Source organism: Euprymna scolopes, chromosome 17 (assembly GCF_053919585.1).
Source record: "Euprymna scolopes isolate OS-2025 chromosome 17, ASM5391958v1, whole genome shotgun sequence".
Taxonomy (NCBI): domain Eukaryota; kingdom Metazoa; phylum Mollusca; class Cephalopoda; order Sepiida; family Sepiolidae; genus Euprymna; species Euprymna scolopes.
Window position 1 is genome coordinate 42,350,225 of NC_136498.1, and position 144,179 is coordinate 42,494,403.

At 32.9% G+C, this 144,179-nt stretch overlaps 1 protein-coding gene across 2 annotated transcripts; it reads right to left on the bottom strand.

Annotated features, from left to right (window-relative positions):
- Positions 1-18,422: 18,422 nt before the first annotated feature.
- On the bottom strand, positions 18,423-102,525 carry LOC145296737 (cyclin-dependent kinase 8-like). 2 transcript variants are annotated; one of them, XM_080142757.1, is made up of 15 exons: positions 101,774-102,525; positions 95,323-95,391; positions 87,692-87,703; positions 68,035-68,110; positions 65,308-65,418; positions 59,346-59,486; positions 51,568-51,625; positions 50,113-50,244; positions 47,345-47,488; positions 44,076-44,145; positions 40,630-40,702; positions 38,948-39,045; positions 30,089-30,191; positions 26,348-26,464; positions 18,423-20,000 (listed from the first exon to the last, which is right to left on the bottom strand). In XM_080142757.1, the coding sequence occupies exons 1-15, from the start codon at positions 101,899-101,901 to the stop codon at positions 19,890-19,892; spliced, it is 1,443 nt and encodes a 480-aa protein (XP_079998883.1). In that variant the 5' UTR covers positions 101,902-102,525; the 3' UTR covers positions 18,423-19,889. The 2 variants fall into 2 exon arrangements, with proteins under 2 accessions (XP_079998883.1, XP_079998884.1); XM_080142758.1 differs by lacking the exon at positions 87,692-87,703.
- Positions 102,526-144,179: the final 41,654 nt, after the last annotated feature.

Sequence of the window (144,179 nt, forward strand, 5' to 3'; positions counted from 1 at the left end):
GAAATTGGAAAACAGAATGCAAGAAATAATTCAAAACATTTCACGTGGAATTATAGAACTACAGAATTATAGAACTACAGAATTATAGAACCTCGTCAATCGATCAAAAGTTGTATTTCCACAGCATTTAATTTCAAGTAACATTTTTTTAGCATTTTTAAAGAAATAAAAAATGTAGATCAATGTAACAAAAAAAACCATCAAGTCAGAAAAAAAGTCTATTAAAAACTTTCTTATAATAAAATTAGTATATAAAAAAGAAAAAAAAAAAACTTATTAGGAAATGCTGTTTGTATATTTTTGAGATGAGGATTGATAATTTTTGGATTATTTGGACTATTGGTCTCATCTTATTTGTTGATTTTTTCCACAACATTTTGGCCAATGTAATTTCCAACAGTCTTCAGGTGCATTCACATCAGATGAATTTCTAATCGCTATGTTCATTAAGAAAGCAAAAAACATTTTTCGCTAATAACATCAAGCGTGAATGTACCTGAAAGATGGTCGGAAGTTACATCGGCCAAAATGTTGCAGAAAAAAAAACAAAAAAAACAACCAAGATGAGAATGTTAGTCCAAACAATCCAAATAATACCAAAAATAATTCTTGGGACATATCATACAAGAGAGATTTTGTTTTGTATTCAGAAAAATTTCTTTATTAAAAATGAAATGTTATCATAAACTGATCTTAAATCATGTTATAATATGCGGCTATGATGCTAACCTGTACGTACATATTGTTTTATCTCCCCTTCTAATATATTTAAATATATTAAAAGATATAACCTAGCTTCACATAATGGTTTTCCAACACACACTAATGCAGCTTAAAACAAACAAAACCTATGTTAAACATTTGTAGGTGCTTTTTTATATTTGGCATGAGTCAAAAAATCAATATATAGTCCTGAAAAAAAAAAAAAAAAAAAAAAAATGTCAGAAGCAAATCTGTTAATTTTATTTAGTTACAGACTTAATCTTGTAATATAAATTTTGAAAAAACTGAAGACATTTTTCTTGAATATACCCAATAAAAAATAAATATATATTTTTAAGTTATATTATAATCTTGATTTTTTTTTTAAGAGAGTCAAATTTAATTAAAAAAAAAACAAACTATTTCCAATTTATTAGAACAATGAGTAATACCTTTTTGGGGGTTATTTGTCCACTAAATGTGGAAGTTTATGGGGAATACAAATTCACATGTGGTCCCCAATCAGCATGTGAATTCCAGTTAGGAAAGATGACCTACAGTAATATTTCCAAATGTCCACCCATCCTGTACTTGCCAAGCTCAATGTTGTTTAACTTTGGTGATCTAATGAGAACCAACGTGTCAACATAATTATACTGTATATTCCAATTTATTACCAATATTTAATACTAAACTAGCATGTCGCCCAGCGTTGCCAGGTTGTAAGATACACTTAATATGATAATTCATGCAGATTACGCATTTATTATTATAAAGACAATTCTCTATCGATTATTATATTGAACCTAATATATAGTAGTGAGATGAAAGCTAATATATATATATATATATATATATATAAACCTAATATATAGTAGTGAGAGCAAAACTAAAAAACAAAAAACTATGACTTAGGTGTCATGGGCTAGAATTTAAAGCAAAACATGCAACTCACAACTCTCATTCCTTAGCCTCTGAGCCACGCCCATATGCATATATACAGGGTGTCCACAAAGTCTGGCTTCATAATCTAAACGGTGCCCACAAAGTCTGGCTACATAATGTAGCCAGACTTTGTGGACACCCTGTGTATGTATGTATGTATATATATATATATATATATATATATATATATCCACTTGTCATCTTTTAAAAAAGATGAAGAATCGCTCAATATGTGAAGATAAGATTCAAGCAAGCATGACCAGACGGTCCACAGAGTTTTATAATTATATAGATTATATAAATTATTAAAATTTGTTGGTAGTTCAGTTGAAAAAGCTAATAAGCGATTTAATTCCTCCTACAAATGTTAAGTTTTAAGTTATACATTGTGAACATTTATTAGTTAAAAAAGAAAAAAGAAAAACACTAAATATTTGGCTTAAAAAAGGCCAACAAAGTCCCTATTTGTCTCTTCTTGAAGGCAGTTAGACATTAGATTTTAATGTGAGGAAATTCAGTCCCCACCCCCCAAAAAAAACAAATTTGAACTTTGTATTAGGACAAAAATTTAAATTGCTTCAGTCTAAAAAGCAATCTCTTTCACTGACCGAGGACAGCAAAGATGACGTGTAGTATCAGAACAGATACTATAGTTTACTCCAGGCCAACATGTCATCAAGTTAACCAAATCATGACATTACTGCAAATAGATTTTGGAAAGGGAAATTATTTAAGCTGGAGTCCATAAGAAAATATGTGATTGATATTGAAAATAAATAAAGCCAGAGAGCAAAGGAGGGGGAGGGCTCACATGCAAAAAAGCTGTCGAGAAGCCCCCCCCCCAAAAAATAGTGTACATTCTTCCTTTATGAGACCAAACATAACCCGAAATCTAAAAAGAAACCTACCACCAAAAGAATATGAACAACTGTTAAAAGATAATTTACAAACACTATTTAAAAAGGGAAACTATTGATGCTAATTTCTAAATTTGATCTGTTATCACCTGTTAGGACTGGCATCAGCCACCGGCTTGTGGCATTTTCAAATTGGCATTCATCTTCATAAATACACGCTAATCGCATTTGACACACCGGTTCTTGTTAAGCAACATTTGGGAATACCAGGTGCTGTATGTAGGAAGCCACTAACACCTCCTTGCAAGAGCTGCAAAAACCTAATGCGATTATCTCCCCTAATTGGGATATACATTCGACTACGAATTTCTTGTAAAATTGATATTCACATGATAATTCCTCCTTTGGAGGAGGTTGGTTCAACTAAACTAGGATGAATGCTGTTTCGGTTTGATTTTCGGTACATACTAACCACATAAAACCATTCTAGGATGAGTTGAAAAAAAGCAACTGAAAATATATTTCTATTCATCAATCAAGAATCGACTTGGTCTATGTTCCACATATGCTTCTATACTTGATTATTATTGCGTCTGGTTCTGCTGTAGTCAAGTTACCAAAGTCAACGTTGGTGAGCAGAGCAAATGTTGGAGATGCAAGGTGCATGGATGATGGAAGGATCTCCAGATATTCTATTCGCCATGTTAACCACCTGCTTCAGATCAGCATGAAGACCTGTCCTATGCTACGCGGATATCTGCAAGTGTAACATAAGAGCAGGTGGCATCCATTCAGCAAGTTGGATATCCATGGCTCAAGACCAGATAATACAAGAAAGTGCTGTGAAAGCATGCTCTAAGAAGGAATGAGAGGAAAGACCAGGAGTGGAAAGAGAGAAGAAAAGAATAGACAATAGGCGGCTGAAAATCAGCTGCCAAATATATCTGCAGCAACTGCGATAGAGCCTGTCGATTCAGGATAGACCTGCACAATCATAGATGCTGCAATTCAACAATAAACTTATGTGAGGTGCAGAACTATTTTCTCCTGTCAACTAACAAACAAAAAGTAATCATGGCAAAAACAGAAATAATCGTGAATTTGTTTAAACTGAATAAGCTTTAAACCACCTCTTTTCACTGCTTGCTTTTACCATTCTTCAGTGGTGAGATTCAATGTTAGAAAAAAAAAAAAAAAAAAAAAAATGAGAAAGCGAATTCTGAAAACTTGAATACAATTGAAAATGGCTTGGGTCTTGAAAATAAAATAGGCTTGTTATTTTAGATAAGCATTTCCAAACCATCGTGCAATGAAATGGTTATTAGTGTGCCACAAATAGATTATTAGTAGAAATTACAAGTTCTTATGTGGAAAACAGCTTTCATATATATATATATATATATATTTTTTTTTGTACAAAGGAGTCCCCACTTACCAAGGCCTGAAGGCCACTCGAGGATAAGGGTTAGTGATGGGACGATTCCAATACAATTACAGATTCTGATTCTTTATAAATCACTATTTAGCTGGAGAGTTTTTACTTTTCCTGATTACCATAAAAACATCTGTTAAATGTGTATATATTTTCTCAAACATAAAAATACACTTATGAGGGTGGTGATCTATAGATTTTAGTTTAAAAATCAATAATATTATTTCATCATTATAATCAGCAACGGAAGATTTCCTTTTAAACAATATCAAATAACAAAATTACAATTGAAAGAATCGCTTTTGGCATTGGAAAATAGTCAAATTTTTTCCAATTCTGATTCCCTAAAAAGTTCTGATTTTTCTGCTAACAAATTTAAATTAATTGTCCCAATACTAATACGGATTAATGACTGTAAGGTGATGGTGTAGTAATCGCTAATCGTGTAAGTTGCATAGACTTTGATTATTTAAGGGGACAGTTGCACAAAAACTTGTTTACATTAGACTTGAAGGCTACCATCCTGTAGTCAGCCAGGAATCAAGCCAATGGAACAATGTTCCACAGGCGGGCAGTTCTAGGAAAGAAGCTTTGTTCATGGAATCTGTTTAAATTTAGGCACAGATAAAGAGTGGGGAGGGAACTGTTAATGGTTATTGTAGCTAGTCAAGTGTTTTTTTGTGAAAGTTTGGCAAAGGGGAGACCATAGATTGGAGCTCAGACGAGCACTTGCCATGAAAATGATAAAGCAGAGACAGGTTCGCAACGTCTCTTCTGTGGGAAAGAGGATGCAGGAAAAAAAAAAATGAAAAGTGCATCATGTAGGTTTTGAAGCCGGTTTTGAACTATCAAGTTAGAATATGGCATGCTGAGCAGCTCCTGCCTAGATGTGGCAGCAGTACTTCAAACACAATTACCCAGAAAATTGTTTATATTAATGAATACTCACATGATATCAATGCTTAATTATTGAAGAAATAAAATTTATAAGTGATTTGTTTAAATTGATATTTTGAATTTTGCATAATAAACATTGGTAAGTACTGCTAAATATCTATTTAAATATTCCTTTTTGTGATAGGTGTGCTGTGAAAATTTAGGAGTTCAATACAGTGTGTCGTCATTTAAAACAAGCTTCGGAACGACTGTTTTAGAGCATGCGGATGAGATTCATGTTACGTTTTGGAAACTGGTTCTAAAATTTGGATTAAAATATTACAAGATCTGTAAATTATAGCAAAATTAACAGATCTGCCTCTTAATATTTGCTGAAACCTAATTATATCTTAGTCGAAATACGAAATATAGATAAAACTTAATACAACATGAGACACTTCATACTTTGAGGTTTTATAATTTATGATAGAGATTCGGTAAGGAAAATCTACTGATAGAAAAGAAAAACTCTAAAACCTTCAATTCCAAAAAGCTTAATTCTTTAGATATAAGATAATTAAAAAAAAAAAAAAAAAAAAAAAAAAAATGAAGGCTTCAGAGCAAAATGTAAATTGTTTTGTTAGAAAGAATAGATATATATTTCAGTGGAATATTTGAGAAAAATATGGGGGCTTATTTAAAATTAAATCTATTGAAAAAAAAAAAAAAAAAAAAAAAAAAAATTGTAGAAAAATGTGATGTATGTAGTCATCATGGAATGAAGATGTCATATTCCAAAAACCATATAAATTGATTAAGTAGGTTGTTTACAGAGAAAGCCAAATTTTTACGATTTTTGGTAAAGTTAATACTAAATAGTAGGTAGTTAATTTTGATCTCAATTTTCTGAAGCGAGTTGTCTCCCCCTTATTTATATCAAACAGCGATCAAAACCCTATGTCTTAATTCGTTAAAATCTGATTTCCTTAAAAAAAATTCTTGATCAATTTATATGGTTTTTGGAATATGACATCTTTGGGTACGTACATCATAAAGTTTAAAAAAAAAAAAAAAATTGTCTTTGTTTTTAAAATAGGTTTAATTCTAAATAAGCACCAAAATATGTATAGCAAAAATGTAATCTATTCAACTGAATTCAGGAGTAAATTTGGTACCTTAGTCATAGCAGCAGCTGAAAAGAACGAGTTTTGCATGATACTATCTAATGGCAGATATTTTTCAAATTCACTTGATCTCAAATTTTTGTTCCTATAATTCTGAAAAACATGCCATAATAGTATTTATCACCATACTAAAAAAAAAAAACAAACAAACAAAAAAAAAACAAACAAAAAACAAACAAACAAACAAAAAACAAACAAACAAACAAACAAAAAAACATGGTCTAATTAATATATTTCATTGTTGTTAAACATTAACATGCCTAATTAGAATCTATTAAAAGAAATAAGAAAAATATACTTTTTGTTTTAATGGAAAAGTTTACTCGCTATTCGGATACATTTGCTTGAATACAAAGTTGCGTGATTTGATTGAATTAACTTTGACAAATTGAAACACTATGTATATTTATACATAAGTATATGATTGAAAGTAATAGAAAAAATATAATAGTAAAAAAAGAAAGAAAAAAAATAGGGGTGGGAGAAGGGGGATTTTTACTTTCAAATCAAATCAATATGAAACCATTTCGTTTACATTTAGGAAGGTGTGGCATTTGATAGAGATTATATATATTGTCAGGCTAAATCCGTTCCTTCCAGTTGCCAGACTAAGTAGGATGCCAGATTTACATATGGACTTTGACGGTTTTAAATGTACAAGCAATATAAAAAACAGCACAAAAACAGGTAATACATCTTTACAATTTTGCAGCATCCAGATTTTATATAATTCAGTTCAAATATTTTTCTTTTTCTTTTATACATTTTAGACATTTAACTTCAGCATAAGACAACTTAAGACACAAAGAACAATTTAGGATTTGTGATAATTTTGTAAAAAGTTATTAAAAATCTTTTTAAGATTTTTGGCGCTTCTACACTATCAGAACGAAATTCTGTAGTTGATAAATGGAGTTTTTAGATAAAAAACAATGGTTTCTACAGATTTCTTTTTGTCAATTTTTATAAATTACAATGTTAGCTTCCAAATTATGCAGTCAAAATTACCTTAATATTACTGAATTATTAAAAAAACAACTTTAATCATGTAAGCAGGTGAAATATTGCGGCCATCTTGTTTTTATAAAATAAATCGAAATGGAAAATTATCTCTTTCAAACTCTGTTTTACATAAGACAATACAATATATTTCTTCAAATTATATATTTTCTTTAATAATTTTCTACCTTATCTATTTTCGTAATTTTTGGATGTAATTATCTTAAAAATACCAGGAATATGTAGATGCCATTGTTTTTATGTGAAATTCAGCATTACGATTTCCGAAATTTCGTTTTGATAGTGTAGAAGCGCCAGATTTTAAAATCCAGAGTAATTAACTGTCTATAAAAGCAGTTGTATCCATAACTTAGATATATGCCTAGCAACTTCCAAAGTCAGATATATGCCTAGCAACTTCCAAAGTCAGATATATGCCTAGCAACTTCCAAAGTCAGATATATGCCTAGCAACTTCCAAAGTCAGATATATGCCTAGCAACTTCCAAAGTCAGATATATGCCTAGCAACTTCCAAAGTCAGATATATGCCTAGCAACTTCCAAAGTCAGATATATGCCTAGCAACTTCCAAAGTCAGATATATGCCTAGCAACTTCCTAAGTCAGATATATGCCTAGCAACTTCCAAAGTTAAATACATTTAAAAAATTATACAAATTTGTCAAGAAACTGATTTAAAACATTTTTGCACAATGTATAATTTTGTAAATATAAACAAATGATTTAATTTTTTATAAGTTTAATGCAGAAGAGAGAAAAGTTCGAAATATTTTTTTTTGCAGCAGTAAATATTAATCTGATTTGCATAGAATTGTAAAACAATAAAAATAAACTGAAGATGAGGTATTTTCATGTTGCAGCATTTCCTTATGCATCGCATTGAACGGGATTGCAACAATATTGCAGCATAGTTAAAGAAAACAAACAAAACTTTCAGCGAATGCAAAAATTTTTATTTTCTACCGATCTGTATATTTTTTAAATGTGGAAACTGTAAGATTTATCATTTCTTCATATGTTTCACTTGGTCAAAACAAATAAATAAAAAAAAGTCAATTTATTTAAAAAAAAAAAAAAAAAAAAAATGCTTATTCTACAACTAACCGTGAATCTGAAGAGGTTAGAGAAATTATGGTAAGTAGTGAGGTAAGACCTGTTTTTTTAGGGCAGAGTACTTATGCAGTATAAGGAGTGTGCTATTCACAGTAGGCAAGTACATTTAAGAAAACATTTGCTATCATTGGTTTATCATAAAAAAAGAACTAAATATTTATCTTTAAACAACAACAAAAAAAATTTGTTTGCTATCAAATGTTTGATCTTAATATATATATATTTAAGAAACTTACCTTACAATGAGCGTTTTTCTTTGATTTGTATTTTTATTTTTCTAAAATTTCATAAAAATTGTCCAAAAGCTATATTTCCTATATAAAAAGAAAATTATTTTGATTTTATCAATGAACTTTTCATTGAATTATCGTCATAACACTTTTTCATTGAAAAATGAAGCACTTTACATAAACTGCCTGTAAAATTCCAATGATCATATAGTCCCTATTTTGCATGAGTACCTTTTTAAAACAGTTTTAAAGAATGGGTTGGCCATACTGGATTTTTCCTTTATCCAAACGGATAGATATGGACAAAATCTTATATTGAAATAAAAAACCTTTCCAAAGCAGTTTCCGAATTTTAAAACTATGTAAGTCAATAGAAAATTTAATCTTGTGTTTGGTAAGTTATTTGTTGCATATATATATATATATATATATATTCCTTTAATTTCTGCTATATAAACCATACTGCACGAATGCTGAAATTTATAATTGTATTTTTCATTAATAAAGCTTTTTTAAAATATATATATATATATATATATAATATAAAAATGTTTTGTCATAAGAGAGAAATTTAGAAAAGCGATGATAATAATCTCAGGAGACAGAACTCAACCAGTTTTCTCACAACATAACAGCCAATGTATAAAAAAAGTCACAACCACTTAAGTAGTCAAAATATGACAACATTATCTATTTACATATCTTTCTTATTCAACACTTTCTTTGCATAAAGACGACCCCACCCTGTTCACCAAATAGACAGGTGCAAGTCAGATTATGATGCCATTGTAGAAATGTGATGACACGCAGCAATAGAAATTTGGCTTTAACTTTCTTTTCAAAAAAGATGTGTGCAAATATTAACACTCAAGTTTACAGTTCCTGAATAAATTGTGCAATGGCTGATAAGAGAGATGAGCCAATATCGAAGAATCAGCAGTAAGACAGCACAATTAGGCAACAAGGTCCGAACACGTTTCTATTGGCACAATTTTATAGATTATTTACAAAGAAAAATTATGTTAGGAACTTTAGATTAAAAAAAAAAAAAAAAAAAAAAAAATTTTTCAAAATGAAATTGGAAAGGTTTTCAAGAATATAAATGAAATAGGATTAATTGAATTGTCTGTTTAGTTATTTGTTTCTTTGGCATCTATGTACTACTGAGACTGAGGTCATCTTGCTTGTCAATGTGGACATTTGTCGTTGATAGGGGAGATAAAATGGGTGAGAAGAAAGATAAAGAGGGAGGAATAAAAAATAAAATAAAGACAAAAAAAAATATAAGTTTTGATAAATCAAATATGGTGCTATAAAATACCATTTCCTCGTGTGGTGAATCCAATGAGTTTTTTTTTTTTTTTTTTTTTTTCAGAAGAGAGCCTATATATTCTTTAATAAGTAAGAGTTTTTTTTATTCTTATGATTTTGCAAAATTTAAAAGATTTCCATTTTCTTTTAACATTTTCTTCTTTCACCTTTTTATTCCAATAAAAAAAAAAAAAAAACTACAACCGTTTTTTTTTTATGAGAAACATGTATATAATGAGTTGTTTGGTGAATTTCTGCTATTCAACGAAACATATGTAAGGCATATTACGTTTACATATGAATAAAATACTATGAGTGTGAAAAAAATACATTTGGTTTTGGAATGATAACAATAGAGAGAGAAAGAGTGAAAACTGTAAGGGGGAGGAGGTAGAAGACAGGAGAAAGAGGTATTTATGAAACATTTTTGCAGTCACCATGGAGCTGGTCTTTTTTTTTTTTTTTTTTCACTTTCATTTACTTACTTTCCTCCCATCAAAAACATTCATGGACAGATGAAACATGACAAGCAAGATAAGAGTTTTAGTAGTAAATATACAATAATATACATAAATACTCACCCAACATGTCATGGGTGATCTAGCCAAGTCATAATATTTTGCAAATCATTCTTGATAGTTCTTTTTCCAAATAAACCCACTGAAATGACTCGAATGTTTTTTTTTTTTTTTTTAATCCCAGATGGACAATTACAGAAACAACATTTTGCCGATTGTTGTTTTTTTTTTTTTTTTTTTTTTTTTTTTTTTTTTTTTCTTTTGGTATTTATATAGAAAATGACTAGTTTTTCCATGGATGTTGTATTGACATTCTGGCAGCTTACATAAACCTCCAGAATATGGCAAAATTGCTCAGCCAATGCAGCAGATGAGAGTAAATAAATTCGAGAAAAAAAAAAAAAAAAAAAAAAATATTAGTTTTAAGCATGCAAAAAATTTAAATCAGTAAAGTAAATAAATTTTAGCAACTTTGCAGTTTATGTTACAGTCACGGGAAAAAAGTTTTAATTTTACCAATAGAAATTAATTGGAAATACATGCAGTTTCACAACATTGCAAACATTTGAAATTTACAGCAAGAATGTGTCATCGCTTCGAAACACACTATCACAGATTGGAAAAATTTCCTACAAAACATTCGCAAACAGTATTTCTTTAGGAATTCCCGGCAAATAAAAAAAAATAAATAAATAAAAAATTCTACCCTTAACCTTAGCAGAAAAAGAACATTGTAAGAAAGAAAAAAAGATTTTTCTGTACTCGATCCCCCCAAACAAAAAAACAAATATTCACGAAGCTTACTGTAGGTTATTTTTATTTTTTTTATTTATTGTACTTCCATTTTTCTTCATTGAAATTACTATACGGTGAATGCTTTCCATCATGATGGGTTTTTTTGTAGCGTTTTAAATTTTCAGTGTTCTGCATATTCCAGTGGTTTACGTAAGCTGTCGGAATATGCCAATGCAACATCCTGAAAAAACGCTTGTTTTCTGCATAACTGCCATTTTTTCGGTCAAATTACAATCTATGTTGAAATATTTAGGGAAACAATGCAGAGTCAAAATATTTATATGTATAATCAGTTCTTGAGGTAAGGCTGTGTATAATTAGCATACAACAAAATAAAAAAATCACCTAAGTGTTCGAAAAATCACAATGCATTGGATCCCATCAACAGAAAATCAACTTACAAACAAGTTTACGAAACATCTTAAAACAATCCATCCAGCTTTTATCACGATAACATTTGACATGATTACGTGATACAAAAATATTGAAATATTTGGAGCTAAAGTTATAATTTGGACTATAAAATTGTTAAATTAAACTTAGGATATTACTCCAGATTATGTAACAGTTTGTCCAATTATTTTGTATATTTAAAGGATAGATGGGTGCAAATGAAAATCAGTTCCAAATTAACAGGAAAACTTATTGATATACTTACATATCAGGAAAAATAGGTATCTACACGAAAAAGTAACAAAAAAAAAAAAAAATTGAGTAGAATTTATTTAAAAATAAAACCCAGTTTTATCGTATTTTGTCAATCTGCATTGATAAGAGGGGAAGTCACGTAAAGCAAAGGGAGATAATCTCTTATTTAACCAATTAATAATGAATGACTGGTTGGCAAAATATGAAATTTGATTTATTCTGAATTAAACTTCTACGCAATAATTTTCATAATTTTTGGCGACGACACTTTTGCATAGTACGTAACTATAATGAAGAGTTTTTTTCTTGTAATTTTCACTTGTGTTCAATACGCACCAATAAATGTTTAGTTTTGGTTTAATTGGATTAAACTAAAATTTGACAAAAGAAAAAAGTCACACTTCAAAAAATTGTTTAAATATGAAAGAAAGAAAAAAAAACAAAAAAACACGAACATTGTGCGCATCACATCAACCATTTATTTATTTATTTATTTTTTTTTTTACAATTTACATCCCAGGATAAAAATAATTTGACAGAAATGTAAGAAAAAGAGAAAGTCCAAACATTTACTTTATATTGTCAAGATGGAAGATGTATTCAAGAGAAATTTTTGGTTACCATACTGGTGGAGTTTCAAAACTGTCCATAAAATACTGTTTATGATTTAAAAAATTACTATTCAACGAAGATATAGAGAAGAGAAGAAAAAAAGCAGTTAAATGTGATTTATATCAAATCTACTTTTATGGCAGGACTTCCTCAACGTGAAATAATTTTCTAATAAAACTCAATAAATCTGGAATGGTTTGAGCTCTTTGGTAGCAATTTACTCAGCAAAATATATAAAATTAAAATAAAGTTTAATGGAATACAGACAATTTTTCTTTTTACAAACAAATAAAATGTTTATAATTTTTGGAGTCAGTTTCCCATTTGTTGATTCAGCGTTTTTGCAGATGCATATTTCAGTTGTAATAATTATGCACATTAATTTCAAATTAATCGCCGTAATTGTTACTATCTACGCTTTCTTGCGAGAGAGAAAGGTGAAGGGAAAAAGAGAGGAAAACATTCAGCTAATTGGATGATATTTGCAATGTAATTCATATATCGCTGAAGAGAGTGGAAGGAGGACTGGGAACCAATACATTGACTTTTCATTAAATAAAAGAAAAAAAAGAAAATAAAAGAAAAAAGCTTTCCACAATTTCCACTGTGACTATGAAAACATAGAAACATGATTGGATAGTTAGCAGAAGATAGCATTCTGAAGAGACCATCACATGGAAATAGAGTTTTAATATCAAAAAGATTTATTTTCTGGATGATAATACTCATGATATTAAAATTTTTTTTTTTTACAAGTAGATGAAAAAAAAAAAAAAAAAAAAATTAATATCACTTGAAAAATGTAATTTTTAAAGTGTGAAATTATGAAAAGATATAACCAAGGAGGAAGACAGGAAAAAAAAAAGAAGAATTAAACGAAACATAAACAAAAATTGTAAAGAAAAATTGCGAAAAAGGAAAAGAGGTTTGAAAATACATATTTGGATTTTTCAGACTACATTTCTCATCCAAAGTTATTTTTAACAAATTTTTTTGTCAAACTCTCGCGTTCTCCTATTGAACTTGAAAATCTGCACAGAATATTAAATGAAACTCTTTAATCCACAAGAAAAGCATGCTCTCATTCATTAGCCATGACTGAGCAGAAGTCCTAAGTAATTTGTACTTGTATTTTCAGTGTCGCAAACACCCGAGGACTGAAACTTCAACCTCCAGAAGAATGTAACTTAAAATTTAATTTTATAAAGTACTTTATCCACTAGGCCAAAGGCCATAGCATACGGCTTGAAATACAATACTCAATGTGGGTGACACATAAAATACTTAGGACTTCTACTCTGTCAAGGCTGACAGAACAAGATCATGCTACCTCTATGGATTAAAAAAAAAAAAAAAAAAGGTTCCTTTCAAATTTCATACAGATTTCCGAGTTTGACAAGATAGGTCTGAAGAAGGTCGGAGGTTACATTGACCAAAACATTGAAAAGATGAGAATAATAAGCTGTAGAATCCAAATCATATGAATAATCGATCCTCATCTCAAAAATATTTTTAAAAATGCCTTATGCTAATCCTGAGATCTTGATAAAAAAATTTTACGAGGTCAGGAATGTTGTCTGCATTGATGCTTATGACTAGTGTTGCCAGTAATAGTAGTAATAGTATTTAAAGAGGGGGGGGGGAGAAATAAATTTAAAAGAATACTATTACTAATAAAACTGAAAAAAAAAAAAAAAAAAATTAACACGATTGAATTATGCTACAACAAAAAGCAGCTGTCATCATATTAATGTACCCGCATTGAAAGGCTTTCGTTTAAATATCGTTTCTCTTAAAATATGGAAAAGAACTCCAAGTTTGAAATTTCATAAAATATTTTGGTGCTTATCTAGAATTAAATATATTACAAAAAAAAAACTAAATTGCAGAAAAATTCATTATGATGTACATAGATAGCCGCCACAGAACAAAGATGTCATATTTCAAAAATCAGGTAAATTGATCAAGTATCCTAGTTTTTTTTTAATATAGAAAATCATTTTTTAATGATTTTTAGCAATTTTAATAAGAAATTGTAGCCAATACAAGGCTGATTTTGATCTCAATAGTTAAAATTGAATTGTCTCCACCTTATCAGAACAATACCTCGCTTTGTTATAAAATTGATTTCCTTAGTATAAAGAAAAAAATAAAATAAAATGACTATCATTTTGTTATGATTGGAATATAACTTAATTCCATACTGGGTATGTACATCAAAGTTCTTAAATATTTTTGTCTGTTTTAAAAATAGGTTTAATTCTAAATAATCACCAAAATGTTTAGATAGCAATTAAATTTTTTTTTCTTTTTAATTGTAACGAAATTGAGTTGCTTCAATTAACAAAGACATTGTTGTTTTTTTTTTTTGTTGTTTTTTTTTAAATAAAAAAACATTGTTATAAAGCAACTACTTAGTCTACAACATTAATCTTCAGCCATTACATCCTGTTATGTACAGCCCCATGGGACGGCAGATCGGGTTCAAAACCTGGACTAAAATACCCATCCCCACACCACAGCTATAGAAACCAACACATGCATAAGAATAGAAATATATGAAGAGCATGAGGAGAGGGATGATAGTAGCATATAATGAGGCTGAACAAAAATGGATGAATAATGAGACAATTGCAGTCAAAGTGGATGCTAGCATGCACACACACACACACTCGTCACACAATAGAATTTGGTTAATAAATGAATGCCCCGACTGACAATATTCAATTTTTATAGGAAAAAACTCACACACAAATATTTTATATACACGCAAACATTTCCAGATCTACGTACTGTTAGTGAACGCTAATAAACATAAGATGCGAGTACAAGAGTAAAGGTTCGTACTAGATAAAATATACATCTATGATAGAAAAAAAAGCTAAGATAGAAAAATGATACCCAAATTCGACTAAATCACATTAACCACATAAATCGAGAAATGAAAATGTTAGTGCCAATTTTCTGACATTGCTTTCAAAGCAGAGTTTTGTTTTTCTTTAAAAGGTTTCGATGATAAAATAATTGACAGTAATTTTAAATTGAACTTTATATCTCGAAATTGATTTGATGTTTTAGATAAAACAGTTTATTTTTCAATAACATTCTTACTTTCATTATCTGATGTTTTTGTTTTTTTTTACTCAATAATTAAAATATGAAATAAGGCCAGAAAGTAAAAACTAAATTACTTAAATACTTATTCTTAAATATAGACTTTCAAAGTGAAAAAATATCGTCGAATTACGAAGTTAATGTATTATGAAGTTCTTGTGCTAATTCATTTATCATGCTAGAATTAAAAAGAAAATATTTAGAATAACCCCCTTTTAAGATGTGAAATATAGCAAAATCTTTAGTTGGAAATGAAAATGTTGGAAATAGTTTTCCAGTTTGAAGTATTCCTTTTTTATAAATACACTACCTGATTGATAACTGGCAATCAATTTAAGAAAGATGCTTTAAATTAGGAGACCTGTATGTCCATCCATAGAAAAGGAAAGAAACAGAATGTCTGGTTAAATTATACGAAACAAAAAATATAAACCCTTTTCTGTTGTATATTTTGGATTTAAAAAGAATATTTATTACTCTCAAAAACCCCCTACTCTTTTTTTTTTTTAAGAAAAAAGAGTAACAATGTAATTCTTCAGCTGAGTAAATTATCAAATATGACAAAGAAAAGGAGTTTAGAAAACCAGCTTGTGTAAAAGATAGCTATATTAAATTACTGATGATAACAAATTTCTTTCAGAAAAAAAATTAACAGGTTCTTCTTTTTGAAAGGATGACAAAGTGATTAATTTTATGTTCACATTACCATAAGAAAAAATATTTCTTGAAAAATTTGATCAAAAGTCATAAACTGTTAAAATTTCTGCACATTTTGTGCTGGTGGTGGATTTTATTTTCTTTTATTTAAAATCTTAGTGCTTATTTAGAATGAAACCTATTTTAAAATAACTAAATTGCAGAAAAAAACTTTTGATATACATATACATCATGGAATGAAGATGTTGTATTCCAAAAAATTATGTAAATTGACCAGGTAGTATTTTTTGAATTAAGAAAATCAAAATTTATGATTTTGAGCAAGTAAAAAGTTATTTATTTTGAATACAAACAAAATCTTGGTAGTTGAGTTGTCGCCCTTGAATTTCAACACATTTTCAAACATGGCGGCTCCCAGCTTACATCTTGCTTGTCATAAAATTTGATTTTCTTAGTAAAAACAAATGATCAGTTTACGTAATTCTTGGAATATGACATCCTTGTTCCATGACGGGTATGTATATCAAAGATTTGTTTGTTTTTTGCTTTTTTTTTTTTTTTTTTTAATTAAGTTGAATTCTAAATTAGAGCCCAAAGTTCTAACAGTTTATGACTACTACTGGAGGGTTCAATGAATTGGCATATTCATTTAAATGAAAGAAAAAAAAATGCTTTTTTTTTTTCCATGGTGATGTAATCGTAAACAAACACAACAAAGTTTTGATATCTTAATGACTGGTTAAAAATTATTTACAGTGAAATGCACTTCAACATTATTCATAAACAACTTTTGCACAAAAATAATGAAATGCCATTTACTGGAGTGGGGAAAAAAAAAGAAAAAAAAAAAAAGAAAGTAGCTTATTAGAGAATTCGAACTAATTAAAAAAAAAATACAGAAAAATATTTAATGATATACATACCAATCACAGAATAGAAATGTCATAATCCAAAAATCACATACATAACTTTATTTTTTTAATAAAAAAAAATCATTTTAAGTGATTAATGGGTATTCATTGGCATTATAACAAATCTAGTAGCTATGAATTAATGTTGAGTCATCTCCCTTTGACATTTTTTTTCATAATGGCAGGCGAAACAGGTTAGTTCTTAGATGCTCATAAAAGTTGATTTTCTTAATTAAAAATAAGACAATGTATATGATTTTTGAAATGACATGTATTTTTGTTTCTTTAATGGAGTTGAATTCTAAAAAAACCCAAAAACTTTAAGCATGAACAGTTTACCATATCTAACATTGAAATTCAACTAACTTTTTCCAGAAAATAGCATGGGGCTGATAAGTGTGCCTTCACTGGAAGATTTCAGATAAAAAAAAAAAAAAAAAAAAAAAAAAAAGAGTTATCAACCCTTGCATAATTTTCAGTGCTAATTGAGAATTAAACCTATTTTCACAATAAAATACAGAAAAATCTTAAACTGATGCACCCACCCATCATGGAATGAAGATGTCTTTTCAAAATTCACTTAGATTGATCTAGCAGTTTTATTTTTAAGCAAGAAAATCAAATTTTATGAGTAAGCATAACAAACTGCCTTCTGTTACTATCTTGAAAAAAAAAAAAAAAAAAAAAAAAAACAGATATGTCCACAATAATTCAAACTTACAAGATCAGCCTTGTAATGCTAATGATTTCACATTAATCGCTAAAAATTTATACATTTTTATTTTGTTAATAAAAAAAAAAAGAAAAATTTAAAAAATACTTTATCAATTTTGGAATATAACATCTTCGTTCCATGACAGGTACGTACAAAGATTTTTCTGCAATTTGTTTTAAAATAGGTTTGATTTTAAATAAGAACCCAATTTTCTGCAGGAAAAGCATTTCATGCTAAATACGGTAAACAACTAATACTTTAGCATCGTTTTTACTACAGAAAATGACAAATCATGATTTTATACAAAATAAGTTTGAGAATAATACTGAAACCATTTTGTTGTAAATAATTTTTGACTAATTATCAAGATATTATCAGAAATTTTTATTAATGAGGTCAGTTATGTTGAGACCAGGTTAGTGAGAGAGAAAATGTAAAAAGCAAAGAACATAAAAAGCTATTCAAATGCTGACAGCACAAGTAATCCATAATGGCCAACTTATTTTATCATCATCAAAATAGAGTCTGAGAGAGACAGACATTATTGCTCAGCAATGGTCAGAATGTTCTAGAGACCAGCTTCCTTCTCTACTTCCTTTTTCAGCTGACATTTGTCTTTTTTTTTGGTTGATGCTGCTGACAAAATGGGAAAGAAATTCTTCTTCCATTAAAAAAATTAAAAGGCAGGATTAAACTGAAACAACATCACCAGTAGCACTGCAAATTTTTCAATTAAACTGGAAAATAATTTAACTTCTTGATAAAAAACTAAAATATTTCAAATTTTTTTTTTTTTTTTTTTTGTCCAGAATTCCCCTATATTAAAAACAAAGCGTAAAATCTGTATCATATAGTCATGATTAAACGAAATCACATTCCAAAAATCAAATAAATTGATCACATACTTTTATATAAAAATAATTTTTAAGCGATTAATAGGAATTAATTCATATGAATTACAACATAAATCTTGCAAATTTGAGTTAATGTTGAGTTACCTGTTTTTTGAGATTGTTTTCAAAATAAAACAGTCGCTCCTTGCTTACTCAAAATCTGACTTTAAAAATAAAACTACAGAATCAATCTATATGATTTTTGGAATATATTTTTGTTTCGACAGATATATACATCATACAGATTTTTAAAAATTTTTGCTTTTTATTATAGGGAAAATTCTGGATAAGAACCAAAATTTCCAATGTTAAGAGCAATGAAGAATGTGTTTCCATTTAAACTGGAGATTGCAGTGAACTACCAAAGTGAATGCTAGCTCTCAATCCTTTCTTTATATAAATTCTTAACCCATACATCAATTCCCCTTGAGAAAGGCTGTTATTTAAAAATTTTTTGCCGTTTTTTTTGTTTGTTTTTAAATAGGAGTGCATGAACACCGACCCTCACATGTGCGGGTGGATGCACGGTTTTGCACACATATTCCAGCAGGTCATCAAGGCCAAAATCAAGTCTTTTAGGGTCAATGTACGATGAAAATTGTAATATACCATATTAAAAAGAAAAAATTGAAAAAAATGAATAGAATATAGTAAGTTGTCAGAGGTGTTTTATGTTGACTGAATAGCAAAGAAAATATGCTCAATAACATAACTATGCATACGATAAGTAGGTAAGAAATTTGGAAGAACTTTGGGTATCGAAGGTAAAAAAATATTTAAAAAACTGGGTAGATTTATTCAAATTCTTAATTTATAAGATAAACAAAAGAAAAAATAACTAACTACAATGTTCACAAACACTTACACTTGTCATAAATATCCTTAATCTAATAATTGTATTTTTGTAAAAAACTTATTCTAAGGTCCCAATTTTGATTGGCCAATTCGTAAGCATCTTCACTTAAATGTATACTGTATAGGATAGAAATAATAAGAAATAAAAAATGGTTTTCATTCAACCGACTTTTCTGCTTTTGGTTTGTAATTTTGTTTAACCCCCCACCCATCCCACCCATGCAATATTTGTTTCTCTGGGGCATTGATGCTGAGCGATCACCATTTCCTCCAAGAAGTCACTGTCGAGCACGAAAGCAAAACGGCAACCAAAAACCATATCAGTCAAATAGAATCTCAATGTCTGATTCTTATCCTCTGAACTTTTGTCAAGCAGCAGCAGTACTAGTAGTAGTAGTAATATTACTAGGCTGGGCAGACATGCACAGCATGATTGTTAGGTGACCAACACACTTGGTGTTAATCACTAACAACACTCAATATATTTAACGCCTGTCCGGCTCTAGAACCTTGACTGACCATATACTGTTGAGCTAGATGTCTGGGAAGTGTTACTAGTGGACATTGGAATTCCAGACTGCTGTTGGTTCCCGCCTTGGATATTATGAACATGCTGAAAGTAAAAGAAAATTGTATTAATGAACTTCAAAACACAATTTGGTGTGTGTTTATATTCGTGATCTTTTAAACCAACGCATTTCAGGTGAAAACATTACGCACTCATGTGTCATTGAAATTAGTATTTACTTTTTTTTTTTACATGGAGGTCACCACTTATCAAGGCCAGGAAGTCACTCGGGGACAAGGGTTATTGCATGTACAGTAATCAATGAGATAGTACTGTAGTAATCGTTAGTATTGGAGATTTGATAAAGTGTCTTACTTAAGGGGAGCAGTTCATCAGGAATTTGTTTATGTTGGACTTGAAGACATGCAAGTTGTAGTCAGGTGGGGAAACAGGCAAACGGAAGAGTTCCACAGTCGTGCACTTCTAAGAAAGAAGCTTTGCTCATGGAATCTACACTTTGATTTAGGCACAGATAAAGAGTGGGGAAAATTAATGACAGTGGTTTAAGCTAGACGGGTGTTTATCATGAAAGATTGGTGAGAGGAGACCAGAGATTGGAGTTCAGATGAGCACTTGCCATGGAAATAACGATAAAACAAAGACAGGCTTGCAACGCCTCTTCTGTGGGAGAGAGGTTGCAGGGAAGAGAAAAGGGCATCCCCCACTAAGCCACAAAGTCTATTTTGTACTCTGTCAAGGCAGGATAGACTGTTTTTAGCATCTCCTGCCCAGATATGGCAGCAGTATTCCATCCTTGATGTACAGGTTCCATTTCAAATCAGGAGTAAAGGTCAAACCCAGAAATTTGTCAAAACAGAGCCTCCTCAAGACGAGAGCGATCCATTTCAATTGATGTCAGATGGGGACCAGAGCGTTGATGATGTAAAGATAGGAGCTTGGTTTTAATTCCAAAAAATTACAAAAAGAGCTAGTAAAAAAATAATGCCACATTAAAATAGAATTTATTAAATTATTGACTTATTGTATGTGGAATGTCAGTATAACAAGAGAATTGACAAATTAGGGACCTGCCATTTTTAAAATCACATTTCAGAACGTAGGTGTGGCTAATTTATGCTAATTCCACCATGAAACATAAGTACATATTAATGTTTTCCGTTGAAATGCTTTAAAATATCACCAATAAACAAGTACCCACAATTTTAAACAATATTGAATAGTAAATTTACGAATTATAATTGTAGGATAAATAATATAGAATAGAAGATAAGCATGTAAACAGACTAATTAAAATAAACATCTTTAAAGCCAAACAAATCTTTTGGTTGTGAAAATTAACCTTAAGCGTTTGAATTGAAAATGAATGTCTTGTATTATTTCGATTATTTGGACTCCTGTTCTCATTTTGAGTTTTATTCATCTTTCTTGGCTCGGGTGGCAAAGATCAAAGGGCGCTAAGTAGGACGTCCCCCAGTATGAAAGGGTGAATGTCGTATTATGGTTAAAGAAGATACTAGCTAAGAGAAACTTTAGTTCTGGAGTGACAAGGATGACCAACGACCCCCATTTTCCCCCCTTTTGAGTTGGCCTTGTGCCTAAGTTTTTTGTTCAGTTTGAACTTGCATTGTAATTTTAGCCCGAATAAAAGATTTAATATCTCAAAGTGTAGCATCTGTTCCGGCAGATGCTGCACTTATGTGGGGGCAACCCCACATATCAGATCATTGCTCTTGTAGAAATCAGTTTTGGTCAATATAGGGCTAACCCTTCATACCAATTGTCACTATCCAGCTTCTCCACCCCTCTTCGGAGGAGCTGGTCCCTCTTTCCCCTCCACATTAAAAAAAACGGCCTTGTGCCTAATTTGCTCAGTGGAGAAGCAAATAAATAAAAACTCTGGGCCTTCTTCAGGTGTATCTTGCCGAACATAGGAATCTGCATGAAATTTCAAACCAAACTGTTTTTTAATCCTCATTTCGTGAGCCACAACCCGGTAGAAATCTTAAGCAATTCGCAGTTGTATTCTTAGTATTGCCCACACTGAGGATTGAACCTTCAACACCTAGAAGAAGTGGCGCAACTGAATTTTACCTAATACTTTATCCGTTATGCAAGGAATTACATCAGATTTTTACTCAATTATGAGTGATGAAACGAGAGCATGCTATCCCTTGGATTAAATAAAGGATTCTCTGCAAAATTCCATATAGCTTCTCCGGGATTCCAGAGTTTGGCAAGATAAACCTGAAGAAGGCTGGAGATTACATGCATCGAAATTTTGTAAAAATAACACTCAAGATGAGAACAGTAGTCCAAAGAATACAAATTACCAATCCTCATCTCAAAAATTCAGAAACACAATGTCTTTTTATACAGAAAAATGTTAAAGCTCTGGAGAGAGGTTGGAAAGTAGTATTAAGTTGATTTCTTTTTATTCAGATCCCAGTAAATTTATTTTGAGTGAGGACCTTGTTAATACTAAGTTCCTTTTCTTTTTTACTATTTGTTCAAAAGAATTTTTGATTCAATGTTTCCTTTGATTAATCATTGGCTATTGCTAATTTTTCATGGATTATAACGTTATATGTAGAGTCCGTTGCAATAACAAAAATAAAAGAAATGGAAAGAAATTTGACTCAGCAATTTTTCAGTTTCAACAAAAAGCATTTATTCTTGGTATTTCCAACAACATATTGCATCTTGTTTTAAATAGTCCATTTCGTATCTCATTTGCCATATCTTTAAAATGCTCTTGTCACCCACTTGTTGCTTGCTGATATTTTACAGCCATCTTTCAAACACGTGCTTCTCTCTGCACACAATTTTCCGGTCCTTGCCATGTGTCTTTAGTGTTTTTTCTTATCTTCTCTTCTTTCACATCAGTTTGCGTAGCCAGCTTGATCATTTGCATATGTTAACTATCATACAGCTTCTGCTAACCCAGCGCTAGCGGTTGCATTACACTTAGCCTTGATTTATTTATATTCTTTTTGGTGTAACTTTTTTTTTTTTTTTAGATTTAATTTTTGGTAGAATTCATCTGTAGTTAAGGTGTGGCATTATATCTCAGTGTCACGGTTGCTAACACACTCCAGCGTGGGCGGGTGGTGATTTGCCCATGGGCATAGAGATACACAGAAGTGCAATCCCAAAATTCCCTTTCTTGATCAATCTCTTCATCCAGACAGCATCGGGTGAGCACGCGTGTTTCTGTCTCTCCGTGAATGAGAGGGGGGCGACCCCTCCCCTCAGCACTAGTTAAGCATAGTTAGTTTAATAATCGTAGGATATGTAAAGTGTAAATTGTTTTTGTAATATGTATTTTTGTAAAATAAATAGTTAATTATGTTTCATAAATATTATGATTGTGTCGTGTTGTTTTATTGAGCCTGCCATGAAGGCCTCCATCAAACAACAAAGTGGTCCGGAGGACGAAGAAAGAAAATTCCAACCAGAATACCACCAGGATGAAGAGGTCATCTTGAGAGAATAAAGGAGCCACACGCACATCCAACATCTCAGGTATGATTTTCTTCTTGATACACAGACCCTAATGACTGGGCATCTTCACGAGACCGTTTCTAAGACATTTAGTGTAACACGTGAAGCCAGTCACACGCCAGTGACCAGCTGATCGGGTTATAAAGGGGGGCGGGGGTCAAACTGGATTTGATCTCAGTTCATTTATGAAGAAATGCAAATCCCTATTTACTTGCCTCCCACGAGGGCAGAGTTAGACACAACGTAAGTTTTTTTATGTGAAGAAAATGCTTCAACAAAACAAGACACTCTGGTTTGGGACTGAAATAAATTTTCATTACTAATGATTACTATATTGACCAATTTCTACTGTACACTCTTTAACCCTTATCCTTGAGTGGCCTCTGGACCTTGATAATGTGGTGACGCCTATGTAAAAAAATAAAAAATAAAAAAAAAATAAATAAATAAATAAAATCAATTTTTTTTAATTTATTTTTTTTTTTAACTTTATTGACTGAGGATAGAAAAGATGAAGTGTACTATGGCAACAGATACTCCACTTTGCACCTGTCCAAAAAGCCAAGGACTGGTCATTTAGTCAGTGTTAAAGTATCTGGATAGCTGGATTTTGTTTTCATATCTTTGGATTTTTTTTTTTTTTGGAGTATATCAGCAGAACTCTCTAAGATAATGGAACTATTTACTTAACAGGGGTCGCATGGTCTATTCCACCAGCAATGACTGGATAGAGATTCTAAGTAATTTGCAATTGTATTTTTCAGTATGAGAATTGAACTTTCAACCTTCAGATCACTCCTATAATTGGTTTTTCTGGGTATGTGTCTAGGCTTCTTTGTCATCAGTTGATTAATTCATTTCCTCATCTCTTGTCTGCAAAAACCTGTAGCACAGTGGTTAGAGTACTTGGAAAAATCAAGTGTAAAAGTGATATTCTCCTGAAGGTTGATGGTTCAATTCTCAGTGTGAGCTACCGAAATAAATAATTGCAAATTACTTAGGACCCCTATCCAGTCGTGGCTGACGGAACAAGACCATGCTACCCCTATGAAGTAAATAAAGGGTTCCTTTGAAATTCCGTCCAAATTCCAGAGTTTGACAAAATACACCTGAAAAAGACTGGAAGTTACATGGACTGAAATGTTGTGAAAATGACACTCGAGATGAGAACAGGAATTTGATGAATTCAAATATGAATCATGTATTGAAAAAGTGGCATACTTATTTGGAGTGTCTACCTCTGATATATCTTGAAATATTAAGGTGTTCTTCATGATCGGTTTCTGATCCTATATCAATGTACAATCCCTTGCATCATTTTTTGTTTTTGTCAGGTATTTACTTTTGTCATTATGCTAAGCCACCTGCAGCCTGATTGCAAAATTAGGACATGATAAAAGAATAATCGGATTAATTTGGTTTGAAGAACCCAGAAAACAAGCAAAATGAAAATGATAACTTCAGTCTACACAATTTGGGACACTCGGTGTACACAACTCAAAAACAGAATCTTTGGTTTTGACAAATGAGAACGAGGACAATGATTATTAAAATGTTTTGTAAAATAAATAAAATAAATATCTAATACAACCTTGACATTTTTTTTTTTTTCTTAAAAATAATCTTTCCTTATATTAAAAATTGACCTTACGCTGTTTGTTTAGTGTGAGAAGGTCAACTGGAAGAAACCGGTATAGACTTGAAGTTGTAACTTTCATTATGACTGATTTTGGAGGTCCTTGAAACTAATTGATCCAAGTGATGCAGTCACCCTGACTAGGATACATAGATGATATACTTGCTTTTATAGAAACTTCAAGCACCTGTAATTCCTTTATGTACTTTAGCAGGTTAGGTTCCTATTGGAAGTGGTCTTACCTATGATTTCGAAAGAAAGTAATATCGCTAATAATCTTGTAGACAGATGTGTGTAACCAATGGCACTAAAAGCTAAAATCAAGATGAATTTTGCTATCTGATGAGCTTTGTTTTGTTGATGCTTACTTAAAATTTAACCTATTTTAAAAAAAAAAAAAAATTGCAGAAAAAAATTTAATGATGTATGTACTTTTCATGGAACAAAGATGTCGTACTCCAAAAATCAAATGAATTTAATTAGCGCAATTTTTGGAATATGATGTTTGCTTTGTGATGGGTATGTACATCAAAGAATTTATAAATTTATAGATTTTCCTGCATTTTTTATTTGAAAACAGGTTTGATTCTAAATAAGCAGTTTTGTTGTATGGTATATCAAGACTTTTCAGGTTATTTAATGCCGAATCCAGTGATTTTGATGAAAGTTTGAATGCTTTATGTTGCTTATATCTTCAAACATTTATGGCATTTGGTTGTTTCGTAGTGGAAACTTTATTTTTAGTTTTGCAAAAAAGGAAAAATATGACATCAATACTTGAGGCATTTTAGGTGAGGAAGCTAGTATCTTCAGACAATCTGATCTAGTAGCACCAAAAAGTGGAGCAAGGGGAGCACAAAAAAAACCTACTGGTTAATAACGACTGGAAAAAAATTAAAATATTAAGTGGGGTGGGGTGGGGGACAGGAAATTACTATTTGACAGAAAATTCATCTAACCCTAACCTCATCAGGAATTGCTAGAAGTTTTAGTCATTGCAACAAAATTAAAATTTTCAGCTTTTAGAGAGAACTGTCATTGTCATAACCAGAAAAATCAGCTTTTTTTTTATTCAAGACAAAGAAAAACTGAGAATTCACACTCATAAAAGGCTCCAGCGATTCAGGCAGAAATCTTTTCTGAATTAAAACAAAGTGGAAAATTCACACCCCTAATCATAACATGGCTAACATTCCGTTGCTGTAAAGTTTGTTCATAAACCCAACTTGTGTGAAAATAAACAAAGCTTAACCATATTGAAAAAGAGAAATATATGAATTCAATCATTACATACCTGATATTCTGAAGTCCCAATTGTGCTTCCCCCTGTTGTAGTAACAGGGGGCATAACTCTTACCCGTTTTGCTTGGGGTTGGTTATGACTAGACGACTGATCAGCACCAGCAGCTTGCTAAGAAAAGAAAAACAAATAAAATGAAAGGAATTTAGAAAAAAAATACTTGTATTGATCTCATTTTCTGTTGAAAACGTTGATAGAAAGCTAACTTGTACAATTTTTGGATTTTGATTTCAAAGCTTTGCTGATTATAATGAGAATAAATGTTGCTTTGGAATTTTTTGAGATGCGGATTAAATAACCATTCACATTTTGCATATTATTCTCCGAATTTTTCAGCCAATGTAACCTCACACCTTCAGATGCGTCTTGTCAAAGTCTAGAATCTGTACAAAATTTCTAGCACAATCCTTTATTTAATCCAGATTGATGACTACTCTCGTTCCATCAGCTATAAGTGGGTAGAAGTTGTAATTCTTGTTCATATGGATCCATGCTACAACACAAAGTACTAAATGATAATCAGTTCAAAGTAGGAGTCTGACGGCAGTTGAAGATACTGTTACATACTAGGGACCTCATGTCAATAGCAGTTAAGTATAAAGCTAGTATAAAGTCTGACATAAGAACATTGAATACATGTTATGATGACTCAAATTTGCAAAACATTTCCAGGAATGAATCAAAAATAGGCGATTTAAAGTTGAAAGAGGGGGCAGCACAAGAGGAAAACTAATGACATCACACTTGTTGAGCTGAGAAATAAGTTTTCAAACGAACCGTCTGTGAGAGCAAGTATGAGACAAACCGCTGAGAATAATGCAGAAAACTTTGAATATCATTAAGAGCGAAATGACTTACCTAACATTTGTTTGCACGTCATTCAAAGATTTAAGAAACTAAATTAATTAGCTAAAAGTACATTAGTCTCTGTGCCAGTCAATTCTCTCCAAAAATAAACCTTTAAAAAAAAATAATCTGTGAATGTCCCCTTGTGTTCTTTCTGCATGAAAAGTTTTTATTTATATAGATAATCGACGGCCACCCATGGAAAGCAACAACCACTACATGAATCCTGCAGCAGTGAAAACCAAAACAAAGCGATGATAAGTGGTGATAAAAGACACACACACATATATATATATATATATATATATATGGGTCTTATCATCACTTATTGTTATATATATGTTTAATAAAATCCTAATACTAAGAATATTATTAAGACTTTCACCTGGTCATGATTGATTAAATAAAATCAGTCTAGCCTTGTAGACAAAAATAAAGGTTCTGTTTAAAATTATGTACAGATTCTCAAGTTCAAAATAATGCATCTGGAGCAGGCTGGAGGTTATATTCAAAATAACAATTCAAATAATTTAATACAGGATACTTCGATACATAATATAATATTTTTAAAAAATTGTCATCTCTTGGTATTACAACAAAATATATATTAGAAAAAAAAAAATATGGGGGTTGGGATGCAAATTGTGTAATTACTAGTCATACTTCCCCATTAAAGGTAGACCTAAAACTCTTAGTAAATATAAATCTTTGGACTGGTGATTGTTTAAAGCAAAAATATAAAACTTAAATCTTCCTCTTCAGCTTCAACCTAAATGGGAAAGATGGTTTTACTGTTAAAGAAATTTAAAAGAAAACTAAAAATGATTTGTAATTTATAATGGATTGGTGATTATGTAAAACTTTACTAAGGAAAAATCGGGCATAAAAATCAAAGGCTGTGGTGGGTTCTACTGTTACATGAACTTCAAATTTTACATGCATTTTAATTAGAAAAAGCATACAATTTTTTAATCTATATATCTATAAAAATGAACGTGTCTGTATCTGTGTCTACATTTCCCTATGCAATAACTGTCAATTTTAAGTCTACAGACTCGAAATTTGATATACAGGTACTGAGATTTGGGAAAATCTTTGATCGGTTTTTGGCCAGAAATTTGACTTTTGAGAACTCTACCAAACTTCAACAATTTTGGGTTTAAACACTTGATATTTTAGATATATGTTCCTTGGACATGGATCTAACTTAACTTGATTTGAGCCCAAAACAATAAATGTTAAGGGGTCAAAGTTAAAAAAATTTGACCTCTGCAGTCTCTACCAAATTACTCATACAATTTCTGGTCTAAATATTGGAAATTTTACATAAAGGGTATTCAGAGATAGGGCAAGCTTTTTCATAGGTTTTGGTGGAAAATTTTTAGTTACCAATATATAAATGTATGTATGTATGTATGCTTGCATGTATGCTTAAAACTTCCGACAGAGGCGACGGATTTTATCAAGATCAGTATCGTTTTAAAGTTCGACCTTTCATATGACAAATATCGAAAAATTGGCTAAAAACATTAATATCTTCACCTTCAACTAGACACTTTTCTACAGGGGGGTCGTTTTTTCGACGATATTTTTGAAAGTTATCCTCTCCTTTCGATTGTCTAGCCTTAATTTAAACATAAGTCAATTCAGGTTTGGCGGTGGTCGTAACCGCAAAGACGTAAGGTTTATTTTTCCCGTTCTTTTCGTTCTTCGCAGTACGGGTTCAATCCTGCCTTCCTACTACCACTTTTGTTTTTGCTCAACATACACATCCAAACACTAGGGCAACGCCGGGCTGAAAAGCTAATAAAATTATATTTTTGTGAAATCAGTACATATATAATATGAAAATAAACCTTTGTAATGTAATGATCTGCGTTGGAATTATAAAATAGCTTCAAGATAAAATATTTTAAAAGTGTTTAAAAGGTTTTGAAAATAACGCAACTTTAGTTTACATTACACACGTTTCACATTCTTTAAAAACTTGCCCAGCTACTACACTTCTTTAAAAACTTGCCCAGCTACTACACTTCTTTAAAAACTTGCCCAGCTACTACACTTCTTTAAAAACTTGCCCAGCTACTACACTTCTTTAAAAACTTGCCCAGCTACTACACTTCTTTAAAAACTTGCCCAGCTACTACACTTCTTTAAAAACTTGCCCAGCTACTACACTTAAGATAATTTTCGTTTTTATATTTTCTGTGGCATCTATTGTGCTAGTTGGTGAACTGTTATTTTAGTTGACTTTGCGTTAATCTATTTAACTTTCAAATTTTCTGCTTTCTTATCTTTTGCAATTTGAAGCCTCCGATTATATCGGACAACCTAGTACAGAGCCTCTGAGTGGTTGAATGGTGACTATTAACAAAGGCCAGAATCTTTTAGGAGTGAAAACATTTCAGAGGATGGAAAGAGACGGAGATAGTACGAGTTGGCATTCCAGGGGTGAGGCTGGTGTTAGACGTCAAATGTAAATGCATGCTTATTAAAAAATCTTTAAAAACTTATGTTCACCCCAAACAAAGCACATTGCAACTTGAACATAAGGTCACCATTTAAGACCAGGTTTACAGAGGCCTATGTAATAAGATGAGCACATTGTCTGTTCACATTACATTTAAAATTCTGCATGTTAGTACAAACAGATGGCAGGAAACAGACTGCTAGACTTTGGAATTCTCTAAGAGAATAAGTTATTAGAGTAGAAGACTTTCCGACATTTACAGACCTCTACAGTCAAGGAGTGGGATTCTGTTGCTGGTCAGGTTTTCTGAGGTATGTACATCGAGAGGGTACATGCGATGAGAAACAAATGTTTGAACATTTTTATAAATGAACCCTTATAGGGTTTAAAAAAAGAAAAAGAGGAAAGAAATTACTTACTTTATCGCCAACCTTACTAGCACCTGTATCAGCTTTATCATCATTGTCATCTCCAGTAAGAAATTCCCGTTTGGGGTAAGGAATTGGCATTCCTTCAAATACACTACAAATAAAACCATTCATAAATCAGAATATCCATTCATGAAAACATAAGTTATAATTAAATACAAAAATCCTTCTAAAAGCTATTTGCAACATTTTTCATCACATTTATGTTCAATGTTTTATCGGCAGTTGTATGTATGTATGTCCAGCTAAAATTTAAAAAACTACAACACAAGCATCCAAAAAGTTGATTTTTCTTGATCGGTGTTGCTCTGGATGAATAATATCTAACCTTTAGAAAATATTCATTGACCTAGTGACGTTTTACAGCTAGATATGCTGACTTAGTCCTCAAGAAATCTATAAAAACAAGTTATTTGTGTATGTGTGCATCTACTAGTCTAAGATATAAATCTGCGTCTCCATTTTTCAAATTGTATCTCCTCCTAGAGCCACTGCACACTTGATAGCGTGCAGTAGCTTAAAAGATTGCATTTTGGGTGCAGAATTTTATTAGAGATATTTAATTGGTTAAAACAATTCCTAAGGGATTCAAAAAGAGGTTCAAACTTGAAAAAAATCACAACTTGATGAGCGTAGCGCTATGGCGTCGTTCTGCACATGTGCACGATATTTATTTATTTAGTAAATTTACAATTGTATGAAAGCAGTCGTCTCTTTGGTACAGTGGATAGCGTCATCAATTACTAACACCTGTGTTGCGGTTTCGAGCTCCACCATTTCTTTCTTTTTTTTTACATTCTGATATTCACTCCTAAACTAATTAAACGATCATTATGAATTATATGTAATGTATGTTTGTATATTTCTATAGATGTCATATTCCAAAAACACATACAATCATCACTTATTTTGTTAATGTATTTATGTGTACAAGAAATTCTATCCAAGTAATAATGAATTTGACAGTATAATACTTATATGAAAAACTTATGTAAAATCGAGTAGTTTCATCTTTATATTAGAAATAAGGTACTTGCACAGTATCTTACACAAGAAATAAGGTACTCGTGCAGTATAGTACGCACATGAAAAAACAAATTTCTTGCTTGTGATGTACATAAGTTGTTAAAAACGTAAATCATGTTAAATATTCGAGTAGCATGACATGAAAAAAAATGTGCTTCTTCACTATAGCATCCAGATGAAAAAAACATTCTTGCCTATGACATACAGAAAATTTAGCACAACAGAAAATTTCATAAAAGTATAGAGTTCTTTCATTTTTAAATTAGAAAAAAAGAGGTAACTGTACAGTATCCTACCAAACAAACAAGCTACCTGTACAGTATCCTACCAAACAAACAAGCTACCTGTACAGTATCCTACCAAACAAACAAGCTACCTGGACAGTATCCTACCAAACAAACAAGCTACCTGGACAGTATCCTACCAAACAAACAAGCTACCTGGACAGTATCCTACAAAACAAACAAGCTACCTGGACAGTATCCTACAAAACAAACAAGCTACCTGGACAGTATCCTACAAAACAAACAAGCTACCTGGACAGTATCCTACAAAACAAACAAGCTACCTGGACAGTATCCTACAAAACAAACAAGCTACCTGGACAGTATCCTACAAAACAAACAAGCTACCTGGACAGTATCCTACAAAACAAACAAGCTACCTGGACAGTATCCTACCAAACAAACAAGCTACCTGGACAGTATCCTACCAAACAAACAAGCTACCTGGACAGTATCCTACCAAACAAACAAGCTACCTGGACAGTATCCTACCAAACAAACAAGCTACCTGGACAGTATCCAACCAAACAAACAAGCTACCTGGACAGTATCCTACCAAACAAACAAGCTACCTGGACAGTATCCTACCAAACAAACAAGCTACCTGGACAGTATCCTACCAAACAAACAAGCTACCTGGACAGTATCCTACCAAACAAACAAGCTACCTGGACAGTATCCTACAAAACAAACAAGCTACCTGGACAGTATCCTACCAAACAAACAAGCTACCTGGACAGTATCCTACAAAACAAACAAGCTACCTGGACAGTATCCTACCAAACAAACAAGCTACCTGGACAGTATCCTACCAAACAAACAAGCTACCTTGACAGTATCCTACCAAACAAACAAGCTACCTTGACAGTATCCTACCAAACAAACAAGCTACCTGGACAGTATCCTACCAAACAAACAAGCTACCTGGACAGTATCCTACCAAACAAACAAGCTACCTGGACAGTATCCTACCAAACAAACAAGCTACCTGGACAGTATCCTACCAAACAAACAAGCTACCTTGACAGTATCCTACCAAACAAACAAGCTACCTGGACAGTATCCTACCAAACAAACAAGCTACCTGGACAGTATCCTACCAAACAAACAAGCTACCTGGACAGTATCCTACCAAACAAACAAGCTACCTGGACAGTATCCTACCAAACAAACAAGCTACCTGGACAGTATCCTACCAAACAAACAAGCTACCTGGACAGTATCCTACCAAACAAACAAGCTACCTGGACAGTATCCTACCAAACAAACAAGCTACCTGGACAGTATCCTACCAAACAAACAAGCTACCTGGACAGTATCCTACCAAACAAACAAGCTACCTGGACAGTATCCTACCAAACAAACAAGCTACCTGGACAGTATCCTACCAAACAAACAAGCTACCTGGACAGTATCCTACCAAACAAACAAGCTACCTGGACAGTATCCTACCAAACAAACAAGCTACCTGGACAGTATCCTACCAAACAAACAAGCTACCTGGACAGTATCCTACCAAACAAACAAGCTACCTGGACAGTATCCTACCAAACAAACAAGCTACCTGGACAGTATCCTACCAAACAAACAAGCTACCTGGACAGTATCCTACCAAACAAACAAGCTACCTGGACAGTATCCTACCAAACAAACAAGCTACCTGGACAGTATCCTACCAAACAAACAAGCTACCTGGACAGTATCCTACCAAACAAACAAGCTACCTGGACAGTATCCTACCAAACAAACAAGCTACCTGGACAGTATCCTACCAAACAAACAAGCTACCTGGACAGTATCCTACCAAACAAACAAGCTACCTGGACAGTATCCTACCAAACAAACAAGCTACCTGGACAGTATCCTACCAAACAAACAAGCTACCTGGACAGTATCCTACCAAACAAACAAGCTACCTGGACAGTATCCTACCAAACAAACAAGCTACCTGGACAGTATCCTACCAAACAAACAAGCTACCTGGACAGTATCCTACCAAACAAACAAGCTACCTGGACAGTATCCTACCAAACAAACAAGCTACCTTGACAGTATCCTACCAAACAAACAAGCTACCTTGACAGTATCCTACCAAACAAACAAGCTACCTGGACAGTATCCTACCAAACAAACAAGCTACCTGGACAGTATCCTACCAAACAAACAAGCTACCTGGACAGTATCCTACCAAACAAACAAGCTACCTGGACAGTATCCTACCAAACAAACAAGCTACCTGGACAGTATCCTACCAAACAAACAAGCTACCTGGACAGTATCCTACCAAACAAACAAGCTACCTGGACAGTATCCTACCAAACAAACAAGCTACCTGGACAGTATCCTACCAAACAAACAAGCTACCTGGACAGTATCCTACCAAACAAACAAGCTACCTTGACAGTATCCTACCAAACAAACAAGCTACCTTGACAGTATCCTACCAAACAAACAAGCTACCTTGACAGTATCCTACCAAACAAACAAGCTACCTGGACAGTATCCTACAAAACAAACAAGCTACCTGGACAGTATCCTACAAAACAAACAAGCTACCTGGACAGTATCCTACCAAACAAACAAGCTACCTGGACAGTATCCTACCAAACAAACAAGCTACCTGGACAGTATCCTACCAAACAAACAAGCTACCTGGACAGTATCCTACCAAACAAACAAGCTACCTGGACAGTATCCTACCAAACAAACAAGCTACCTGGACAGTATCCTACCAAACAAACAAGCTACCTGGACAGTATCCTACCAAACAAACAAGCTACCTGGACAGTATCCTACCAAACAAACAAGCTACCTTGACAGTATCCTACCAAACAAACAAGCTACCTGGACAGTATCCTACCAAACAAACAAGCTACCTGGACAGTATCCTACAAAACAAACAAGCTACCTGGACAGTATCCTACCAAACAAACAAGCTACCTGGACAGTATCCTACCAAACAAACAAGCTACCTGGACAGTATCCTACCAAACAAACAAGCTACCTGGACAGTATCCTACCAAACAAACAAGCTACCTGGACAGTATCCTACCTAACAAACAAGCTACCTGGACAGTATCCTACCAAACAAACAAGCTACCTGGACAGTATCCTACAAAACAAACAAGCTACCTGGACAGTATCCTACAAAACAAACAAGCTACCTGGACAGTATCCTACAAAACAAACAAGCTACCTGGACAGTATCCTACAAAACAAACAAGCTACCTGGACAGTATCCTACAAAACAAACAAGCTACCTGGACAGTATCCTACCAAACAAACAAGCTACCTGGACAGTATCCTACCAAACAAACAAGCTACCTGGACAGTATCCTACCAAACAAACAAGCTACCTGGACAGTATCCTACCAAACAAACAAGCTACCTGGACAGTATCCTACCAAACAAACAAGCTACCTGGACAGTATCCTACCAAACAAACAAGCTACCTGGACAGTATCCTACCAAACAAACAAGCTACCTGGACAGTATCCTACCAAACAAACAAGCTACCTGGACAGTATCCTACCAAACAAACAAGCTACCTGGACAGTATCCTACCAAACAAACAAGCTACCTGGACAGTATCCTACCAAACAAACAAGCTACCTGGACAGTATCATACCAAACAAACAAGCTACCTGGACAGTATCCTACAAAACAAACAAGCTACCTGGACAGTATCCTACCAAACAAACAAGCTACCTGGACAGTATCCTACCAAACAAACAAGCTACCTGGACAGTATCCTACCAAACAAACAAGCTACCTGGACAGTATCCTACCAAACAAACAAGCTACCTGGACAGTATCCTACCAAACAAACAAGCTACCTGGACAGTATCCTACCAAACAAACAAGCTACCTGGACAGTATCCTACCAAACAAACAAGCTACCTGGACAGTATCCTACCAAACAAACAAGCTACCTGGACAGTATCCTACCAAACAAACAAGCTACCTGGACAGTATCCTACCAAACAAACAAGCTACCTGGACAGTATCCTACCAAACAAACAAGCTACCTGGACAGTATCCTACCAAACAAACAAGCTACCTGGACAGTATCCTACCAAACAAACAAGCTACCTGGACAGTATCCTACCAAACAAACAAGCTACCTGGACAGTATCCTACCAAACAAACAAGCTACCTGGACAGTATCCTACCAAACAAACAAGCTACCTGGACAGTATCCTACCAAACAAACAAGCTACCTGGACAGTATCCTACCAAACAAACAAGCTACCTGGACAGTATCCTACCAAACAAACAAGCTACCTGGACAGTATCCTACCAAACAAACAAGCTACCTGGACAGTATCCTACCAAACAAACAAGCTACCTGGACAGTATCCTACCAAACAAACAAGCTACCTGGACAGTATCCTACCAAACAAACAAGCTACCTGGACAGTATCCTACCAAACAAACAAGCTACCTGGACAGTATCCTACCAAACAAACAAGCTACCTGGACAGTATCCTACCAAACAAACAAGCTACCTGGACAGTATCCTACCAAACAAACAAGCTACCTGGACAGTATCCTACCAAACAAACAAGCTACCTGGACAGTATCCTACAAAACAAACAAGCTACCTGGACAGTATCCTACCAAACAAACAAGCTACCTGGACAGTATCCTACCAAACAAACAAGCTACCTGGACAGTATCCTACCAAACAAACAAGCTACCTGGACAGTATCCTACCAAACAAACAAGCTACCTGGACAGTATCCTACCAAACAAACAAGCTACCTGGACAGTATCCTACCAAACAAACAAGCTTCCTGGACAGTATCCTACCAAACAAACAAGCTACCTGGACAGTATCCTACCAAACAAACAAGCTACCTGGACAGTATCCTACCAAACAAACAAGCTACCTGGACAGTATCCTACCAAACAAACAAGCTACCTGGACAGTATCCTACCAAACAAACAAGCTACCTGGACAGTATCCTACCAAACAAACAAGCTACCTGGACAGTATCCTACCAAACAAACAAGCTACCTGGACAGTATCCTACCAAACAAACAAGCTACCTGGACAGTATCCTACCAAACAAACAAGCTACCTGGACAGTATCCTACCAAACAAACAAGCTACCTGGACAGTATCCTACCAAACAAACAAGCTACCTGGACAGTATCCTACCAAACAAACAAGCTACCTGGACAGTATCCTACCAAACAAACAAGCTACCTGGACAGTATCCTACCAAACAAACAAGCTACCTGGACAATATCCTACCAAACAAACAAGCTACCTGGACAGTATCCTACCAAACAAACAAGCTACCTGGACAGTATCCTACCAAACAAACAAGCTACCTGGACAGTATCCTACCAAACAAACAAGCTACCTGGACAGTATCCTACCAAACAAACAAGCTACCTGGACAGTATCCTACCAAACAACACGCTACCTGGACAGTATCCTACCAAACAAACAAGCTACCTGTACAGTATCCTACCAAACAAACAAGCTACCTGGACAGTATCCTACCAAAGAAATAAGGTACTTGTACAGTATAGTCCCCATATGAAAAACAAAAATCTTACTTGTGACGTACATAAAAGTAATCAAAAAACAGAAATCATGTAATATATTCGAGTAGCCTGACATTTATATAATAAGGTGCTTCTTTACTATAGCACTGATGTAAAAACAAACTCAGCTGTGACATACAAAAAAGTTATAACAGAAAATTATGTAAAATTATCGAGTAGTTTCATCTATATCTTAGAAATGATGTACTTGTTCTTTATCCTACCCAAGAAATAAGGTACTTGTGCAGTATAGTACTCATGCGAAAAAATAAAAAAATTAAATCCTACCTATAACGTGCATAAAAGTTATCAAAACCGAAAATCATATTCAGGTAGTATGACTTAAATGAGAAATAAGGGGCTTTTTCACTATAGTATCCAGATGAAAAAACATTCTTACTCTAGACGCACAGAAAATTCAGCACAACAGAAATTTTCTTAAAAGTATTGAGTTCTTTCATTTTAAAATTAGAAAAAAGGTATTTGTACGTTATAATACCCAGGAAATAAGGTACTTGTACAGTATAGTACTCATATGAAAAACAAAGAACATTTTACCTGTGATGCACATAAGTTATCAAAACCGAAAATTATGTAATATATTCGAGTAATATGACAGTTATATAAGAAATAAGGTTATTCTTCACTATAGCACTGATGTAAAAACAAACTTACCTGTAACATAAAGAAAATTTAACAGAAAATTATGTAAATTATTTTAAATATCTTTTGTACATTACCCGCCCTAGGTCAGGAACTTTTCCCATATACATGCTGTAAATTTCCTATCCTAGGGAAGGTACAATTATTTCATACACATAATACCCATCCTAGGGTAGGTAAAATATTCTTTTGCTCAAGATGGCAAATGATACATAGACATCAAAAATTCCTCTATCCTAAGAATAACAGGTATGTTGAAATAAAAGTACCTCATTGTATGGGGTTATACTGAAAACCTGTCTGAGAAAAGAAATGTTGTATAATGGGCCTAACGTAGACAGACTAGCAATTAAAATAAAAGTTCAAGCATGCTCTCTAGAATACACAAGCCACCTACAAATGCTTTTATCAATTAAAAAGAAATAACTATAGTTAACAACTTCACCTAATTAAGAAGCCCCATTATGGACTAAAAGTTGCAGTGCAGGATAGGTAAAGCCTCAGCAGCATTTAAAAGCTAGAGATTGCACTAACCAGCAGATGGTATCGTCAGTAATTTGCAAATGACATCTAGGTTTGTTTGAACATACTCTAAGATTGGGCCTAGAGAAAATTGCCAACCAAGTACTGCAATGGATCCCTAATGGCAAAAGAAAGAAGACCAAAAAATAACCGGAAACAGACAATCGAGAGAGAGATTTGATTGCAACAGGAAAAAACTTAGGGGACACTATGGATCAGGCTTCAGAATAGTTGCAAAGATTACAGAGTGTTTGCGTGTATATGAACTAGCATGCATGTAGATAAATGTTCGTTGTGTGCGCAACTGTGTACAAGACTTCATTGAAGTATAAGTCAGATGTCCATTGTGTGTATAAGAGTTTGTTAAGTTATACACAAGTATTCAATCCTACGTTGGAGAAGGAAAACACCTTGTAAGGGCGCGTCTAAGGTTTGCATCCTATCACATTCGAGGTTCGGATCGAAGGATATATATATCGAGAAAGAGAAACGGAAGTAGAAAACGCTACCTGTTGGGCAAACGGAAATTACAAGGGCAGGAAATCAATGTTATTTAAAGGTGTATGCGATTTGAGTAAACGCATGTACCCATAACTTTGCCTCATGCGTCACAAGATGTGGGAGTTCCTAAGTTAAAGAGTTGCATGAAACTATTAATAGCACTTCTTTAATAGAGTAATTAACATCATATCATGATACATTAAACACAGTGACCAAGAGAAATAGAACAATTTCAGTAAAAAAAAAAAAAAAAAAAAAAAAAAAAACCATTGAAGCCATTGAAATGGTTACTTACTCTTGTGAAGGTAATGGGTCTTCTAAGAAGTATGAATCTTTCATAGCTTGTTCAGATGTTATCCGCTTGGTAGGGTCCATTGTCAGCAGCTTTTGTAACTAATAAATTAGAAAAGACAGTTACAAGTTATTCTGAAGATCAGAAAAAAAAAACCCTTTAAAATTAAATGTTCTTTGAATTCCTTAATACAAATATATTTACATATGTTAGTGCAGTTATATATATATATATATATATATATATATATATATATGTGTGTGTGTGTGTGCGTGTGCCGCCTGGCATTGCCTGGTCGTAAAATATGCTTAAATATGATATTTTGATTAATGCGTATTTATTATATTATATTGGACCAAATATATAATAATGACTAAAATAACAAAAAAAAAAAAAAAAAAAAAAAAAATGACTCATGCCCCACCACTGAGAAACAAAATCAAAAAGTTTACCTTATGATTTACTTTTTCCTTTGATGTTAATGGCGGAGTTAGAATACATGTTTGCTCCAAGGCTAAAAATTAAAACATGAAGCAATAGCTATTGCATATTCGTAATGTCGTCGTTCGATCTTCACCTGGCAGATACCAGTTTCTAAATTTTCATACTAACTTAATTGGTATTTGTCCAATTCAAGAGTTGTACCAGTACAAAAAAAAAAAAAAAATGTAAAAAGGGTTGTTTCATTGATTATTTTCTTTAAAATCGTTAGTTTCTGCATAAACACAATTATTAATCAACAATAAATAAATGTTAACTTGTGAAAAAAAAATTGATTTTTGTTGTCAAAAAAAAAAAATAAATAAATAAAAATAAATAAATAAAAATTCAAAAAAATAAACATACAGTGTTTTCCTTTAATTAGTTTAATGAAAATCCACATCATTTCGAGTTAACGCTGGTTCATTTTGATTTGGCTTTTTCTAGCTGTTTACATATTTCTGTGCTGGCAAAAAACTGTTTTAATGGATTCAAAAGCTGTATTAATATTGTAAAAAGACCCTTAAAAGCTCAATGATGGCTGACAAAGAAAGTAACCTAAAACCGAGAAACTAGTGTTTTTATCAATACACCATTAAAAAAAAAAAATTTACAGATAATATTAGTCCCCCACTTCTTCCAAGTGTTGGGAACAAAAAAATAGGAGGAAATAAGTTTATCGGGTGAACAAAAGTATAGAAAATAGTGTTGGTGGAAAAACAAAGGCAAAGGATGTTGTTCACCAATACACGCATGATATAACAGATGATGAGAACAAAAAGACTGGTTGAGGACAGTGGTCAGTTAGACACGGTCAAGGACAGTTGTGAATTAAAAACAATTGGAGGCAGATCGTGGTTCGGAGGAGATGGAGAAATGAAGCAACTGATTTACAAACACGGCTTCAACAATAGATATAGATGTGAACGAGGACTTCAGCATTCAGAGGGTTGATGGTGTCACACACGCACACAGAGTGCAACTAATATTTATAGAAAGTATCAGTCCGTTTCTATTTAGAGTTTTATTTTATACTTGTAAACTTGTAGATACTCCATCAACAGCTGCCAATATGAGAGACGACACGGCCAGAAGAGAAGAAATTCACAGTAAACAATGTTAGGGACAGTGGCAAGTGGGTGACCACATGGTTTTGTCACATGTATATATCGAATCAAATTTAAAAATCTTCAGAGAATATTTACCAATTGAAAAGCCTTACTGTCCGGTTTGATTTTATGTTTTTCCATGTACTTGATTAAGTTACAGCTGACATAACTGGAAAAAAAAAGTGAAAAATAATCTTTTCATTATTAATGCAACTTTAGTGCATGATGTGTTGAAAAAAAAAAGTTTTATTAATGCAAATTATGCGTTATTAAAATATAAAAACAGTTGATAAAATCTTAAAACTAGAGACAAAAAACAAAAACCAAACAACAAAAAGAAAAAAAAAAAAGCAGTTCATCTGAAACATTTAATTACTTTCAGATCATCTTCCACTATACAAATACTAATGTGTATTTATTTGTATATAAATATATGTACGTCCATCCAATCATGCAAAAGTTAGCGAATAAAATATGTGTCATTTTCACTTTCTATCCCTGGATGAAATCATTCCAACTGGTGAAGTAAAATGAGCACACAAATAGCAAGTAAGACAACCATCACAATTTTACTCACTACCTTGAATACATTTATAAAGAAATCCTCCACTGCAGAATAAGAAATCAATAGGGTTTTTTTTTTCTTTAGGTCATCAGAAATGATAATATATAAAAAATTAAATTAGTGATGTAATTTTATTATTTTATGTGTATTTTGGTGAATCAGAAGAAAAGGCGACTCAAAGTCCACAGGAAATGTCAAATAACAAATTTGCATCGATATAAAAAGGTTTCACTTACTAAACCAAACTTACTGTTTTACTTAAAAATAAGTCTTCAAATTGGCATAAAAGAAAATATGTAAAAGTTTTATACACAATCTTTTTTTTACGTGGAAGGCTTATGCAAATTCTGAGCGATGTAAGAAACTAGTGCCAAAAAATTCAGAAGCTACCTGCAAGAGTTCCTCTGGTGTTGCGAAGTTTTTAAAAAATTTGACAACATTTTATATGAAATCCGCATGTATTATGTTTGGGGTTTTTTTTTCCAGAAAACATTTTAATGCAAAAATAAAAACATTAATACAAAAAAAAAAAAAAAATTCTGTATTTTTCTAAAAAAAAATAAAAAAAATAATCAAGCGTTACTTATTATCTTTTTACAATAAAATATGCACAAAACATCTCCAAATTTTTTTTTACACCAATTATTTATTTTTAAAAAACAAAGTTTGCTTTAGTAAGCGGAACATTAGTATATAAATGCAATTTTTTTTTTTGTTCTGACACAGGAGTCACTTTTTCTAGTTCAACCATCTTTAAGCAGGACATCTTGATAAAATAAAACATATGGTGAAGCATAGTCTCTACCTCCTTGGTCAAATAATAAAATTAGAACAGACATATATACATATTTTATAGCGTTAAATTGTGCTCCAAATTTCCACACATTACGAAATAAAGTATTAGTAAATATTACATTTCTATCTTTATATTGTTAAATATTGAAGGATATGCAAACGAAAGTTTGCTTTTTGAGATAGTGAGGATTACTAACTATAGTAACAGATTCAGTGCTCGTCTGTAACTCCCTCCCACATGAAAAAAAAAGACAAAGTATCAAAAAGAAAAGTATTTATGATGCACATTTCCATGAGAGAAAAAATATTATATACCAAAAATCATAAAGTATCAAATGGTTTTATTTTTTATAAAGAAAATCATTTTTAAATGATTAATGAGAATTTGTATGCTTCCACCCTATGTTAAGAATGACTTTTTAAAATCTTGCAGAAGTTTGACTTATTTGGAATTATATCCCTTGTCTTGCAAAGATTGATTATCATTTAGCCATGAAATTTTATTTTCTATTTTTACATCATTTTTGGTATAAAATCTTTCCTTTTGGTCACATATGTTCATATTTTTTTTGTGCTAGTATCTTTGCTTTTTTTTTTTCATGAGAAGAGAGGAGTTATGAAATAGCACCACAGGTTGTAATTTTATGTTATGTCAATTTTTTTTTAAAAAAGTTTGTCCAGAATTAGAACAATTAACTTGTTTTGTTTTATGGCATATTAAACTTTTGGAAAAGAGTTTATGCTTCAAGTTCTTAGTTATATCTTCAAATATATATTTATGGTGTTTGGTTGTATTGCAGAGGCAAATTGGTGTTTAGTTTAGTGGCATATTAGCCTTTGAGGTTATTTTATGCCAGAAAAGGTATTTTGTGAATAGATGTCTGCTTAAAAATTTTATAACTTTTCATATTAGTGGTTAAAAAAAATGCATATTCCAATTTTTTTTTTTAAGGAAGTTTATGATCTTTTTGGTTTCGATTTCTTTAAATAATTTTTAAAATTTTATTTCATTAAAATATTTTAAGGAGTTTGTATTTTTACAGCCTTCAAATATGTTTTATAATCAGTATATATCCACATTTGTTGTTTTAATAAATAATTATGGATTAGATGTGAATGCCCTATGTGGAGTCGGTTTAATGACTTCTCTTCTGATTATTTTTCTGTGTCAAATATTTGATGGTGGGTGCTATTTTGAAAAGTTTTTCTTCGTTCATTTCCAATTTCTCTTAAGTTTTTATTGTTGGTTTCATGTCTGTGTACGGGATTTTGAGATTTTTATCTATAGTCAGTTTTACGGTTGACGTTGCTGCTAGGTCAGCTTTGTCAACTCCTCTTATTCCTACGTAACTTGGTATTAAGCAAAATGTAATTTGCTTTCCCCCCTCATAGGTTGTTCGTTTTAATTATTATGCCTGTTAGTTTTTGTTTTTCCTTTAGAGCCATTAAGACAGACAATATGAAAATTGAAATATTGAATTTTAATTAAAAATGGTATTTACTTAATTATGTTGAAATTAGTAAAATATCCAAAAATTATGAAAAATGATACTGGAAAATTATTAATGGAAATAGTTTTCAAAAAGAAATTGCAAGTTATACTTAATAACCAGACGAGGTTGTATGATAGCAGGGGAGGTAACCGCAGGCTCTTGTTACAATTCCAAAATAATAATAGCGGATCAATGGATTGATTAAGTACATGTTTTATGTAATAATGCAGTAATATGTTACTAATTATGATATGACAATTGAGTAGATAGCATTGCTTTTAACTGCAATTGACATAAAAATTAACTAGATAACATTGATTTTTAATGGAAATGTGATTTGCGATTTTTGTTCTTATTCCAAACATGCAAAGTTTGTAAGTGGCTACCATTTTGAATGTTTACAAATTGTAGAAATAACATGCGAGAGAAGATACCTCGATCAGGTTAAATCCCAACTTAATATACAAAATGGTCGTCTGACTCCCTTTAAGTTTTCTTTAAATTTTCAATAAAACAAACTTGGGAAGTCTTGTTTTTCAATGCCATAAGTCTGCATAACAAAATTTTAATGGAGTTCTGAGGATTGCCATACAAAGAAGCATCAAAAGTAGATTTTAAATCTCAATAAAAATATAGAATGCCATTCATAACACAAAACTTGTTACAAATTAATGAAAGTAAATAATTACTTTGATCTTTTAAAATCTTTCATGAGTGTGGGATGTTCTGGCATTTTCTTGATGTCTTCCCAATCTTTCTCTGAAAAAAAAAACAAACAAAAAGAAAACGTTCCTCTTTATAAAGTTGAATAATTAAAAATATAAAAAAGCGGACACACAAACAAAATTCATTCAAAGTAAAAGACAATTTTAAATTGTTTCCTGATCATATCAATTTTGGGGTTTTTATTCAACATAAAAAATAATTATAATGTACCAGTCACGGAACAAACATGCCATATTCCAAAAATCAAGTAGTTTTATTTTAACTAAGAAAATCAAATTTTATGAGTAAACAAAAAGACTGTCTTGCATTGCCATCTTGAAAAAAAAAACAACAACAAAAAAAAAAAGCATGTAAGTCTACAATAATTCTAACCAATTTCACAATTACTTTAAATCGTTTAAAAATGATTTTCTTTATAAAAATAATACTTGATCAATTTATATGAATTTTGGAATATGATATTTTCAAATAGTGACAGGTGCCTACATTGTAAAGACTTTTCGGTAATTTTATTTTTTTATGGTTGAATTCTCAATAAGAACCAATTTTTGTTTTTCAAAGAGATAGAAAAGATGCCCAATGAGGCCTAACCTCTATTTTAATAAAAATAGAATTACTTTTCATGTGTGGTTATCACTTCTACATAACAATATTAATTGTCATGTTGAAAATAGTACGAAAATTCATATAGTAGAACTAGTAGAACAGCAGGCGCTTCTAGACTATTGGGACGAGATTTTGTAGTGGATAAATGGAGTTTTCAGATAAAAAAAAAACAAAAAAAAAACAATGGTTTCAACTGATTTTTTGTCAATTCTCACAAGTTACAATGATAGCTTCCAAATTATGCAGTCAGAATTACCTGAATATTACTGAATTATTTAAAAAGAAAAAACTTTAATCATGATAGGTGAAAAATTGCTGCCATCTTGTTTAAATCGAAATGTTAAATTAACTCCCTTTTGAACTGTGTCTTATGATCGTTTTCAAATTCTATTAATAAATAATTTTCTCCTTATCGATTTTTGTAATTTTTGGATATAATCATCTTAAAAAATATGAGGAATATTGTTTTCATATGAAATTCAGTATTATGATTTCAATAGTGTACAAGCGCCAAACAGCACATTTCTTTTTTGTACTTGGAATCAAAGATCTTAACACAAGACACTGGACAAATGATAGCAATTTGGACGAATGAGCCTCAATAGACTGCTTAGATGTTTCAGCATATTTTCCTAACTATCTCATCCTGCAATGTCTTGTTTAAGAAAGTGCTAATATGTTCATTAAATTTTGTTTTTTTTATTGACTTCAAAGAAATAAATGTTAATTTGGTTAAATTAATCGTTTGATAAGCAAATGGTACTTTATCCAATATAACTGAAGATTCTATTTTAAAAAATATGCTGCTTGTAGAGGGAGAGGCGACAGATTGATGGTTTTAAAATATAGCATTTTAAGTAAAAACAATATTACTTTATTTTCATGTTGAAATAGTATGTAAATTCAAGTAGAACAACTGCTTTTGTGTTTTTAGTAAAAAAAAAAATTTTTTTTTTAAAGTTTATCATTTTAAGGTACACAAGTTCGATGCCATTACAATGTAATCTAAAATATGCATGCCAAGTTATGTCTCTGGTGTGTGAAATCTTCATGGTCTACTTTAAAACATCTACACAAAAAAAAATGCAATTTTCCGTAAAAATTACTTTTAACAAGTAACTTTCTACTTGATGAATTTTCGTAATTTAGGGATATATTATTTTCGACACGAAAATTAATATTGTTTTTGCTTAAAATGATTTAAAGAAATTGCTCCGTCGCCTCTCAACAAGCACTAAAAATTCATTTGGCAAAAATTACACTTGTTCAGCATAATGAAAATCAAAATTTTTTTAAATCAAATTCATCGTAATTGTCATGTCGATAAGCAACATATGCAAAAATTATGAATGATTAAGTAGAAAATGAATTATTAATCAAAATAGTTTTCGCAAAAAAAAATTGGAAGATTTAATTAATAAACAGGGGAGGTAACTGCAATGTCGATACAACGTACAAAAGTCTTTTCCTTTCTTTTCTCAACTTGCAACAATTCCTCGTGTATTCAATATTATCTTCCACCGCTCTCTCTCGTTCTAAACTGTCCAACAAAAAACTCCACTCAACTCCTACTTTAGAATTTGTTTCATTCAATAGTTACCAATCTTGTACATATGAAAATTAATGACATACATTCACCAATGAGTGACCTACAAAATTATGCCTGTCTTTTTCTTTCTATATTTTATGCTGGCATTTTAGAGGCTAAGCAAACAATATTTGCGAGATTGATTTCTATTACAGAAAGTACGTTTTATGCAATAATGTAGCGATACGTTTTATGCAATAATGTAGCGATACGTTTTATGCAATAATGTAGCGATACGTTTTATGCAATAATGTAGCGATACGTTTTATGCAATAATGTAGCGATACGTTTTATGCAATAATGTAGCAATACGTTTTATGCAATAATGTAGCAATACGTTTTATGCAATAATGTAGCAATACGTTTTATGCAATAATGTAGCAATACGTTTTATGCAATAATGTAGCAATACGTTTTATGCAATAATGTAGCGATACGTTTTATGTAATAATGTAGCAATATGTTATTAATTACAACATGACAATTAAGTAGATAACATTGGGTTTTACTTGAAAGTCAATTTTTCGAGTTTCAATTTTCATTATTCAGAATAAGCACCATTAAGAAAAAAAAAAAAAAAAAAGCATAATTATTTACTGAAATCAAAAATGCTATTTTAAAAAATCTTGTTTGTAAAACAATTTCATTACAAAACTAAAACTACTGTAAACAACCAAGCTATTTTAATCTATCATTAAGAGTTAAAAAAAAAAAACAAACAAACTATTTTGTTACCCTACTGTCAACAAGGTAATTTCTGTCTTTAAAATTAACAAATCCTCATATATTGAAAGTTTTGGAAGTTATTTACATAAAATAATTTTACCAACAAGAGATTAAGAGAACATTATATGTACCTTTTCATAAGTTAATGACTAAAAACTACCATAATTTAACTTTGAAAACCTTAAATGAACAAAAAAGTAAAATCAAATTTCTTTTTTGACAGATTACGAACAAGAAATCCAATAACGAGTGAAAAGTACAAAAGTGAAACATTACATATTTAATTTTTTTGTTTTCTATAAAATCGATTACCTTGGGGAAAACCCATAACATTGAAAATTCTATCAAGCTGATCTTGATGATATGGATTGCTGGTTTTGATATCCTCCTGGCGGCAGTGAAATATTGGTTCCGATGTTAATAGTTCAGCAAAAATACACCCAATGGCCCAAATATCTGAAAAGAAAAAACAATTTATTCAGTAATACATTTACATATCGTTGGGGAGAGTACTGTCGTAAGTAATCTCACCCGCTACTTAATTGGATGAAAACTGCGACGCTCGCTCTTTGTTTATAAAAAAAGCGGTTAGAACACTGTAAAAGTGGTGGACAGATGTTTGTTTAAATAGACATTTGGCGAGATTATTTACGGGTGCCGCCCCCGTGGGTCGATCAGTAGAACTGCTGTCGGCTTGGGAGAGGTGCTAGTCTAGCGGAACTGGTGAGTTGTGATATCACAAAACAGGACTGTATGTTGATGACTACAAATATATATATATATATATATATGTTCATCTTTTCTTTATTCATTTTTTTTTTTTTAAATCGGCTTCGCCAGACGTGTCTTAAAATCTACATTTCTTCATTCTATGCACAATTTATCTTCCTTTTAATAATATTTTGAACTCTTTTTTCCTTGTACCCATTTGTGAATTATTTCACGGAATTCTTTTTGGATGACATCGAAACATCTTCCAGTAACGCGATTCCTTTGGATTTTTACTTGTGGATACGAAACTTTAACCAACTTTTCTTGAATGTTACCGTTATTGGATATTCTACTCTTTACGTGAAATAATTTCCCCCCCTCCCCCATTCTCTCTGCTTCACTATTTTTTTACCAAGTAAGATCTATGGCTTACTTGTAGTTTCACTAAATATTTTGCAAGCAAAATCCAATTCAGCATTTTACTAATTCCTACCCTCTGGTGAGAAGGAAAGTATTTCTTTCGAAACTCTGCTGATGAAGGACAATCCACTTAATTTGTGTTTCCTTTTTGAAAATTAAATGTTTTTAACTCTTCTTAAAGTGTTTTTAACATGTTTTATTAATTATTTCTTCCCATATATATGATGGGATGATTCCAATATTGTTGCCGATTCTGAAACAATAACTGATTCCAATTCTTTTAAAATCTTAATATTTTGTTGTAGAACTATTTTTTTTATTTTTTCAAATTACCATAAACATAATATATGCAGATATTTTTGTAAACATAATACGCTTCTGAGATGATCTATAGATTTTAATTTTACTGGTAATTTAACATCAATAAATATTTATCATTTTATCTTTAGTATCAGCAACGGAAAATTAAGTTTAAACAAAGGAATCGTTTTTGGCATCAGAAAATAGGCAATAATTTTTCTGATTTCAATGCATGAAAATGTTCTAGTTTTTCAGATTTACCATCTAACACTAATATTTTTTTTCAAGCTACTACATTGATAGGAATAGATACACAAGTATTTACTCATTTTCAAAATGTTTTTCTTTTATTCATTACCAAATTACATACAATTGTTTCAGCCCCCGATGTTGGTATATAAGAATATAATACTTCAAAGTAAAAATATTTATAGCTCTAGTATTGCACTATTGAGCTATCTAAATGAAGACTAATTTATATGTAATCACTGTCCCAAGTAGTTAAGTTCTATATATATATATATATATATATATATATATATATATATATATAAGGATTAATAATTATAAATCAGTTTCAACATGATTAATAATTATAAATCAGAATTCATAATTTATAATTATTAATCCTTATAATCAATATTAATATAGCTCTAGGAGAAATATACCTATTGAGCTCATTATATATCCACAGTATTATGAGCAAGATTATTTTAAAGTATTGACACATTAAAATAAACTTTGCTCTTTAGACTGCAGGTCTAATTCCCTCTATAAAATTATATATATATATATATATATATATATATATATATATGCCTCCGCTCCGTCTCAAAAGACAAAGGATACTCCTTGTATGGGCAGCTATGCATGTAATTGTGAAGCAAGGGTTGCACAATCCCAACTACACGTCTTCTGAATCGGCATTGCTTGATTCCAGTGGCAAGAAGAAGTCCAAAACGACTGGCAACAATGCTGAGATAAACGGAGAGCACTTACAGAACCTGGAAGTCCCAAATGGTCATCCATTAAGTACTGACCAGGCTCAACATTGCTCAACTTTGGTGATCCAATGAGAACCGGTGTGTCAACATAATTATGCTGTATTATATCTCTTGGCTGTACTTCGCAAACAACGAATCTATGAAGGCAGTTGTCCACGTCAACTGCAGGCACGCTTGTGGCTGATGAACCTGATGCGGGACAAGCAGGTTTGGCCACAGCGGCTGCAGTCAAAAGTCACGTCAGGTGTGGCTGCTGAGGCTTCCCGAATCTTCCTCCTGCCGCGCTTCTCCCGCAGATTCTCTGTGCAGGAGATCTCAAAGGAGGTGACAGCCTGGTGGACAGTACGTGACCAGGTATCACGGTCAGCAGCGAGAGCAAACCACTGGAGGTGGTCAACGCGGCAGTCACCGAGGGACTTCTTCAGAGAGTCTTTATATCTTTTCTTCGGTGCTCCTCTGTCACGACGGCCAGTAGAGAATTCGCCATATAGGACTATCTTGGACAGGCGATGATCTTCCATTCTGGAGACATATATACACACACACACATATATATATATATATATATATATATATATATGTATGTATTACACATACACACTCATGAAAAATAGAATTAAAAACTTGAGTTTAAAATTAACATACCGATTGCTTTTGTATAATGTCTAGCTCCTAAAAGTAATTCTGGTGCCCTATACCAAAATGTTACAACTACAGGATCAAGGTCTGCAAGTGGTTTTAATGGGTTATTGAACAAACGAGCAAAACCCATGTCAGCTGAAATAAAAGAAAAAAAAAAATTGAAATTAAAAACTATCAAAAATTTCAGTAAATAAATATAAAATTATAGAAACAATTATTGAATAATTATTTTTATCTGGTGAGAAGAGTTTTAAAATTCCCAACTTTTTGGCAAGCAGCACAAGTGATATGACAATAGACAGGAAAAGTTGGAAGTCATTTACGAAACGTCTGAACAAGCATAAAAGTTGAAAATCAAAAATAATAAACTTAGGCATTGTAAGTCTGTTACAAAAAAACATTTGATCAGTTTTAATGAAAAATAAAACTCAAATTATTTTTATGTAGACAAAGTTAAAATTCTTCAGTATCATAGTTATAAATCCTTAAATTGAATATATTATAAATTGTTTTACAAAGCACACATTTAAACCCATCTTTCTCCTCTTAATTTTTCTGCAGTTAAGTTTTTGAAGAAATGCTTTGCTGAGCTGGCCCCTTTCATTTCTAAACTCTCACTAATGCTCAACTAAATCTTACTTTCCTAATAGCTAGAAAAATTAACTCTGTTGTATCAGTTTTCCAGAAGTGCAGTGAAAAAACTGACTTGCAAAATTATCTGCTCCCTCTTAGCTAAAACCTTTGAATCATTAATAAACTCGTAAAAGTCTATCGCCTCAAAAATGCTTAACTCACATCTATATGGATTTAGAAAATGATTTTCTACTGCATACATCTTAATGCATATATTGAACTATATATAAAGTCCTTGACAAGATCTGACTTGAATATCAAGAAAATTAAGTTATATGGTATGACTGATTAAGTATTTAATATGAAATTCTTAGCTAAGAGAAAAATCCAGGCCGTCTTATGTGCCAAGATACTATACTATACTGATGGCATTGTCGACAGGTTAAAAGACAAATGGTCAAAGGGAAAGAAATATCTTAAGTTAACAAACGGTTAAAATTATTACTAGGGTACTATTACTAGGGCTGTGACAATAGAATATTCTTTTCATTCTTTTGACTCTGGCATATATCCGACAAAATTAGACAATCAACCGAGAACCACATTCGTCTATAAAACCATTAACGGATATATACTCAAAAGTCAAAACAAAGAAAAGAATATGCTGTTGTCACAGCCCTAATTATTACATAGATCATTTTAATTTTATAAAATAGAGCAAATACGAGGACTTTAAACTTAGTTTAAGAGTATGTATAATTTCAATACTATAAATAAAACAGATTAAAAAAAAAAAATTAATATTAACAAACAAAAGTGAAAAATAAACTAAAAATTGACAAGATTCTAAAATTGAATGATTCTTTAAATGTAATTTTGACCTACCAATTTTTACTCTACCCCTTTCAGCACCTTCTCCCATAACAAGTATATTGGCTGGTTTCTGAGGAAAAAAAAAAAAAATTCAAATTTGAAACTGCTTTCAAAATTAAAAGGATTCAAATGTACAGATTTCAACTAATGTAAACGAGTTAAAAAGTTATGCAATTTTTTATTATAAAAGTTGAATAAAAAAACCTTCAATAAAATTATCCAGAATTTGATAGAATTTTCAAACATTCTTGGTCATATTATTTTGAAAGTTTGGTACCCTCTTTTTTCTTGATGCTCAAGTGAAAAATGACAATTATATAATAAAACTTAAGAATTATCAATGAAAAATATTAGTGCACACAAAAAATTACAGAAATTAAGCAAATAGAATTTTACAAGATTAGAAGATTATCTTCCAACTTCTAAAATAAAGATTACATGCAGGCTTGTCGTTCAGAGTTCATGCAACTTCAAATAGTAAATTAATTTTATTTTCTTATTCAAATTCTACTTGCTTATCTTCCGTAATTTTTAGTGTACACCGACGAGGAAATAAATTCATAATCACACACGGATGACTGTTCCTCGCACCTTTGGTATGTGATGATGAATTCACAAATGGCTATAGTATCATTACGTAACTGCTGTGGCTGGTTGTTCAAAATTCCTTTGCCATGTCTATACAATGTTTACATGTACTTTTGATACTGGCACAAATTATATACACACACTGACAATGAAGTAAAAATCACAACACAGTTGATCTGTAAAAATATATTGTTTTTATTTCACTCTGACAATCAGCTTTTCTCTTGCAAATTGTTATTCTTGTTTTGATGTTTACTGAAAGGCACAGGAGGTGGGGAGAGGGTTAGATGATTGTCTGGTGGTGAAGCAATGGTGACACATGCCACAGTTTTTCTCTTTAATTTATTTATAACCACATTCTTTCTCATTGGAATTTTTGATATTTCCTTTATCTATTGTCTCAACCATTTGACAAATTTCTGCTCAAATACTTCTGGGTCAAATTATGTATTCCGTTAGACAATGGTGTAATTTTTTTTTTTTTTTTTTTTAAATAGGTATCACCACTTATCAAGGCCAAGAGGCCACTCGAGGATAAGGGTTAAAGTGTGTACAGTAGAAATTGGACAATATAGTAACCGTTAGTAATGGAGGTTCGGTAAATTTGTTAACTTATATGGAATGGCTCATCAAAAACTTGTTTACGTTAGACTTGAAGACAACCATATTGTAGTCAGCTGGAAAGCAGAAAAACAGAAGACAATTCCATAGGTCTGCAGTTCTAAGAAAGAAGCTTTGCTCATGGAATCTACGTTTAGATTTAGACACAGATAAAGAGTGGGGGAAATTAGTGATAGTGTTTTCTGCTAGACGGGTGTTTCTTGTGACAGTTTGGCAAAGGGGGACCATACAATGGAGTTCAGCCGAGCACTTGCCATGAAAATAACGATAAAGCAGAGACAAACTCGCAACATCTCTTCTGTGAGAAAGAGGTTGCAGGGAAGAGAAAAGGACATCAGCCACAAGGCTACAAAGTCTATTCTGAACTTTATCAAGGCAGGATAAATCCTTTCTAGCAGCTACTGCCCAGATGTGACAACAGTATTCCATCCTTGGACGTACCTGGCTCTTATATAGATAGAGAATTGCATCAGCAGTGAGATATCTAATGGATCGATAGAAGGATCCCACCATTTTTCCAGCGGCCTTGGCAACGGATATAATGTATGTGTTCCATTTAAGATCAGGAGTAAAGGTCAAGCCCAGAAGCTTGTCAAAACGTGAGGCCTCCCCAAGACGAGAGCCATTCATTTCAATTGATGCCAGATGGGGATCAGAGCGTTGATAATGTAAATAGAAAAGCTTGGTTTTAGATACATTAAAAGTAACAAGCCACCTCTTTCCCCATTGTACCCTTTGCTCAAGATCAGAGGAGAGAGAATCAGAGAGAATTTGGTCGTTTACGGTCTTAGATGTGCTACCATAGATAGTAGTGTCATCAGCATAGATGTCTACGAATGATGGAAGGATGTGATTTGGAAAATCATTAATATAGATCAGGAAGAGAGTTGGGCCCAGGATGGACCCCTGAGGGACTCCAGCATTAATACTAATAGCTTCTAATTTCTGCCCATCAACCACTACTCTTATGAACCTATCAGAGAGAAATGATTTAATAATTAAGACATTTCCAGTTATACCGTAGCTGGAGATCTTGTGAAGTAGACCTTTATGCCATACTCTATCAAAGGCCTTTGATATGTCAAGAGCAATTGCCCTAGAAAGGTAACCTTCGCTGAGATTCGCTAATCCTATTAGATATAACTAAGCACGTCTGCTGTAGATCTAGCAGAACGGAAACCATATTGCATGTAACTAAGGTTATTTTTGCTGAGATGGTTGATTACTTCTGTATTTAACAGATTCCAGCAACTTACTCATGACACACAGGAGACTTATTGGCCTGTACTGTGAGGGAGAAGAGCGATCACCTGAATTCTTAAATACGGGCCATACTGATGAGATTTTCCAGGGTGACGGGAAGCAATTCTCCTTAAGACAACGTTTAAACAGTTTTGTAAGAATGGGCGCAAGTTCTGGTTGGAGTTTTTTTTAAGTACTATAATTGGAATACTGTCAGGGCCGGTTGCTTTACTGGAATCAAGGTTTTTGATTAGCTTGGCAACATCACATACAGATATTTGTATATCATATATCATGTTTTCTGATACAGGAGGAAATATTGGAGGTTGGCAGCCTTGGTAGCAAAGATTAAAATTAGCTGCAAAGTTCTTGGCAAAGAGTTTGGCTTTGTCTAATGCTGACGAGATTACCTCAGGTCCATTTATGAGAGTTGGGATAGAGCACATGCTTCTGTTCAGAATTCTGTTTGCTATTTACCAAAACTGGTGGGAACTAAGTAGCTGCTCAGCTACTTTGGATTTAACGGACTGAGCATAAAACTCTCTTGCTTTCTTTATTACTTTTTTACAGTGGTTGCTGGCAGTTCTGAAAGCGGCTTTAGTCTCAGTACATGTATTACGTTGGAAGCAATGGAAAAAGTGATTTCTATGCGCAATCGTAGCAGCACATTCCGGAGAGAACCACAGCTGGCTGTAAGGTTTCTGCTGGAATTTTTTCGCGGGTATGAAACAGTCTATACCTACAATTAATCATTCTGTCAGATCTGATACTATAGAGGACACATCCTTTTTAAACATGAAACGCAGACGTAGATCTGATATAAATGTGCGGAAGCTATCCCAGTCAGCCATCGAGTATCGATATACTATACGATGGAGAGGTACATTCTGGGGACTTATTACATTTCATTTTTATCTTAACTGATACAACTGAGTGGTCGGAAGATCCAAGTGGAGACAGAACAGAAGCTGAACACAGTTATGAGCAAGTTGTGAGAAAGAGGTCTAAGAGACTTGTATACTAGCCATCAGTATCGGGAACACGGGTGGGTTCGTGAACAATCTAAGTGAGGTCATAAGCAATGGAGAAATCATGACAGAACCTCCCCTCATCATCTGTCTTGTTTGAGGGAGTTAACCATTACACATTGCGAACATTGAAGTCTCCACAGACATGAATATTAGCTGAAGGATAAGCAGATAAGGCGTGGTCAATTTTCTCAGATATGCTTTTAAAGATAGTAACTCCGCTTTTGTGGGGGTGATAGAGAGCAAATACAAACGCAGTAGTTTGAGCAAGTGCAAACTGGAAGCACATATAGGGTAAGTTAGGATCTTTTCTAGAGATGTCCCTACCACATGGAAAGCCATCTTTTATATTGGCACATATTCCATGCCCATGGCGATCTTGGGGGTTCAGATTTGGAAGTTAAATTAAAGTATCCTTTAATTACGAACTCATCTAGGGAAATGGTCTGTCCAATGCCAGTTTCACTTAGAATTATGTCTGGTTTGTCTCCTGTAATTGGGTTTCAACCTCTGGAAGGTTAGAACGTAGACCCCTGATGTTAGAGAAGGAGACCTGGTAGTGGGGATCTATGTCAGAAGTTGGAGATCCGGGTTTAATCGGGTGTTTTTTATTGAGACTTTTCATGATGCTGTTTTGGGATTTGTAGACTAGGTCGACAGACATGCCTGAAGCAGGGCAGAGAGGGAAAGTAAGAGAGAAATAAAAATGAAGAAATTTTTTTTTTTTGTAGCACATGAAAAGGTAAAGCCGTAACAATTACCCACTAATATGGCATTGAGAGGCCCCACCAGAAGCTACTGCATGGTCCAGAATCCCTTCACCAAATGGCAATACAGCAGCCCCAGTACTTTGCACCTGCTGACAGGACAGCCTCCTTAGTGGTTAATCAAAGGTTCAGGTCCCTGACTATCAGGTGGATAACGTCAGCCCAGATAAAACGTTTACCTCCAGCACCCTTACTTAGTGACATGGCTACAAGGATAGAGATAGAAACAGAAAATTTCTGACATCCCTGGCGGCTGTTCACACAAAATACTGCCAACCTAGAAAACAGCTTTTTCTTTGTCAGAAAAATCACTCGTTAAAAATGAGGACTGAGGGACAAATAAAGAGAAGCGAGAGTAACGGGAGCTGCCAATAACGCATCCACAATGCATGGTCTCCATTAAAAAAAAAAAAAAAGTATTTTTCTTAATAAAATTCCTAACATTTGAATCCATTTGCGTGTGTACAACCCATTGAACGTTTTAAAAAAATTTTTTTTTTATTTTTTCAAGCATTGCCTGCCAATATCTAGCAGCATGCAGTGGAGTCAGCAATCAAACCTGGATGAACTGCCTTGACTTGTGACCTAGCAAATTCACTTAAAGCTAACTCAACCCACCTCAGGTGAATGCTGTCACAAGTATATTCATAAGTTTTCATGCTATTTCATTTTGAACTGCCATATTTCGCTTGAGTGTCAATAACAACTAACACCAAAAGTTTAAAAGCTATTTACATCCAGTCATTTTATGGAGATTAAAACATTACCTGAGAAAATTAGGTTTTGGTTAAATAAATAACTTACTGACCACACAATATCGTAATAATTAAATGTAATCTTCAGAATCCTATTAAGCAAAATGAAAGTAAAGACTCCTATGTAATGTTAGGTAGACAACTGGTTCAAGATAAAATTCAACAACTTTAAAAAATATTTATCTACACATTATTATTTTTTTTTTTATTAGGAAGCATTTTAAATTAAGAGCCTAAGAGAAACTGGAGAAATTTCATAGCAATCTTTAACTTGAGACACTTAGTGTTAAAATAGAGATTAACTTAATTTTGTACAGGTAAAAAAACTGGAACAAAAAAAATGTAATTGTTTTAAATTTAAGAACAATACAAACAGTTTATAAAAAAAATGACCTTCACTTTTTATTTGAAAATAAAAATATAAGAACGATTAATAGTTAAAAATCATTCTGTGGTCTATATAATACTAGAAGATATACCTGGTGTTGACCAGTTGTAAAATATGCATAAATATTATAGTTTAATTAATGCAGAATTTTTATTTATTATAAATAAATACCTTAGATATTAAACAATCTAAAATTCCTTTAAAATAATGAAATAAAATTAAACAGAAAAAAAACTGAAACACATGTATGAGAGTATTGTTTTTTCTAAACAGTTCACTTTTGCAAGTAAAAAAAAAAAAAAAAAAAAAAAAATCAAACTGAGATCGAAACCAAAACCTAAATACAGCAAGTCAAGTACAATAACCATTACACCAGCTTGACGTGCCTTTAAAGAGTGTTTTCACACCAACTCATACTTAAAAGCCGTCATGTTTCACGACCGCGCATGCACAGTTGTGAACCAGTTGAAAATAGATAAAAATGTGGTGGCCTTCCACGTACAAATTTTTCAATTTTGACCACATATTAACCCTTTTTCTGGATGAAAATGAATTAAAAAGTTTTTCACATTGAATATCCTATAGACTGACTTTCAAGATTGTAGATCAAAAATTTGTTGAGTATATAGGTTGAGAAGTTCTCACACACACATTATCACTTTTATAGACATATGGATTTTAATGAAAAAAGTTTGATTTACATAGTTTTTCTGCTGAAAAGAAACTTTTTTTTATAAATTGAAGGCCATCACCAAAAATTATACAAAAAGTAATTTTGTAATAAGAAAATTACTTTTAAAATAATAAAAAAAAACTATATTTGCAAAAAAAGGCTAAGTTTCAAATAAATCGCATAACTATTTTCATTTGATATTAACATAATACAAAACAAATATTTCATTCAGCAAAAAAATGTAATGAAAATGAAATTTATAATAGGAAAACTAACAATAAAAAGTTTAAAATATTGATGTTATATTTAGAAAGCATCAATTTTATTTGCAAAAGATATTTACAATCATTTAAAAAAATGTTTACATCTAAATACAGCTCTGAGTTTAATGAAAAAAATAATTTGAATCAATTGTTTCAAGAAAAATAGCTTAAAAGGATTGTTTTCTCTTTAAACACATTTCCAAATTAAAAGTAGCTTTTCTTTTTTTGTATACCATTTATCTTTATCTGAATATAAAACTAAGTGGCCAACTATAGTCAAGGGCAAACCAAAAATCTAAAATTAGAACTTCTGCTTTTCATATGAATTCATAAGCTATTTATATTTGAATCAAACATTTTTTCAACTGTTTTTAAAAAAATTTTTTTTGAATTTTAGATACAGGGTTGCCTGAAAAATGTAATTCTTTATGTGATCTTTATAAGACAGCTAATACATTAGAAACCTACTGCATACAGAAAAATATTGTGAACATGCAATAGTAACCAGAGATGAGGGATGAATATGCAAGTTTTGTAGGTTGAAAGTTTTAAAACTGTCACTTAAGTTAGGAGTTGGTGTTTTTTAAGCTCCTCTGCCCCCAACATTAACTCTTAAAAAAAAAAAAATAAAAAAAAAAAAATGCTTATTGAGAATAAGCCTTTTAAAAAAAATACATTGCAAAAAATATTTGATATATGTACCCATCACAAAGTGATAGATTACCAAAATAATTTAATCAAGTAGTTTTTTTTTTTTTTTACATGGAGTTCACCACTTATCAAGGCCCAATGGCCACTCAGGGATAAGGGTTATTGTGTGTACAGTAATCAAAGGGATAGTGTAGTAATAGTATTGCAGAATTGGTAAGGTGTCATTACTTAGGGGGGCAGTTCATCAGGAATTTGTTTGTGTTGGACTTGAAGACATCCAAGTTGAAGTCGGGAGGGAAACAGGCAAGCGGAACAGAGTTCCACAGGCGTGCAGTTCTAAGAAAGAAGCTTTGTTCATGGTATCTACGTTTTGATTTAGGCACAGATAGGGAGTGGGGAAAATTATTGACGGTGGTTTCAGCTAGTTGAGTGTTTTTTGAGAAAGATTGGCGAGGGGGGACCAGAGAATGAAGCTATTATAGTTATTTTTTTTTTAATACTGAAAAACAGTTTGTTTTTTTTTACAATTTTTAACAATTTTCATAGTAAATTATAGTCACTATGAGGCTTCTGGTTTGACTTGAGTTCTCCCCATATTTATAAAACATGGCAGATCAAAACAAGTTCTTACCTAATCATAAAATTTGATTTTCTTAGTTACAAAAAAAAAAAAAAAAAAAAAAAAATGGCATGTTTCATGATACATCATTAAGCTTTTCTTTTTTTTTTAAAGATTTTTCTGTGTTTAGAATTAAAATCATTTTCAAAACAAAAACAGGCACCAAAAGAAAAGAAATTATAATCTGTTACTTACCAAATCCCTGTGTAATACCCAATTAGTGTGTAAATAATGTATACCATCCAATATTTGAAAAAGAAGAGACTTGACCATATTTTTGGGAAAGCTTATCTGTTTCTTGTTAACTTTGGATGACCTATGAAACTTGATTATATGCTACAAGAAAAAAAATAAAAATTAAATTATTTCACATGAAAAGTAAAGAGAATTTCACATAAGTAAAATTAACCAGGTAATGCTTTTTAGATTTTGTATTTGTTAATGGGAAATCTAAGATTTCAGCTCAAATAAAAATGCAAATAAATTTTCTAAAATAACTAAAATAAGATGTTTCATGTATTAAAAAAAAAAAAAAAAAAAAAAAAAAAAGTCAATTTTTTTTATATCGAAGTGCAACAAGCCATGTAAGGCTTGTTGCACTTCGATATAAAAAAAATTGACTTTTTTTTTTTTACAGGTAGAAGCTATTTTAATCCTTTACATTCACATACGAGGTGCCTTCAATAAGTTTCCAGACTATTTTGTACAGTCATTTAAAACTGTTGTAGACTCTTGAAAATTTAGTATGTTATTGCTAGACACCTTATGAGCTGACTGATCAATTTTTATGATTTCATGTTCAAAAGAACAGCTACAGCAGGAATTGGAATACACTTTACTAAAGCCTGATTGTCACAACTGGTGAATTTCAAACTGCAATCTGGATGTGAGGACACTTCCGAAGAATGATATGAAATAAAATTTTGTTAGAAACTTGGAAAAAATATCACCAAAATGTATGGAGTGCTTCAGACTGCTTTTGGACCATCTCAGTTTTGAGTGCTATAAGAGATTCAAGGAAGACAAGTAGTCTGAAGGATGATGATAGGCGTGGGAGAAGTTAGGAAGTAGAACACCAGTTGATTGGCCAAATAAAGAATTTCATAGCTAAGGACCATTGTGTATCTATAGAGACAATAAGTGCATTGTTTGATGTCACTGTGGGAACTGTACACATAATTATTTGCAATAAAGTTTAATGAAATGCATTCAAAATAAGTTGTTTGTTTGGCACGGAAGAAGTGGGAAGATGGCCTCAGCATCAGAAGAATTGCCATGGATTTGAAGCTGTCAAAATCAATGGTTAAATACATGCTGAAGACAAACTCTGAGTGGAAAAAGAGAGAACAGAAAAGATCAATTGGCAAGAGGATTGAAAAGACAATGAAGAGGACTATGACACGGCTTGTGACATCTGGAGAAAAAGTTATAGCAAGAAAAGTGAAGGAGAAATGTTAATTGGATGTAAACATCCGAACAGTACAAAGAACGCTGCATAGGATTGGTTTGAAGTATGCAAAGGCTAAGAAAAAAATTACACTAACAAAGAAACACAAAGGAACAAGACTGGAGAGTGCTAAAGTGGTTAACAAAGCATGTTGACTTTAAGATTATATTTACTGATGAGAAGCGTTTCAAGTTTGATGGGCCCGATGGATGGTGTACTTGGACGAGAAGGGATGAGCCTGTTCTAGTAAACAAACGATAGATGGCAGGAGGAGTTATGGTTTGTGGTATGAGCTTTGCTAATGGAAATATATGGTTAGAGTGGGTGAAAGGATGACAGAATAGCGAAAGCTACAAACAGTTGCTGGACAAGAAAGCCCTACCAAGCATAAGAGAGATGGGGAATGATTTCGTTCTACAGCAAGACAATTGCAACATCCATGTGTCAAAACTCATGAAAAAATGGATGGCTAAAGTGAATATAACTACTTTGTAATGGCCTGCAAAAAACCCAGATCTAAATTTAATAGAAAATGTTTGGGAAATGCTTGCACAACTTGTCTATGATGGACCTGAAATAATGAAAGAGGATCATTTTTTTTTTTTTAGCGGCATATCACCCCTTTGTGGTTTATTTAATGCTGAATCCAGTTATTTTGGGAATAGTATTCGATGTTGTATCCAGTTATTTTATACGAGATTTTTATTCTTCAAGCTCCTTGCATTTTCAATCGTTAGTTCGTAGCTTTTGGTTTGGTTGTTTAATAGTGGATTTTGTCGTTTTTGTTCTCTGCCTTGCAGAATATGATTGGGTTTTGCAATGGGAGGGGGAAAAGGGTTACAATATTATTACGTCCTGTATTATGAATGTAGTTATATTGTTGATAGTGTTTTATATTCAAATTGTCCTCATTCTTAAGGAAGGTTTCTTGGATATAAATAACCAAAGGATTAAATGTGGTTTGCAACAATAAAATTTCATTGTAATTTGCCTTCAATCCATGGCAATTCCATTTAATTTTCGTGTAATTCATGAGGATTTTTTGAAGGGTTTGAGGAGTAACTTCAGTTTCCATGTTTTCTAATTCCGGAAATCTACTTGTAGTAATAGTAGTAGTGGCTTCTGTTTGTGGTAATTTCTTTATATTATTTTGTTTTTTTGGTAGATGTATTTTTTGTTTGTTTTTTTCACCACAGGGAAGACGTATGTATTGGTGACCTGTGTGGTCTTTCTTTTAACAGATTTTGTTTTACTTAGTTTCGTCTTTTTCAGCATCTGCAGGACGTATTGGTGATTTTTGTGGTCTTTCTTTTGATCGACTTTGTTTTCTTCGATGTTCCGATTTTGTTTGAGAATTTGTTTTATTGGTAACATTAGTTGATGATTTAATGGGATGATTAATTTTTGATATGTTTGGTTTGATTTCATTTATAAATTTGGGCCAGTTGTTTGGTCCCAATTGTAACAATTGGTTTATTAGTATTTCGTATTTGGAGTCTTGGTTAGTGATGTTGGATGATATACAACTTGAGAGTACGTCTTTTCCTTCATGTATCCATCTACTATTTTCCTGGCTTCGAGGAAGAAAATGTTTTTGGTATGTTTTATTGACACTACTTCCTTTTCTTTCTTTCAGATTCAGCATGCTCTAGCATAAGCAGGATGGTTTTCTCCACAATTTGCACATTTGCAATCAAGATTGCAGTCATTGACAGTGGGGTCTGGATCTCTCTGGCAATATCTGCTCCACACTGCTCGTCCCCTACATGCATCCTCATGGTGCCCAAACTTCTGGCATTTAAAGCACCGAAGTGGGTTTGGTATAAAGGGTTCAACTTTTTCAACGCTGAACCCAATTTTGATTTCTTTTGGGATAGTGGGTCTATCGAACTGCATAATGTAAGTGTTCGTATGTATAGTCTGATTCTCTTTTTTATTGTAATTCTTTTAACGTTAATTACTCCTTGGTTTTTAAGTTCTTTTGTTATCTCTTCAGTAGTGCACATTGATAGGTCTTTTTATTTTACTACACCTTTGGATGTATTCAGATTCTTGTGTGGATAAGTTTTGATATTTATGTTGTGGAAAGTTTTCATTCCTAGGAAAAAAGTGGCATGTTTTTTCTTTCTACTTCCACCAGTAGCGTTTTATTTTTTAAAGTTTTTACATTTTTGGGGGTAATATATGCCGATATAATTTTATGTATAATAAAAGGTGATAAGTCAGTTATTTTGGTTTCTTCGGTGGATTCCGATACAATAAATTTTGAGGATGTTTGATGTAGTTCATTATCTGAACTATCCGAGTTGGCGCTTGGAGTTTTTATACTTGGCCATTATATATATATATATATATATATATATTTTAAATTCATTGTTTATGCTCCCCACCCTACTCGGAGTATAGGGGAAACCCATTCGCCTTGTCATGCCAGGGCTTCATAAACAGTATATATGTTTCAAATGGGAGCCATGAGCACCCATAATCCTTTAGTTACACAATCCAAGTCATTTGTGGTAACTTCCGGCACTATATAGCCATGTCATGACTTTAATCATTTTGCACATTTGACCCTAGCCACCATCTTCTAACACATGGAAAGAAAAAGGCTCAACTATGGAAACGAATACTAGATGCCAAAAAACAACTAATAGAAACACGTAGAGATGTTATTGCATATATGTTTGATCATTATGAAGAGAGATTGATAAAAGTTATTAAGAAAGATGATATTACAGACTATTAACAGTTTTTCAACAATGTCCGAAAAATAATGTTGCGTATTTTGTAAAAAATGAAAATTAAATATTTTTCCTTACCTAATTGATTTTCTTCCATTTTTATTACAGGTGTTGTCTTCATGTGTTTATGCTATTCTATCGAAGGAATTTCGCCACTCTATGGTACTCGAAAAGTCGAATACTAAAGTGTCCGAAAAATATTGTTGGGCCCTTGTACTATGGTTTCATTGTTTTGTTTTATGGCATATTAATCCTTTTCAGGCTATTTAATGCAGAATCTGGTCATTTTAGTAAAAAATTTTATGCTTCAAGTTCTTGATATCTTTAAATATTTATTCATGGTGCTCGGTTCGGTTGTTTTGTAAAGGAAAATTGTTTTTGTTTTTATATTTGTAGAACATGATTGAGTTTTGCAATAGGAAAAGAAAAAATATCAATGTTTGATGCATTTTAGGTCAGGAAACCAGCATTTTCAAATAGGGATAAATTTGATAGAATCAAAAGACTAACTTCAGTTGTAAATCAAAGAATAAATTTATTTGTATAATTATTTTTATTTGAAAATACCCATTTATTTATCTCTGGCCAATCCCTCTTTATCTGACGTTGATCCTTATTGGCCTTCCCCTGTAAACTGAACATGTCACATCTAATCCAAGAATTCTCATGAAATTGCTCAATGAGACCATATCAACCCCTTATACTGTCCAAATTGAACGTTCCTTTGAGCTGTTTAGACCCAAGCCTGTCTTCAACGTTTACATCACATATTCATTGAATCATTTTCATATCATTTCTCTCCATATAACATGGTAAAATAAAAAGCATGCCTTGGATAAATTTGAAAATCTGGGCATTTTTAAAGAGTCAAAAATAATAAAAAATAAAAAAATAAAAAAATACACAACAAATGTTTCTAATGAAAGGATAAGTAACTCCTCTACATACCTAGATAAGTTTTTTGTTTTTTTTTTAAACTTATTTCAAGTATTTATTTTCTATTTATTTTGAAACAAGTAGTGTCAAAAAAAATAAAAATAAAAAATAAATAAATAAATAAATAAATAAATAAATAAACTGACAGTCTTCTTACAGCCATGTTGAGCCTTGAGAAACGCTTAAAAAAAAAAAAAAATAAATAAAAATATATATTTTTATTAAACAAAATACCGGTAGAACATTATATTTTGCATGATTGGTAAGATTTATTGCAGATGCTTCTACCAGTATTTTCTTCAATTTTTGAGCGATTATCGAAGCTCCACATAACTGAAAGGAGATTGCCATTTTAAAAAATTTTGAACTCAAATTCGACAACCATTGTTTTTAAGTGAAAAATTGCTTGAAAATAAATTAAAATATAAATTTATATATTTTTTTAACTCGTTTTGTTGGTTATTGTAAATAAATGACAATCTAAACATGTATAGGGTGTTTTTTTTTTGTAGAGATATCAAACTTTAAAATTTTCTTTAATTGCATATTTGGGTTCAGCTTGGTTTGGCAATTAATCATGTGGTTTCAGCATTACGGAACAATCAGTTTACCACTTTGTTCATATGATTGAACCCTATTAGATTATTTTCACTGGGGATATGTAAAGTCCCATGTCTATACTGAGAAACCAGACAAAACATTTGGAAGACAAGATTTAATGTGTTATTGCAGAAGTACAGCCTAATTTATGCATAGAATTGCAAAAATATGACCTCTAGATTACGCCATATACGTGGGGTCAAAAATTGTATTTAAATAAGTTTGTATTTAAATTGTAAATACCATAAAATCAGTCTTTGGAATAAACCAGATTTGTACGATAAAAATATTTTTCTGTGATTTAATTTAAAGTCTGCTGCCTCAAAAACAAATTAAATAAAAAAAAAAAAAAAAAAAAAAACTTTTATAAATGGGTACAATCTGATTTACAAATGTTTCAATGATAAAGTGAGAAAAAACTCAGTTTTCTTACCCACAAATCGTGTTCAGCATAATCAAATAATAACCAAACTTTTCTATCTGTGTGTGAAAGGAATACTTTTTGTAGACTAATTACATTTTTATGTCGGAGTTCTCTTAAAAGCTGAAAAGAAAAACATGAAATAAAAGTATATAAAATAAAAATGAAATAAATGTGTATATATAATAGTAAAACAAAAAAGTTAAATGCTGACATTAAAACAATCTTAAACAAAATATACATTTCAAATATTTTATTTAAACTATTTTAAAAATTAAGACCAGTCAAAATTTCAAAGGGAAACTTTAAAAATTAGAGACAGTAAAAAAATTTTTTTTTTTTTTTTTTTTTTTTACATTGAAATGTAGTTTTACTTTTCTAATTTCAATATATTTTAATTCTAGACAGTTGTTACATTTCATTCTTATTGTGCCATCCCCTTAAGTAATCCAATTTGCCAAAATTCCACTACTAACAATTACTACAATATTGTCCCATTGACTACCATACACTCATTAACCTTTATTCTCGAGTGACCCCCAGGCCTTTCCAAAAAAAAAAAAAAAAAAAAAAAAAAATTTTTCCAATAATTTTTTTTTTGATTGATAGAGGAAAATATTTTTTATCTAATGTAATACACAGTGAAAGCAGTATCAAGTAACGAAAAGCCACTGTAATTAATGAAATCACACGTAGATTTGTATTTGTGTGCATATATCATTCCAGTTCATATGAAAAAGTATGACGTTTCTGAATTTGAGATAAGGATTGTGAAACGTGAAACTCAACCTCAAGCTGAGAACAGTAGTCTGATGAATAATACAAATAAGAAATAGTAATATTTTTTATTTGTTTTTACATAAACATTTAGGTATCACTACACTATCATGAGTATGTTTCAGTCAACTAACTATAGATAACTAGACTTCATTAGATATTGTTTTTCCAAAAGTTCAGTTCTTAATTTTTTTATTAAGGACTCTTGCATAAATCTCATAATCCATTCTCTGAATATTCTTAACTTGAAATAATAAAATTATATAAGAAATAAAAATTTTAATTTCTAATTTTCGTCACATCATATCTTGAAGTAGTCTTTGAACAAAAAAAAACGTCAATGAAAATATTAAATTTCATATTTAGATATTTCGGATTACTGTCCTCATCTTAAGTGCTTTCGGTCAATGCAACTTCAGACCTTCTTCTGACGTATCTTGTCGAACTCGAAAATCTTTCTGTCAAAGTCTGGAATCTGCGCGGAATTTAAAATGGAACCCTTTATTCAATCCATAGAGGTAGCATGCTCTCGTTTCATCAGCCATGACTTGGTAGAAGTCCTAAGTAATTCACAATTTTATTTTTGGGTCGCTCGCATTGAGGATTGAACCTTAAATCTCCAAGAAGGTAACTTTTTACAACTGAATTTCATCAAATACTCTATCCACTGCGCCAGAGGTCCTTACAGACAATTCTAGTATGAATTTTATTAGCCTATAACCTCTTTTTGTTTCTAGATGTAAATATCACTATTTATTACTATATCTTATGACTGATGAAGAGGTTTGGAGGTCACAGACTGAAACATGTAAACAACACTCAAGAAGAGAACAGTAGTCCGAAGAATCCAAATAATCATTCCTTATCTCAAAAATTTAGAACTAAACAATTTTCAATTTTTCTTTTCATTATATTGGATTATTAATAACATGTTTATGTGCATGTATATATAAGAAATTGTGTATATTTAGGATTTTAACAGCTTGCAATACATAGGTAGAGCTTAGTAGTAATAGTAATAGTATAAAATTATATTTATGGCAAGTAATCTACAGAGAAACATTTGTGTTACATTCTGGGGGACTAATATAGGTGTTATTTTAACTAGTGTCCCAATTTACTATTTATAATTATTGGTTTAAATGTATCTAATTCTAAACAAGGTCTACTTAAAAGGCATTGTTTTCTAACAAACATTGCTATTATTCTACTCTGCTCTTCTGTATTAAAATAGCAATCAATTGTGCACTGAAAAAAATTCCCATATGATAAAATTGTTTGAATAAACAAGTATTTTAAAAGAGAAAAGAAATTTAATAGACTAAAATTATGATATGTAAAGACTAAATCCAGAAAATTTTTTTTTTTTTTTTCATTTTTGTAGTTTAATTCACATTTCGATGGATGCAACCTCCAGGTGCATCTTTTCAAACTCCGGAACTCTTATAGAATTTTGAGTTCACAGATTTCCAAATCTAAAGAGAAGCACCTAGAGAAGGTTGGAAACCTGATTGGCCAAAACATTGTCAATCTACAAGGATTATTCCAAAAGTAATGCTTCCCTTTTTTTTTTTTTTTTAATAAAATAAAAAAGTGGAAGAGCTATGAAGATTGGAGTGGTACCAATGAACGAGCAACCTTTTGATCCAGAATTTATTTTTCCATACAGTTACCATTTTCAATGCACTTTTGCCAGGAATTCAATGACATATCTGCTTCTGACACACATCCATGACAGAGGTTGCTAAATTGTCTCACACTGTCAATATCTGCAAAAAAGATTAAACTTTGAGGTCATCAATGCATCAGTTCAGTTATTATAACAATGTGATTTGCGATTACCTCTGATCCATTTGTGTGGAATAAAAATAGGAAGCATTACCTTTGGAACGACCCAAAATAAAAATAGAATACAAAAATCATAAAACAAAAACAATATATTGTTGATTTCATCCAACTTACAGCAATTTCTCGGCAGGCAGACATAGAAATTCCAGTTCCTTCTATCTGCTTCAGTGCATATTCACGTCCATCCGTACTGAAATAAAACATTTCATATCAAATTAAATATTCAACAAAAGAAATTTCTGATTTCATTAATGCAAGACTTCAAGATTTTGTTGTAAAGAAAATTTTCTTTGTGAAATATTTGCAATTTGATATCAATTGCAAAGGAATGGCAAACAATTTTTATTCAAAAATTCATAAAAATGACAAGTTATTTTTAAGGAAAGATATATAAAAAATACATTAATTACATAATGATACTTGTTAAAAAGGTATTGTAAAATTTTTTATTAAATCTGAAGTTGCTTAATCTTTAAGATACAAAATTTTCCTCTCATTTTTAGTTATAACTATAAAACTGTATAAGTTATTAATTGGTCTCTTAATTTTCTTATATAACTTAACCTCTGCCCGAAGTAGTTCTAATTCTTTTTTATATGGCAACACTATTGAGCTATTTAAATTTTTGCAGCACACCAATAACAAAATGATATTCTACCCATAAAGCCTTTTTGCAATAAAATAAAAAATATGAAAAATTTATATATATATGTGTGTGTGTGTGTGTGTGTGTAAGCCATATCTAGTATTCAGTATGCTTCTATATTCCAATTTTTCCTAGTTGAAACCTGAATTCTCAATACATAAATATTAGATAAGAAATATCTATAAAGAATTTGTTAATATTATAAAGGAGATAGACGGTATAAAGCAGAGGTTTTCAATGAAGGATAAATTTTCCCCGAAGTGGTAAAAAGATTATATAGTAAATAATTGAAGTACCTGATAATTTAAAAATAATTATTTTTCAGATTGTGTCATGTGTAAGAAATGCAATGCAAATTAATTTTATAATTTTCTATTTTGAAAAGTTTTTTTTTTTTTTTTTTTTTTTTTGTTATATGAATGTATATTCCTATTTTTATAAACAATAAGACTTTTTTTTACCTTGTTTTTCGGAGACTTTATGATGACTATGAATTTTTTGTATGGTGGTAAAGGTAAATAAAAAAAAATAAAGCCTAGGGGCGGGGGGGGGGTCAATGATGGAGGAAAAGTTGAGAATGGCTGGTATAAAGCATTAGAATACTTACCAATATTTATAAACATTGATAAGTTCAAAATATCTAAAAATTAAAACAAACGATTTATGCATTTTATTTCTTTTTTTTTTTTATATTTAAACATTAGTATTATGTAAGTAATAATGTCTGAGTATTTATTAATACAAATTATTAATCGATATGAAAGTGGTTTTCACCTACAACTTCTTGTAACTTTCACCTATAATGACACATAAGTAATCACTCCGTGGCACAATGGTTGGAAACCACTGCTCTAACCCTTTGTCTTGTAAATGCAAAGTTTTGGATCAAACAGACACGACTTGCCCTTTCATTTCTTATTGGCACAAGAGTAGTTTCCCTTGGTGTAAAAACCAAGACAGTTTTTATAAAAGAATGCTTTTATTTATTTTTTTTATTCAGGATATTCACAAATCGACGCAGAGCTAGGAACTTTGCATATTGATCAATCCCCGATTCTTCTGACTTTGTTCCTGATTGGTCTGTCAACTCTATGGCTATACAGTAGTCAAGCTGTTAAATAAGATTGGTTTACGTCATTTGTTGTCAATGTCTGCGACTTTATTTCCAATCAGTTTTGTCAGAAAAAATTCTCTTGTCAATCATTTCTTTGACCTACTGACATCAAAGGAATGATTCCAGTCATTTTTTTTTTTTCAAAATTAGTTATCTTTTTGGAGTTTAAATTTGTTTAGTGATGTTCATGTTTCTAATCTACATCTCACTCCTAACAAAGTTAAACATAAAACATGCACAGAAATAACAAAAGCTGTTTTCATAAAAAATTAGGATTTAATTATGCTAATAAAGTAATTGACAAAATTACTAACAAAAACTTTAAGAGGTGGAGATATGAAAAGGCAGACCTACCAATACATGTAGAGACGACACATCAAATATAACTGGAATGAACGTGTAGTAAAAACTGACTATGTTAGTGTCTCAAAAGGCACCTCATCAGAACGAGTCAGATTGTGAGGAGACAACTGCAAGCCCAGAAACGGAACAATGAACAAAAGGATGTGGTCTGTTTGTTAAACTAATAAAAAAGGAGTTTGGCAAACAAGTTTTTCCGACCCATCCACAGTAGTTTTATATATATATATACACACACACACACACACACACACACACACAGGGTGTCCATAAAGTTCGTGTGCACTTTAAAAAATTTATAACTTTATTTATATTTGCAATAGAAATAATCTGTAAAAAATGTTATAAAGTTTCATGTATCTAGTTTTTAAGTATAGTTATTGAATAATTTTTCACCACAAAATCCGTACCAATTTTTAGATAAGTAAAAAATATTTTCTTTTGTTTTTCAGAATCAATTTGTTCCCATGGCTTCAATTGAGGAAAAAGTAAACTGTGTCCTTTGGTTGGCTGAATTGAAATCTACTATTGCTGTACAAAGAAAGTTTAGAATTGAATACAATAAAAAAGTGCCTCAGAGGAACACCATTGTTAAATGGATGAAAAAATTTAAAGAGACAGGCTCTGTCCATGATAAACCACGGTCTAGAAGGCCATGTGTCAGTGACGAAAGTGTTGCTTCCATAGAAGAATCCTTTACTGCAAGTCCAAGAAAGTCTGTAAGACGGGCATCATTGGAGCTCGGGCTGCCAAAGTCTGTGTATAAGATTCTGCGGGCAAAACTTCATATGAAAGCTTACAAAATTCAATTACATCAACAGTTGTTAGAAGAGAATTATTATGCACTGCTGTCACCAGTTCAATGAAAAACTTTGCAATGATGATGCATTTGTGAGTAATTTACTGTTTTCTGATGAAGCAACATTTCACATTAGTGGCAAGGTCAACAGGCATAATTGCCGAATTTGGGGAACTAAAAAACCCAAATGAAACTGTTGAACATGAAAGGGACTCTCTTAAATTTAATGTGCGGTGTGCTTTGGGAATAAATCGAATCATAGGGCCATATTTATTTGAAGATTGTGTTATTAACAGTGACAGCTACTTAGATATGTTGCAGAATTACTTTATTCCACAACTTGAACAATTAAACTTGAAAGATGATACAGTGTTTCAATAAGATAGAGCTCCTTGTCACTTTGCTCGGCGTGTTAGACAGTTTCTAAATCAGGAATTTCCTAACAGATGGATCGGAAGGGGTGGACCATTTCATTGGTCTTCACGTTCGCCAGATTTGACTCCATTAGACTTTTTTATGGGGACATGTGAAAACAATTGTATATACAACCAAACCTAGTTCATCGGAAGTGATTTCAGGCATTACTATAAATCATTTGGTAAATGTTTTTCCTGAACTGCAAAATAATATTACCCTTTGTATTGCTAATGGAGGGCATGTGGAAAGTTAAATAAAATTTCAATAACAGGTTAAAAAATATAGATTTACTTCTTTCAAATTCATTTTACAGATTATTTCTATTGCAAATACAAATAAAGTTATAAGTTTTTTAAAGTGCACACGGATTCTATGGACACTCTGTACATAAAAGTCACCACTTATCGAAGGCCACTCAAGGATAATCAGGACAACAGCATAGTAATCGTTAGTAGAATTTGGTATAATTTGATTTAAGGGAACGGTTTAGCAAGAACTTGTTTACATCGAACTTGAAAACGACCATATTATAATCAAAGCTGACCAGAATTCCACAGGATGGCAGTTCTAGAAAAGCTTTCCTCAGGGAATGTGTTTAGATTTAGGCACAGATAGAGAGGGAAATAGTTAATAGTGGTTGTAGCTAGACAAGTGTTTTTTTTTATGAAAGTTTACACAGTGGTGGCACCATAGATTGAAGGTCAGATGAGCATCTGCCATGAAAATAATAGAGCAGAAACAGGCTCACATTTCTTCTGTGGGAAAGAGGTTGCAGTGAAGAGAAAAGGGCATCACTTACTAGATTTTGAAGTTGATTTGGAACTGTCAAGGCAAGATATGGTGTTTCAAGCAACTCCTTCCCAGATGTGGCAACAGTACTCCATCCTAAGATGTACTTGGCTCTTATAAAAGTAGAGGATTGCATCGGCAGCAAGATATCTACTGGAGGGGTAGAATGATCCAACCATTTTGCATGCGGTCTTGGCAACGGATTTGATGTACGTGTTCCATTTCAGATCAGAAGTGAAGGTCAGTTCTAGAAGTTTGTTAAAACATGATGCTTCTTCAAAATGAGAGTAGGCCAAAGGACACAGGGAAAAGATAGTGTGGTCAGCAACATGCCTGTTATATTGATGGAGCTTCCCCAGCTAATTGTCCATTATATAGGAAGACATTCACCTTGCACCTTAATCTGTGGAACTCAGTTTTATTACATACTAACAGTTTTTTTTTTTTTTTTTAATTTTTTTATTACATTTTTCACCCCAAGCAAGGCACATTGCCACTTTGGTGTAGGGGGCTACTATCAGGGACATAAGATACTGGGATACTATGTAGGGAATTTGGCGGCAAGATGTCGGTTCACATTACACTTGAACTTCAGCATGTCAGAACAGTTGGGGAAGCAGGGACTCGGAAGGGAATTCCAAAGTCTAGTGGTTCTGGAGAAGAAACTACTGGAGTAGAAAGCTCTCTTACATCTAGGGATCTCTATTGTGTAGGGGTGGGATTTAGCTGCTTCTCGGGTTTGTTGAGGGTATTTACATCATGGGAGCACAAGTGCTTGCAATTTGTCAGAGCATTCACCATTAAAATACTTGTAGAACAGGTAGAGGGATGCAACATTTTCAGTTCAGTTCGGCTTTGCTCGGGCTCTATGTACTGTTCATAACTTTATGTGCATATGCACATATTAAAAAGTGTGCATATGTATGGTAATGCCTTTCTATATAATAATAGGCTTCCTAAACTATCACAGAGAAAGGTTGGTAAGGACCGCAGAGGTCAAAATTTTTTTTTAATTTTGACCCCTTATTTGTTTTGGGCTCAAATCAAGTTAAACTGTTTGACCTATGTCCAAGTAACCCACATCTAAAATTTCAAGTGTTTAGACCCAAAATTGGAGGAGGAATCGTAGAATCTTCAAGGGTCAACTCTTTCAACCTTGACAGCCAAATTTTTGGCCAAAAACTGATTAAAAAGCTTGCCCAAGTCTGAATACACTTCATATAAAATTTCAAATATTTAGACCAAAAATTGGCTGAGTAATTTGGTAGAAACCGCAGAGGTCAATTTTTTAAAACTCTGACCCCAATTTTGACCCTTAGCATGTGTTTCGGGCTCAAATCAAATTATAAAGTTTGATCCATGTCCAAAGAACCTATATCTACCATTTCAAGTGTTTAGACCCAAAATTGGCGGAGGAGTTTGGTAGAGTTCTCAAAGGTCAAATCGTTGAACTTTGACCCCTTAAAAGCAAAATTTCTGGCCAAAAACCGATTAAAAAGATTTTCCCAAATCTCAATAATGTCAAAGTTCGAGTCTGTAGACCTAAAATTGACAGAGTTATTGTGTAGGGAAATGAACACAGACATTTTCACTTTTATAGACATAGATTTCTTGTACTAATCTTAATATTTATACAGTTGGGAAGAAAAAATCTTCCTAAATATTTAATTTAGATTTGCTTCTATCCATTGAATTATATTTTACAGCAAGTTAATGCTTTTGGGGGGGCTTTTTTTTTGCTTCCAGCAGTTGAAAATTTGAGATATGGATTTTTTTTTATAGACATTTTTACACCTTCCTGTTTTTTGCAAAAATCCAAGTGGCCGATCTTTGTCAATTTTCTGGAAAACTTACAAGCAATCAGGAGACAAACTACAAGGAAATTCTTTTCTTCTCTTGCAAAACTTAAAAATGAGGGGAAAAGATAACTATGGAGCAAAAGTACACAGCAAGGGCATTAGCTATATAAACAGAAATATCACCCCCCCCTCTTGATTTATTTTAATTTAAAAACAACTTTATGTAAACTTTTTGGCTATTACCAAAATAAAAAAAAAAATTTAAAAAAAGGACATTTAAAAATTACATATACGATAGAACCCTGGTAATGGCATTAAAAATTAGTAACAAAATACAGTACAGTATAGCATACAAATAATCAAATTAAACACTAAGGCAGGACAAATTCCGTAACCAAGGGGCCGGAAATACATTGTATTCTACACTGTAACCTGAAAAAAAATGTATCCTAAGGCCACTGTATCCCAGGGTTTTACTATACTTAGTATCCCCATTGATTTAGTTTAATTTTAGGTTACTATTATTTAATCACAGTATTTATTACTTAGTAAAACATGTAAATGTAATTGCTTTTTCCTTCTATCATGAGAGTGAAAGACTTGCCAGATTATTTTTTTTAACCATATTGCCACCACTTATCAAGGCCCAGAGGCCACTCAAGGCTAAGCATTACTGGGTGTCAAATGATGATTAATGATGGTAGAAATTAGAGGAGTTAATTTATTTTAGACTAGCGGGGGTACCCGGGTGTTTGGAGGTGTGTGTGTTGGGGGGGAGGTAGATCAAAACAACGCTGTTTAATAATAATGACTTACAGGGGGGAGAACCATAGAGTGAAGCTCAATCGAGCAACTGCCATGAAAATAAGGCAGAGAGAAGCTCGTAACACATTTTCTATGAGAAAGAGGCAGCTGAGAGGAGAAAAGGACATCGTCCACTAAATTTTGAAATCGGTTTTGTATCCTGTCCAAGAATAGAGTACTCAGCAGCTCGTCCTCAGATGAGGCAACAGTATTCATTTTAGGACATATTTTAAGTGTTTAGGAGGGAATAAAAGAGCAAATCAGAACACATCCCAGCCTGAAATGAATTTAGAAAGAACATTGGAAAAGCATAATTTTTTTTTGCATCATTTTTATGGTTGCACACTTGTAATGTATCAGATAAATAGGAGTAAAACAAGCTATTTTATTTATAGCTATACAAATAGAAAGTCTTAAAAACATTTCAGTTTATGGATAAGTAAATAAGCTAGGAGGCTAAACTTTTTTTTTTTTTTTTTAACTAAGAAAATCAAATTTTATGATGAGAGTTGGGAGCAACCATATCGTTTTAGAACGTGTTAAAATTCAAGGGCAACAACTTAATTTTAATTACCAAGATTTTATTTGTTTTCAAAATTAAAAATTTATCACTAAAAATCCTAAATTTTGATTTTCTTAGTTAAAAAACATAAATAAAACTAAACAAAAAATTACTTGATCAAGTCATTACTTTTGGAATATGATATCTTCATTATGAGACGGGTGAATACATAAATTTTTTTCTCAAACTCAAATTTCTAAACAAGAACTACAAAAAGAGTACTTATCCAGAACATGGTCAAACTTTATGCCAGCATCTTCTAGTAGATTAGAATAAGCAGTGGGAAGATGCCAATGTGATTAGCCAATCAGTAAAAACTATTTTTTATAAAATTGTGAAGCTCATAGCAACAAGTTTAAATTTTTTAATTTTTTTTTTTAAATCAAAAATAAATAACACTGTAAAGCATAAAAAAAATTAAATAAAGCTATTGAAACAGTTAATATTTTTGGAAAAAGAATACAATTTATTAAAGTTGTTTTAATACTGGTTCTATATTTATTTGAAAGGTTTTATTGTAAGTAAAACAAAAAGATTTGAAACTTCTTAAAAAAGAAAATGTTTTTGAAGTTCTTTCCATATTGTAAAAAAGATTTAGGTGAAACCTTTTTGCTACAAAATCAAAACTTACCTGCTTCATGGACTCTTCCATGATATGAGCTAACACTCAAGGGGGTAGTATCAGAATACTATAGAATCAGCAGGGGTACTAGTAGTGTACCATGTGTAAATTACCCATATTGGATACCACCTGATAGTAAGCTCCACTAGCCCTTTATCCTATCTTTGTAACCTTTTGTGAATATATCTTTCTTACACCTAATCCATGATCCCAACCTTGGGTACACATCACTTTTGGAAAAAAAAGAGGGGAGGGGGGACTTGTTTTTAGTGTTTTGATTTCATCACCTCTGATAGCTTATGCTGATTGTTTACGGAAGATGCCAACACAAAGTTGGGTCAGGTTATGGATAAGTATCAAAACTGCACTGGCATTAAGTGATGAAAGCTTAAAAATCCTATTTAAAAATTTAATTGTAAAATAAAATCCACCAAAATACATTTCAATTTCTCCAATTATTTAAACAAGCTTCAAAATTCTTTGCAAATGTTCATGTATTAAAAGATTTAAAGTTTTTGAAAATACATATCTAATAATTTTAAAGGTAAAAAGTCACTTTAATAAAATTAGTTAGTTTTAAATTCAATTAATAATTTACTTACTAATCCCCAAATAAAACCATTCTGTAGACGTGGTTTATGTAAAAAAAAAAAAAAAAAAAATACAAAGTTGACAAAGAATTGATTTTTATTGTTGAACTGAATACATTGAAACATTTGAAGAAACTGTTGTAAATCTTTATTAAAATAAAGATTTGAAATCCTCTTTTAAAACTGATACTTTTGACATCAAAATTTACCAGAAAAAATAAATATGAACTGAAAATGTATGAAGTACAAAAAGAGGACCTACCAAAAAGCAATAAAAAATTTCCACAATGAAAAAGCACAAATATAGAAGCAGACAAAATATAAAACATTGAAAACCTCAAGCGAAATATGAATTTGCTTACAAGATAAATTAAACAACAATTCTGCCACATTTTATATTGCAATAACATAACAATTAACTGCACAATTCACCAGCAATTGTAGAAAAAAAAATGTATACGATCATCAGACTGCATAATACTCAAATTTGGAGTCAAGTTCATGATCTGTTAGGGTCATTTTCTGGTTTTTGATTTCCAAATATTCATCTTGCAGTATGCCAGATCTTTTTTATTTTATAGTTCTATTTTATTTTTTATTTTTATTTTTTTTTTGGGGGGGGGGTCATTTGTTAACTTATTAATAGGGCAAGGACGAGAATATTCTTTTCATTATTTTGATTCGATTATATATTAGTTAATATCTTATATGCTTTTCAGATAGAGTGATGTGGTTCTCGATAGATTAACTGTGTCGAATATATACTAGAGTCACAACAATAATATTCTGTTGTCATAGCCCTACTTATTAATCTATCTTTTTTTTTCCTAATTGATATTTAAAAATACATAGCATTTTTTTAAGCTTGAATTTGAGATAAGGGAGATTAATAATTTGTTCTCATTTTTTTCTAAGTATATTCCTAGCTATATGCCTGTTCATACACACATGTATGTTCATGTTTTTTCTTTTTATTTTAAGTCCCTTATTTATCATTTTTTTTATTTTATTAAATCAGGAGTCGTATTTAGATTATTAGATATAATTTTTTTTGTCATAGTTTTAGTGCAATATTAGAAGATCGCCCGGCATTGCCAGGTCATAATTACATTGTAATTCATGCAGAAACTGAGTATGTTTTTTCTAAATAGTTCACATTTTGTAAGTAAAAAAAAAATTTTTTTAAAAATAAAAATAAAATTGAGCTTTGATCGAAACCAAGTACGATAACCATTAGACCAGCTTGACATGATCTTTAAAAATGTTTTCAAACCTACTTATTCTTAACATAAGGAATCTGTCACATGAATGATTCATGTATGCATATTCATGAAACAGTTGACAAACAAATGAAAATCCCATGACCCTCACATTCACAATTTTGACCCCTTAGTAGACTTTTTTTCCAGATGAAAACCCAATTAAAAAGTTTTTCACATGTCTGAATACCTTATATACCAAATTTCAAGTTTATACATCAAACCTTTAAGTATATAAGTTGAGAAGTGTCCTCACACATATTCTCGCTTTTTATATATAAGTAGTAACGTTCACGTGTGTGTGTGTGTGTGTGTACACACAATTCTACGACCCAAACCACAGGACCGATCATGATCAAACCTGGTATAAGAGCCCCCCCCCCCCCATCTAAGGATGGTGTACGCCATTTTTCAAGGCTAAGGTCACAGTTCAAGGTCATAGCTTGTGTATATATTCTCTCCTACAGCCCACACTACTGAATCAATCATGACCAAACCTGATGAGGGTTTCCAACCTAAGGATGGTGCACACTTTCAAATGTTAAGATTGGGACTTTGCTACTTTATACATATAAAAGATTGTTTTTTATAGTTTATTTTCATTAATTATTAATGCTACTATTTTTTTACTTTTTATTTATATTACTATAATTTTATTTTTATGATTAATATATATATATATATATATATATATATATATATATATATATATATATATATATAAAATAATTTTTATGTAAATTTACGTAAATACAGTCATATCTTGCTACAATGTGCAAACCGTTTCAATCAGATATCAGGCAAAAAAAAATTAAGGTAAAAAAACTGAAAAGGTTCAACACCTTACCAAATTTTGAAGAGAGAAAATTCGCCATGAGTGGCAATGGTTGAAAGTTCTTATGGCAAATTTTCTCTCCTCAAAATTTGAAAAGGCGTTGAACCTTTTCAGTTTTTGTACCTTAATTTTTCTTGCCTGATGATATCTAATATGATTGAAACGGTCTGCACATCGTAGCAAGATATGACTGTATTTACATAAATTTTTTAAATATAACTTGCTCTCTTATGATTGAGTGCTATCCACGACCCTTGTTAAAATTCAATTATTTTCAATTTTTGGATATCTTCCCACCGAAAATATATATAACTACTTCATTTACTCACATAAAATTAATATACGAAAGTATAAATTTATGCGTAAACTTTAAGTATTTACTTCAAAAGTGCTCAATACGTAGGTAGAGCTAGTTAGTAAGTTATAAAATATATATGGTGATTAAGCTACATTGAATATTCCACATTTCATCCACTCTAGGACTCTTCAGACTTAGGCGCATAAGCCTGAAGAGTCCTAGAGTGGATGAAATGTGGAATATTCAGTGTAGCTTGATCGCCACCACATATATTTTATAACTTACTATATATATATATAATATATATATATATATATATATATATACATACAGACATACACACACACATTCTTGGTTGCTTATCGATGTACAAAACAAATTGTCAAGTTATATGAATCTTAAATTTAGAAAAATGAATAAAAGGGTCATTGGAATTTAACATCCCGTTGCTCTATTGCAAGAAAAAAATTAACATACATCCAACATTTTCATTGAAAGTTTGAACTATTAAAATATACACATATACGAAATGCTCAAATACATGCATGTAGAAAAGAAAAAGATTCTGTGGACATCGCGCATATACTAATTGCATGCATGTACAATGAATCCATCTTTCAAAACGTTGATGTAATAGTGTACATTGAAAACTGCAACATTTCGATAGCAGAATTATTTGACAAACACAGACAACAAAATAGAAAAGTTATATTAATTAAAATATTTCAAAGTATGGAAATATGCATTTTTTTTATATACCTAACATATTTCAATTGCAGTAAAACAATTAACAAAATATTTAAAACAAATGTTCTTTTCAGAAGAATGATTTACATAAAGTAAAGAAAAATTATTCACTTGAAAATTTCAAATGTATTATACAGAAGAGATTGCAACAGATTAGAACACATAAGCATAAACAGAGGATTGGGCTTCTTTTTTTTTTTTTTACAAGGTTTTGCTATTCTCGATTAAACCAATTGCGTAATGACAATCATTCTCATGACAGCTTTATAAACCTTACTACTTCCATCCTTGCTCATGACAAAAATAGAAACTGAGGTTTTGTTTGTGACACCAACCAGAAGATTACCTTACATGACAAACAGAATTTTTCTATCCGGTTTTGTTTTCAATCAGTTTCTTTCTCCTAGATAGATTGGCTTAACCACAACTGAGGAACTCCACCTATGGTAACACTCTGAAATATCAGAAGGAGACTAACAGGTACTACACCTTGCTAATAAGCATTAAACCTACTAAATTATCATGCTTTGGAATGTTAAAGATAATTGCTTCACGATAATTAAATTCCTATTGTTTAGACTTATTTTATCTTGATTATTACAAATAATCACAATATTTATTACCCAATGTAATTTGGCATTCTTTAGATGTATCTTTTCAAAATAAGATGTATCTTCTGGGGAATTTAAGAATCTGTATGTTGACAGATCACTTGTCTCTTAAGGCTGCTCTCCTAATCTCCAAGCAACCAACTGTCCTGAACTCAAGACAGTTTGTAAACTAACTCTAAATATATTGATCTCCATGTGTGGTCTTCTGTGATAGTCACCACCATACCTTGATTAATACAAAATAACTACCAGTCTTGTACAATCAGCCACTCTAAGCTGGCTATTTGAAAACTAACAACCAACCAAGTTTTTTTTTGTTTTTTTTAACTTTGATAATTTCTTTTCCTCTTTTTTCTATAAATCACTTCCTAACACTTTGGGGAGGGCATCCACAGTATCACAAAAAGGTTCATTTTAAAATTCCTTGGTGATTTCCTAGTTTGATTAGAGGGTTGCCATGTTGGGAAAATAAATAAATAAATCACCTGAATTAGACTGGAGGCTACATTGGCAAAAAGAATTATTTTTGAGAAAAAAAATTATAACTTAAAGATTAAAATAGACTATATAGCTATCTGTCATAATACAATGTATTTCAATATCTTTTATATATATATAAAAAAAAATGATGACTGCCCAGTATTGTCCAGAGACATGGACAACAAAATAGAAGAGTTAAAGCATATGTAAATATTTTCATTTGAAATTTCTACCTTTCACTATCCCTTCCTGTTCAAAAAATCTACCACTCCTCCAAAACATACAACACAATGATCTTAAAAGTAAAGAAAATGTATTTCAATTTTAGACCAAAATTTGATGTATAAATGTCGGCTCTTCTGACAAATTCTAGTGATTCTAACAAGAATTACAAAGAAAAAAAAAAAAGAAAAGAAAAAAAAAAAGAAAAGAAAAAAAAAAAAGAAAAGAAAAAAAAAAAGAAAAGAAAAAAAAAAGAAAAGAAAAGAAAAGAAAAGAAAAAAAGAAAAGAAAAGAAAAGAAAAGAAAAGAAAAAAAGAAAAGAAAAGAAAAAAAGAAAAGAAAAAAAGAAAAGAAAAGAAAAAAGAGAAGAGAAGAGAAAAAAGAGAAAAGAGAAAAAAGAGAAAAGAGAAAAAAGAGAAAAGAGAAAAGAGAAAAAAGAGAAAAGAGAAAAAAGAGAAGAGAAGAGAAAAAAGAGAAGAGAAGAGAAAAAAGAGAAGAGAAGAGAAAAAAGAGAAGAGAAGAGAAAAAAGAGAAGAGAAGAGAAAAAAGAGAGAAAAGAAAAGAGAAGAGAAAAGAAAAGAGAAAAAAAAAGAGAAAAGAGAGAAAAAAAAGAGAAAAGAAAAAAAAAAAAGAAAAAAAAAAAGAAAAGAAAAAAGAGAAAAAAGAGGAAAAAAAAGAAAAAAGAGAAAAAAGAGGAAAAAAAAGAAAAAAGAGAAAAAAAAGGAAAAAAAGGAAAAAAAAGAAAAAAGAGAAAAAAAAAAGACAAAAAAAGAAAAAAGAGGAAAAGATAGAGAAAAAAAATAGAGAAAAAAAAGAAAAAAAAGAGAAAAAAAAAAAAAAAAAAGAGAAAAAAAAAGAAAAAAAAAGAAAAAAAAAGAAAAAGAGAAAAAAAAAGAGAAAAAAAAGAAAAAAAAGAAGAGAAAAAAAAGAAGAGAAAAAGAGAAAAAAAAGAGAAAAAAAGAGAAGAAAAAAAAGAGAAAAAAAGAGAAAAAAAGAAAAAAAAGAGAAAAAAAGAGAAAAGAGAAAAAAAAAGAGAGAAAAAGAGAAAAAAAAAGAAAGAGAAAAAAAAGAAAGAGAAAAAAAAGAAAAAGAGAAAAAGAAAAAGAGATAAAGAAAAAGAGATAAAGAAAAAGAGATAAAGAAAAATAGATAAAGAAAAATAGATAAAGAAAAATAGATAAAGAAAAATAGATAAAGAAAAATAGATAAAGAAAAATAGATAAAGAAAAATAGATAAAGAAAAATAGATAAAGAAAAATAGATAAAAAAGAAAAATAGATAAAAAAGAAAAATAGATAAAAAAGAAAAATAGAAAAAAAGGAGAAGAAAAAGAGAAAAGGAGAAGAAAAAGAGAAAAGAAAAAAGAAGAAAAAGAGAAAAAAGAAAGAGAAGAAGAAAAAGAGAAAAAAAAGAAAAAGAGAAAATAAAAGGAGAAAGAAAAAGAGAAAGAAAAAGAGAAAGAAAAAGAGAAGAAAGAGAAAAGAGAAAGAAAAAGAGAAAGAGAAAAGAGAAAAAAAAGAGAAAGAAAAAAAAGAGAAAAAAAGAGAAAGAGAAAATAGGAAAAAAGAAAATAGAAAAAGAGAAAATAGAAAAAGAGAAAAAAAAAGAAAAAAAAGAAAAAGAATAAAAAAGAAAAAAGAGAAATAGAGAAAAAAGAAAAAAAAGAAAAAGAAAAAAAGAGAAAAAAAGAGAAAAAAAGAGAAATAGAGAAAAAGATAAAAAAGAGAAAGAGAAAAAAAAAGAAAAAAAAAAAGAAAGAAAAAGAGAAAAAAAAGAAAAAAGAAAAAAAAGAAAAGAAAAAAAGAAAAGAAGAAAAGAAAAAAAAGAAAAGAAAAAAAAGAAAAGAAAAAAAAGAAAAGAAAAAAAAGAAAAGAAAAAAAAGAAAAGAAAAAAAAGAAAAGAAAAAGAAAAGAAAAAAAAGAAAAGAAAAAGAAAAGAAAAAGAAAAGAAAAAGAAAAGAAAAAGAAAAGAAAAAGAAAAGAAAAAGAAAAGAAAAAGAAAAGAAAAAGAAAAGAAAAAGAAGAAAAGAAAAAGAAGAAAAGAAAAAGAAAGAAAAAGAAGAAAAGAAAAAGAAAGAAAAAGAAGAAAAGAAAAAGAAAGAAAAAAAAGAAAAGAAAAAGAAAGAAAAAAAAAAAGAAAAAGAAAGAAAAGAAAAAGAAAAAGAAAAAGAAAAAGAAAAGAAAAGAAAAAGAAAAGAAAAGAAAAAGAAAAGAAAAGAAAAAGAAGAAAAGAAAAAGAAGAAAAGAAAAAGAAGAAAAGAAAAAGAGAAAAGAAAAAGAGAAAAGAAAAAGAGAAAAGAAAAAGAGAAAAGAAAAAGAGAAAAGAAAAAAAGAAAAGAAAAAAAAGAAAAGAAAAAAAAAGAAAAGAAAAAAAAAGAAAAGAAAAAAAAGAAAAGAAAAAAAAGCAAAGAAAAAAAAGCAAAGAAAAAAAAGCAAAGGCAAAGAAAAAAAAGCAAAGAAAAAAAAGCAAAGTCAAAGAAAAAAAACAAAGAAAAAAAAGAAAAGAAAAAAGAAAAAAAAAAAAGAAAAGAAAAAAAGAAAAGAAAAAAAAGAAAAGAAAACAAAAAGAAAAAAAAGAAAAAAAAAGAATAAAAAGAAAAGAAAAGAAAAAAAAGAAAAGAAAAAAAGAAAAGAAAAAAAGAAAAGAAAATAAAAAAAAGAAAAGAAGAAAAAGAAAAGAAGAAAAAGAAAAGAAAGAAAAAGAAAAAGAAAAAAAAAGAAAAGAAAAAAAAGAAAAGAGAAAAAAAGAAAAGAGAAAAAAAGAAAAGAGAAAAAAGAGAAAAAAAGAAAAAAGAAAAAAAAAGAAAAAAAAAAAGAAAAAAGAAAAAAAAAGAAAAAGAAAGAAAGAAAAGAAAAAAGAAAAGAAAAAAGAAAGAATGAAAAAAGAAAAAAAGAACGAAAAAAAAGAAAAAAATGAAAAAAGAAAAAAGAAAAAAAAGAAAAAAGAAAAAAAGAGAAAAAAAAGAAAAAGAGAAAAAAGAAAAAGAAAAAAGAAAAGAAAAAAAAGAAAAAAAAAGAAAAAGAAAAAAATAAAAATTTTTTTAAAAAAATAAAAAAACAAACATTCTGTCAGAAGAAATGACAAAAAAGAAATGGACAAGCGTGCGCGACACACTGGAGTGTGTATATATCTCTGCTGGTCAAGCTGTAAAATGTTGAATATCGAATGCAGCAGCAAGTTCTAGAAACATACCAGAAAGAACAGTTGGAAATAAGTCATGCACCATCCACTATGACTATGCAATCCCTACATTTATGTCCCTAGAAAATGGAGCCTAAAACTTGACAGTGATATGGAACAAGGAGAAAGAAGCAACCTTAGAAGTCAGTGTGTCCAATAAATCTGGGTTAAACAGAACCGAGAGAGAAAAGATAACGAATACTACGGTCTTATGTATGAAAAGATAACGAATACTACGGTCTTATGTATGAAAAGATAACGAATACTACGGTCTTATGTATGAAAAGATAACGAATACTACGGTCTTATGTATGAAAAGATAACGAATACTACGGTCTTATGTATGAAAAGATAACGAATACTACGGTCTTATGTATGAAAAGATAACGAATACTACGGCCTTATGTATGAAAAGATAACGAATACTACGGCCTTATGTATGAAAAGATAACGAATACTACGGCCTTATGTATGAAAAGATAACGAATACTACGGCCTTATGTATGAAAAGATAACGAATACTACGGCCTTATGTATGAAAAGATAACGAATACTACGGCCTTATGTATGAAAAGATAACGAATACTACGGCCTTATGTATGAAAAGATAACGAATACTACGGCCTTATGTATGAAAAGATAACGAATACTACGGCCTTATGTATGAAAAGATAACGAATACTACGGCCTTATGTATGAAAAGATAACGAATACTACGGCCTTATGTATGAAAAGATAACGAATACTACGGCCTTATGTATGAAAAGATAACGAATACTACGGCCTTATGTATGAAAAGATAACGAATACTACGGTCTTATGTATGAAAAGATAACGAATACTACGGTCTTATGTATGAAAAGATAACGAATACTACGGTCTTATGTATGAAAAGATAACGAATACTACGGTCTTATGTATGAAAAGATAACGAATACTACGGTCTTATGTATGAAAAGATAACGAATACTACGGTCTTATGTATGAAAAGATAACGAATACTACGGTCTTATGTATGAAAAGATAACGAATACTACGGTCTTATGTATGAAAAGATAACGAATACTACGGTCTTATGTATGAAAAGATAACGAATACTACGGTCTTATGTATGAAAAGATAACGAATACTACGGTCTTATGTATGAAAAGATAACGAATACTACGGTCTTATGTATGAAAAGATAACGAATACTACGGTCTTATGTATGAAAAGATAACGAATACTACGGTCTTATGTATGAAAAGATAACGAATACTACGGTCTTATGTATGAAAAGATAACGAATACTACGGTCTTATGTATGAAAAGATAACGAATACTACGGTCTTATGTATGAAAAGATAACGAATACTACGGTCTTATGTATGAAAAGATAACGAATACTACGGTCTTATGTATGAAAAGATAACGAATACTACGGTCTTATGTATGAAAAGATAACGAATACTACGGTCTTATGTATGAAAAGATAACGAATACTACGGTCTTATGTATGAAAAGATAACGAATACTAAGGTCTTATGTATGAAAAGATAACGAATACTAAGGTCTTATGTATGAAAAGATAACGAATACTAAGGTCTTATGTATGAAAAGATAACGAATACTAAGGTCTTATGTATGAAAAGATAACGAATACTAAGGTCTTATGTATGAAAAGATAACGAATACTAAGGTCTTATGTATGAAAAGATAACGAATACTAAGGTCTTATGTATGAAAAGATAACGAATACTAAGGTCTTATGTATGAAAAGATAACGAATACTAAGGTCTTATGTATGAAAAGATAACGAATACTAAGGTCTTATGTATGAAAAGATAACGAATACTAAGGTCTTATGTATGACATGAAAAACTATCAGAAGATCTATCATTCCAGTAATTATGGGAGCAACTGGGTTTATTAAAATGAACTTCAAAACCTACCTGGCACATATACCCAGTGAACTAAGTGCAAGAGAGAGATTCAAACAATTGAACTTAAAGCAATAGTCAGAATCTTAAAAGATCTCTTGGTTGGAATATCTGAGTTATCAAAAAAAAATAAATAAAAGACAAGTACTCTTTTCATAAGAGATAAGAATTTATTTAATTACAAAACTATTTTGGGTAATTTAGTCTATACTCAATCAAATGCTAACATCAATCAACAGCATCTCACTGAAGTATTAGTATTATTTGTAAACACAACCATTGTTTCCAAGTAAGTTTGATTATAAAAGCTGTATGTAATTTGAGAAGCGATAAAAAAATAAATTAAAAAAAAAAAAAAAAAAAAAACATACAATAATTTTTGACAACTGATGCACTAGTTTAATTAGTCATTCTTTATTTACAAATTCAGGTTCTTAAAATCTTTTTAAAAACCCTTTCAAGTTTTTCTGATTCTTACAACACTAGAAGATTTTTAATGCAAGGTTTGTTTGAATTATTGACATTAGATTATAATTATAAACTCTCCTTTTTATTATAAAAAGAAAAGAGTTTATAATTATAATCTAATGCATTAAAAAAAAAAAAAAAACACTTTATGAATTTGCATGGCCAGATGTAAACTTTTCAGAATTGAAAGCATGTTATATTCGTAAGGTCATCATCATCGTATTCGGTTTAACATCCATTTTTACATGCTCTGTTGAACGATTTAGAAACTGACTTCTAAACTATCCCTGGCTAGGTCTTTATTCCTCTCTTAAATCTATCATTATTACGTCCTCCCATGTTTTCCTCGACTTTCTGTGACCTCAATTGTTCTACATCTAAATCAAAGGACTCATTCTTTCGTTCAATGTGACCAAACCAACAAAGTCTTCTGTTCCATACAGATTTTGTACTTGTAACAGCATTTCTTGGGATAAGTTAATCCGCTTCAAATCAGTTTACAGTGTCCTGCATCAATTGGAAAGTCTTCAGCTATTGCCAGTTCTAGTGACACAAAAAAAATGAAGGGACAGCTATATATCTGCCTTCACCATGTCTTTAGTTGACCATCTTTATCCTTTCTCCAGCCAATATTACGGAGTACCTCCATAAATGCTGAAATCCTCTGGGTTCTCATTACTTACAAGTAGTCAATTTAACAGAGATTAAAACATAAGTGTTAACGACAGACTGTGCCACGTTGCAAACATTTTCAGCAAAACCCACGCCTGACCTTGTGTCTAACTTTCTGAAGAGGTAAATAATGATTGGTTATAGTGTTATGGCAGTTTGCCTAAACTAATGATTTAATGAAACAATACTATAATAAATAAAATTGATTTTAAAAATCATAAAACAAAAAGGAGAGTAAAATGGAAGTAAAAAAAATTTGAAACTCAAACGTCAGGTAAGTACAACTAGTTTACAATAATGAATCCAAGTTGAATAGAACTAAAATTTGTTTTTAACATTTAGACAATCACCTTTTATTTCATCATGAAAAATTGTAAAAAAAAAATGTGGGAAAGGTTTCCCTTCTTTAATCTTAAATAGAAATCTATTATATATTGTTCCGTCATTAGGCTAAAAATATTTAAAAAAAAAAAAAAAACCCTGAAATATACAAACAAAATAAACAATCAAATTTTCATTTACTTCTCTTAATAAACAAATGAATAAATAACAATAATGGTGAGAATTATGTTACATACCGCTCTAGGGAGCTGTGAAAACAAAAAAAAGAACAAAGAGAGGGGTTTAAAATGGGGAATTGTAAGTCATAGGACAGTAGTACAAAATAAACATCAAAGCAGTATTATTACCAACTGACCAATAATAATTCACTCAAATTTTATCAACATATGAACATTTAAACACAGTTAAAACTTCAAATCAGACAGAAATTACAATTTTCATTTTAAAAATAAATATACAAACTTGCTGGTAAACTGAGTTTATAGCATTAATTTAAGCAATCATTTTTGATGATTAACTTTCAAAAAGAAAAAAAAAAAAAAATGTTCTAATGTATGGTTATTTTTTGCTGTAAAATGAGTTTCATTGATCCAAAACTTTTGTTTTTACTTAAAATCATGTCTTATGTATAAAAAGCAATATTAAAAATAGTAAGTTATAGCAAGTGTAGTCATTTACGTGAAATACAAACACAAGTCAACAGAAAAAATATGGCAGATGTAAATATACCAAAAAATGAGAACTTCAAGCAAAAAATATTTGTCTTTCTTTGGAAAAAAAAAAAAAACGTAAAATTAATTTTGGTGCAACTAGACTATAATAGCAAAATTTGGAAAACAAAAAAATCTATTTTAAAAAAATAAAGCAATGGTAATTACTTTTTGTGTTAATTTTAACTAAAAGCAATGGTACCTACATAACTGGCTTGTCAGAAGTACTTAAACATTAGATGGTGCAAAATCAATATCGTTTTCTAACATGTTACTTTTATAGTTTCTGGATTAATTCATTGACATATGTAGCCATGTTATATATCATCTTTAAGTGCATTTTTTGCTCTATCGAATCATGTTCTTCGTTACGTTCTCAATCTCTTCATTATTTTGCAGGTTTTCAACAGCATGGACAAAATTCAAATCCGTACAATTTTCTTGTTCCAGTTCAAACTAGGCCAAAAAGATACCAAGACAGCTCGTAATATCAGGTGTTTGGCCCAGGAACAACTAATGAACGTGTGGCATGACAGTGGTTCCAGAAATTTTGCAATGGTGACAAGAACCCTGAAGATTAAGACGGTCGCGGCCGGCCGGCCGCCTGCAGTCGATAATGAACATTTGAAAACCTTATTTGAAGCTGATCGAGCATCCAACCAGTCGTTCACCATTTAGAGCCAAAAGATGTTGGATAAATGGGTGCTGTATGAATTGAACGATAATCAAAAAAAAAAAAAAATCGTCATTTTGAGGTTTCTTCTACGCTCCTTCTGCGCAACAAAAACGACCCATTTCTAGAGCGGATTGTGACATGTGATGAGAAGTGGATCCTCTACAACAACCGGCGATGTTTGGGAAGTAACTCAGTTATGCTAAAAACAAAGCAAATAACTCCTGCTTGTTAATGAACAATTTATTTAAAAATTGGCAATACCTTCTTTTAACCCCCAAACATTAACAAAACACTTTATTTTTGATAATTTTCATCAAAAAATGTTTTATTTAATAATTTTTTTCTACCTATCCAGTTTTGTAATTTTTGGATATATTCATTACTGTAACATAACAAATAGAGACCATTGGTTTTACTTGAAATTCAATATTAAAAATTTTGAATTTCACTATTTACTTTTTTATTCTATTTTAATTACCTACTAGTTTACTGCAATTTAACGTTTTCCTTTACTAGAAAGTGTTACCTTTAAAAAAAAGAAAAAAAAAAGAAAAAGGTAAAAATTTGAGTTATTTTCCTCTTCAGTTATTTATAGATCAGCCATATTTTTTCTCCTGTCGACTTGTTTTGCCCACGTTCCAGATAGGCTTGCTAGAACTTTGTGTTCGGTGTTATTTTAAGTAAAAAGAAGCTGTTAGCATGAGAACTTCCCAAAACCAGTTTTACAGTAAATTACTAACCAATCATTAAAATATTTGTAACAAAATTGAATATTTATCCTGATCATTTTTCAAATGTGAGTTTCAAAAATCTAACCAATTAAACAAAGCAAAAGAGTTCAACATCAATTACCATATTTCGAATCACTTGCTTTAAAAAGGTCATTCAAACTAACGGTACATGATATCAAATAAATAAACTGAACACTAAAGTATGATTCTCAAAAGTACATCAACAAAATAAGAATGTAAATTTTTTTGAAGGGTAAAAGGATGGGAATTCATGTTCATAAAAAGAAAATAAGAAGGGGGGGGCGCTGACCAATTTAGCTATTTTTGTTGTGTTTCCATTTTTTTTTCTTTACAAAACTTGAATTGCAATTTATAACTTTATTTTCTAACAAACTTTCCAAAATTGAAGTTTATCAATAAAATAGGTGAATTTTCTCATATTTGGAAATTCAATGTAACAAAATATTTGATATGATGTAAATTCAAAAGAAAAATTATTTGAAATACAAAGAAACAATCATTTCAAATGAAGACAAGGTAAAAATAAAAATTTAAAAATTGAATCAATCAATTCAGAGAATCAAGATATTTTTTAATATTTTCAGATCAAATGGATTTTCAGGCTCCTTAGGAAAGGACTTCATGTTAATTTTTTTTTTTTTCTTTTTTACTTCTGGTTGAATAAGCACAATAATATAGCATACATGTCCATTTCTAACTTTTCAGTTTTTATTTAGAATTGCATTTAGTTTTAAAAAAAACAAAAAAAAAAACAGAAAATCACAGAATAAAGATGCCATATTCCAAAAATCACAAACTGACATTTTTTTTTAAATTAAGAAAATAAGCAAGCGAGAAGAGAGACGATATTGTTTTAAATTTTGTAAAAATTTGGCAACAGATTTTGTTTGTATTCAAGAGAATTGTAATTTTATTAAAAATTATAAAATTTGATTTTCTTGATTAAAAAAACTTGATCAATTTTCATGATTTTTGGAATATGTTTGTTTAGTGACTAGTACATAAAATATTTTTCTGTATTTTTTGTTTTTTTAAGTGTAATTCTAAATATGTACCAGCTTTTCTTTGTGGATTTTTTATTAAGAAAAAAGGGAGTGGGAAGGGTATTTAGAAAAAGCTTTACTAATAACCTAAAAAGTATGTAATTTTATTTACAAGCGTGTTTTCTGATATGAACATCTTTAATTTGAAATTTTTTAAAGTATTCATTTATTGCTAAATTGAATATTTTACAAAAGTTATTTCCGTAATATTTTAAAGAATATTTGATTGGATTAAAAAAAAAAAAAAAAAAAAAAAAAAAAAAAAAAAAAAAATGGGGGTGTTGTGGCTCAGAATTCCCATTTTTCAATTGTTAAAAAATAAAATAAAAATCTATATGTATTTACCCATGATAAAAATACATTCCAAAAGTCATGTAAATAGATCAAATAGTTTTACTCTAAGAAAATCATTTTCAATCATTTTTTTTTTTTTAATGGGGATTCATAAGGATGCAAGATCGCCATCGGTATGGAATATGTGCCTACATTAAAGATGGCTTCCATGTGGCAGGGATATCTCCAGAGAAGACCCTAATTTACCTTATGTGTGCTTCCGGGTTGCACTTGCTTACACCACTGCATTTATATTGGCCCTCTATCACCCCTACAACAGTGGAGTTACTATCTTTAAGAGTATATCTGAGAAAATAGACCACATCCTGTCTGCACATCTCTCAGCTAACATTCACATTTGCGGTGACTTTAATGTCTATAACATGGAATGGCTGACCCACTCGAATAAGACAGATGATGAGGGGAGGTTCATTCATGATTTTGCCATTGCCTATGACCTCACTCAGATTGTTTGCGAGCCCACCCATGTGCCCGATACTACCAGTCAGTATGCAAGCCTTCTAGACCTTTTTCTCTCAACTTCCCCTGAGCTATGTTCATGTTCCATTCTATCTCCTCTAGGATCCTCCGACCACTCCGTTGTATCAGTTAAGAAAAAATGAAGTGTAATAAGTCTTCAGACGTACCTCTCCACCGTACTGTATACCGATACTCTATGGCTGACTGGGACAGCTTCCATACATTCATATCTATCTACCTCTGCATTCCATGTTTAAAAAAAGTATCAGACCTGACTGAATGATTAATTGTAGACAGACTGATTCATACCATCCAAAAAATTCCAACAAAAACCTAACAGCCAGCCATAGTTCTCCCCAGAATGTGCTTCTGCCATGGCGCACAGAAATCACTTTTTCCATAACTACCAACATAATAGATGCACTGAGGCTAAAGCTGCTTTCAGGAACGCCAGCAACCACTGTAAAAGAGTAATAAAAAATGCAAGAGAGCTATATGCTCAATCCATTAAATCCAAAGTAGCTGATCAGCGGCTTGATTCCCACCAGTTTTGGCAAATAAATAGGATCCTGAACAGAAGCGTGCATTCTATCCCAACCATCATCAATGGACCAGGTCATCTCGTCAGCATCAGACAAGGCTAAACTATTTGCCAAGAACTTTGCAGCTAATTCTACCCTATGCGAAGAAGGCCATCAACTCCCCGTATTTCTTCCTATAACACAGAACACGCTAGGTAACATACAAATATCTGTGCGTGAGGTCGCCAAGCTAATCAAGAACCTTGATTCCAGTAAAGCAACTTGCCCTGACGGCATCCCAATTATAGTGTTAAAAAAACTTCAACCAGAACTTGCCCCCATACTTACAAAACTGTTTAAGCATTGCCTTAAGGAGAAGTGCTTTCCAACACCTTGGAAAACCTCATCAGTATGCACTGCATTTAAGAATTCAGAGGAGAAGTCATCTCCCTTTCAGTACAGACCAATAAGTCTGTGTGTCACGAGTAAATTGTTGGAATCCATATTAAATGGAGAAGTAGTCAACCACCTCAGCAGAAATAACCTCAGCGACACACAATATGGTTTCCGTTCTGCTACATCTACCGCAGATGTTCTACCGGTTATATCTCATAGGATTAGCGAATCTCTTGACAAAAGCTTCCTTTCTAGGGCAATTGCTCTTGACATATCAAAGGTCTTCCATAAGGTATGGCATAAAGGCCTACTTCACAAGATTTCCAGCTACAGTATAACTGGAAATGCTTTCTCAATCATTAAATCATTTCTCGCGGATAGGCCCATAAGAGTAGTGGTTGATGGGCAAAAATCAGAGGCCCGCAGTATTAATGCTGGAGTCCCTCAGGGGTCCATCATGGGCCCAACTCTCTTCCTGATCTACATCAAAACACATTTAAAATCATTCGTTGACATCTATGCTGATTACACGACCATCAATGGCAACACATCAAAGGCTATAAATGACAAAGTTCTCCAATTCTCACTTCTCTGATCTTGAGCGCGTGGTAGAGTGGGGGAAGAGGTGGCTGGTTACCTTTAATGCATCTAAAACCAAGCTCCTATCTTTACATCATCAACGCGCTGATCACAATCTGGTATCAATTGGAATGGATGGCTCTCGTCTAGGGGAGGCACCATGTTTTGACAAGCTTTTGGGTTTCACCTTTACTCCTGATCTGAAATGGAATACGTACATAAAGTCTGTTGGCAAGGTCGCTGGAAAAATGGTGGGATCCTTCTACCGTTCCAGAAGCGGTCTCACTACTGATGCAATTCTCTATATAAAAGCCAAGTACGTCCAAGGATGGAATACTGCTGCCACATCTGGACAGGAGCTGCTAAAAACAGCCTATCCTGCCTTGACAGAGTACAAAATAGACTCCGTGCTTTCGTGGGGGGTGCCCTTTCCTCTTCCCTGCAACCTCTCTTCCACAGAAGAGACGTTGCGAGTCTATCTTTGTTTTATCGTTATTTCCATGGCAGGGGCTCGTCTGAGCTCCAATCTCTGCCCCCCCCGCCAATCTTTAACAATAAACACCCGTCTAGCTGAAACCACTGTCAATTTTCCTCACTCTTTATCTGTGCCTAAATCAAAATGTAGATTACATGAACAAAGCTTCTTTCTTAGAACTGCATGCCTGTAGAACTGTTTGCCTGTTTCCCTCCTGACTTCAACATGGATGTCTTCAAGTCCAACATAAACAAATTCCTGATGACCTGCCCCTTAAGTAATGAGACTTCATAAAATCTCCAATACTAATGAATACTGCAACACTATCTCATTGATTACTGTACACAAAATAACTCTTATCCCCGCGTGGCTTCTAGGCCTTGTTAAGTGGTGACCTCATGTAAAAAAAAAAAAAAAATCTCATAAGTTTCAATTGTTGTTGAGTTCTTGTTTCTTGAGATAATTTTCAAAATGAAAATGCGGGACAGTTGCTTCTCAATTACCCATACAATTTATAAAAAAAACTTGATCAATTTATGTGATTCTTGGATTATGATATTTTCGTTTCATCACAGGAAAATACATCAGATTTTTAGGTGCTTATTTAGAATTACACTTAAATAAAAAAACAGAAATACAAAAAACTCATCATGGAAAGAAAATGTTGTTCCAAAAATCACATACCGATCAAGTAGTTTTTTTATAAATAAGAAAATCAAATTTTAGGACCAGTAAGACAATAGTCGCCGGAGGCCATGATTTTGGATATCCAAGACAACTCAATTTGTCTATCAGGATTTACAGACAGTGCTATGGCCGCCAGACGTTATCAAACACTAAAAATTGTAACATTTGATTTTCTTAAAAAAAAATTATGTGATTTTTGAAATATGATATTTTCGTGCTATGACGACTACTTGGATCATAAAAATTTTTTTTCTTGAAGCGTAATTCTTACTAAGATTTTTTTTTAATATAGGAAGAATTTTGGACAAGAACCAACTTTTTAATATTGGATTTTTCACTATATACAAAAAAAAAAAAAAAAAGACATATTCTGGGTTGCCAAGTCATCTTTTCAGTTACCAAACTGAAACTTGTTCAGCATTTATTAAAAATTTTAGAGTATAATACTTTTAAAGTTAAAAAAAAATTTTGATCATTATATTCAAATAAAAATGAATACACTTAAAAATATAAAAATAATCAACATTTTTATGAAGATTTGATGGAACTTCAAGAATTATTTCTAAAATTTGTATTAATTTTTTTTTTCCATTTTTTGTTTAAATTTTGGTACTTATGCAGAACATGCAGTGATATTTATTAGATGGGATCTTCAAATTAAATTAAATTTTTACATACAGATTAGTTAAAACACATTCCCCTTCCTATATTATGAATGATTTTCTAAATATTTCAGCATGATCCTTATTATACACAAGTACCTTAATTTATTTGAATTATCACTTAGAAGCTCAATTTTCAAATTATTTAAATGTGTCGTAAATATTCCTGATTGACTTTTCTAGAAGAAATCCTCAGTTCATTATCCAAGTTTATCATAAATTAGTCACCAACATGTAAATATTTACAATTCAACAAAAGATTATCAGTTCTAACATTTCTGTTCCACAATTTGTCACAAGGAAAATCTGTAACTAAAAGAGGTGGGGGGGGGGGGACAATAGTCTTTAACAATCAAGGCTGTTTACAAAAATTAATCCCGTCTTCCAGATGCACTACTTATGCATGATAGCTCTCTTATGGTAGAATAGGAGAAATACTACCAGGGAGGAGTAACCTCCTGGTGATAAAGTCTAATTTAGTTTTAGAGAACAATTCAGCAAATATCAACCACAATAAGATCCATCTTCATATTAACAACCGATGTGAACTTACCATCTCAGGGAAATTTCTTGTGATTCTCCATGAATGGAAATATTACTGAAGTTACAACCTGACTTTGTTCTACAAGGAAAAAAAAGAAAATAAATTTTATATATATACATATATATATATATATATATATATATAAATAATGGAGAGAAGTTGTGCAGATCAAATATATAGCAGATATTTTGAGAACTTTTAAGGACAAAAACTAAACAAATGCAGTAAGATTCTATATAAAAAGAACAAAAAAAAGTTATACATTTTTACAAAATTATCAATTTCTAAAATTGTTTCAGATTGTATTTACATGAAAGATGTGTTAGAGTTATATTTATTTATTCTGAAAAGTTGAAACAAAACTAATAAAAAATTAGGCACAAGGCAACTCAAAAATTGAGGAGGCGGTGTTTATGATCATACTCCTCACTCTACCTTTGCTAGTCTATGCTTGATCCTAGCTACAGTTCTCATTCACCACAATATCTCAAGGACACCGGGGGTCGTCCTACCTAAGATTCTCAAATCATATTGTGTGTGTGTGTTTGTGTTTTTATAAATAAAAGGGTAAACATAAAATTTTATAAAAAGTCGTTTAAAACCTGAAAATGAACCAAGTATCTTCATATGTGTTTGGTTAAGTAATTCTTTTCACCAGCAACATTGATGTTTGTAATAGTAGCAGTTGTCCTGGTTTTTTCACTTCACCAACAGCACGAGGCAGTCGCTCTTCATCTTAAATGGTAAACCTCGTTTCATCTCTTTATTAACACAAGAGAGAAACAGCATCCGTCAAAAATGCATGCAAATAACATGCCATCCAAAACAAAAAACGCTCGACCAAAAAAAAATATTTAGACATTTTTGGACAACGAACAGCACTTATTTTGCATCAACACTCTCACCTTGTAAACAGTTTCAGGTTCATGCCTGTGTGCAGCCACCATTTTCTTCCAGTAGATGCATGTCAGTTGGGGCCCGCTTATCTATATCTGCACAATCACAATATTATGTAAAACAAATGACTTGTTTAAAGGCAAGGATTATTATAGCAATACTAGCAGGTCACCTGATGTTGTCCAGTCGTAAAATACGCTTAAATATATTTTAATTTACATAGATTTTGTATTTATTATTATAGAACTAATTCTTTAATTATAGTAGTGTACTCAATATATAGTAATGATTTAAAAAGTAGAAAAATACATTACTTGGGTGCTATCAGTTAAAATCGCACCAAAACATTTAACATTCCAGTTTTGGTTGTTACTGCTTGAGCTATCAGATAGCTAAGAAATAATTAAAAATGAACCAATTTTAATGTACAAATATATATTTAAAAACCACCTTAAGTTCACTTAGACCTGACAAGTTCCAAGGTTTTTAAATTTTGACTGCTTAGCAGATACTTTTACTGATAAAAACCTATAAAAGAATGAATCACAAAAAAATGCAATCATTTGACCTGCCTTGCGTTGCTCTGTGACTTTACATCTTGTAGATGCACTTAAACAAAAATGGAGACAGTCTTATAAATTAGATTTGATGGTGATGTGCTTGTGAAAAACAATTTTTCACAAAGTTTAATTAAAAACAGAAAAACCATAATCATTTTGTTTTACAGCATATCAATCCATTTTTGGGGGGTTATTTGATGCCAATTCCATTTATTTTAGTAAAAAGTTTTTATGCTTGAAGTTCTTGGTATTTTCAAATATTTAGATGAATCACTTGTAGCTTAATTTGTTTCATGTATGTATACAAAGGATGTTCAACCCAAGTGGATCAGAGAGGATTGCATATTGCATTGTTATGATTTAACATGCATTTATGACTTGAAAGTTTCATCTTTCTGTTGCAGATATTGACAGTAGAAATCAACCAGTCATGGACGTGCATCAAAAGAAGTATGTTTATTGAATTAGTCCATGCAAAAAAATAAAAAAAATGGAACCGATCAACAGTCATCAGCCTGAATGTTTATGAAACCGATGAAGTTGATGTCAACACAATTAGGAGATGGGTCAGTTGATTCCAGAGTAGCAACAGATGAGTGACAAAGCGCGCCCCACACTTTTACGATTGCAACATCAAAAGAGGCTGGCAAAAGTGCACTCAGTATGGCACAATCACGTTGACACACTGGTTCTCGACAGATCATCTAAATTAAGCAACGTTAAGCCTGGCCAGTACCAAATGGGTGACCATTTGGGAAGATTAGGTGCTGTATGTACCTTCTGGGAAAGTTGGGCATGAGGCCAGCACCCTCACCCCCATAGAAAAGAACTCCTCACTACAAAAGCATCAAAGTGTAGATAACCTCTGCCCTTCCAGGGGCTCAAGGCTATGGATGGAAAATGCATTGAGAATGATAGTGATAACATACAAAAATAAATTCTGAAGCAGAAAAAGTTGCTTATTTTAATGGTACCACTCCCATCTTCATATCTCTAACATTTTAGTTTTAATTTAGTTAAAAAAATAGGCTTTACTTTTGGAATGACTTGAATTTTGTAGATAAAACCTGCAATTAATAAATTATATTTAACTAGTAAATGAGCTGGGTTTGGTTTTTAGACTTGAGTATAACCGCACTATCTTAAAAAATTACAGGGTGGAACGATAAAATTGTCGCCTCAGAAAAGACATGATTTGATTTGATGAAAACCGGTTTTCGTTTTTGTTACCGACCATCTATAAGTTGGTCAGTTGTGTACACATCCCAAGGTAATAGGAGCCATCTATAATGTTCGAAAGTGACACAATGTTCAACAACCAAGATTGGAGATGGGCCGCTATACAACTTATGCTCTCTACTGATCCAAGTTATGAAAACAGGACCATTGCCAGCACTCTCAAAATGCATCGTTGGATTGCTACAAATAACAGGGACATGCCCAGAATGTTCCCGGCCACGGTTATGGTCCCTGGTGTGGTTTCAAGTGAGGGTCACCTCATGCCACCTCACATCTTCGAAATCAGCTTCGAAATCAACACCAAAGTGTACCTGGATGTGCTGAAGAGTGTGGTGATCCCCTGGTGCAATCAGGTGGTCGCAGGACTCAGCTCTGGCCCACAAGTCCAAAGAAACTCAGGCTTGACTTCAGAAGGAATGCTACGACTTTGTACCCTTCTCTCACTGATCTCTCCCAACCTGAACTCACTAGACTACTTCGTTTGGTCATACGTCGAGAACATCAACATGACCCCCCCCCCACAACACCAAAGCCAGCCTGATCGCCGCCATCTGCCGAGGTCCTGCCAGTGCTTGTGTAAAAAGACATACTTCCCAGTTTCAGACCCGTATCAAAAACATTTTGGGTTTGTATTACTGTACACATAGATTCGAAAAAGTTGTCCAAAAACAAATATATAACAAATAAATGTTATCAAAGGCAAGATAAGTTACTTTTCTACCAAACTAGATATATTTTTTGTGTTTTTATTCAATGTAACATGTTTATTCAGCTCGAAAAACATGCAGCCTTTACCGATGTATTGGAAAATTCAAAATGGCGCCCGACTCTCTTTAACACAGTAAGTTTGTGAAAAGGTGTTATAAATAATAAACTAGACAAAATACTATTTTAAAAAATACCGAATATATGTCAACTTATGTCACGGTAACATATTGCGCGAATTTATGACAGTATTTTGTCTAGTTTATTATTTATAACACGTTTTCCCGAACTTACCGAGTCGGGCGCCATTTTGAATTTTCTAATATATCGGTAAACACTATGCTTTTCGAGCTGAATAAACATGTTACATTGAATAAAAACACGAAAATTATATTCAGTTTGGTAGAAAATAACTTATCTTGCCTTTGATAACATTTGTTATATATTTGTTTTTTTGACAACTTTTTCGAATCTTTGTGTACAGTAATACAAACCCAACATTAAAAACACAATCAGTTGTTCTACACGATTAATTACCGCAGTTTTTGGATATATTACTATTATCGACATGAAAATTAAGTACATAATATTGTCATTGTTTAAAACATCTTTAAAAAAATCAATCTTTCGGCTATCTTAACACCAAATGTCCGAATTTCGAAAAAAAAAAAAAAAAGAAAAAGCATTGCAAAAGGATGCTTGTGAAAAGTTTGATATTTTGAGTTTTACTAACATATCCATCTTAGAATATCAAGAGATTTACAAGAAATCTTTATTTTCATTTTTATGGTTGTAAAGAGACACCGGAAGTGAAAACGATACTTTCAAAAGGATGCTTTGTTTATATTGGTGATCTTTAAAACCAACGCATTACGTACTTCCGTGTCATGTTGAAATTAGTATACAATCCAAAAATTACGAAAAATGATCCGGTAGAAAAATAATTACCATGAAAAAGAATTCATTGAATTATCGAGTTTTATCGTAAATTGTAATGTGGAACGATGTCAGTGCGACAAACAAGGGATATAACCCGCGGCTTAAAAATCCGCCATTTTTTTTTTTTTTTTTTTTTTTTAGATCAACGCATTTTAGGAAACGTAATTGTTGTGGTGCTTTCTTTTCGTTAAAAATACACCCTGCACACCTATTGGAACATTTTCATAAATTTAAAATTTATACTAAATTCGCCATGACACGCAAGTGCATAATACGTTGGTTTAAAACCGCATCAATATAAACAAGCACCCTCAAAAGTTAAAACAAAAAGAGACAATCTACAAAACACACAATTATGCAAAATATATAGGAGGCAAATATTAAAATCGAATGTAAATAAGCGTTTCCTAGTTCTCTAATTTTCGTTTCAGAAACTCTAGTTTAATTTTCTGTTCGCCTTTCGACTATTGTAACGCGTTTTACCAATATCGTCCATATAGGTCTGTTGTGTACAGACATCTTTCTCGGCAATGTGTTTCCAGACGGGAAATACAACTTGTTAAATAAGACAAGTAAAAATAAAAATTGTACTAGTGCAGAAAGTGATCCGGACGTAAATAATAGCGTTATTATTTAAAAAGCCATTCTTAACATGGGGAGGGGGGGTTTGTACCTATTCTAGACTTCAACCTTACAGTTGAATAGAAAAACAAAACTTTAATTAAACTTGGAAATACGATTTAAAAATAGCGCGGATCACTCTGCTCTAGCACCATAAAAATGCTAGTAATTTTATAGAATCACTCCAGTCTCTCTGCATTAGCACCTAAAGTTCTTAATATCCAGAAAACTATTTGCCTGTCCCAAATTTAAATGTGATATTCGTTTTCAGCACACCCGAAGATTTGGGAAAATTGCTAATTAAACGGTGAACGTAGAGTTGCAGTTAACGTTATGGTGCTAGTGCAGAGAGTGATCTATTTTTTAAATCGTATGTTCAAGTTTAATTAAAGTTTTGTTTTTTTAATTCAATTGTAAAGGTGAAGTATAGAATAGGTACAAAGCACCCTCCCCATGTTAAGAACGGCTTTTTAAATAATAACATTATTTACGTCCGGATCGGATCACTATCTGCACTAGTACCAAAGTTATATTTTTTGGGTGCTAAATGCACTTACTGATCCGCGCTAATGTTTTAAATAGTATTTAAGTTTAAAGTTTTGTTTTATTTAATTATAAGGTTACAAAACAGCCTTCCCATGTTAAGAATGGCTTTTTAAATAATAACATTATTTCAGCACGGATCAATAAGTGAGTGCACTGACAGTGCACTGCACTGCACTGTTCGATATTTTGTTCTACGCTTACAATGGCTAATTTTTTTAAACAAAAAATATTTAACGAAAAATAATTCATTTGGCGGTACTCATGCAGAGAGTGATCAGCGCTGAAATAACGTTATTTAAAAAGCCATTCTTAACATGAGGGGAGGGTGTTTTGTACTTGCTCTGTACTTTAACCTTACAATTGAATAAAAAAAAAAAGAAAAAAAAAACCATCAAAACTTTAAACGTGGAAATACAATTTAACAAATAGCGCGGATCACTCTCTGCATTAGCACCCGTTTGGCAGTAGTGCCAGGGTTTGTTTAACTGTACAGATTCGAAAAAAGTGTCACAAAACAAATAAATAAATGTTATCAAAGGCAAGATAAGTTACTTTTCTACCTAACTGGATATGTTTTTAGTGTTTATATTTAATGTAACATGTTTATTCAGCTCGAAAAACAGTGTTTACCGACGTATTGGAAAATTAAAAATGGCGGCCGGCTCTCTCGGAGACAGTAAATATGCACGCAGCTTGTTTTCTTAAAATACGTTTCATACAAAGTAAACACCAAATTATTAGTGTAACCCGGATATAAGACACTTTTTCGGTAACTACAACTCATATCTGTACATTAACACGAGCTCAGAGCTCCGCGTTAGAGCTCCGGGAGTTTTAATTTGGGACCAGAGAAAATCTGTCATATCTGCTTTTCTTATATTCAGGTCTCTTATATCCGAGTTAAATTGTATTTTTTAAAGTTCAAGTATTGTTTGTAAAAATGGTTTACTTACCTATTCTTTCTTTTCGCTTTATAAACATGTCCGTACGTTCCCCTCCCGACTTTACACCCTTCGTAGTCGAACAAATCTTCTACCTTTGCACGTTCGGCAGCGGTTTTCATTTTAAAATCATAATCCATCTTTCTTTTTTTTTTTTTTTTTTTCTTCTTCCAATAATTGTATGAATATTTAACACTTTTGTTTTTAAGTTAAAAAATAAAAAATAAATAAATGTTTACCAACCCCAACCCACAAAAGACGGCGGCCGGAAAATTCAGTGGAGCATTCTCACCAGGAAGAAAAAAAAATTAAAAAAAAAAAAACGGGACTCCGCGTTTTTTTTTCCAATCCAAAAAAACTCAACTACTGAATCTTATTGAATTAATATTTGTAATGATTATTTTCGTTTGAAAAAATAATCCACCAAAAGTCCAACTAAGTCGCCAATAACATAATTAATTCGCCATGTTTGAAATTATATTCTTGGTTGGAAACTTCGGTTTCGACGACCGACTATAAATGTTCGGGAGTTCTCGTTAAGTTCCGCCGAGTATTACAGATGTCGAGACTAATATAAAAGAATATATAAAAGCGAAAAACTCAATCTCCCTTCCTTAATCGGGAAATAATAACATAGTAAGGCTATCTCCTCGTAGATTACAACAGACACAATAATTTCTTGCTTTAACAATCGTAATTACCGCTGTTTAACGACAAAGGAAGTGTCGTTAGTGAATGGTGTACGCCAACAAAGTGAGAAAAGCGCAGACTCATGAACCGGTGTTTTAATAGAGTTGTTCCTCATATAAAAAAAGGTACTTCCACAGACATCGACAAATTTTGGCTTAGCCTACTTATTTTCGGTTCAAAACAAACCGAAAAACGATAGGCGGTCTATTGTTTAGAAAGGGTTCGAAGGTCCAAATTTTTTATTCTTTGTCTTTTTCTAAATTCACGATTTTTGCCAATAAAATCATTCGTTTATATATATATATATATATATATATATATATATATATATATATATATATATGTATATATATATACACTTGTGCCCGATATTATTCATACCCCCCTTGAAAATTGAGTTTATTAGGTGTAACTTTTGTAAGAATTTATTGTTTACGTCCATATTGATACATATTCTTAATTGTTCTGGAACCTACCCGTGTGCCCGATAATGACGGCCAGTATGCGAGCCTACTAGACCTTTTTCTCACAACTTGCCCTGAACTATGTTCAGTTTCTGTTCTGTCGCCTCTTGGATCTTCCGACCACTCTGTTGTATCAATTAAGATAAAAATGAAATGTAATAAGTCCCCAGACGTACCTCTTCATCGTACAGTATATCGATACACTAAGGCTGACTGGGATAGCTTCCGTACATTTATATCTGATCTACCTCTGCATTCCATGTTTAAAAAGGATGTGTCCTCTATAGTATTAGACCTAACTGAATGGTTAATTGTAGGTATTGACCATTTCATACCCTCTAAAAAATTTCAGCAAAAACCTAACAGCCAGCCATGGTTCTCTCCAGAATGTGCTGCTGCCATTGCGCACAGAAATCACTTTTTCCACTGCTTCAAACGTAATAGATGTATGGAAACTAAAGCCGTTTTCAGGACTGCCAGCAACCATTGTAAGAAAGTAATAAGGAACGCAAGAGAGTTGTATGCTCAATCTGTTAAGTCCAAAGTAGCTGAGCAGCGGCTTGGTTCCCACCAGTTTTGGCAAATAGCAAACAGAATCCTGAACAGAAGAGTGTGCTCCATCCCAACTATTATCAATGGATCTGAGGTAATCTCGTCAGCATCAGACAAAGCCAAACTCTTTGTCAAGAACTTTGCAGCTAATTCTACCCTTTGCGACCAAGACCGCCAACCCCCAATATTTCCTCTTGTATCAGAAAACACGCTATGTGATATACGTATATCTGTACGTGATGTTGCCAAGCTAATCAAAAACCTTGATTCCAGTAAAGCAACTGGCCCTGATGGTATTCCAATTATAGTACTCAAAAAACTTCAACCTGAACTAGCGCCCATACTTACAAAACTGTTTAAACGTTGTCTTAAGGAGAATAGTTTCCCATCTCCCTGGAAAATCTCATCAGTATGCCCTGTATTTAAGAATTCAGGTGATCGCTCATCCCCCTCTCAGTACAGGCCAATAAGTCTCCTGTGCGTCATGAGTAAGTTGCTAGAATCTGTATTAAATACAGAAGTAATCAAACATCTCAACAAAAATAACCTTCTTAGTGACACTCAATATGGTTTCCGTTCTGCTAGATCTACAGCAGATGTCCTTACAGTTATATCGCATAGGATTAGCAAATCTCTCGACGGTGGCAATCTTTCTAGGGCAATTGCTCTTGACATATCTAAAGCCTTTGATAGGGTATGGCATAAAGGTTTACTTCATAAGATCGCTAGCTATGGTATAGCTGGAAAAGTCTTCTCAATTATTAAATCATTTCTTTCTGATAGATTCATAAGAGTAGTAGTTGAGGGGCAAAAATCAGAAGCTCACAATATTAATGCCGGTGTCCCTCAGGGATCCATCCTGGGCCCAACTCTTTTCCTGATCTACATTAATGATCTTCCAAATCATATCCTTACATCATTTGTAGACATTTATGCTGACGACACTACCATTTATGGTACCACATCTAAGACAGTAAACGAGCAAGTTCTCTCCAATTCTCTCTCCTCTGATCTTGAGCACGTAGTACAATGGGGAAAGGAGTGGCTGGTTACTTTTAATGCATCTAAAACCAAGCTTCTCTCTTTACATCATCAACATTCTAATCCACATTTGTCATCAATTGAAATGAATGGCTCTCGTCTTCAGGAGGCCTCAAGTTTTGACAAGCTTCTGGGCTTGACCATTACTCCTGATCTTAAATGGAACACGTATATCAAATCTGTTGCCAAGGCCGCTGGAAAAATGGTGGGATCTTTCTATCGATCCAGTAGATATCTCACTGCTGATGCTATTCTCTATCTATATAAGAGCCAGGTACGTCCAAGGATGGAATACTGTTGCCACATCTGGGCAGGAGCTGCTAGAAAGAACTTGTCCTGCCTTGATAGAGTTCAAAATAGACTTCGTAGCCTCGTAGGAGATGTCCTTTTCTCCTCCTTGCAACCTCTATCTCACAGAAGAGATGTTGCGAGTTTGTCTCTGATGTATCGTTATTTTCATGGAAGGTGTTCAACTGAGCTTCAATCTATGGTCCCCCCTCGCCAAACTTTCGCAAGAAACACTCGTCTAGCTGTAAACACTATCAATAATTTCCCCCACTCTTTATCTGTGCCTAAACCTAAACGTAGATTCCATGAACAAAGCTTCTTTCTTAGAACTGCACGCCTGTGGAATTGTCTTCCGTTTTCCTGCTTTCCGGCTGACTACAATATGGTTTTGTTCAAGTCTAAAGTAAATAAGTTCTTGATGAGCCGTTCCATATAAGTTATTAAATTTACCAAATTTTCATTACTAATGATTACTATATTGACCAACTTCTACTGTACACTCTTTAACCCTTATCCTTGAGTGGCCTCTGGGCCTTGATAATGTGGTGATGCCTTTGTAAAAAAAAAAAAAAAAAAAAAAACCTCTTCTGATCATTTTCGTCATTTTAAAATCTCGGGATACTTGTAATAAAAGAAATATACAGCTATTTATAAAATCTGCAATGTTCAAAAATAATCATACCCCCTTATTTTTTCAGTATTAATCGAGTTTCTGACTGTTTGTTTTCTGTTTGATTCTTATTTTGAATGCTTTTATACAACCTTTGATTAATTTCATTTCGTTTTTTGCATTTTTCAGAAATTAAAATGATATCAACTGAAAACCAATAAAAGAATAAAAATTATTAGAATGGGGAAGAAAAAAGAGCTTAGTAATGATCTTAGGACTAAAATTGTGAATTCACATAAGGATGGTTTAGGTTACAAGTCAATTTCCAAGAAATTTGAGGTCCCTACAGCAACAGTACAGAGCATCATCAAAAAATTCCAGAGCCACCACACAACAAACAACTTGATTGGTAGAGGAAGGAAAAGGAAACTGTCTGCTAGAGCCACCAGGAATATTGTAAGAAGTGTTAATGCAAATCCAACCACCACTAATAAGGACATTTTAGAAAATCTGGAGTCTTCTGGCATAAAAATATCAAGGCAAACATTGCAAAGGACTCTGCATGAAAATGGTCTGAAAGGAAGAAGACCAAGAAGGACTCCATTGCACACCGGAAAACACCTTGCAGCACGTCTAAAGTTTGCTAGGACCCATGTGAATTCTCCAGAGTCCGTTTTCTCAAGTATTTTGTGGACTGACGAAACAAAAATTGAATTGTTTGGCCATATGGATGCTTCTTACGTTTGAAGGAAGAAAGGAGAAGCTTACAACCCAAAGAACACCATACCCACGGTGAAACATGGTGGTGGTAGCCTAATGTTTTGGGGCTCCTTTTCGGCTAGTGGTCCAGGTAGTTTGGTCAAGATAGATGGAACCATGAAGAAGGAGCAATATTTGGAGATACTCCAGAAAAACATTAGACAGGATGCGGAGAAGCTCCATTTAGGACTAAACTGGGTCCTTCAACAGGATAATGATCCAAAACATACTGCCAAAATAGTCAAGAAATGGTTTGAGGATAATCAAATTAATGTTTTGGAATGGCCTAGCCAGAGTCCCGACCTGAAACCTATCGAAAACCTCTGGCACATATTGAAAACTGAGGTTAAAAAGCGGAAACCTAGAAATTTGAGGGATTTGGAGAACTGCATTGAAGAATGGTCAAAAATCAGTGTTGATGCTTGTAAAAACCTTGTTGATAAATATCCCAAACGGTTACAGGCAGTTATCAAGAATAAAGGGCATGCTATTGACTATTAGTAAGAGAGGTATGAATAATTTTGAACTAGTGCCATTATTGTTTTTCTTTGTATAATGTTTCAAACTTGCATAATTTATTTATTTGTTGAGTTTAAATTAAATGCTTATGCTTGATTTATTGTTTGAAATCCCTTTAATATTTTCTACCTTCTGGTTTGAGCAATATTCTTATAGAAATCTCAAAGATCCGAGGGGTATGAATAATATCGGGCACAAGTGTATATATATATGTATATGTATATATCTATATATATATGCATATGTATATATATATATATATATGTATGTTTATATATATATATATGTCTGTATATATATGTATGTATATATAAATATGTATGTATATATAAATATGTATTGACGAAAATTTCTGGGGGTGTCGCCAAAACTCGTCTTTTTGGGAAACGATTGGGGTAAAAAAAAGAGAAAATAATATCATGCAACAACACAAAGAGAAATAAAAGGTAATTAATTGAGACCCTGTAAACTGTTAGAATTATAAATGTTTATTTAAAGAAAAAGGTGGCTGGTTGCTTTGAATTCCCAAAAGCTTGTAAAATAAAATTTACTAAGTAACAAATAGAAAAAAACGGAGAAAAAATCAAAGACAAAAAGGCATTCAATATAAAAGGAAAAAAGGCAACTGGGCAAAAATTCACATTAAAATGGTCTCTCAAAAGGGAGACTTTTCAAAATATATAAAATGTTCTTAATATCAAAGGCTTACTTGAAGTCTGAATGAAAAGAGAATAAACATTTCAAAACAGGGAGTCCTTTAAGACGCGTTTTTTCACAAATAAACGAACCTTCAAAGGTTTTTTTAAAATGTCTCTCTCGCCCGAAATAGGGTTCCAAACAAATGGTCCACTCTCCTTTTCATGAAGGGTTGTCAGTGTCTGTCTCTCTCTCCTTATTCCTCCTTTCTTCGGAGTAAGCAGTTTACTCAAAAATTCCGACACTGTTCTTATAGTTGGGATCTCTACCCAACGTTTAAATAAAATGAAATTTATCGACGGCACGTCGAATGTTCTTCTTTGAAAGGGAAGTGCCTACAAACACTTCAATACAGTTCTTATAGTTGGGCTCTCTACCCAACGTTTAAATAAGATGAAATTTATCGACGGCACGTCGAATGTTCTTCTTTGATAGGGAGGTTCCTACAAACACTTCAATACAGTTCTTATAGTTGGGCTCTCTACCCAACGTTTAAATAAGATGAGATTTATCGACGGCACGTCGAATGTTCTTCTCTGAAAGGGAGCTGCCTACAAACACTTCAATACATTCCTTAAAAAAAGGCACCCCACTGTCAGAAAAGGATAAAAAAATATACAAAATACGTTGCCGAAAAATGGTCAGCAACGGAGTCTAAAGGATGCTTCTTCCAAGATGGCCAACCTCCAAACTGATTTTTTTTAAAAGGGCGCATAAAACGGGGCATTGTGGCGTTGTGAGAAGTTCCACAAGGATCCTGATTGGCCAATGGCCAAGGGCAAAAAGGAGGAAGAACGGACAGGTCGTTTCAAATTGGGAGAGAGATAGAGAAAGAGAGAGAGAGGTGAAGAGGGAGATGGGGCGAGAGAGAAGCGCACACACTCACAGGTCAGTTAAAGGCCGACTACTAGATACATGTACCGGGCAAAAAGGGAAGGGATTCACAAAGCCAGCGAGTCAGTCGCTCAAGGCAGCCCATCTCCCACCCCACTTGCACTGTGTGATGGCGACAAGAATCTTTAAAGTAAAATTTCGGAAAGTATGTATATATATATATATATATGTATGTATATATATATATATGTATGTATATATAGCTAAATCTGACCCCCAAGATCGCCATGGGCATAGAATATGTGCCTACATTAAGGATGGCTTCCCATGTGGCAGGGATATTTCTAGAGAAGATCCTAATTTACCCTATATGTGTTTCAGGGTTGCACTTGCTAACACCACTGCATTTATATTTGCCCTCTATCGGCCCCACAACAGTGGAGTTACTATCTTTAAGAGCATATCTGAGAAAATAGACCACATACTGTTTGCACATTCCTCAGCTAACATCCACATCTGTGGTGACTTCAACGTCCATAATGTGGAATGGCTGACCCATTCAAATAAGACAGACGATGAGGGGAGGTTTTGTCATGATTTTGCCATTGCTTATGACCTCACTCAGATTGTTCACGAACCTACCCGTGTGCCTGATACACCCGGTCAATATGCAAGCCCCCTAGACCTTTTTCTCTCAACTTCCCCTGAGCTATGTTCATGTTCCGTTCATTCTCCTCTAGGATCCTCCGACCACTCCGTCGTATCAGTTAAGATAAAAACGAAATGTAAGCAGCCCCCAGACGTACCCCTCCACCGTACTGTATACCGATACTCTATGACTGGAATAGCTTCCGTACATTCATATCTGATTTACCTCTGCACTCCATGTTTAAAAAGGAAGTGTCCTCTATAGTATCAGATCTAACCGAATGGTTAATTGTAGGCATAGACCAATTCATACCATCAAAAAAATTCCAACAAAAACCCAACAGCCAGCCATGGTTCTCCCCAAAATGTGCTGCTGCTATCGTGCACAGAAATCACTTTTTCCATCGCTACCAACGTAATAGATGCACTGAGACTAAAGCTGCTTTCAGGACTGCCAGCAAACACTGTAAAAGAGTAATAAAAATTGCAAGAGAGCTATATGCCCAGTCTGTTAAATCCAAGGTAGCTGATCAGCGGCTTGGTTCCCACCAGTTTTGGCAAATAACAAATAGGATCCTGAACAGAAGTGTGCGTTCTATCCCAACTATTATCAATGGACCAGAGGTCATCTCGTCAGCATCAGTCAAGGCCAAACTATTTGCAAAGAACTTTGCAGCTAATTCTACCCTATGCGATGAAGGCTATCAACTTCCCATATTTCCTCCTATAACACAGAACAAGCTAGGTAACATACAAATATCTGTGCATGAGGTTGCCAAGCTAATCAAGAACCTAGATTCCAGTAAAGCAACTGGCCCTGATGGCATCCCAATTATAATGTTAAAAAAGCTTCAACCAGAACTTGCTCCCATACTTACGAAACTATTTAAGCGCTGCCTTAAGGAGAAGTGCTTTCCGACTCCCTGGAAGACCTCATCAGTTTGCCCTGTATTTAAGAATTCAGGTGATAAGTCATCTCCTTCTCAGTACAGACCAATAAGTCTCCTGTGTGTTATGAGTAAGTTGCTGGAATCCATATTAAATAGAGAAATAGTCAACCACCTCAGCAGGAATGACCTTCTTAGTGACACACAATATGGTTTCCGCTCTGCAAGATCTAACGCAGATGTGCTTAGTGAATTTCTTGACAAAGGCTTCCTTTCTAGGGCAATTGCTCTTGACATATCAAAGGCCTTCGACAAGGTATGGCATAATGGTCTACTTCATAAGATTTCCAGCTACGGTATAACTGGAAATGTTTTCTCAATCATTAAATCATTTCTCTCCGATAGGCTCATAAGAGTAGTGGTAGATGGACAAAAATCGGAGGCCTGCAATATAAATGCTGGAGTCCCTCAGGGGTCAATCCTGGGCCCAACTCTCTTCCTGATCTACATCAATGACCTCCCTAAACACATACTTAAATCATTCGTTGATATCTATGCTGATGACACGACCATCTACGGCAACACATCAAAGACTGTAAATGACAAAGTTCTCTCTGATTCTCTCTCCTCTGATCTCGAGCGCGTGGTTCAGTGGGGGAAGATGTGGCTGGTTTCCTTTAATGCATTCAAAACCAAACTCCTATCCTTGCATCATCAATGCTCTGATCCCCATCTGGCATCAATTGTGATGGATGGCTCTCGTCTGGGTGAGGCCCCATATTTTGACAAGCTTCTGAGTTTGACCTTTACTCCTGATCTGAAATGGAACACGTACATCAAGTCTGTTGGCAAGGTCGCTGGAAAGATGGTGGGATCCTTCTACCGCTCCAGAAGATATCTCACTACTGATGCAATTCTCTATCTATATAAAAGCCAAGTACGTCCAAGGATAGAATACTGTTGCCATATCTGGGCAGGAGCTGCTAAAAACAGCCTATCCTGCCTTGACAGAGTACAAAATAGATTTCGTGGCTTAGTGGCGGATGCCCTTTTCTCTACCCTGCAACCTCTCTCCCACAGAAGAGACGTTGCGAGCCTATCCTTGTTTTATCGTTATTTCCACGGCAGGTGCTCGTCTGAACTCCAATCTCTGGTCCCCCCTCGCCAATCTTTCATGAAAAACACCCGTCTAGCTGAATCCACTGTGAAAAATTTCCCCCACTCTATATCTGTGCCTAAATCAAAACGCGGATTCCATGAACAAAGCTTCTTTCTTAGAACTGCACGCCTGTGGAACTCTGTTCCATCTGCCTGCTTCCCACCGGACTACAACTTGGATGTGTTCAAGTCCAACGTTAACAAATTCCTAATGAACCGCCCCCTTAAGTAAACACTTCATCAAATCTCCACACTAACGTAATGTACTTGCAATAACCCTTATCCCTGAGTGGCTTCCGGGCCTTGATAAGTGAAAAAAAAATATATGTATGTATATATATATATATATATATATATATGTATGTATATATATATGTATGTATATATATATATGTATGTATATATATATATATGTATGTATATATATATATATGTATATATATATATATATATATATATATATATATATAAATTTTTTTAATATGTACAAATTTATACTGTTGCAACACTGGACATGCTAATAGTCGGTTAAAACCATAAATCCTTGTCAATAAATAACTTAATAAATGGTTGCTTTCCACAGAAGAAAGTAGTCCTCAAAATCTTCAAATAATTTTGAGGATTGGTTTTTTCTGTGGAAAGCAACCATTTAGTCACCTAACGAATACTTCTGGTTTTAACCGACCATTTGTTCGGAACATTAGCATGTCCAGTGTCTCGACCATGTAAATTTGTTTATATTAATAAGAATATATCTTGCTGGTATCTATTGTAGAGGACTAGGATATATAAATCCTAATCCCGTTACAAAATATAATAATGAAACGAATGGAAAGAAGGAAACAAAAACTCAAGTGCTGGATAAAATAAACATGTCGTTTATTTACTGTTGAAAAATGAATGTTTTAGGTGTAACACGTGTTCATGTCCGCGCGTGGAAAAAGGGGTGAGCAATGTAGTGGAATGAGAAATGGCAGTCCAGCATGTAGACAAAGAAAAAGATAGAGGGTTAACAACAGTAAAGCTGTGCGCCATGTTAGCAGTCAACTATGCGAAGGTATTTTCAGGCACAAGTTGTATATATAGAGAGAGAAAGAGTGAGAATGTCAATCCAGTTCATGTAAAGAGAAAGCGTATAAGGTGTACATACTGCCTGTTAACTCTTGTCCCATGCATAGTAGCAGGTGGCATGAGGCGCGTGCGGGCGCGCACTGAAAGGGCACGCTGTTGGTCCAGCGACCGTTCAGCTCGGAAGCTGGTCCGAAAAGAAAGAAGCTGCTTATTGTTCTTGCTTTTATAGTTGTTTCCGGTGTTTTTTTACGCATGAAAGGGGAAGTGACGTAGCCCACATGTGTGTAAGTGTGTGCATATGTGAATACATGTGTGTACGTTAGCGTGTGTGTGTATACACGTGAATGTGAGTGTATATATGCGAACGTGAATATATGTACGTGTGTGGACATGCATGTATATGTTTGTGTGCGTGTATGTATATGACAAGAAATATAGCTTGAGATGTGAACGCGTGTTTTGTGGGAGACTAGAAAGGGCTTAGGAATTTAAAATTTTTGATTTGAAAAAGTTAAATTTCAAATATAAAATTTAATTGTGTGCAAAACAAAGAATACATTTTATATTTTACTATACTGTATTCTTTGTCTTGTATACAATAAAATTTCTATATTTGAAATTTAACTTTTTCAAATCACAAATTTTAAATTCCTAAATTATGATTTATTTGCTCTATCTCGTATATTGAGAAATTTTATTTAACTGGGATAGTCTTATATAAAATATTACATCCAATAATATTTTGTAAGACCGATAATCACTGAATTTGCACCCCAGTAGATTTCTTGTATTTCATTATTGTGAGTTATATATATATATATTATTTTATATATATATATATATATATATATATTTGTTTACTGTTTTTTGGGAAAGAATTTAGCGAAACAGTACTGTATGTGGATGACTATATACATATATATATATATATATAGTCCTCCACATACAGTACTGTTTCGCTGTTTCATAGCTCATCAGTGTGGCTAGACAAGCAACTACCTCAAGCCAGGATTGAAACCCAACCACCTGTATGACAGTCAAGGCTCCTAACCATTACGCTAATCGGCAGCTGCTGTGCAAGTCGTGAATTAACAATGTTTTGACATCGTCCGAAATACGTAAGCTCGATTTGTTTACGCAAAGAGCATCGTTTTATAGTCTAATGGTAATTCGTGTATCACTTCTCCAAATGCTCAACTCAAAACGAGGAGCATTATAGTCATCCACATACAGTACTGTTTCACTGTTTCATAGCTCATCAGTGCGGCTAGACAGGAAACTACCTCAAGCAAGGATTGAAACCCGACCACCTGTACAATAGTTAAGGCTCCTAACCATTACACTAATCAGCGGCTGCTGTGAGGTACGCGCAAAATGAATGCTACTCCTCAAAATGAATCAACATTTTGACCCCCTCCCTTTACTTAAAAAATCACCAAGGAAATTAACCAATTTTAATGAAATTTTCAGTATTTATCAAATAATGATCACGAAATATATTGAACCCATTATTTTTATTTAAATCTTAGTAGAAATGTATTATTTTGTTTTAACCAAAAATACCTTTACTAAAGTTATGGTTTTCAGTAATAAAAAAAAAATTAAAGGAATTTATTTTTCCTTTTTTTATGAAAATAAAGCATCGTAAAATATAACCATTAAAAAAAAAATTATTTAATTTTTTACAGGAACATTGCGATAAAAGCCCCTAAAGTCTGTATTAATGAAATCGATATAACTCAGAGAAAAACTAATTTCTCGAACTACCGATATTATCATTGAATTAAGCATTGTTTATTTAATATTTTCACACAAAAAAATTATAATAGCAAAAAATATTTCTACTATTTTTTTAATTTACAGGTTTTGCATAATTTTTATATGTAAGATTTTAAGATTTTCCTTGGTTGAAAGAATGTGGAATTTTCGGCATAACATAATCTTTATATAATATTGAACAATAGTTTAAAAACATTTAATTTAAAAACAGGAACATAGAAAAATAATTAAATTAAAACATGGAAAAAATGATACAAACGTTCAGAATAAGAATGTACGAATGCACATCTGGGGAGGGGGGGGGGGAAACTAGCATCCCCCTTCCTCTCTTTTAATTACATGATGTCATTTTCACAGTCTTTCGATTGGCTGAAATTTTGGGCTTCCGTATATTTCGTGTTTACAAAACTTTCGTTTGTTGCGTTTGTTGAATCACTCGGTTTTTGGCTAATTAATTAATGTTTTGTACAAATAAGGTGTTTTTGTTTATTTAATTCAATATCTTAGGACTTTACTTTACAAATTATCTTTGAAATAGACGCCAAAAAATAATATTTATCTTTAAAAGGATTTTTACAATGAACTTATTTAACTTCCAAATTTAGCTGAATTGGGTAGCTCGCCGTGAAAATATTTTTCATAACCTTTTTTTTGGTTTCACGTGTACAAATATTTTTTTCCTTTTGGAAATTAATTTTAGTCTTTAATTTTTCAAATACAACCAAAAAGTAGTTGGAAACCTAAAAAATATTTTGATAAATCAGCTTTCAAAACTATGTCCCCCTATCTTTGTCTGCCCATTTTTGCCTGTATCTAATATATATATATATATATATATATATATATATATATATATATATATATATATATATATATATATAAGAACAAGTAGTTAATAAAACATGTTAAAAAACACTTTAAAAAAGAGTTAAAAATATATTTAATTTTAAAAAGGAAACACTAAATGAATGGATAGTCCTTAATCCGCGGAGTTTCAAAGAAATACTTTCCTTCTCATCAGAGGGTAAGATTTAGCAAAATTCGGGATCGGATTTTGCTTGCAAAAGTATTAAATGAAACTACAAGTAAGTCATAGATCTTACTTGATAACAAAAAGTGAAGCAGAGCGAATAGGGTGGATAAAAAAGTGATTTCACGTGAATGGATAGTCTAGTGAAATGTAAAATTTCCAATGACGGTAAAATCCAAAGATGCAGAATCTAAGAAAGTTAGTTAAATTTCCATTCGCACAAGTAAAATCCAAGGGAACCGTGTAATTGGAAGATGATCCATAGTAATCCAAAAGGCAGAAATCCGTGGAATAATTCACAAATAGGTACAAGGAAAAGGGAAAGAATTCCAATATATTATTAAAAGAAAGATAAAATGTGCGTAAAAAAGAAATGGAACAAATATACACCTCGATTGTCTTGCCTCAACAGTCGAGCTGTATATTTGTTCCATTTCTTTTTGCTAAATCCTACCCTCTGGTGAGAAGGAAAATATTTGTTCGAAACTCCGCGAATTAAGGACTATCCATTTATTTAGTGTTTCCTTTTTAAAATTACATATGTTTTTAACTATTTTTCAAAGTGTTTTTAAAATGTTTTATTAATTACTTATTCTTATTATAAGCTCTACCTCCTATTTGGTTTTATCAAGCTTTTACATCTGGTTGAGATTACTTTATAAATATTAATTCTTTAATATTTGTAATTTACTTTAGTTTTGCCATCTTGGATCATTTTGGTAAACTTAACTGTAATTCTTATTTTATTTTATATATATATATATATATATATATATATATATATATATATCCAGACATTTTTAGTATGGGCATTTCTATTGATAGTACACACATGAAACTCCCGTTCAAAGTAATATTCTCTGGCTCCAATGCACTTGTTGTACCATTCCAACAACTTCCGGAAAGCCTCATGGACATCTTCTTGTGTCAATGATCCTCGTCACAGCCTCTTTCATCTCCTCAATGGTCTCATAACGACAACCTCTAAGGTTTTCCTTGAGCTTTGGGAATAACCAACAGTCACAGGAAGCAAGGTATGAACTATAAGTAGGGTGAGGAACTGTCTTGATGCCCATCTTGGTCATGACAATGTTTTTCTTTCTGATCTTCTCTGAGCACTTTTGGGACAAACTTTGCACAAATCTTCCACATCTCATGAATAATTGTATGTACAGTTCTAACACTGGCATCAAACTGTGCACTTATTGTTTATATAGGCACACAGTGGTTCTTAGCCATGAAATTCTTTATTTGGCCAATCAACTCTGGTGTTCTGACTATCTTACTCCTACCACACCTCTCATCATCCATGACTGACTCCCTGCCTTCTTTGAATCTCTTATGCCACTCAAATAACTGATGTTCGATTCATGCAAGATGGTCCAAAAGCAGTCTGAAGCATTTCATACATTTCTGTGGATTTTTTTTCTACGTTCAAAACAAAATTTTATTCTATATTGTTCTTCTAATGTGACCTTACATCCAGATTGCATTTTCGAAATTTATGAGCTGTGATAATCAGGCTATTGCTATTCATTTGAATCTGAAATCATAAAAAATGGTCAGTCATCTCATAAGATGTATAGCAATAATATACTGAATTTTCAAGAGACGACAGCAAATTTAAATGCCTGTACAAAAAAGTCTGGAAACTTATTGAAGGCCACTGATATATATATATATATATATATATATATATATATATATAATAGGACAACAAGAGTATGAAATGAAGTCACAAAACTATATATTGGTAGATATAGAATGGACCATTTATTGAATAATGGAATACAAGCAAAATTTGGGAAATATGAGGGACTCTTTATGGCAGGGTATTTTGAAGCCTACTGCTTCTCATCAGAAGAGTAGAGAAGGTGCTAGGTAGCATAGGGAAGATGCGGCGTCTAGTATAGGGTTCATTAGGGATAAAGAAGATTAAGAGGAATTATAGAATGTTGGGGGAAGCTTTATTGAATTCTAAATAAAAAAGGAGGAGCTTGTTATATATAGTATGATATATAAGATTGCGTATGGTCTTTAACATAGTGTTAAGATTAAGGGGTATATATATTAGGGTTAAATTGGGGGTGTATTGTTGCTGCATTGTAATTTATTTTAACGGTTTGTGGGGTGTCTATTTTCTATGGAGTGGTATTTTTGACTGGTGCAACCTAAACGGCAAATGGCAGCTATTTGGAAGGGGGAGGGGTTTATGCAAGGCTGTAAAATTGAAAGGTAATATGCGGAAAATTTTTTAAGTTTCTTCTGTTATAATATAGAGAGCATGATTATAAGGGGGCGGCCGGAGATTAGGATGGCAATGACTATGAGTGCGTTTCCCTTAATGCAAAAGGTTAAGGATAAGTATAGATGGCAAGGTGGAGAAGTAAGGAGACCATTACTACTTATAAGAGTTGTAAAATATACCAATAATAGTAGGGTAATTATAATAGTGAGAAGGATAATAATAATGAAAATTATAATAATAATAATAATAGTAGTAATAATAAAAATGAAAATAAAATAAAAGTAAAATTGAAAATAAAATAAAGATAAAGATAAAATTAAAGATAAACATTAAAAATAAACATTAAAAATAAAAAAATAATGGTAGTGGTTATGGTAACAATGACTGGGATAATAATAATAACAGCAATTATAATGATTATAATAATAATAATAATAATAATAATAATAATAATAATAATAATAATAATAGCGGTAAAAACAAGACAGTAATAATAATGATAATAATAAAAATAGTAGTAACAATACTACTACCACTACTTCCGCCATCACCACCACTACTACTAATAATAATAATGATAATACTGTTAATAATAATTACTAGAAGATGCGTAAAAGAAAGGGATACAGACAAATGGGGGGTTAGAGTAGCAGGAAATGTGGTTGAGGAGTGAGGGGTAAGTTGTCCAGTAAAAAATAAAATAAAGTAAAGTATATATATATATATATATATATATATATATATATATATATATATATATATATATATATATATATATACACACACATACATATATCCAAATATACAAACAAAGATAAGAAAAAAACAAAAACAGATAAAAAAAATAAAATAGATGTAGAATTAGCCAAGAAACCGTAAGAGTCCGGTGACCAAAAAAAACCCTTGGGTGTAAATTAAAGGATAGCTTCACTGGGAACGATAGTTTCAAGAGTGCCCATTTAAAGTTTAAATGTCTTGAAGTTCGGTTATAAAGGCCATCAAATTTATGTTTTTATGAACAAGACCTAGAAATTTGAATGCATACTTTCTCGTTTATGAATACGAGGGACAGGTCCATCCAATCGCCGTAACTAATTATTGTAGTAGTTCTAATCTCCAAGAGAACATGCAAGAATCATAGTTTTCAGCTGTCTGTTAAAATTCCATATTTCTCCAAACATTTTGTTAGGGAGGTCTTGCATAGATGCTTTGGTCTGGTGAATTCTTTATTCCTCCTAATTTGAATGGCAGAAAACTGTATTTGTTCAACGGAGACTTTTGTGATGGAAATTACCCGAAACTGGACTGGTTCAACTGCGTTCAATCTAAGTTAGATTATCAGTAGGAAGTGACAACTAGAAAGGAATTTGGAAAGTACACATGTTTGCTCGTGAGGAGTTGGGAACGCAATTGGCTGGTAGTTGGAGGGGGTAGAAGAGGGATGGGGATATGTCTGTATGGGGGTAGAAGAGGGATGGGTTGGGTTGAACCGGGGGGGGGCGGGGCTTTTTTTAGGTTATATTTTCGGTACATTTAAAAGTTTTAATGTAAATACTACTGGGATGGAGGGCTTAGTCTGAATCGTATAGTGGAGACCAAATGCGCTGATTTTTAAATTATTTCTTATGGGGGGTGGCTTGCCAGAGGGGTTTAGGGGTAGTGATTAGATGGTTCTAAATTTAGGTTTTAAGTCTTTAGCCATGGGAGGGGGTTTCTAAGCTATTTTTTCATTGGGCCTAGGTTTTATATTGTTTAGGTTATATTCTCGTTGCATCGTGTGCTAATTGGTGGTTTAATTGCAATTTAATAGGTGGTATTAAGTGTGTAGTGGACTGGTGGATATATTATACATATCCCCCAGTCGTTAGGAAATAGGAAAAATGAATTGTCTTGAGGAAGAAACGAACAACGTGTTAAATTGAATAAAACAAACTAGAATTTATTTCGTGAAGAAACAAATGAAAGAAAAGGGTACAGCACGTGTTTAGTTTGGCGTGCGTCTCTCACTGTTAACTGGTGAGAAAGAAAGTCTATTGTTGTAGAGAGAGAGAGTGAGAAAGTCAATTCAGTTTGGCACACATCTCTCCCTGTTAGCTGGTGAGAGGGAAAGTCTATTGTTGTAGAGAGAGAGAGAGAGAGAAAGTCAATCCAGGCCATGGAGAGAGAAAGCGTGTAAGGTGTACGTACTGTCTGTTGACTCTTGCCCCACACATAGTTTCAGGGGACGTGTCGTGCGCGGACACGCGTGCCCCGAAAGGGAGTGGATGGTCCGTCGACCGCTCAGCTAGAAAGCTGAGTTGAGAAGAAGGAAACAGCTCAGATCTCTTGCTTTTATAGTTGTTTCCGGTGGTCTTTTGCGCATGTGTGGATTTCCTTCAAAGGGGAAGTGACGTTGTCCATGTGAGCGTACATGTGTGCGTATGTATGTGTTCGTTAGCGTGTCTGTGTATGCACATGAATATTAGTGTATGTACGTGAACGTGAATATGTGTACGTGTGTGTACGTGTGCACGTATGTTTGTGTGCGTGTATGTGTATGACAAGAAAAGTGGTTTGAAATGTGAACGTGTGTTTTTGTGTTAGACTAGAAAAGGCTTGCACAAGGGTACATATTTACAGGGATAGGGTTTGTTAGGCAAAGTTGTCTGAGGGCCTATTTTTAAAGTGGATATATTGTTAATTAGGCCTTGCTAAGATGCAGGCGATTCTAGGTTAGTAATTTATTTAAAGTTATGTAATGGTTATGGATTCAGAGGGTGTGCTAATATTTTATATTAAAAAGTTGAAGTTCTTTATGGCTATTTTTTCAGATAGTGAGTGCTTATGGATGGTTTAAAAAAATTTTTTTTAAATTAAATTTGGTTTGGGGTGTTGTCCAATAGCCCTATACTAGGGGAAACGGTTAGTGGGAGATATTGTGGCATTTTATGGATGCCGAGGAAGCGTAATAAGCTAGTTCCTGTCCGGTGGTGCATTTTCAGTAGAGTTATTTGCATTTACGTACCTGAACTTTATCTTGTGCCTACAGCTGCAAATTATCTCTTGTTTTGAATTGAGGATGTTTAATTTATTAGGTGCCGTTATTATTATTTTCCATTTTAATGTAAAGTCTATTTTGTTTCGTTTTAAATTTCTTACTAGGTTAGATAGGGTAGCTTTTGTTTTAGGGTTGTCCTTAGAGAATGATTGTAAATAGTTTGCAATTCTGGCCTTTATCGAGAAGGAGGATAATCCTATGTAGGTTGTATTATAGGGCTTGTGCGCGGTGTATCTAAAGGTTCTTCATTTATCTGGGGGATGGCCTGAGTTTCTACATTCAGGTTTTGTGGAGCTTATACCTATCTGCTCTATGGTCAATTGTTCAGTTTGTGTACTATTGCTTGTTGGGTTATACGGACCCTCTCTGGCGTAACTGGTACTATAGGTTTGGGCTGTCAGGTTATTAGTTGTCGTATTAGGGGGGCGTTCTGTTACTGCATATATGACGTCTGAGTGTACACAGTCATTCTCCAGTGGGCAGTTATTTGGGTCGTTACAATTGCAGTTTGGTTGGGCTAGACTAGCGTTGCCATTAATTATTTTCTGCATTGATTCTATTTTCTTATTATTAGTGCTTATAATAGTTTATGCTACATTAGGCATAGTTGAGAAGGATAATTTAAAACTTGAAAGAATCTTCTACTAATTTAAAGAATTCTTTTGGGATATTAGTTTGGACATTATTATTATATGGGGGGGGGGTTGAACCAGATATTGGACTTTCTTCTGATCCGATTTTTTGGGGGTGTCTGCTCAACTTGTATAGGCTTTTCATTGGTAGGAGTATCTTGCATATGATACTTATGATTCGATCTTTTGCTTAGATTTGCATTCAATCATGTTGTGGGTAACTATGCCTAAGAGGCTGGATAGTTTCTTAGTATTATTCGTATCATACTTAATTGTGTCTTTGTATCCAGAGTTTGTTAAGGCATTGTTATAAAAGGTGGAGCTTTCATTGAATATTTTATGGTTTGCAGAGAGATTAGAAATTCTTTTGGACACCGAGGTAGGGATTGCCTTAATGACGGATCTGGGGTGGTTGGAGAATTTGTGGACATAGTGCAGTGACTAATTTGGTTTATGGTAGGGGTAGTATGTTCCTTTCTTTAGGTTTAATGTTACATCTAAGAAGTTTGAGGTGCTTTTTTCATTCTCTAATGTTATACTAAGGCCAAAACTTTTAAAAACTTTCTCTTAGTTTGATTATGGTCCTATTGTACATTCTGGGCCTAGCCCCAGTTACTAATAGAGCATCATCCCGATACAGGCCTCCTTGCAGGTCGCTATTGCTGAATCTGTGTTTAAGCTCATTTAATAGGTAGATTCCTACCAGATTCATTACTTATGCAGAGTCTGCCGCGCCCATCACTATGTCAAATTGATTAGGGGTGTCTTTTCTGGTCCACAATTTATTATCAAATTATATTAAAGTCTTTCTTGCTAGTAGGATTAGCACTGGCTATCTGAAAAAATCGCCATAAAAAACTTCAACTTTTTAATATAAAATATTAGCCCACCCTCTTAATACATAACCATTACATAACTTTAAAAAAATTACCGACCTAGAATCGCCTTCATCTTGGCAAGGCCTAATTAACAATATATCTACTTTGAACATAAGCCCTCAGACAACTTTGCCTAACAAACCCTATCCCCGTAAATATGTACACTTCATACCACCTGTTAAATTGCAACCAAACCACCAATTAGCACACGATAAAACGAGAATATAACCTAAACAATATAAAACCTAGGGCCAATGAAAAAATAGCTAAGAAACCCCCTCCCAGGGCTAAAGATTAAAACCTAAATTTAGAACCATCTAACCACCACCCCTAAACCCCTCTGGCAAGCCCCCCCCCCTAAGAAATAATTTAAAAATCAGTGCATTTGGTCTCCACTATTAAATTTACACTAAGCCCTCCATCCCAGTAATATTTACATTAAAACTTTTAAATGTACCGAAAATATAACCTAAGAAAAGCTCCCCCCCAGTTCAACCCAACCCAACCCATCCCCGTCACCTATACAGACATATCCCCATCTCTCTTCTACCCCCTCCAACTACCAGCCAAGTGCATTCCCAACTCCTCACAAGCAAACACGTGTACTTTCCAAATTCCTTTCTAGTTGTAACTTCCTACTTATAATCTAACTTAAATTGAATGCAGTTGAACCAGTCCAGTTTCGGGTAATTTCCATCACAAAAGTCTCCGTTGAACAAATACAGTTTTTTGCCATCCAAATTAAGAGGAATAAAGAATTAACCAGAGCAACGCATCTATGCAAGACCACCCTAACAAAATGTTTGGAGAAATATGGAATTTTAATGGGCAGCTGAACACTATGATTCTTGCATGTTCTCTTGGAGATTAGAACTACTACAATAAGTAGTTACGGCGATTGGATGGACCTGTCCCTCGTATTCATAAACGATAATGTATGTATTCAAATTTCTAGGTCTTGTTCATAAAAACATAAATTTGATGGCCTTTATAACCGAACTTCAAGAAATTTAAAGTTTAAATGTGCACTCTCGAAACTATCGTTTCCAGTGAAGCAATCCTTTGATTTAATTTAAACCCAAGGGTTTTTTTTGTTCACCGAACTCTTACGGTTTCTTGGCTAATTCTACATCTGTTTGTTTAATTTTTTTTATCTGTGTTTGTTTTTTTTCTTATCTTTGTTTGTATATTTGGATATATGTATGTGTATATGTGTATATATGTGTGTGCGTGTGTGTATATATATATATATATATATATATATATATATATATATATATATATATATATTCTTTTAGTTTACTTTATTTTATTTTTTAAGGGACTACTTACCTCTCACTCCTCAGCCCCATTTCCTGCTACTCTGAACCCCCCATTTGTCTGTATCCCTTTCTTTTACGCATCCTCTAGTAATTATTATTAACAGTATTATCATTATTATTAGTAGTAGTAGTGGTGGTGATGGTGGAGGTAGTTGTAGTAGTGTTGGTACTACTATTTTTATTATTATCATTATTATTACTGTCTTGTTTTTACCGCTATTATTATTATTATTATTATTATTATTATTATTATTATTGCTGTTATTATTATTATTATTATTATTATTATTATTATTATAATCATTATAAATGCTGTTATTATTATTATCCCCGTTATTATCTCCGTCATTGCTACCATAACCGCTACCATTATCTTTATTTTCACTGTTATTACCATTAATCTTTAACTTTACTTTTATCACCGCTATTGGTAATATTATTTTTAATGTTTATTTTTAATGTTTATCTTCAATTTTATCTTTATTTTATCTTCAATTTTACTTTTCTTTTATTTTTATTATTACTACTATTATTATTATTATAATTTTCATTATGATTATCCTTCTTACTCTTATAATTACCCTACTATTATTGGTATATTTTTACAACTCTTATAAGTAGTAATGGTCTCCTTACTCCTCAACCTTGCCATCTATATGTATCCTTGAAATGCACTCATAGTCATTGCCATCCTAATCTCCGGCCGCCCCCTTATAATCATGCTCCCTATATCATAACAGAAAAAACTTAAAAATTTTGCCGCATATTACCTTTCAATTTTACAGCCTTGCATAAACCCCTCCCCTTCCAAATTATAAGCGATTTTATAGCTGCCATTTGCAATCTTATATATCATACTATATATAACAAGCTCCTCCTTTTTTATTTAGAATTCAATAAAGTTTCCTCCAACATTCTATAATTCCTCTTAATCTTCTTCATCCCTAATGAACCCTACGCTAGACACCACATCTTCCCTATGCTACCTAGCACCTTCTGATGAGAAGCAGTAGGCTTCGAAATGCCATGCCATAAAGAGTCCCCTCTATTCCCCAAATTTTGCTTGTATTCCATTATTCAATAAATGATCGATTCTATATCTACCAATATAGAGTTTGTGACTTCATTTCATACTCTTGTTGTCCTATAGTATAAGCTCCAATAATAATTGTTGAGCTTGACATTATCCGGATGTCTCCTCTTGTGGAATTGAACTCTATCTTTTCCTCTTACACATTAAGCTGTACAGATATTATTTGTTTTTGTTTTTGCGATACGTTTTGAATGAATTCAATTATTTATAAAAGTTCATTTTCCCTTTAACCAATTTGGTATCCCGAAATGGAGAGCAGCATATATATTGTATATATTGTTTTTTTTTTTTTTTTTTTTAATATATATATATATATATATATATATATATATATATATATATATTGTTTTTGAAATATAATTATCCACTAAAGCAATATATATACCGCTCCCCATGTGCGGGTACCTGCAGCATATATATTGTTTTTTGTTTTTTTTAATATATATATATATATATATATATATATATATATATATATATATATATTTTAAAGTATAGTTATCCACTATAACAATATATATACCGCTCTCCATGTGAGGGTACCAAATTGGTTAAAGGGAAAATTATTCCCAACTCCATGTCGTTTTAATATACGCGTATATAAAAACGACAAACAACCACAAAATTCGCGCATAAGCCTGAAGAGTTCTAGAGTGGATGAAACGCGGAATATTCAGTGTAGCTTAATCGCCATATATATTTTATAACTTACTAACTAGCTCTACCTACGTATTGAGCACTTTTGAAGTAAATACTTAAAGTGTATGCATAAATTTATACTTTCGTATATTAATTTTATGTGATTAAATTAAGTAGTTATATATATATATTTTAGTGATTAGTGATGGAACGATTCTAACATTTTTCCCGATTCCGATACACTTACCAATTCCAATTCTGATTCTTATAAATATCTAACTATAAAGTTGTTATTTTTCCCGACTTCCATAAAGAAAAAAACACATGTGCATACATTTTCTCAAACGTAAAAATACAATTGTGTGGTGGGTGATTTATACACTTTAGCTTTAAAATCAATAAATATTTATTATTTCATCATTACTACCAGTATGTAAATGTTTTGTTTTAAACAGAATCAAATAAAAAAGATAATTAAAAGAATAATTTTGATATCAGAAAATATGCATAAATTTTTCTGATTCCCGATTCCAATTCCAATTAATCGTCCCAACACTAATATATATATAATGATTTTTTCCAATAAAATCATTATATATATATATATATATATATATATATATATATATATATATATATATGTATGGTTTAATTAACCATGCTCTAGTCCGTCACCTTACAGATGCTAAACTTCTGACTGACAAACAATATGGATTTAGACAAGCACGTTCCACAGCAGACATCCTTACTGTAATCTCTGAACATATATACCATTCACTGGACAAAGCAGGGGAGGGCAGAGCAGTAGCTCTAGATATATCTAAAACTTTTGACAGGGTATGGCATGAGGGTCTCCTCAGGAAAATTAGATCATACGGTATCACTGGTAGAATACTTAACATAATTAAATCCTTCTTAGATAAGAGAAAAATCCAGGTTGTCCTTAGTGATCGTACATCTAAACAATATGATATAAATGCGGGAGTGCCTCAAGGGTCTATCCTTGGACCTCTATTGTTCCTAATATCCATAAATGACCTCCCGGACAAAATTGCCTCTGAGATGGGTATATATGCTGATGACACCACACTCTATAACAGGCACGACAGGAAAACAAATGAACACATATCTAATGAAATGGCAAAAACACTAGAGGATGACCTCCAATCTGTAGTGGAATCGGGACAAAAATGGATGGTCACATTCAATGCTGCCAAGGCTAAACTGGTTTCCTTCAATAATTACAAGAAACCTTTTCTGCCACCAATGGCCAGTGACTCTCTACCGTGCTAGAAAACTACTAACACCGGAAAGTATCCTGTACCTCTATAAGGCCAACATGTATGGAGTATTGCTGTCACATTTGGGCTGGTGCATCTGCTGCTAGTCTCTCGCTCCTAGACAAGGTTCAAAAGAGACTCACCAATCTGATAGATCCTGAACTGGCATCTAAGCTTCAGCCTCTGTCCCATCGACGAAATGCTGCATCCCTCTGCCTTTTTTACAAGTATTTTAATAGTGAATGCTCTGGGGAACTGCAGACACTTGTGTCCCCACGACATAGACACCCTTGACAAACCCGACAGGCAGCTAAATCTCACCCCCCACACTGTAGAGATCCCTAGATGTAAAAGATCTTTCTACTCCAGTAGGTTCTTCCCCAGAACCGCTAGACTCTGGAATTCCATTCCAGGTCCCTGCTTCCCCAACTGTACTGACATGCAGAAGTTCAAGTGTAACGTGAACCGACATCTTGCTGGCCAAATCTCTACATATATATATATATATATATATATATATATATATATATATATATATATATATATATATATATATATATATATATATTAAGGGGATTAAAACAACAGTCTAGAGAGCAGAGTTTATTTTAATGTATTAGTAAATTCATTAATAAAATTAAAATAAAAGAAAAGAAAACAGTGCTCGTTGTAATGTAGGTATATAATAAGCTCGATAGGCACATATATCCTAGAGCTATTTTAATATTGTTTGTTCTTCCTTATGAAACCGATTTTTAATTTTTAATTTTAATTATAAATTATCAATCATCTTACTTAATATATATATATATATATATATATATATAAAATATTTTTTTATATATTATATTTTATATTTTATTTTTATTTTTTATTTTTCATTTATTTATTTATTGTTTATTTATTATTTATTTTCTATTTATTCATTAATTAATTTATTTATTTTCCATTTAGTGTCTTCTAACAACTCTTGCTGACATTTTTTATGTGATGACCTGTACATTTCAGTTGACCTATCTTCTGTTGCCCTATATATTGTTTTCGCGCCTTTAACATTTCCTGTCTGGGTCATTTTGACATTTGTTTCCCTATTTTATATTTAATTCTATCACCATTTAAATTTTTTTCCTCTTCTGTTTCTTCCCTGATCTTTCTTATTTATATTTTTGCCTTGGCAGTAGAGTGAATAGCACATCTTATTTTTCTTTTATTAATATTATTGGAATTTTTTTCCTTTTTTCCCTTGTACACATTTTTGTGAATTATTCAATGGATTCCTGCCTTTGGATTATTTTGGACCATCTTCTAATTACGGGATTTCCTTGGATTTTACTTGTGCAAATGGAAATTCAATTAACTTTCTTGAAGTTATATATTTGGATTTTACCGTCACTGGATTATTTATCTTCGACTAGACTATCCATTCATGTGTAATCACCTTTTTCTTCACCATATTCCCTCTGCTTCACTTTTTTGTTATCAAGTAAGATCTTTGACTTACTTGTTGTTTCATCAAATACTTTTGCATGCAAAATCCGATCCCGCATTTTGCTAATTCCTACCCTCTGATGAGAAGGACAGTATTTCTTCGAAACTCCATGGATTAAGGACTATCCACTTATCTAGTGTTTCCTTTTCAGATTAAATATGTTTTTAACTCATTTCAAAGTGTTTTTTAACATATTTTATTAATTGTTTGCTCGTGCCCATGACCTTGTGATAAGAAGGAATCAAGCTACCCATGGACTCTTGCAAAAGCAAAATACAGGGCACACCTCTTAGGAAATAAATATATTCAAGTTTGAACTGAGACATATACAAAAATATATGTGCACCCGCAGGAAGCACATGGAATACAAAAGGGAAAGTTATACAAAAATATCGAATGCTAAGGACTTTGTTTGTTACTACACCAAGAGAAGTGATTCAATAAAAAGGATAATTAATGAGATTATCCCACGGAACATTGGATATTTTGACGCTGCAGGAAAGGGGAGAAATATACAAATGAGAACTGGATTATATTGGATGGTACCAAGGAAAAATTATACCTCCTTTGGACATTTTATTTGTTTAGATAATACTTGTTTCCTCAGCTAAGTATTTTATATTCACCCATCCCTATTTCCCCGACCCATTCCATCCCTATTGAGTTGCTGAGTTAAATATTTTGGGGGGATATTTATGTTTAAATATGATTTTATGCTTGGACCCAATTAATCGTTTTACATGATATAGAAAGAAAAGAAAGAAAAGACATTATTGCTTTTTCTAATCTTTCTTATTTTGTTCGACTGACCCGTTGAGTGTTGTCTGCATATCCTTTTGAAATCATTAATTCTTATGGTGTAATAAAATATTGTATATTTAGAAATATATAATTCTTACTGTTATGGTCTGTCATTTTTTATTTCGTTTACTTTTGCCAAAGTGCGACACGCTGAGTTATCTCACAAGGAGTACCGATCATGGATCTATCTCACATGTCCTAATTATCGTGCATTTTATGCCCGATACACAATTATTTTTGTTTACTAATGCAATACGCGATTCTGGGATATATCCTAATCCAAATTCCCATTCTGAATGCACCACCATATGGTTCATAAACTGCACAAGTACCGTAACCTTTCTTGATTGAAGCAATTTTTATTTTTGCCCTAATTCAGAGTATGTGGAAATTTTATTTCCACCATTTTCTTCTTCTTTCTATTCTTCTTTCTTCTTCATCCCCCCTCTCTAATTTGTTTTATTTCCTCCTCTTTAACAACAGGTGATCTTGTTCGGCTTGCTGATTGGATGAGCCACTTATTTTCCCGTTCAACGGTAAAGAATTCAAAGTAAAATAGTTGTTGAGTGAATGTCTTAGCATAAAGACGGGTTTAAATATGTCTAAGCTGCCTGGCATATTTTTTGAGGTCTCTGGCAAGGAAGAAAAAACTACAAAGCTTATTGGGGACACTCAACAACTCCGTCTTAACTAAGACATAAAATTAGTTGTAAATTCAAGTAATGCCAGAGAAACGTGAATATTTTAATTATCTCGAAAAGGATAATTATGGAACAAAAATTCCAAAGTTTTTTAACCTACCTCAAAAAAAAAACGACTATGAAATTCTGCTGGAAACTGGAAATTTATCCTTTCTAATCCACTTAAAAAAAAGATTATTGAAAATACATGAAGAATTATTCACTTGTTGTTTGCACTATAAGTGCAAGGAATGTTTGGTTAATTCGGTTAATTTTCTTCTCTAGTAGAGGAAAAAGGAATTGCTCACTTTGGTGAATGCACCATTCTCAAGCACAAGAGAATTTATGCAAAGAACTTAAAAAGAAAAAAGCACGAGCTGCTAAAACGTCTTTCAAAAAAGAAAGGCGTGATTCCTGTTTGTTCACGAGGGAGGGGAGAACTAAAAAAAAAAGAGAAATATAAATATGTATATATATTTATGTTACATGTGGCAGCACAGTCCTGTACATGTTCTCCCATGCAATCTTGAACATTCAGCATGACAAGATCCCAAATTATACTGTTGACTCGACATGACACGATCCCAAAGTAGTTTGTTGATTGACATGACACTATCCCGAATAACACTGTCAAGCGACATGATATGGTCCCAAACAATGCCGTTGGATTGACACGCCACAATCCTGAACAACACCGTCAATCGGCACAACACAACACCATCCTGAACAACACCATTGATCGACAGGACATGATCCTGAACAACACCGTCAATCGACAGGACACGATGCTGAACAATACTGTTGAATTGACACACCACACCATATGACATGACATGACACAATCACGAACGTAGTAACACAGAGCAATCTTTTTAAACTAATATTTATTCATAAATATTTACAAAAAAAGTAAATAAATATAAAATGTGGCACAAGGTGTGGGGGGGGGCAACATATCCTATTTAGCATTTGTCAACTTTACTAGCCTTTTGTCAACCTTTACTAGCAAGAGAGTCACTCCATGAATCACCTAACCGAAATGACAATCTATATATACATGATGTGGGGAGTTGGGAATTAAAAATTTTAAATACAGTACAAATGAAATATTTACAATGTGAAAATTGTGTGTTAATGTAAGAAATCCCCCCACCCACCTCCACTAGGAGATGTGGCAGATAAGCAGTTTTTCGACAGTCAAAAAGGATGTAGGTCCTTTAAAAAACAACTTTATTTAGACACTTCTAAAATGGGCCTAGATCACTGACAAAACAGCAAATCTGTCATCTAACTGGGGTCAGGTAGTGGAGATTAGCGAACAGAAAACAAAGGGGGGGGGAAATAAAAATGGACCTTATGATGTCATTCATACTCTAGCTAAGTCAACCAAGGAGAAAGCCTAATTCTAACTTATTCTAGTCTTACTGGTTCGATATGTTGACTATGTTCGATCCAATTAACCAAAATTCTAAACCTAAGTTATATCCAAATACCGCTCAAGATTAACACTATACACTCAACACAGGTGCGAAACTTCCACCTGCCTTTTGCTGAAATCTGCCAAAGAGAATTTCACCTTCTCCAGCCTAATCCGCACTTTCAAACAATGTTTAAAAATGAGAACAAGCTGGGAGCCAGTGAAGTGCTCATCTCCATAGACTTCCTTGTCTCGTCGACCAAATCATGCCTAACTGCTAGTAAGCAAAGAAAAATGTAGTGTTCCTCTTTTCCCATGGTCAGTGCCCAATTGCAGCATGTCAAAACAAATTTCAGAACAAAGAACTGTCCGTTCAGAATACGAACCATGAAGCCTTCAACTAACCTACACAACAGACGTACATGGAAGGAAGCATGGTCAATATCCTCCTTCCAGTCTCTGCATTGCACACAACTCAGTGTCTCCACCCGTTCTGCTGCATAATGTCTTTTTCCGACCCAGAGGACCATTTCTAATAATCAGCCAGGTGAGTGATGCCTCATAATTGCCGAGACACCTCAACCCGGGTGCTCAAGGCCATATTGGGCAGCATTCCCCATTTGTAAGATCGAGCCTCTCAATCCTAACTTCTTGAATAGATCCCCTCACTATAACCCTATAAGTGTCTTATGGGAAAACAGTCTGGTGCCAAATAGGCTTTCTTTCGCCTGTAAGAAGTGCTTCAAGGCCTGTTAACACTCGTAATATAAGGAGCACTTGTTTCGGGCCAACCTATGTGCCTCCCTCTCAGCTGAGTGCACACTTTTCAAAACCAGAAAAGCTTTCTTAGTGTCTTCTTTCTAGAATTCACCGTTTCTCTCACATGGTGTACACATTCAATCTAGGTAAGTTAAGCGAAGCACATGTTTACGGGTTTTAATGCTTGGCATTCTCAAACCACCTTCCAACGAATGCAGGTAAGAAATCTCCCTACTGATCATGGCTTGCCTTCCATGCCATAAGAACGAAAGAAGAGCACTCAATAATTGTAATAGTTTGGTTTCTGGGAGTGGAAGTACTGATAGACGGTAGAGGATTCGAGGGTAAATGTGTTTACTGCATACCTCCGCTTGACTCTTTAAAGTGACGTTACTCAGGGACCACAAATGAGCTGTGCCCTGGACTGCTTCCAATACTTCTGACCAATTTTTCTCCAACTGGAAGTCGGGGCCAGATGCTGAGTATTTTTGGCCCCTGTTACCTGGTCATACCATCTTATTTCCATGTCGATGGCTCTAGTCTCAGCACTGCTCATTATAAGTAGAGTCACGTATCCTACATAGTAATATATGTGAGAAAACAATACTGTTTTTGCACCAACCGTATCGAAAATTTTATGAAAATCTGACGATTAAATGATTTTTGCTAGATTTTTTTAAACACAGAAAATGATCACTACATAGGAACATTGTTTTAAGGCGTCAATAATGTAAACACGATTTTGGTCTCACATTTTTATTATTTTTGTATGCTGTAAAAAATATAGTACATATAGCATTGATGAAATCAGACAACCCTGACGAATAGCCCTGGACAAATTGAAGGGCTTTGATTTCACACCATTCACCTTCACCATGGCACTGGGGTTTGCATACAGGAGGCGAATCCAGGAGCGAAACTGAAGACCAAATCCAGCTGAAGAAAGAACAACCTCTAGGTATTGTTGATCGACCCTGTCAAAAGCTTTGGACTAATCTAAATTGATCAGCATGGCTTCAGTGCTGACTTTTTCTATGATCAAGTGTGTCATGTGTAAGTTATCCTGAATCGTTCAGTCCTTAACAGCACAAGTCTGCTTAGGACTTATGAGACGATGCAAGACAAGTTGCAAACAATTTGCTAAGTTCTTGGCCAAAATCTTTAACTCTGTGTTTAACATTGTTAAGGGCCGAAAATTATCTATACCATCCCTTCCATTTTTATCCTTGCGAAGCAATTTAATAATCCCCCTGATAAAACACTGGAGAATGGACCCATTCCTAAACCAGCAGTTGAATATCGCGGCCAGCAAGGGAATAAAAATGGGTGACAGCCTCAAATATAATTTGTAAGGCAGACCACCGACATCAGGAGTTCTGTCCAACCTGACCTGTTTCAGAGCCTCCAAGATTTCTTCTTTCCTTATACATCCTTCGCACCTAGCTTTTTCGGTCACCTGAAGGCGAGAAAAGTCAGCTAAATAGGCATCAAACTGAACCATTGTCAGCTCCCCGGTAAAAAGTTCCTGAAAATGAGACCAAAAACCCTCCAAAATCCTGTCGTTTGTGGTCACGGTATGTCCAACTGGCAATGTGACACTGGTGATGTATCGACCAGTAGACCGTCAACAATCCTCTGCACGCAATGAAGCGGCCATAGTTTTTGCCTTTTGGTGCTCTCTTTAACCTAGCGCTAACTAAAACTCCCTGGTCCTCCTTGTTTTCCAAGGAACTCAGTTCTGCCCTAATTATAGTAAAACTAGTGCTATTCCCCTCCTTCTCTGCCTGATTTAATCCAGCTTCTAGTGTCACATTCGCTGCCCTAGATCTAAGGTTGAGTCAAGGATTATAATCGGCAATGAAGAACCTAATTACTTTTTTCAGATGACCCCACCACTTATTCCCAATTATAGCTCCTGTCAGTTCCCGTTGTATGGTTAGTAAAAGCTGATCTCGGAAGTCCTTCAATTTGAACGACGACGTCTTGAATTTCCAGTACCCAACAATCCTAGGTTTAACACTATCTAAGTTTACTCATACCCAGACAAGCCTATGGTCCGAGTGAACTATGTTATGGTAACTTGGACAATCTAAAAGCTCTAGGTCTACTCTCCTAACTAAGAACCGATCGACCAATCGATGTAACTTGACAGATGCACCAAATCGGAGCCACAGCTTCATGTCCAAATCCATACTACATCCCCAGGTTTTTCATTTCAAAATTTATCAACAAGATCAAACTTATCCATAAAGTCTTGAAATATTTTAGCATCCTGGTTCTGGTTAGTAACCCTTAAGAAGTTTCCCCTCTGATGTTGATAGGGATCCAAGACCGCATTCCAGTCTCCCGCTAAGATAATCTGTTGATGTATTCATAAAAGACTCAATTTGCCGAAAAAAAGGAGGCTTCTCAGTAAGGCTATTGGGTGTATAAATCCCAATAAGTCGAAATGCCACATCGCTCACAGTAACATCCAAAACGCACAGTCTTCCTTCAGGATCCACAAAAACTGGGTCACATGACGCATTCAAAGTTCGCTTAACTAGCCTGGAGACCCCCCTCCCCTGGAATTGATATCAAACTGGCTGATTAGAGCTGGAAGTCTCTCTCCAGCACACCATGATAATTAGATGGAATAAAATGAGTCTCCTGTAGACAACAAATATTCACCTCAAGACGTTGAAGGTTGCGTGCAACTTGAAGTTTATGAGAGGCAGCTATCAATCCTTGGACATTCAGGTTTGCTAATCTGAGTGCCATTGTGATAACTTAGAGTTGGGTACCTGGAACAAACATGTCATATGTCAGGATGTCGATGGCACATTCCATGGAATACTCCGCCAGGGCAGTGTTGATAAGGCTGTCTTGAGACATACCACTGGCATCCAAAAGGAAAGTTAGTTTATGGGTGAATTCTCACAAGGACCGTCCCAAAACATGATTTCTATAAAGCACACAAATTAGGGTCTTTTGTTATAAACATGGGTGGGGAAATGTCAAAGATAATGTTCGCTTCCTTGAGCATCTTCCAGAGTTCTTTGGATTCGTCTCGAGTATGCATTACTGTCAGAATCCTGGTGGTATCTCGGAATTTAGTAGGATCTTCAATGCAGACTCCATTTACATTAGTCAGTTCTAGTAATTTACGTAGGTCATTGAACTTGTGACTTTTAGCTCTTGAAATGATATTTGTAGTAATGCGGTAAAGGTCATGCCAGTGTAGGTGGAGGGATGATTTTTTCTTTTTTTTGGTTTGAGGAGGAGAGGAATGTTTAAATTTGTTTAACTGGGGAATGGGGGGGGAGTATGTTTCATGTTGTAACTTATGAAGAAATTGTGGTGGAGGCTGTGACTTTGCAGGTGGTGCTGGGTTGGGGAATTCTTTGGAGTCTGAAGTGGGGAAGCAAGAGGGATAGTTTTGGGGAGTTTAGTTTTTGTTTTTTATACATGGGGCTGAACGGGATACGTTTGAAATCATAGTTCTTTATGGGTGCGATAATTGGGGGGGGGGCATGACTTTTGGTGATGATTGTGAATGAATAGTCTTAATGGGGATAGTGATGATTTTAGAGGGAGTACTTGGGCCTGGGCTTGGAGATGAGTGGGTACTAGCGTTTGTTGATTTTATTTTTTTTCCCAGAGATTTAAGTTCTATAGACTTTTTACCCCCCAAGTCTTTCTCCGACATTTTGATTAGTTTCCTTTCTTCCCTTTCCTTGATCAAGTGTAATTCTTCCTCTTGGGGTCTTATTTCTGGTAACCCATACCCATTCATTTTCTCTAGTTGGTTTTGTTGTTTTGAAAAGGTGGGAGAATTTGTCTTTGTCATTCTTAAGGGAGTGGTTTCTGGCAATGATGTTCTGATGGGTGCCCTGACCTTAGAGCCCAGGTGAACCCCAACTTTATTTTTAGGGTTCACCGTTGGACCTGCAATTTTGTTGATTTTTTGGGAGCATACGTTGGTAATGTGCCCCATTTGTCTGCAGGTCCAACACAAAGGCCTCATGCCTGTGACAATTATCAGAATCTTCCCCTATTTCACTGAATGCTTGACAGTCTAAAATGATTTCAAAGTTCCATGTAGATAATTGTTCATTGCAGGCGATCTTGGTTATGTCTCTATATTTCATAAGGAATGCTGCCATATGCACCCCCCCCTCAACGTGAAAGGGCACATGAAATACGGAATGGAGGTCCTTCATCGGCCCAAGTACTCCATGCACAAGATGTAATCGATTGCTATAATTTCTTTCTGGTAAAGCTCAATGCAATATTCCAGTGAAGTGAAAAGCAAATTCTACAATTCCTTTGCACTTGACGACTCTTGCCGGTCGTTTACCTGTCGTAGCCATAAGTTTGAGAACCAAGTCGCTTGTTGAGTTGATGACGTTTTAGATTTTTTTTACTACAAATACTTGTATGGTTCTTTTGGAGATAATTTCAAACTTTGGTATGTCGATCAAAAGTCCTTTGTCAGTGATTAAATGTTTAAAGTGCTTTGCCTTTTCAAGGAATTCCTGGACGTTGATAATCATTTTCGGGGTTTTGCTCCATTAGTTAGGGGGTTAGATGCCTCCCCCACCCCCGTGTTCATTTCTGGCTCCTCGTGGCTTATAGATTCCATGGCCAGAAACTTGCAGATTCAATTAAAAAAGTTCTCGAAAATAATAAGCAAGGGGGGGGGGGAAGCAGTGTGTCCAAAAAATTTGGCATCGTAAAAATAACAGAAAATAATGATCGAAAAATAAAATGCATAGCAATAAATAATCTAGGTGTTGTGAACATCTTTTTTAAGAAAAATTTGGCACAAGACCGAAAACATGGGGGGGGGCTAATCTAACTAGTTCCTACATTCACTTCAAGTAGAGGAACTAGTTAGATTAGCTTAGTTAGCATTAGGCTGTGAAAACCGTCCTCTCTCCTACCTCCATTTATTCGGCCTTGTGCCAAACTATAATACCGCATTCATACTATACATCCATCAGCATATACATCCTTCATCAATCACTATAAAAACATCATGTTCAATATTTTTTACTCATAATGGGGGTATGGTCCCTCACAGTTAGGAGATTCTATTTATAAATGCTGCTGCTAGGAACTGACGAATTGAATTAATTCACATTCTACTACCAACCAATCAGAAACCAGAATTTCTCCATAAAAATTAAACCTTTTCTAACAACCTTGCATATGTTTTCTTCACGGAAAGAATCTTTTGCTTGTTGGCTACAAAATTGTAAAGTTCAGAACCTGTACAAAACAGCAGTCTACTGAGAACTCGTCATCTCCAGGACTTGTATAGAACAACTAACCATCAGAAATTCTTCTTAAACTAAACATGTCTTCCAACTCAAGGCATCATACCATGAGAACCTATTTAAAACCTATATAAGAAAACGGGGGCGGGGGGTTAGAGGAATAAAAATTTTATGTATGAAACTAAAATGATATTTACAATGTCAGTAACAAAATCTCCCCCCCCCCAACTAAACTGTAACAGATACACCGATTTGCCAATCGAAAGGGTAATGGAGGTCTGAAACACCTCTTATGAAAATTTAGAAAGGGAATCCGCATCTCTGATAAGTGATCTGTCACCTAATTGTGGAAGGGAATGGGGGGGGGATTAGGGTACAAACTAAAAACGGGACCTAGTGGTCACTATCACATACTAGCTAGATTATGAATATGAATGGCTACAAAACTGGTCTTTAACCTTGTCTAAAATGTGACCTGCTCCTGACTGAAAAAACGGGTTAGGGTTAGGGTTAGGGTTAATACGGGTTAAGGCTGATGTTCATTTTTTGTTCTCAAAATTCTTTGAGTCCAAGTACCAATCAAGTCTTGCTCCAATCACTTGGGGAACACATGAAACAGATACCTGCCTTTCAGCAAAGTCTAACGAAGAGAGTCTAACCCGCTCAGCCTTAATACGATCCTTAAAATCATAACGGAAGATTTGTATAAGGTTGAGAGGAGCGAAGTCCTTGGGTCCATAGACTACTTTCATACATGTGTTCCAAATCACACTCCTCATTACAGCTAGCAAGGTCAAGCACATTTCTTTTTTAAGCCCATCAGTTGTTGGTGCCCAATTGCTACAGACATTGATAGGAAACAGAGTAATAACCATTCAAGAAGCAGCCAGCTCAATGTGGCTATTGGGCACATATACCCCAATGAGTCAAAACGCTCTACTTTTTATGGTAACATCCAGTATGCAAAGTCTCCCCTCTGGATCGATGTAACATGGGTCACACAACGCATCTGGAGACCTGTTAACTACCCAAGAAGTTCCTCTCGAGTGAGAATTAAAGTATGCTGAGTAAGATATCTATTTAGTAAGGATGTGTCAAGAAACAGAAACATGACACAACAGACACATCCCTACTGAATAGATATCTCCTCATACAAGTCCATACTAATAATACAACAATCTGCAACACCCTCAACAGACTTGGTATACATACGATACAAACAACTTCTTTAACAATAAACCGAACATTAAAAACTACTAGGCACTCCTCCCAAACCATCACATCTAACACCTGTATATATTCTATCCCTTGTAATAACTGCCACCAGACATATATAGGAGAAACACAACGTAAGTTAGAAATAAGACTCTATGAAAATAAAAGAGACATAAAGAACGGCAACACCTTAAACAACATTTTCTCTCACTGTGCTGAGCATGGTCACTCGTTCAGCTCTGCACATGCAAAAATCATTAAATTCGTTTCAGATAAAGCTAAACAAAGACTTCTAGAATCAGCGCTCATTCCAAATACTAGGACCATCATGCAGAGAAAAGGATTCAACAATTTAGCCCCCATTATAGGAAATATAATAATCAAAGAGCAAAACATGAATGTAGATACTGGGTAGCTATTCTATATATCGTTAATCGTTTCTCCTTATATGATTTCAACAAAATTAATAAGATATTAACTAACTAACAAACTAACAAATAAATATAAATATAAATGCATTAAACAAAGAAAAAAATAAATAAATTAACGGTTCAGTATATATGCATTTATATATGTATATAAGTGACGTTTCCAGAGTAAGAAGGAACCTAAAGTTCTTTCTATTTTCACTCGCATGTGATCTGCAACCTATTTCCTCAGCATTTTTTCAACCAAATCCTGATTATGTCCCCTGAATAGGGACGAAACATTGAATACCATTTATTAATTAGACGTTTTCTTTTTCATTCGTGCATATATATATATATATATATATATATATATATATATATATATATATATATATATATATATATATATCGAGAGAGGGGGTGAGTGAGGGGGGAGATAAAGACACAGAGAGAAAGCCAGCTAGACAGACAGAGACAAAGAGTCAATGCATTAACAATTGGGATAATTGATTGTTGTTATGGTCTCTGTAATCCATACTTTTGCGAATAAAAGCTTTTTATTCAGGCTGTTATAATTTGAAAGTATCAAATCTATTTCTAAAACGTTAGTTTATGTCGATTTTCAAAATGCTCACCGATGCACACACGTAATAGACGTTTACACATATCAAATGTCACTCTAACCTGAAAATGTAGTCGAGTGACAAGAATTCTAAAAAAAGGCAAGGATACTGAATCAGATAACTATTTGTCTTTCTTCATTGTTACGAATAATGAAACGACTTCATTATTTGTATTTTCTAGACAGGTGCAATTAAAGTCCAATGCCTCTCATTATTTTAACCTGATGACGTAAATACATGACAAAAACTATAATTTGGGTTTGTCTCGCCAGTTGTAAAACTCATTCTCACGAGCACAAAAGCACTGAACATTTGCATACATTTTAAAGAGTGTCTGGCCCATCAAAGAAACTCTCAGGGGTGAAATATGTGCCGATTTGGTGGCATTTGTCAGAGTTTTCCTGGGAGCCACCAAATTCATGACATTTTCATCTCCCCCCCCTCCCACACACTTTTTAATGTGAATATGCATATTTAGGATAGTGGTTCTCAATCACTGTGCCGGGTCACATAAGTGTGTCCTGATTACTGGTGTACCGTGAAGAGGTCATAGGTGGAAGTTACAAGTTGTATTAGGTGAAAAAATGTTTTCATATCGTTATAAAGTGGAGTTGTTTGTATTAATACATTATTGCTTAGGTGCTATTGATGCTATAATATCAAAAAGAGAAAATAAAAATGTTATACAGGGTGACCAAAAAAAAAAAAAAAAAAAACGGGCCCCAACTCTAATTAGGCCCCGTTTCTTAGTGTTTTGTCCGAATGAAATGAAACTTTGGTCATGACTAGTTTATTGTATTCAAAACATCACATCAAAACACTAGGGTCTTTGGCCTTTTTTTCTCCGTTGACTGTAAAATGCTCAGAAAAACAATTGAATGTCCTCTGTTTTTTTTTTTTTTGGGGGGGGGTCACCCTGTACAAACCGTTTGTTTAAATCGTTGGATATTTTTTAATTTTCCGATAAGCATTATTATATTTTATATCATCAATCTTGTTTTGAATTTTAACAGATTTTTTGTTGGTATTTTTTATTTAATATTTAGATGTTGTAAATGAAGATTTTAATTAGTAAAATTTAAAAAAACAAAAAAAAAACTGATTTAATATGATAAAAATACTCTTTGACTTTTGTTTTTGTTCAGTTTTAGATTCAACTAGCAGGGGAGACCGACGTTGCCCGGGATTGAATGATGATCAACGAATGTTTTACACTCCCATATTTTTATTGTCATTGAAATCGGTGAAATTAGCCATTTTCCAGTCAAATCGATTGATTGGTGCACCAGGAGAAAATTTCATATACCTCTCCATATTGACTTAGTCCACTATACAATGTAATCTACATTGCACTGTAGAGAACCAACTGTTGATTTTATAAAATTATTTTTATATATAACAGCTTGAAGTTTAAAATACAAAAGTCAAGTATTATGATTCACTTGGGCTCTAAGCAGAAATATTTATTTTGAACGCGCCCCTGTCATATCAAAGAACCTACTGTTGATTTTATATGCCTGGCTTTTCTACTTGTGCTGTGATAATGGGTTTAATTTAAGTTTAAAATGAAAAAAAATTTAGTCTCATGGTTCAGTTCTGCTTTAAACAGAAACATTTATTTTGAACATGCCCTATTCATATCAAATAACCTACTGTTGATTTTATATGCCGGGCCTTTCTGCTTGTGTGGTAATAAAATTTCTCAGATGAACTTGTAATGTTAGACTGTATAAAAGTGTTAACTTTATTCAAAAATCACATGTTTCTTCTTTCATCAGATTATTTTGATTATTGATTATCGATACTTATCAAAGACATTCCGATACAAAACCTATCTACGAACACTGCCAGATACATAAAGTATATTTGTGTGAAATTTCATAAAAATAAGCCCAGCCGTTTTGGAGTCTATAGGCAACGAACACACACACACACACACACACACACACACACACACACACACACACACACACACACACACACACACACACACACACACTGAGTTCCTTTTATATAATAATAGAAGATAGATATGTAGATATTTAATTATGAACAAATTTCATCAAAGAAAAGGTAATGGAGGCAACAGTAATTCTTATCAATGGCAGATCGTCAAAATATGATAAAACTGACTTTTATTTTTAATTAAAATTCTACTCTAATACTAATAAAATTCTACTACTAATAAGTTTCCTTAATTTTTGGTGTAGATAATATGTGTATCAAAGAGTTTTCACCTATGTAACTGTATATGCAGCCAAAGTTTCTTATATCAAAGGTAGAGTAAGAAATAAATATTTTATTGTTTTGTATAATGTACGTTGCTTGTCTTTCATGGTTGTTAGTTGTAATAAATGTGCTGGCTGCTTGATCGAGCTCATCCTCCCTTTCCCCTACCTCCGTAAAACCTTCTTAGCAAAAACTCGTTTTCTTACCAACATTGCAAAGGACATTCATCTCTTTCTCTGAGTACCTAAATTCAAATTGAACTTCTATGAGCAAATTGAACCAATCTATGCCCCCTCCCCCTGCAAATCATTCACTATTAATAAATTCCCCCACTCTCTATCGGTGTCTAAACCTAAACGTGGATTACATCAACAAAACTTCTTTCCTAGAATTGCCCGTCTGTCGAATTCTGTTTCACTAATCTGCTTTTCAACTGACTACAATATTGTCATCTTCAAGTCCAATGTAAGCAAGTTCTTATTGAACAATCCCGTAAATAATCTGATTATACCAAATTTTCACCACAAACAATTACTACACTACTGCCCCAATACACACATTAGCCCTATCTTCGAGTTGCCTCCGGGCCTTGATGTGTGGTAATCCCTTTGTAAAAACAAAAAAATTCTTTCATAGAACTTCCCACCTATGGAACATTGGCGAAAAAAAGCAACCTATCCCTATAGAAAAGTGCCCAGTTGAGGGTGAAGGAATTAATGTTTTTGGCCAATTTTTTGATATTTGTCGTCCGAAGGGTCTAGCTTCAAAACGATACAAATCTCGTAAAAATCCGTCGCCTCTGTCGAAAGTTGTAGGCAGACATACAAACATACATATATACATTTAAACAGGTTAGATTTATATTATAGACTAGTGAGGGGTACCCGGCATTGCCCAGGTGTTTGGAGGTGTGTGTGGAAACTCCGGGGGTGAGGGGTGGGGTTGAAAAAAAAGTAAGTATGAGGATCGAACCCAAACCCTTGAGGCAAAGTTGTAAATTAAAGTGTGAAAAAAAAAAAGTGCGACGTTAACCATTGCCTCACCGCGACATGCTAACGGAAACACGTTTGAATTTATTTAATTACTTGGATTTAGCAGGTGCCCGTTTTAATGAGTTAATGAGGTCAAGTTTGACTGCAGGATTTTATTTACTGCTGAACGCTTCCCCCCCCCCCACAAGATGTTATAGGAAAAAGACTAACCCACATGCGGCGAGCGACAAATGTTGAATATTTATCTTCCGGAAATTGAGCAAATTAAATAGACAGGCGAGCTGTGTTGTTAACTGTGAGATATTACGATTTATATGTGATATAAAAAGTTTTAAAAAGTTGTGAAGCAAGCGACCGCTTCTCTGAAAAAAGCCTTTTGTAGACACACAGAAAAAGCGAACACACATACATACATACATGATGATTGCAACGTCTTGTCAGACGAGTGCCACTCCCTCAGACATTTAAAATCCATGAGCCCAAATGCCTGAGGGAGTATCTATACAAATATGATGTTACAGAGTCTTAGCTTTGTACAACAGCTAAGTCTCTCTCTCGGTTCAAAATGTTGAGATCCAACAACAAGCAAGAGCAAGATAGCCAGCAACAAATTAAACTGCAGACCGGCTTAATGCGGTTAATGGTCTTCCGCTTTATGGTTTTTTAAATCAGAGATTTGCTTCTCCTAGAAAGGTTGCATTCACCACGGCTTATGGGAGCCCTCTCCACCCCAATACACATATACACACACACAAATATACACGGTGTTAGTTGGCCGTTGACCCAGAAATAGAGTTCATTCGCCCTTTGGAAGGTCTTGTTTTTAATCCTTCAGGGAGACTAGCCGCCCTCCTCACCAAACAAGTCTGGTGGGTGAACCAGTTTAGTCGCCGGTGACCCGACGATGAGGCAGGTAGTACTGGGTTACATGGTACCAGTAGCACATGACATGACCTGACATATACATACATACATACATACATACATACATTTTCGCTTTTATATTATAATTATGTTTTGACTGAACTTTCAGTAATCACCAATGTTTAATGCATGTTAATAATTGTCTTTTATAATTGTATTAATGCCGGTGTCCCTCAGGGGTCCATCCTGGGCCCAACTCTTTTCCTGATCTACATTAATGATCTTCCAAATCACATCCTTACATCATTTGTAGACATTTATGCTGACGACACTACCATTTATGGTAGCACATCTAAGACAGTAAACGACCAAGTTCTCTCCAATTCTCTCTCCTCTGATCTTGAGCATGTAGTACAATGGGGAAAGAAGTGGCTGGTTACTTTTAATGCATCTAAAACCAAGCTTCTCTCTTTACATCATCAACATTCTGATCCACATCTGGCATCAATTGAAATGAATGGCTCTCGTCTTCAGGAGGCCTCAAGTTTTGACAAGCTTCTGGGCTTGACCATTACTCCTGATCTTAAATGGAACACGTACATCAAATCTGTTGCCAAGGCCGCTGGAAAAATGGTGGGATCTTTCTATCGATCCAGTAGATATCTCACTGCTGATGCAATTCTCTATCTATATAAGAGCCAGGTACGTCCAAGGATGGAATACTGCTGCCACATCTGGGCAGGAGCTGCTAGAAAGGACTTGGCCTGCCTTGATAGAGTTCAAAATAGACTTCGTAGCCTCGTAGGAGATGTCCTTTCCTCTTCCTTGCAACCTCTATCTCACAGAAGAGATGTTGCGAGTTTGTCTCTGATGTATCGTTATTTTCATGGAAAGTGTTCGACTGAGCTTCAATCTATGGTCCCCCCTCGCAAAACTTTCACAAGAAACACTCGTCTAGCTGTAAACACTATCAATAATTCCCCCCACTCTTTATCTGTGCCTAAACCTAAACGTAGATTCTATGAACAAAGCTTTTTTATTAGAACTGCACGCCTGTGGAATTGTCTTCCGTTTTCCTGCTTTCCGGCTGACTACAATATGGTTGTCTTCAAGTCTAACGTAAATAAGTTCTTGATGAGCCGTTCCATATAAGTTATCAAATTTAACAAATTTTCATTACTAATGATTAGTATATTGTCCAATTTCTACTGTACACTCTTTAACCCTTATCCATTTAGTGGCCTCTTGGCCTTGATAATGAGTTGATACCTATGAAAAAAAAAAGAAAAAGTCCAATGTGAACAAGTTCTAATTCAGTCGTCCCCCTAAGTAATCCAAGTTTCAAAATTCCCACTGTTTACTATGCTAAAATCACAATGACTAATGTATACCTATTAACCCTTATCCTCGAGTGGCCTCTGGGCCTTGATAAGTGGTGACACCCTTGTAAAAAAAAAAAAAAAAAAAAAATTGTCAGCTACAATAAATAGGTGCTTGACTGAGCTTCAAGCTCTGGTTACCTG

Bases quoted from the DNA above. Each gene is read 5' to 3' on its own strand.
- LOC145296737 (XM_080142757.1), bottom strand. From the start codon at position 101,901: ATGGATTATGATTTTAAAATGAAAACCGCTGCCGAACGTGCAAAGGTA. The intron at 50,245-51,567 runs GTAGGTCAAAAT...CTTTTATTTCAG, and splicing joins AAGGGGTAGAGTAAAAATTG to CTGACATGGGTTTTGCTCGT. The intron at 20,001-26,347 runs GTATGTAATGAT...TTTTACTTTCAG, and splicing joins TTGGGACTTCAGAATATCAG to CATGTTCATAATATCCAAGG.